The sequence below is a fragment of the Pygocentrus nattereri genome, chromosome 23 (assembly GCF_015220715.1).
Source record: "Pygocentrus nattereri isolate fPygNat1 chromosome 23, fPygNat1.pri, whole genome shotgun sequence".
In the NCBI taxonomy this organism is placed as follows: Eukaryota; Metazoa; Chordata; class Actinopteri; order Characiformes; family Serrasalmidae; genus Pygocentrus; species Pygocentrus nattereri.
Genome location: NC_051233.1, coordinates 33,347,180 through 33,490,374, shown reverse-complemented (window position 1 = coordinate 33,490,374; position 143,195 = coordinate 33,347,180). Strand labels below are relative to the sequence as shown.

Genomic DNA, 143,195 nt, shown 5'->3' with positions numbered 1-143,195 from the left:
TCATCAGCAATCTAGTTCTCTCTCTCTCTCTCCCTCTCTCTCTCTCTCTCTCTCTCTCTCTCTCTCTATATATATATATATATATGTACAGTATATATACTATGGTCAATACATCATCAGTAATCTAGTTCTCTCTCTCTCTCTCTATGTGTATATATATATGTACTATGGTACTATGGTCAATACGATACGTCATCAACAATCTAGTTCTCTATATATATGTACAGTATATATATATATATATATATATATACACATCATCAGCTATCTAGATTTTTTTTTACAGTATATATACTGTGGTCAATACAGGATGACTGAATTTCTTACATAAATGTGTAATCAGTTATATTATGATTAGGTTTGTCACAGTTGACATAATTATGCATTAGCGCCACTAATTTTTATACAAATTTGACCAAATGAGGCAAATATTTATTATATTATCCTATTATATGTATACAATATAGCAAAATAAGTAAAAATTTGAGATTCCTTAAAACAGGCTCCTGCACCATTAATGGACAGAACCTCATGGATCCTGTGTTTTTGATGCCTAAAAGAACCAAAAATCTTCACTTTATGTTTAAAATTAAAAAAACAGCTCAGACTGCAGAGATGTTAAGTTTAAGTTTAAGTTTAGGGCGCTGAAATTTTAAGCACCATTTATGTGACGTGAGCAATCACATTATGCAAAATGATTTACGCACTTAAAAAGATGGTTCTTCAAGAGTTCTTTAGTAACGAAAAAGATTCTATATAGAACCCTGAACACTCAAAGAACCTTGTGTATGATTCTTTGCATGATGAGTTCTTCAGATTGTAGCCCCAAAAAGGCTTCAGGTATTGTTACGACATTCAGCTTCTAACCATAGAAGAACCTTTTGGTGCTATATAGAATATCAGTCATGCAAAGGGTTCATTGAGTGTTCAGGGTTCCATATAGAACCATTTTGTTTTCGAAAGAACCCTAGAAAGAAACATCTTTTTAAACTGTGCACCAGAATGTGCCATATTGTGCTATAATTAGGCGAGAAATAAGTTGTGTCACACAGTTCAGACTGAACACTGGAATGCACATTGAGATTTGTAGGTTCATAAAAGCATCATTACGTCAGATTATTATTTTTTTAAGTTTGAATATAATAATATAATAATGTGATGCCTTGGTGCTCAGAACTGGGCCATAACTGTCCCCTCTTTGCACCTTGACCTGCATGTGTTTCAGAGACGTGCACTCCAAGCGGCCGACGGCTGCCGAATGAAGTGATTCGACCCTCTGAAATGAGATTACAGTGTCAACTTAAAAAGTGCAGCTACTGCAGACATGGATAAAATATATAAATGAAATAAAATATATAAATGTATATAGAAAGATATACACTCTACTCCACACATGGGTCTTTACTAAGCTCAAATTATCATAACATTCAGAATTATTATTATTATTATTATTATTATTACTATTATTAGCAGTGGCAGTCCTGAAACCTGGAGGTGCCTCCTGCAGTCATGAGAACGCAAACACTCATTCCCATTTTCTGTGCGTCGTGACTCTGATGATGCTGGCACACGTGGACCTGCCTCTGTCTGTCGGAGATGTGTAACCACGGCAACTACAGAACTCATGGCGTCATGGCAACAGGCCAAGAAGTAATACACGCACATATACACACATGTATGTGAGTCCGAGTGCAGCAGAAGCGCGGTGTACTGTAACCACACACACACACACACACACACACACACACACACACACACACACACACAAGGATACAGTTGTGTCCAAATGTTTGGGCGCCCCAGTCCAGTCATTTACAGGGAACACATTTCTGCATATGTTACTGTGTATTTACTGAATTTAACATATTAGGTGGAAAATAAAACATGTGGCACATGGAAAAGTTATGGAATGTTATGCTTTGTTTTTTCCAATATGTCAAACTCAGCAAATTAATATAAACTGCACTACAATTTAGAGAACAGCATCATATTTAAGTGTGTCTTTATAGAGTAGAGGTCACCTTATACGTGGACCGTGGTCCAAGTCTGGACCCAGACGCTGCCCTATGCAGACCTGAACCTATAATGGATAAACTATGGAGAATTATCTCATTTCCACGGGGTGGTCCTGTTTTAATCAGCAAAGCTTGTCCAGCCTTTACAGTAGCTTTAGTCCAATCACATGCGTTGTAAGTATCAAACGTGGCGCTACTCAACCAATCAGATCTGTGCATTGCAGTGAGCACTGAGACTCGAGTGAGTGACGCCACACAGTGGAGGGCCGAGGTGAGAAACAGCAGTCAGAGAAGAAAGTGAGTCAGAGGGAAGTTATTTCACATGATGTGATCTAAAAAGAGGAAACTGACAGTAAATGTTGTTGAAATCTGACCGAACTGGACTTTATTTGATCTGATATTCAGTTGTCGACTGTATAAGATGTTGATATTCCTGCTCGGCTACTTCAGTAAACAGTACATGCCACTGAGTCATAATGCAAGTTAGACATGATGATGTTTGGACCTTTGAGGATATTTTCTCCAACTGGGCTCATTGAGTTTTAATTAAAGACCCCTGTTATAGAGAATTAAAAATGGTGTTTAAAAACTTTTCATACCACTGTGCACAAATTCACCTGTACATTACACACAGTCTCACACACACACCTGCAGCGCGAGGGGCTTCCAGCGGGCATTTTTCAGCAGGCCCGGGGTGGAGCCGAATGTGTTCTGAGGCCGTTTCTTCAGCGTGAGGATGACTCCACTCGGATCTTCACGAAGAGAATTCACCAGATTCTTCAACTGCCACCCAACCTGGCAGAGAGAGAGAGTCAGACGAGTTATTCATCACACAAAGAGAAACAGATCACAGTTAAAAGACTGAGAAATATTCAGAGACCACCCTCATTTATTCAATCTCCAGCCAAAACAGCCAGCAAGTACAAGTTATTCATTCAGCCTCAAGAAAAAAGCAGGAAAAAAACAGTGAAGTGGTCCGACTTTAGATATTTACAAAGATTATGTTATGATCTAAACACTTAAAAGGGTTCTTAAGTAAAGAAAATGGTTCTACATAGAACCATGAACACTCAAAGAACCCTTTGCATGATTTATGCGTTCTTTTTCATGGTGAAACGGTTCTTCAGATTGGTGGAAAAAGGTTGGTTTATTATTACAAGCTTAACGTCGTAACAGTAGAAGAACTTTTTTTGGTTCTATATAGAACCACATACAACACATTCTCCCCAAACCTGAAGAACCAAACGGTTCTGTGAGTGTTCATGTTCAATGGTTCAATGGTTCTATATAGAACCATTTTCTTTACTTAAGAACCCTTGAAGAACCATCATTTTTAAGTGCGTATTTCAATCCTAGACATTAACAGTGATAGTAAATAGTTAAATATACACACAATCGTCATTTATAGGGCACTTTCTGTTCCGAACCCTGATCCCTAAATTTACACCTGTGAAAATAAAATTTAAAAAACTTTTTCAAAAAAAACGCTGTCCCACATTTTCATGCCACTGCCGAAACACATCTTAGCCTGTAGGCAGAGCCTTATTTTAGCCACACCCCTGCTTTTCCGAGCAGGAAGTGAGGCTGCATCCCTGTCCCTCATGGCCACATGGTGAGCAATTAGACGCCATTGTTTTGAAGTAAAAGTGTCCCAGTGTCTGAAAATCAGTGTGGAACATTAATAATCATCAATACTGAAACACATTTTGAGTGCAAATGATTAAATTTAAGAAAATATAGAACATTTTTGTGTTTTCATGAAAAATATGATGATTTGATGCATGTTCAGCTGTTCAAAGCTGCATCTGCTAGTCATGCACTGATTAGCATTATTGAGTTCTGCTCAAAAAGGCCTAAAATTGTCACGACTGTCACTACAGTCAAACGTTTTAGGAAGATTGTTTTGTTATGGAATGTTAAATCATTTATTTCAATAAAATGAACACAATTAATGTACCAGATCACTCAGAACAAATGGACTGTAGTCTAAAGTCCATGTCAGTAAAAGCTTGAAATGGGTTTTGCATTAATTAGACCGGCACGAAGACGGAGACAGAATGAAAAAGAAATAAAAGAAGCAGAAAGAGGAAGACAGAAGGGAAAAGAAGGACTGAATCCATAAATACAGCTTTTTGCCTTCCACAGTTTGAGAAAACTGAGTCAGTACATCCAACCCACTGTTTTCCTCCCTAACAGCATAGAAAGCATGGCTCTCTCTCACATACAGGGAAAACTCTCCACAGTGCTGTGTTTAGATGCATCTCCACTAGAAACAGGACGGCCTACAGTCAGACACGACACTAAAGTCCCGGCGGATCATGTGGTTTTGGGGGGATTATTTACTGTACTCGCAGGATTATCCAGGAACGACACGAATTGGCGAGCCTGCCAGGAGGAAACGGCCACCTGGCAGTCGGGTACAGCAGGATTTTCTGCGCATATCATGTTCTTTTTGTTCTGTTTGGCTGTTTATTGTGGTAGAACATCGATCGGTCCAACGCGGGACGGCTTCCTCTGCACTTATACAGTCAGCTCGCTCTGTGGTGTTGTATAACACTGCGGTGTTGTCAGGATATTGATTAAATAAGAGCGTGAAAGGAGGCCTGAGTGGCTGAGAGAGAAAGTAAGAAAGCAAGGAGGACTGATAGAGTGATAGAAGAAAAGAAAAACAACAAAGAAGCAGAGAGTAAAGGCAGAGAGGAAGAGTGAGGAAGAGGAAGGCGATGCGAGCGAAAGAAACGGAGCTCAGTTTCTCTCGCGCGGCCCATTTTCTAATCGATGATAGTACAACACCTCAGGGCATTGTGGGTAAATGGGGTCGCACATTCGTGCGCTGAATCAGGCCCGGCAGCTTCGCGAGAATGGACTCTTGTTTTCCATCCGATCGCTCGGCTAAGAATAGCAGCAATCACTTTATCGAAATCAGTTTAAAAGCTTTGCTGCGGGGCTCGCCCACATGAGAGGGCACTGTTGATGTTTTGAAAACGTGGCTATTTCAGAATACGTCTGTTTATTTCTCTCTTTCTTGGTGATTATTTGTAGGAATTGATTGTCTTTTAATGTGTTGTTAAGTGTCTGAATGCAGCTGCAGTATACAGTGTTTTTCCTGTAAAAAGAGGGACTCATTCACAACAATTACAGTTCAAAAGTCCTAGACCACCCTTCACTGGTTTAATACCCAGTCAAAACTACAGAAAATTACCCAGAAGCCTCAACAACTACAACTAATCTCAGCTGTTTGAATGTTCAGTGTTCAGTGATTCTCTCTTCCCCTTCATTCCAGCTTCCGTTCCTCTCAGGAGCCTCACGTTCAGCTCCTCAAAGGATCTGCAGACACGTCTCCAAAGCTCAGTCTGAGAAGCTGGTTGATGATTTTCTGTAGTAATCAAACCCATTCAGTGGTGCTGAGGTCTGGACTCTGGGGTGGTCAGTCCATCGTTCAGCTTCTTTGTCTGATGTGTCCGTCTCCTTTTCTCAGTGAGGTTCTTCTTGATCAGCTACACATCCTTTCAGACTCACAGCGCTGAGTGGTCTTCTCACAGTGGAAGGATGGACAGAAACACCTGTTTATGTTTTCAGATCTGGAGCAGCTTGATGTTCTCCTCTCTCTCAGAGATCAAAGCTTTCAGTGCTGTTTATCTCATGGGTGCAGTTTTCGGGTCGACCAGCACTTCCAGGTGGTTGTTAGGAGCCCCGTTTTGTCTGTCGCTCCAGGTTCCAGTTTTCTCCCTTTGACTTTACTCTGCAGTCAGACTAACCCTTATGCAAATTAATTATCTTATACATAATCCTGTGCTGGTGCCTAATGGTTGTTTTGACTGGGAATTAAAGGTGGTCACTGTATATATTTTACTATAAAGTCTACACAACCTGTGTTGACTTTTTAATAATCAGAGAGAGAGAGAGAGGAAGAAAAAGAGAGGGAGAGAGAGAATGAGAGAAAGCGAGATTGAGGGAGAGAGAGGGAATGAGTGAGAGAGGATGAGGGAGACAGAGAGAGAGAGATAATGAGAGAAAGAGAAAGAGAGAATAAGAGAAAAAGAGAATGAGGGAGAGCAAGAGAATGAGAGAGAGATAATGAGAGAAGGAGAGAGAGAGAGAGAGAATAAGAGAGAAAGATAGATTGAGGGAGCAAATGAGAGAGAGGGAGAGAGAGAATGAGAGAGAGGGAGAAAGAGAATGAGAGAGAGGGAGAAAGAGAATGAGAGAGTAATACGCACCACAGTTTGGTGGTTCACCTGAATGACCTCATCACCCGCATGAATCTTCTTACATAGATCAGCAGGAGACTAGACAGAGAGAGAGAGGGAGAGAGAGAGTAGAGAGAGAAAGAGAGAGAGAATATAGATAGATAGTAGATAGAGAGAGAAGAGAGAAAGTAGAGAAAAAGAGTAAAGAGAAGAAAAGAAAGAAAGAGAAAGCAAGAGAGTTTAGTGAGAGGTCGAGAGGAAAGAGAGCAATAGAGGGAGAGGGGCGACAAAGAGAAAAGGGAGAGACGAGAGAGAGAAAGAGAGGCAGCAGGTATGGGTGAGAGAGACAGAGAAACAATGGTAGAGAAAGGGAGAGAAAGTGGGAGAGTAATAACGCTGATGTCAGTATGTGGGGGGTTCAGATGTCAAGATAACGAGGAGGACGAGCATTAAAACGAACAGAGAAAGAAAGAAGCACTGAAGTTCCACTAAAGCACGAACACAAAGCATGAGAACATCAGCAGAGCATCAACTCACGTTCTCCGTAGTGCCTGTTATCACGTGGAGACCATCATAGGTGGATTTAATATACATCCCCTGAGCGAGAGAGAGAGAGAGAGAGAGAGAGAGAGAGAGAGAGAGAGAGAGAGAGAGAGAGAGAGAGAGTTGATATTTATCTATTATATAAGTCTTTATATAATTATTAGTTACATCGCTGCTATTGGAATGAATATAGAGTTGGAACAAAACCCTGTATCTCCAAAATAACAACTTTACAGAAGAAAGAAAAAATCCAAATCATTTTTTTGCCATTTATCATGACATTTATATACAATGTAAAGGGCAATATGCATTTTCAAATTATGTTAAAAAATGAAAAATCAACAAAAAAATAGAGATATGAGATTTTGTTCCAAGAGCAGCACTGCTGATCCACCTGCTTTAGGTCTGCCCCCTCATTAGTTTCGGGTGTTCCTTGTTTCCCCTCAGTGTATTTATACTCCTGTGTTTGTTCAGTCTCTTTGTCTTGCATTGTGGACTCTGTCTGTCGCTTGTTTTCTTTGATCTTGTCATTAGGTTTTGTTCATTACTACAAACGTCTGCTACTCAATTCCTGGACTCTGTTAAACCTGATTTGAATAAAAGCAACTCACACTTGCAGCCTGCCTCCTCGCCTCCAACGTTATAGTCTTCTAGTTCACTTTTTTAGGCAAAATATGTGTTGATAAAGCACAATATATTCATGTGTAACACATTAGGATCAATTAAATACAGTGCACCATGTCTTCAGTGTGTACATCATCTTCTCATTGTATTTTTACTGTAAATGTAATTGCGTTGCATTGTAAATGAAATATTCTAGAAATATTAATAGCATTTTATTATTTATTCATGTTGCTGCATTATTGTTATTGACTCACTAGGCCTTCATTGGGCATGACGTTGGTCAGATGAACGACCTCCAGGTGGGCAGACTGCGACACCAGAGAATCAGACGACAGAGAGATGATGTGCTCACAGATACCCGAGAGAGTCTTACACTGAGAGAGAGAGAGAGAGAGAGAGAGAGAGAGAGAGAGAGAGACAGAGAAAGATGTAGTAACAATATGTCCTATATGTATTATACATGCACACACACACACACACACACACACACACACACACACACACACACACACACACACACACACATATATATATATATATATATATATGTGTGTGTGTGTGTGTGTGTGTGTGTGTGTGTGTGTGTGTGTGTGTGTGTGTGTGAAAAACAACCCCATATCATTATCCCTCCTCTACCAAACAGCTGGCACAGTGCAGTCAGTCAGGTATTGTTCTCCAAACCCAGACCATCTGACTGACAGATAAAGAAGCTCATTCACTCCACAGAATATGTTTCCACTGCTCCAGAGTCCAGTGGCGGCATGTTTTACACACCTCCAGCTGATGCTTGGCATTTTGATGTATTTTGATTTTAGGCTTGTGTTCAGCTGTTCAGCCATAGAAACCTATTTCTTGAAGCTTCTAACATCCAGTTCTTCCATATTTCTTCCAGATACAGTTTGGAACTCTTTAGCGATGAGGATAGACACTGTGAGCTTCAGCACTCAGTGGCCCCACTCTGTGAGTTTGCGTGGTCTACAGCTTCATCACGGAACTGTTGTTGTTCCTTGACGCTTCCATTTCACAATAATAACACTTACAGTTGTCTGGGGCAGATCTAGCAGGACAGAAATCTCACAACTGACGTGTCAGAGGTGGCATCCTATGACAGTGCCTCATTTAGAGTTACTGAGCTCATCAGCACAACCCTCTACTGCCAGCGTTTGTCTATGGAGACTGAAAGGCTATGTGCTTAATTTTATCCTCCTGTTAGCAATGGGGGTGGCCGAAACACTACTAGTTACATTTGTGGTACACAAGAGCCAAACAGTAGTATTTGTGGCGGCCCAAAAGCAAAAAAAGACAAAACAATATAAAAATAAAAAGATTGATGGTTAAAAAATTTTATGACTTCACTATGCAGCATCTCTCTTGCCAGTTGCATCTATAAGTCACCGAAAAATTTATAAAACCACATTTTTTCATTTTTCTATTCAGTGTATTTGTTAATTTTCCACATCTCTGTCTCTCTTTTTCTTCCTTTTTCATCCCTCATCCTGCTCTGTCCCTCTCAGCCCTTCACTCTCTCATTCCCTCTTTATCTTCTTTATATAAAACTGATGAACAAGTCTGACCTGATTTCTGCAGCTCTTATATTTATGAGTACAGCCAGTGAGCACACAGCAGTGGGACCCACTGTTTCAGTGCTTCAGTTTGCATCACAGATGCGTGAGATACTGCACGTATGATTTCAAAGCCGGTCATGTATTTCAGACGACTCACGGACACAATAAACTGAACAGCAAACGCACTGCTGGAAACAGACTCTCAGCGCTGCTAATGGCTCCGTGCAGTCCCTCTCAGAGCAAGGAGCAAGTCACTAAGTCGTAAGTAACGAGGAAGTCCCAAGTCCTCACATCCAAGTCCTGAATCGAGTCGAGTCTCAAGTCGAGTCCCAAGTCAGTAGTCCTAATCTTTGAGTCTTAAACAAGTCAGTCTGCATTCTTCAGCTAATTTAAGGCCACAACACTGAATAACACTAACAGTCCAGTAGACAGTTTTAAAACTTGTGAGCAAAATGATGGTAAATGTACGAAGCTGATGTTGACTATTTTGCCACCTTCTTATTTGAATTTTGAATGGTGCAGCAGAATAATTGACTGTAAAGTCACATCTGCACTCAGACTCTGCAGTCAGACTCTGCAGTCAGACTGCACTCAGACTCTGCAGTCAGACTCTGCACTCAGACTCTGCAGTCAGACTCTGCAGTCAGACTCTGCACTCAGACTCTGCAGTCAGACTCTGCAGTCAGACTCTGCACTCAGACTCTGCAGTCAGACTCTGCATTCAGACTCTGCATTCAGACTCTGCAGTCAGACTCTGCACTCAGACTCTGCACTCAGACTCTGCAGTCAGACTCTGCAGTCAGACTCTGCAGTCAGACTCTGCACTCAGACTCTGCATTCAGACTCTGCACTCACACTCTGCAGTCAGACTCTGCAGTCAGACTCTGCACTCAGACTCTGCAGTCAGACTCTGCAGTCACACTCTGCAGTCAGACTCTGCACTCAGACTCTGCAGTCAGACTCTGCAGTCACACTCTGCACTCAGACTCTGCAGTCAGACTCTGCACTCAGACTCTGCAGTCAGACTCTGCAGTCAGACTCTGCACTCAGACTCTGCAGTCAGACTCTGCATTCAGACTCTGCATTCAGACTCTGCAGTCAGACTCTGCACTCAGACTCTGCACTCAGACTCTGCATTCAGACTCTGCAGTCACACTCTGCACTCAGACTCTGCAGTCAGACTCTGCATTCAGACTCTGCAGTCAGACTCTGCAGTCAGACTCTGCAGTCAGACTCTGCATTCAGACTCTGCAGTCAGACTCTGCAGTCAGACTCTGCACTCAGACTCTGCACTCAGACTCTGCAGTCAGACTCTGCATTCAGACTCTGCACTCAGACTCTGCAGTCAGACTCTGCAGTCACACTCTGCACTCAGACTCTGCAGTCAGACTCTGCAGTCAGACTCTGCACTCAGACTCTGCAGTCAGACTCTGCACTCAGACTCTGCATTCAGACTCTGCACTCACACTCTGCACTCACACTCTGCAGTCACACTCTGCACTCAGACTCTGCACTCAGACTCTGCAGTCAGACTCTGCATTCAGACTCTGCAGTCAGACTCTGCACTCAGACTCTGCAGTCAGACTCTGCATTCAGACTCTGCAGTCACACTCTGCACTCAGACTCTGCATTCAGACTCTGCATTCAGACTCTGCAGTCAGACTCTGCACTCAGACTCTGCAGTCAGACTCTGCATTCAGACTCTGCAGTCACACTCTGCACTCAGACTCTGCAGTCAGACTCTGCATTCAGACTCTGCAGTCAGACTCTGCAGTCAGACTCTGCAGTCAGACTCTGCATTCAGACTCTGCAGTCAGACTCTGCACTCAGACTCTGCACTCAGACTCTGCACTCAGACTCTGCAGTCAGACTCTGCATTCAGACTCTGCACTCACACTCTGCACTCACACTCTGCAGTCACACTCTGCACTCAGACTCTGCAGTCAGACTCTGCAGTCAGACTCTGCACTCAGACTCTGCAGTCAGACTCTGCACTCAGACTCTGCATTCAGACTCTGCACTCACACTCTGCACTCACACTCTGCACTCACACTCTGCAGTCACACTCTGCACTCAGACTCTGCATTCAGACTCTGCAGTCAGACTCTGCACTCAGACTCTGCAGTCAGACTCTGCACTCAGACTCTGCACTCACACTCTGCACTCAGACTCTGCAGTCAGACTATTCAGTCAGACTCGACACCTCTGGCTGCTGTATGACATACGAAGCAGACAACAATGAGACACCATGTGGAACAGTTACAGTCAGGGAAAGGTTTCAGGTTTCATACATCAAAGTAGGGGATGTGTATATACATATACACATATATATATACACACATATATATCTATCACTCTATAAATACAGTTCTACAGTTACAGACTGTAGTCCATCTGTTTCTCTGATACTTTGTTAGCCCCCTTTTACCCTGTTCTTCAGTGGTCAGGACCCCCATGGACCCTCACAGAGCAGGTACTATTTCGGTGGTGGGTCATTCTCAGCACTGCAGTAACACTGACATGGTGGTGGTGTCTTAGTGTGTGTTGCGCTAATCTGAGTGGATATACAGTATACAGTAAGTGGAGCTGATAAAGTGGACAATGAAGGTAGAAACAAAGAGGTGGTCAGAATGTGATTCCAGATTGGTGCATATAGATAGATAGATAGATAGATAGATAGATAGATAGATAGATAGATAGATAGATAGAGTTGTGTGCGTATGTGTGTGTGTGTGTGTGTGTGTGTGTGTGTGTGTGTGTGTGTGTGTGTGTGTGTGTGTGTGTGTGTGTGTGTGTGTGTGTGTGCGTGTGTGTGCGTGTGTGTGTGTAAAGTAAAACACTCACCACATGTAGAATCTTATTCTCAGTTTCATACACAGTGCAGTCCTGAAATACACACATTATATTAGCTATGCTGTGGAAAATATTAGACCATATTAATACTATAATTACACCCATATTTTATAAATGCTATAACATTTTAGAATCTTTTGTCTTACTATGGAGAGCTTAACTGTAATATACACATTATCTTTTATATTTCTAATTAATGCATTTTTGTCTTAAAATAGTTCCATATCATATCATATATAACAAAACTTTGTATCTCCATTTTTATCATTTTTTAGTTTTGACATTATTTGAAAATTCTTGTTGAACTTTACATTGTGTGTAAATTTCATGATGAATGGACCAAAAGAAATGGCCCAAAATTTCTTGGAAAAAACTCTGGTTCCATTAACTTACATTAAAAGTAAAGCATGTTTTTTCCTGCTCCTGTAAAGTTACTATTTCAGAGATATGAGGTTTTGTATGTATCTATGTGTAATAAAGGGTTTTGTATGTATCTGTGTGTAATAAAATTAGCATCTATATGTAATAATAATGTCTCATATGAATTATGTGCAATGTAATTATAATTATTGTGTAGATAGTATTATTGTGTAATCCAGTATTGGCATCGAAATAGCACTGAACACTGAACACAGTCCAGTTTATTTAACTACAAAAACAAAGAATCATGCAACAAGCAACACACACATAAACACACACACACAAAGACACACACACACACAGACAGACACACACATAGACACACCTGTTGCACTATGGTGGTTAACTCGAGACAGAGTTGGACAATGTTGTTCTTCAGCACCGAATACTCAGTGACACTGACAAACGGAGACCTGCAACCAGAACACACACACACACACAAACACACACACACACACACACACACACACACACACACACAGAGGTGAGGGTTTTTATTAAGCACTAAATACAGCTCTACACAATTAGCCACAAAATACACAAACATATACACATTGTAGTCGGTCCAAGTCAATGTTTACAAATAATATTGAATAAAAATGATTCCAAAATTACAAAGAAACTGCAAACATTTAAAATAGTTAAACCTCATAGCATTATCCCCTCCTCCTCCAAACTTTACAGTTTTATATACAACCCCATTTCCAAAAAAGGTCCAAAAAAACAAAATTCAATGATATGCAAACTCTATATTTCATTGAGCATGGAACAAAAACAACTAATCAAATGTTGAAACTGGGAAATTTTATTGTTTTTTTACAAATATTTGCCCATTTTGAATTTGATGAAAACACGTTCCAAAAAAGTTGGGACGGGGGCATTTTTACCACTGTGTGGCAATTACCTCTTCTTTTACAACTCTGTTTGGTAACTAAGGAGACACTGCTATAGTTTTGAAAGTAAAATGCTTTCTTGCTTTTGTTTAATACAGGATTTCAGCTAATCAGAAGTTTGTCACTTGTCGTATTTTTAATTTTAAATCTTCTCAGTGGGTGACAGGTCTGGACTGCAGGCAGGTCAGTTTAGCACCCAGACTCTTTAAATACGGAGCAATGCTGCTGTAATATATGCAGAATGTGGTTTGACATTGTCTTGCTGAAATAATCTAGGCCTTTCCTGAAAAAGACGTCATCTGGATGGCAGCATGTGTTGCCAAATCATGTGTATATCATTCAGCATTAATGATGCCTTCACAGATGAGCATGTCACCCATGCCATGTGCACTAATGCCCCCTTATACCATCATGAACACTGGCTTTTGAATTGTGGACTGATTACAAGCTGAGTGGTCTTTAGCCCGGAGGACACAGTGTCCATGATTTCCAAAAAGAATTTTAAATGAGCTCAGGCCCAGAGAAGGTGGCAGCATTTCCGGATCCTGTTTATATTTGGTTTCTTCTTTGTGTTTTAGAGCTTTAACTTGCATTTGTGGATGCAGTGATGAGCTGTTTCCACAGACAGTGGTTTTCAGAAGTGTTTCTGAGCCCATGAAGTGATTAATGCAGTGCCGCCTGAGGGCCCGAAGATCACGGCCAATAAATAATGGTTTTTGGCCTCATCCCTTACATACAGAGATTTCTCCAGATTCTCTGAATCTTTTAATGATATTATGTTCCAAAGGTGATGAAAAGCAAAAGTTCTTTGCTGTTTTATGTTGAGAAACGTTATTCATGAATTGTTGCAGTCTTTGACAAAGTGGTGAACACCTCCTCATCTTTACTTCTGAAAGACTCCGCCTCTCTGAGATGCTCTTTTATACCCAGTCAGGTTACTGACCTGTTGCCAGTCAACCAGCAGGTGTTTTTATATGTATAATGTTAACAGAAGTTCATTACACTTATTAGTTTTAATTAAAACTATTATATATATGCCCGCCCGATGACTGCTGGGACAGGCTCCGGCTACACCCACGACCAAGAAGGATAAAGTGGCTTAGAAAATGTGTGTGTATGTAATGTTATTAAAACCAGAAGGACGTTTCACGAAAACTAATAACCAGTAAAGAACTTTTAATAAAATTAACTTCCACATTTCAAAAGTGATAATCATACCTCACATCATAACTTGGGTCAGATAACTTGACAAAAAGGCATGTTACTCTAGTAACATACTATTTTTTTGATTCTATTTTCTCCCAAAATACACAAACGTTAAATAAAACGTCAAAGCGTAATTGTAAAATAGTTTACATAGAATAGCTCTTTGCAATAACATAGCTTATAATGTTCAAATCTGTTGTTTTGTTTTGGTAAATAACAAACATTAATATGAAAAATGAATCCAAATAACTGTAACTGTAACACCACCTCTGGGGTGAGTTGCACATTTCCACTCGAACTGCTTCCCACTGAATTGTTCACAAAATGAGGCAAAGTTTATGATCTCGTCTGTTGTTCAAATTTTGGGAAAGCCCATTTAGGAAATACATAATGTGGTGTGATTTAGTCCCAGCAGCGCAGACAGAAAGCTGTATAGAAATGGCAGTTTGAGAGCTGAGTGGGTGAAGAGGACGTGTCCTTGTACGGGCTTTTGTCTGATTTTTCAAGAAACTGGCCCTCGTAAACACTCGTCGCTCTCTGGGTTTTAAGGTTTTGTGTCTTTGTGTGAGCTGAGGCCTTGAAGTGACTGTACACAATAAAACACACAGTCAAGATGGTGAAAATGAGCTAGTTACACTACTGAGCTTCAAGGAGGCCTTAAAAAGGGAGATGATGGGCTTCGTTTCAAAACAGCTCCATTTAACCAGACTGCACTCTACACATTGAATAATTCATAAATGTTGCCGATAAATTCATAGTCATTACCGAATCATTTATTAATTTACTGTAGTAACTGAATTAATTACAGTAGATAACATGAACTGAATAATTCATAGCAGTTACTTAATAATTGATTGTAATAACCAGATAATAAATTACAAATAGTAAATTATAATAGATACTTAATAATGTATAGTATTTACTTAATAATTCATAGTATTTACTGAATAATTCATACTAATATCTGAAAAATCATAGTGACTACTGAATTATTCATAGTACATACTATGTACTATAAATAACTATGACCCTATCTGGTCCACCATACTAAATAATTAATGGTAGCAACTAAATAAATTCTAGTAGGAACTGAACAATTTATTGTAGATATTAAATAATTCATAGCAGTTACTTAATAATTCTTAGTAGTTACTTAATAATTCATAGCATTTACTGAATAATTCATAGTATTTATTTAATAATTCATGGTAGTAATGGAATAAATTATAGTAGTTGCTAAATAATTGTTGGGAGATACTGCATAATTTACTTTAGTAACTGCATAAATTACAGTATTGATTAAGTCAATGCATTTACTAAATAATTGATTGTAATAACCAAATAATTTCTGGATATAACTGAATAAATTACAGTAGATAGTGAATAATTCATAGTAGATACTTAATAACTCATAGTAGCTGCTAATAATTTACAGTTGTAATGGGATACATTTAATAGGTACTGAATAATTCATAGTAGCTACTTAATAAATTATAGTAGAATATGAATTATTCAAAGTTAGATGATGTGGAATTCAGTTGGAGAACAATTGGTCACTACTGCCCACCCAGCTCCAGACCTTCTGAGATAAGCAGTGTGGCCTTTTAGCATCGCTAAATGAGCTGTCAATAAACATCAATACTATCAATACTGTAACTGTTTACCATAAGGAACACATCCAGGCTGATCCACTACAGTCAGGTCTGTAAACCAAACCACTGTTTGGTTTGATTTCATTGATTTGAACTTGAGAAAAGTAAAGCGCTGAATTTAAGATTCAAATCTGCGCATCGTTTCCACATGAATACAGCTCAGCACGTCAACAGTTCCACTGACGTGCACATTTCATGATATTTATTATTACATAAATTCAGTGCATTACCTTTTGTTGCAGTGTTGTTCATTTGAATACAGTTCAGGTCAATCTGTGCTGTGTTTGGTCAGTTTACCTGTCCAGCCAGGCCAGCAGGTTTTTGGCCGCCCCTATCAGGTCCACCACTGACGTGAGGAAGTCGTTGGGCAGTCGTCGCGACACTCGGCCATCGTAATGACCCCCACGGCGGCGGCCGGTGATGAAGTTCTGGAGGTTCTTGGCCGAGGCATTGAGTTTGTGGGAGAGAGAGCGAAGATTCTCCGTCTCCAGGCCGTAATTCTGAATCAACGTCAATCAAGAAATTAAGAGCCTTAAGCGCTTATGGACGTCAATGAACTGCATTACTGTATAATTAATCAGCTGAATGAACTGTATAACACGAATTATGAAAGCAATTATACACACACACACACACACACACACACACACACATATATATATAATTTATATAATGTTATAATCCACTATAACTGATTAATGTTGAATAATGTTTTTGACCAAAAAATATAATAATCTCAGACCATTTTTTAAACTTAAAACTAACAAAAGAAAAAAAGCTTGGTGGATTGTTAACGGGTAAGACCCCCAGAGTGGGACCACCATTAGTATACTGGACTAGAAATATTATTATTATAAATAATATTATTAGGCTACATTTTTAGCCATCATAATAATAATAATAATAATAATAATAACTAATATACCTCATTCACTCATTCTTCATTTTTAACCACTGAATCCAGACAGGTTCATGGTATTAATATATAATTATAGTTAGATAGATTTTTCGATTAATATAACTACAATAACTATAGAACAATTTCATTATTCAACAAATTTGTCATTTCAAGTGTTTCTATTTTACTGTCATTTGTTTTTTCTAATGTGGCTAATTTGTGATTATTATCTTTAATGTATCAATTTTAAGACCAACTTTAATAGAAGCCTCAATTACATGAAAAAGGCATAGACTTGCATGTAAAACACACAGACTGCATAATCAGGATGATAAAGGGTTTCTGTCAGGGCTCCTTACTCCAAGTGTTGGTTTAACCCCTAAGAACTGTGGTTCTATTTGAGATTTTATGATTCACTGAATCAGTTCCTAAAGAATCATGATGGAGAGGTCAGACAGAGTCCCATCGTCCCTGGTGACCCTGTGAGTCTTCTGAGCTCTGAGGATCAGGAATCTGCTCTGAGGTGTTTTGTTAGCAGTGGCTAATTTAAGGAGACACTGTAATATCTCTGACCCCAGCGCTAACACAGTTGTGGTTGTTGTGGCAACCCGGTGAAGTCTCTCTTAATTAGCATAGTATCGGATCTCCTAATCTTTTATTGATTTTACTCCCTCCATTCAAAATAAACACACTCTCTAATTCTCTCTCTCTCTCTCGCGCTCTCTCTCTCTCTCTCTCTCTCTCTCTCTCTCTCTCTAATTCTCTCTCTCTCTCTCTCTCTCTCTAATTCTCTCTCTCTCTCTCTCTAATTCTCTCTCTCTCTCTCTCTCTCTCTAATTCTCTCCCTCTCTCTCTCTCTCTAATTCTCTCTCTCTCTCTCTCTAATTCTCTCTCTCTCTCTCTCTCTAATTCTCTCTCTCTCTCTCTCTCTCTCTCTCTAATTCTCTCTCGCGCTCTCTCTAATTCTCTCTCTCTCTCACTAATTCTCTCTCTCTCTCTCGCGCTCTCTCTAATTCTCTCTCTCTCTCTAATTCTCTCTCTCTCTCTCTAATTCTCTCTCTCTCTCTCTCTCTCTCTAATTCTCTCTCTCTCTCTCTCTAATTCTCTCTCTCTCTCTCTAATTCTCTCTCGCGCTCTCTCTAATTCTCTCTCTCTCTCTCTAATTCTCTCTCTCTCTCTCGCGCTCTCTCTAATTCTCTCTCTCTCTCTAATTCTCTCTCTCTCTCGCGCTCTCTCTAATTCTCTCTCTCTCTCTAATTCTCTCTCTCTCTCTCTCTCGCTCTCTCTCTAATTCTCTCCCTCTCTCTCTCTCTCTAATTCTCTCTCTCTCTCTCTCTCTCTCTCTCTAATTCTCTCTCTCTCTCTCTCTCTCTCTCTCATTCTCTCTCTCTCTCTCTCTCTAATTCTCTCTCTCTCTCTCTCTAGTTCTCTCTCTCTCTCTCTCTCTCTCTAATTCTCTCTCTCTCGCTCTCTCTCTAATTCTCTCTCTCTCTCTAATTCTTTCTCCTCTCCCTATTTCTCTCTCCAAATTTCTCTCTCTCTCTAATTTTCTCTCTCTATTTCTCTCTCTCTCTAATTCTCTTTCTCTCTCTAATTCTTTCTCCTCTCTCTTTTTCTCTCTCTCTCCTTCTCTCTCTCTCTCTCTCTATCTATCTATCTTTTCCACCTCCCACTCCCTCCCCTCTCTCTTTCTTATTCTCTCTCGTACTTACTTAGCCAAAACACACACACACACACACACACACTCACACACACACACACACACTATAAAATCTATGACCATCTCTGCTGTCTATAGATCCACACATACACTCATCCATCCTCACAGTTATGTGAACACATGCACACCCACCAGCGCGCAGAGCAGGTCCACCGCCTCCAGGATGAGCTCCTGGTGGCCGATGCGAGTGACCCCAAGCTCCTCCAGCTCCTGGTGGGTGATGTGCAGAAGCTGCTCCCCCGTGATCTGCTCACGCTCAAACGTCCGAACATACTGCAGCAAACAGTCGTCCAAACCTGACAAAAAGAGAGAGTTTGAGATGTTAGGTGTGTCTTAAATAAGGTGATTTAGGTTTGATCAGCATCACGTTTAAAATCGACCAAATGAACTTGATTATATTAGCTGAGGTAAAATCCAGTCTCCAGTAAAAGTGTTATAGCAAAGAAATAAACACAAGTTAAAGTAACTAAACAAAAAATCGCTTGAGTTGAAAATGTACATTTAAATAATCTTCTAAGCTACTTTAAGGACAGCAAAGTCAATTTTCTTAGCATCCACCCACAAGTACCTGGCCCACAAAAAAAAATTGGCATAAAAATTTGTTTTGGGAAATTTTCAACATAGTAACAAGCTACAGTACATTCAGAGCAGTGCTGCTCGGATCCTGATGAGAGTACGGAAACATGAGGACATCACACCCATCCTTCACTCTCTCCACTGGCTTCCCGTCTCTGTTAGGGTTGAATACAAGGTCTCCCTACTCACTTACCAGTGCATCCATGGAAATGCTCCTCCCTACCTGAAAGAGCTTCTCACTCACAAACCTCATCACGATCTCTCTGCTCTAAAACTCAAATCGCCTTCTCGTTCCCAGGACTAAGCTCAGCACCATGGGTGATCTGGCTTTTTGCTCCGCCGCACCTCGTTTATGGAACGCTCTACCTGACCATTTGAGGGCACCACAGACAGTTGAAAGTTTTAAAAAAGGATTAAAAACATTTTATTATCAGAACTTATGATTCTTAATTGACTTGATTGGTTTTATGCTGTTTTATACAGGGGATTTACTTTGTAGCACTTTGAGATTTGTTTCAAATATAAAGTGTGTTATAAATAAAATGTATTATTATTATTAGTAGTAGTAGTATTAGTAGTATTATTATAGTAATGTTTGGGTGCCACAATATGAAATGTGCATTGTTGAACATAAAAGGACAGACTGTACTTACATAAGCTTGTTTTAGATCTGAAATCACTTGCTTCATCTCAGCCATAACTACTTTTCTCACATCTCCAGCAGGAAACTTTTCCTCAAAAACATAAAAGTTTCTTGTAAAATGTCTCTCAAATTTACGAGACTGAAGTTGCTTCTCATTCACCAGCTTCCTGTTCAAATGTTCCTGTTCCACCTTAAATGGTGCCTGAGGTGCCAGAATGTAACTGACTTCAGTCTCGTGATTTCTTAGTGTTTTTCATTGCCGATTAAACGTATCAGGAAACCAGCTGGAGTGAAAATAAATGCAAATAAGTCCATTCTTCTCCAAATGATCAATGTTCATCTTACATCTCTCTCTTTGACTTGTTAGCTACTAGGGTTGGTGAATTAGCAGTTGTAAGCTACAGACGCTTAAGTAAAAGCAGCCTAACAAGAAATCACTTGAGCAGAAAAAGTAAACAAAAAAAAAAAAAAAAACCCAAGTAACTTTAAGAACTGCAAAGCATCCACTCCAGGCATCTGGCCCACAAAAAAAAAGTTTGCAGAAACATAAATTTTCAACACAGCAATGTTTGGGTCCCACCTGTATGAAATGTGCATCATTGAACATAAAAGGACAAATTGTACTGCCAATTATTTAATAAAGGTCAATGAAAAAAGCACCATTTATGAGCCCACTTCAGACCACTGCCAACCTCTGTATTAGCCTGAACACTACAAGAGGATGTTTCAACCCACTGGTTGAGAAACTCTGCCCTAAAGCACGTCCAGCCTCCTTCAAGACATCGCCAAAGGGGGTTTTCCTAATCTTTAAACTGGAATATCTCATTCTCAGGATTATCGTGGCACCGCTGTAGGAGGTGAGTAGGCCTGTTCACATTGCTTACGGGTTTCATTTTAGCCTCTCTTTAAAGCTGCACTCTGTACGTTCTGTGGATTTGGCGGCCTCCCAGGTGGAAACATGGAATTGCAGGTAACTTGTGGAAGAAGATTTTGCACAGTTAGTACTTCAGTGCTTAATGTTATGTGACTGCAATAAGTGGTCAATAATGCTAATCCAAATGCACAGATGAGACCAGCAGCGCAAAAGGACTTTGCGAAACGAACCTAATTTTTCAGGATGTGAGACTTACATTCAAGGCTATGTTCACAGGTAAACCTTGAGACTTGACAACTATGTGAACATCTCTTGAATTTTTCTTAGAAACACAGGCTGCAGTTTTATGTCCTGACACAATGTGCATTAAAAATGTGAAAGGAAATGAGGAATGATGTGGAATCTCCATATGCTCACTTTCAGCTTCTCTGCATACACCAGAAATCCAACTGTACTGTATGCATGCACACACACTGACTAAATGGATCTCAGATCAAAGAGCGCAGCCGTGTGCCCACATCTATGTGTGTGTGTGTGTGTGTGTGTGTGTGTCCTTCAGTTTAATGGGCTCTTACGCTCATGGCTGCGTCCAATCTGTTAGCATGCGCTAGCTATCATGGCTCCCTGGCAACCATTTCTTAGTAACAGCAAGGTAAGCCTCATGCTATAGAAGATAAAGTCTTCCATTTCCCTTCACACACACACTGCACCATAAGCACATACAGTTGCAGCGTCTGCTCATTGCAGGTCTGAGCTGAACTCATTTCTCAAACCGAGGGATTAAACTGAATCACTTCTGCAGCCTACGCTCCTCCAAGGACTGATTCTGCATCAGTTTTTCCTAAACGCTGCTTGTGTTTAACGCTGGAACAACTCAGTGAAATGCCTCAGTTTTGCCTCAGATGCATTTAGTTTTATGATGGAGCTTCTAGTAGAAGCATAAACCCCACCATGACTGCAGAGTGCATGACTAAATGATACCATCTCACTCCCCATGTCTTGAAATTCCAGACTATGTCTGTGACACTGTATTTAAATATAGTCAATTTGTTTTATTCTGAAATACTTCACTTAACATAATTCATATACACACACAAACAATGCCAGCTGCTAGAATACCGTGACAACCAAATACTATATTCCCTTGCTGTTGTTCTGCTTGCTACCTCAGCAACTGCTATGCACATATACCCAAATATTAAGAAGATCCATTTTGTCCTTTCAACAAAAATTAAGCAACCTGGGACCAACATTTTGGGCCCATTTTACTATCTTGGCTGTAAATATATCTCAGGATGTGCTCATCATTACAGAGTAAGACTGTGTTTAAGACTGTGTGAAACAGTTAAATTCCAACCAGAAGCTGAAGTGGCTGAATGTAGTCTAGCTGCTGCATCTTTTAAGGTGGAGCTGTAAAATTTGAACAAGAAGCTCATGAAAAAGAAACTGACCTCAGCTTCATTAAAAGTTGAAATGCACGAAAACGGATGAGGAGGTCGCTCTTGCTGACATCAACTCATTTTTTGCTGTCTCACAGAAACAGTAGGTCAGAATTGTTTTGTCTCATTTACGAAAGTTAATGATAGCAGCTGGTTAGCCTCACAGCAGCAACTGTAGCAACAGTTTGCTAACCCACAACTTCGCTAACATTAGCTAAAGATTAATTGAGTTCAAATATTAACAAATGTGCTTTAACTAGGATACTGTTGTCTGTCTTCGTGTGACATGTTGTGGCTCTATGTTGAGCTGCTAGAGAGCAATGAGGCAGGAAAGAGGAGAGGTGAGAACCTCTGCTGTGAAGACAACTGCGTCTTCCTTCATACCAATCAATCCTGTGCAACTATCAAAATAAACAAAAACCTCTACGAATGCTGACTTGGCTGCTCACTGACGAAGGAGAAAATCCAGGTCACTTCTGGTTATGTAAATCACACACATCTCTGCCAAAATATGCTCTATCAACATCAAAACAGGCAAAAATCTTATTTTATTGGTACTGCCAAAAAGTTAACATTTAATTTGTCATGTTATGCAGTATTTCAGCACAGCACTGCATCCCCCAGCCTTATCACTTCACAATTTAATATCATTTTCAGTTTTTCATTCATCAGTGTCCTCTTACTACACTACCCAGCATGCATTATGCAAATTTGTCAAACAACCATTGAGAATGTCCCTAATAAACACAATGTGATATTCAGCCTCGGAGCAATAGTGTTAGATATCTGGCTTCCTTCTGCATTAACCAGCTAACAGAGAAGCTCAAAGTATCACATGCTGTCTTTCAAAAGGTTCTCCCACATTCAGGACACATTATCAGAAGGGATGCTCTCTAATAGACTTTGATCATATGGTTTCTGACCCTGTCTGATTTACTATTATCTATTAACATGTACTTAGCTTCAATTCCCCCCAATGTGGGGGGGTGTTAGTGCCCATGGCAGGGGTAACCTGCACATCTGTGAAGGCCCCATTAATGCTGAAAGGTCCATACAGGTTTTGGAGCAACATCTGCTGCCATCCAAGCAGCGTCTTTTTCAGGGACGTCCTGCTTATTTCAGCAAGACGATGCCGAGCCACATTCTGCACGTGTTCCAACAGCGTGGCTTCGTAGTAAAAGAGTGCGGGTACTAGACTGGCCTGCCTGCAGTCCAGACCGTCTCCCAATGAAAATGTGTGGCACATTATGAAGCTCAAAATACGTTTGCAACACGTTCCAGAGAAGTTGGGACAGGGGCGTGTTTCCCACTGTGTTACATCACCTTTCCTTTAACACTCAATAAGCGTTTGGGAACTGAGGACACTGATTGTTGAAGCTTTGTAGGTGGAATTCTTTCCCATTCCTGCTTGATGTCCAGCTTCAGCTGCTCAGCAGTCCGGGGTCTCCGCTGTCGTATTTTGAGCTTCATAATGCACCACACATTTTCATTGGGAGACGGCTGGTTTACCATATTAACTGTTAGCTGCTGTTGTTTTGCTTTTTTGTTGTTGTTGCTAAGTTTGTACAGTTGTGTCCTCGTATCTTCAAATTGCCAACTTTACAGGAGAAGGAAACAACATACCTTACTTTTAACGTAAGTCAATGGAACCAGACGTTTTTCCAAGTAATTTTGGGTCATTTCTGTTTGTCCATTCATCATGAAATTTACACAAAATATATAGGACCACGGGTACTGTCAAATCACATCAAAAACTGAAAAATGAACGAGGTTTTTCATTCTGACAGCAGCAATATGCAAGTTTTGCTAGTTTTGCTGGTGGCTAGCTATGCTGGTCCACGCTATTCATTCTAGTAACGTAGCAACAGGCATTGCAGTGTCATAGACAGCATAAACAAGTCTACTAGAGGTTACTGGACGACTCCACACGTGTCATGGTTTATGCAGTTAGCACCAAGCTATTTGGTTACAACCATAAATAACAACATTAGCCTCGTAGCTCCAGCGCAGAACCCCCGACTCCTGCGCTAGAAATGTCATTTCCACTCTAATCTAACATGAGGTTTAAATCCCCATTGCATTGTGAAGCCACTCGTGAGCTGAGTGAGGCGTGTTGGAGCAGGGAAGCCCTGAAGTCTCCGCCGCTGTGGGACGGGGACCGAGAGCTGCTCTCGCACCAGCCATTAAAGACAAACGTCTAGCAGCTTCCCACTGAGACGGATGAGTCACACACAGGGGAAACCCCTCACACACACGGGCAGACACGTGCCACCACACACCTACAGAGAGACATGCTGGTACACACACACACACACACACACACACAACATCAGTACAAACACACGTAAACGTATCGGTGCATTCACACTTGTTGCCTTGTTGCAGTTGTTTTACCGGGGATGCTAATCTACACAGACGATAGCCACTCCGATCTTGAGCTGTTTGACGAAGATGTCGGGAATTGCAGAAAGCAGGCATCCGTCTCGATGTCCGCCAAGTTGGACGGCTTAAAAAAGGCACAGTCTGTGACTTTAAAGGGCCTATAGCCCTTATAGAGGGCCTATAGCCCTTAGAGGTCCACTTATGACCTTTCTATGGGTTTATGTACTGAAAACAGTTGTAATTCATTTCACAACTAGTTTCCAACCTTTCTTTATCCCTTTTAGTTACTGTTTCTTCAATACTGATGTATGTACATGAGCTCTGTTCTGATTGGCTGTGCCTTCTTCCAAAAGCAGTCTGAACTGAAACTCTCCTTACAACTTCAACGTGAATCGGTGGAGCTAAACTGACGTTGGCGTCATGTGACAACACAAAAACAAAGTATGCAAAACAAGTCATTTAGTGTGCAATTACACATTTCCACCAGAGAGGTCTCCAAATCCTCAGCTCTTATGTAGTGTACCTTAGTCACCCTATATGGACAGTATGGACTGTGGAGTGATCATGTTTTGAAACTATTAAAATATCTGCTTGCTACATGTTATGGTATTAACATGCTACAAACAGTTTTATTGTTTTAAAAAGGCAAGTAAATTTTGGTTTTCCATGATTTGGTTTATGTTGCAGTCCATGCCCTCTATCGGTCATGATATATTGGCTTGCTTTAATTCTGTAGAAGCTCTACTATGACAACGCTTCCTAAAAAGATAAACCCATCCTGCAGCCTTCCACATTAGCATAGATGAACAAGGGATTTCTTATCACTCAGCCCAGTAACAAAAGAGAAGGTTACTGCAACAGTAGCCTTTAGGCTAAAGTAACACAGTAAATTTCAGCTATTTTAGTATTATAAATCTGCGATGTGAGTTTTTTTTTTACAAAATTTTGCACATATTTTACAAAACTTACATTTCTGTACAAAAAATTGTTGTATTAATTTTTCTATGATATCCCCTTCGGACCCAACGTTCATTGCAATGGACATGACATATTTCTGTCTCTAAACCAATAAATACCTTGTATTTGAATGATGTCAGTAATGCTGGTTACTGATTGGATCCTGATTATCCAATCACAATCATGTCATGACTTTGAGCATGCTCTGAGAGAGTCACAGACATCGGCCAAGACAAGCATGGCGGAGCAACTGCAGAGAGGGAGAAGTAAGTACCCATTTTCAATCAAAAATATACATTTATGCTCATGCTAACCAAACAAATTTGCTGTCAGCATATGTGTAACTGTTGCAGATGATAATATTTGAAGTTATTTTGAACAAATATATTATCATTAATTTACAGGATTTTTTAAAAGTACGATGTCCATTGCAATGGACATCAGGAGTTGGGCGAGCTAAGCTAACACTCATATGTTTAGTGTCAGTATATACAGAAACAAAATACTTGTAAGCTTTCCATAAGCAAAGTGTGGTGTCACAGTATATTTATTCATGATTATAAATTTGTAAATATATATTTTTTGTACAAAATGTTCTTATAGAGTATAGAGTCAAAGACTTGAATGTCTTGTAAATGGAGAGTTATCCGAACTTGACTCCTTGAATTCAGGAGATGAAGATGACACTTCCTTTGAGAATCCTCCAATTCATGAGGATCATCCCATGAGACCCTTTGAATACTTCAAACGGTGTATACCAGATGAGATCTTCAATTTGATGGCTGACAACACAAATGTTTATGCCTTGCAAAGTGCTACATGATGTTTCAAACCAACAAGTTCAGGAGAAATCAGAACCCTAATTGGTCTCCACCCTGCTATGGGAGTGATGAAAATGCCAAGAGTTTCCATGTACTGGGAAGCTGGGATGGACACTGGTATTTTTCAAAACACCATGCCCTGTGACAGATTCTTCCAGCTTCGGTCACATTTGCATTTGGTCAATAATTTGGAGAAGCCAGCTGAGAACAGTGATGTGTTTTTCAAGGTACGTCCTCTCTATGATGCCATACGCAGTAGATACTTGGAGCTTCCACTAGAGGAGAACCTTGGCATTGATGAACAAATGGTGCCATTTCGCAGAACTCTGTCAAGCAATTCATCAAAGGCAAGCCACACCCATGGGGGGTGAAAATATACTTCCTGTGTGGGAAAAGTGGCATGGCCTATGACTTCCTGCTGCACCAAGGTACTACAACTATCACAACAGCACAGTAAGCAGCTGGGACTTGGAGCGGGAGTGGTGTACCATCTTAGCCAGCGAATCACTGGCCAACCACAAGTTGTATTTTGACAACTATTTCACAACGTACAATCTTCTGGAGCTGCTAGCTGACAGGAAAATTCATGCCGCTGGGACAGCAAGGGTCTCTCGCTTTGCCAGGCCTCCTCTACAGTCTGACAAAGAGATGGCTAAAAAGCCTCGAGGAAGCTGTGATGAAGTTGTAAGCCGTGATGGTAAGGTTGCACTGGTCAAATGGTATGACAACATACCAGTTCTCATTGGCCTCTAACTTCATTGGTGTTGGCACAATGAATGAAGTTCAGCGGTGGGACAAAAAGAAGGCCCGATTTGTGACGGTGTCCCGTCCAGAGGTGGTTAAGTTGTACAATGATGCAATGGGTGGTGTTGACCTGCTTTGTCAGTCTGTACCGTACAGAAATTCGGTCAAAAAAGTGGACCCTGAGAATGATAAAACATGCCTTTGACATGGCTGTGGTCAACTGTTGGTTGGAGTACAGGCTGGACGCCAAGAGGGCCAATATCCAGACCAAAGACATCCAGGATCTCCTCCATTTCAAGATGAATGTGGCCCAGTGTCTGGTGAGAGTCCATAAAACAGTGGCAGCAAAACGTGGAAGACCCAGTATGTCTCCAGAACCACAGCATGTCCCCCCAGAGACCAGTTTGCACACCATTTCAGGATGTAAGGCCTCTACCTAAAGTGCAGTATGACATGGTTGACTACATGCCAAATTATGATGTAAAGAAAGAGGCTACCAGATGCAAGATGCCAAAATGTACAGGTTTTTGTGTACTTTTGTGACAAGTGCAACATCCACTTGTGCTTTGTGCCCCAACGAAACTGCTTCAAGGCTGCTCATCGAAAATGAGAATACAGGTTCCAGTTCCATTCCAAGTTAACATGTTATAAGTACTGAAGGCAATACTGATTTCAGGTACTCTACAATCATACATCTTGTGTTCATGTGCATGTTCAGATTGTGTTATTTCCCTCTCTTCTTGCAGGCTCTGGGTTTTCCTGGTGATGACTGCTGTTCCCTACCCATGCTGTGACATACTGATCAAGTTAATGTGCATGTTCAGAACTGTACACAGACTCAAACACATGCAAACATCCAGTTCCAGATGTTTAGGTCGTACCTGATTGATTACTATGTGGAAAAACTCTGCCTTATTCTTCCTAAGTTTTTATGACATTTTACGCCCATTGTGTTGCGATGTCCGTTGAAATGGACATGAAAAAAAACTATTAAAAACATGAGTTAGCAAAAATTTCATTTTTTCAATTTGTTTTTATGTTGGAAAGGAGTCACAATCAGTTTAAAAAAAATTTTTTGGCTCAGCAGAAAAAATGCGGGTCTGAAGGGGATATGGTGCTGCTACGAGTCATCCTCTAAAGGCTCAATGAATCATACATCATACATCTTCAAATATTAACATCTACACACAAGCTTAAAAAGAAGGTTTGGCTCAATGTTTAGGTCTCAAATGTTAAATTAATGTTATACTAATCAAGACATGATGAAAATATCAGATACACTCACAACCTCTCTTTAGTTCTCTTTAAATTCTCTTCAATTGCTTTGCATGCAATTACACATTTCCACCAGAGAGGTCTCCAAATTCTCAGATCTAACATAGTGTAGCTTCACCAAACACTGATTTATAGGCTTTAAATGTACAACAAGGTAGCTTGTTTATGACCACAAACACAGGCATGTTTTCTTTCTTGTTCAAGCAGTCTGTACTGAAGCTACGACACTAATGTTGCCAACAAATAATGATTTTACTAATGAGCATTGTGCAAACTGCATGTGTAAATTATCACACACTCACTTAAACTGTGTGGAGTTGTTTAGTAATTTCTGATAGATAGACACACTGTTATCTATAAACATGGAATAAAGTACAGCAGAATTCAGGCTTTAACATGGTTGCTACTATTGCTTTTATCCATGCTAACATACTGTAGCTGTCACGCCCGTCGTTTCTGGTGCTTCTTTCCTGCCTGCACCTGTCACTGACGGTGAACCACCCACAAACTCCAACTCCCACAATGCCCCAGACTCTAACATCACTGATCACATGACACTCACCAGCTCTCAGATCACCTGAATTTAGGATTACCTTCACCTGTTTCTACCAGTATTTATACCTCCTTGTTTCCAGTTTGTCTTTGCTGAGTGTTGCATGTGGTTTATTCCCTTTTTGCAGATGTGTTCTTCCCGTGTCTGACCTCTTTTGCCCGTTTCTCAGATTGTGATTTGTGCCTTGTCTCCTGGATTCATCTGCCTTGCTTCGACCCTGGATTGTCTGATCTCCCTGGTATGTTTTGTGTTTGGTTTATTTGTTTCGTGTTACGACTCTGGACTGTTTTGGACCACTCTTTTGGATTTGCCCCTTTTAATAAAGCCTCCGTAATTTATCCGCACTTGTCTCCTCCCTGCCCGGTCGTGACAGTAGCGTTCAAAGCTTTTAAAAGAAACATAGCTTTCGCACAAATAGTAGTGCTTTGTGTTCCAGCTGATGTTGGCCACAGCTACGCCGTACATAACTTTTCTTGTCTTAACAGTTCATTCGCTGCCCAGCTCATGTCATCTCTTCTCTCACTGTCAAAGGGGTGGCTCCTAGCACCCCCTCCACAATATGAGTCCTTAGCAAAATGAACCGGTGAATACTTGGTGAACATCACACACCTAAAACTAACATGTAGACATTTCTTGAGTACTTTTGTCCATTTTTATTCAGAGCTATGTGTCACAAAGTGTAAGAAACCATAGACGCAAGTCTGACATTAAAGAACACTGTAATTACTATCAAGTAATTTAGTATCATTTCAGCACTGCCTTTTACTGCATTTCAGCTGTTTTAAAGTTCAATGACTTATTCAGACATACAGTATTTTACCTGTAAAACCATTAAAATAAAGGCAAATAACAGTGAGAAATGGTTTCTGTGAATTTACATTATTTTTCTGTAAATTAACAACAGCAGAGTTAAAGACAGCATATGTTTGGTTTATTTACATGCATTCTTACATTTTTTCTTAAAATAACAGGTCTTGGCTTTCAATTTTTACAGTACTTTAGCAGTAAAAATACTTTTTTACTGTGTACCCTGCTTAGCTAAAAACAGTACTTGTACATAACGTGTCACAAAGAACTGCTATGCATACTACCTTATTTTGCGGAAATCATCGAAGCTCCCAATTTGAAATCTAAACCGAGTGTAAATGTAATTTATTCACAGATGTAACTACTTGATTTTTTCACTGTGTAAGCAGGTCACATTCAAATAATGCTGTAATGTAAAGTGAACATGTATATACTCTGTCTCTGTGTAGCAGTAGTAACACTTGACTCTTAAGGGTTAACCTTGCACAGGCGTGCAGCACACACACAAGCCAGTAACGCATAATGATAAATGCCAGGCGATCAACCCTGCACTCAGACATTTCCAAGCTATCCGCTTAAAAAACACCCTCAAACCGGCCGTACGTGCATCCATAAATTACTCTGAAAGCCACATGAAAATGAGGCGCTCCCCAGGACCTTTTCACTAAACACTGAAGAAACATATTTCAGCCTGAAGGGTATTGCATAGTGAGCTTTCACATTATGCCCTCGGTTCATTTTTCTTAAGGTTGGAATGAAAAATGTCAAGTTATAGAAGTAAAGATTTAATTTACTGTCCTTTAATCTCCTTTAACAAGCAGCATAAAAGTTATTTCTCCCCTTTTCTCACAGTTTAATTGAAACAGACTGCCACTGTAATAGTCAGCTTTCCATAAAAATGCAGTGGCCACCAATCAGGACTGTGAACTTCAATGTGAAACCACTGAATCCTCTCTAGAACTAACAGTGCAGGATACCGCAGAACCTGAATCAGATGTTTGAGATTCCTTCACTGCATTACAATGTCAATAATCCAATCATAATCAGATTTATGCAGCTGTCTGATTATGCAAATGGTCGTGTAAACAGCACACTCTGATTTTGGATTAAGGTTTAGGAATCTGATTAAGAAATCTGACAGAAAGAGTTGGATTTCAACTCAGTACTCAGATTTCTCAGCGTGAGCTCTTACTCTTTCTCTAGCTCTTACTCTTACTCTATTTCTTTCTCATTTCTCAGTCTGAGCATGTGTGAAAACAGACGGCGGTACCCAAAATAAGCAAGCGGCGTCACTGCAAAACCAAACACATGCTTGACGAAATGAAGGATTTAAATATTCTTCACCCTCTAGATGATGTTTGTTCATATTTTCAGGTATGTTTGAGTTTTATGTTACATTTACATCACGTCTTCTTCTGTGAGTTTATTGGCTGGTTGCAAAGCAGAAATCTGATTACAGTCTGACGCACGTAGACCAAGAGTTTCCACATTATCTGATTACCATGTAAATGTACTGACAAAATCAGATTTTCTGCAGTTATCGGATTATTAACTGCTTGTAAACACTCATTGATGTTTTACATGCATTTACTCTACAAAGGCTGCAGTTCATATGTGTTTGATCGAGACTAAGTGTAAAAAATCACTCATCAAAAGAAGCAACAGAATACTTTGGGTCAATGCATAAAAGAACCCCTTCTGGTTCCCTAAAGAACTTTTAACTGGAAGTTGTGTAAAGAACGAACCATGAAAAGGATATTTATACAGGAAAAACTGATTCTTCTACACACTTAAAGATGGTTTCTCAAGGGTTCTTTAGACAAGAAAGTGAACACTCAAAGAATCTTCTGCACGATGAAATTTGCCTGTTCTTTGCATCGTGAAAGTGTTCTTCACATTGATGCGGTGAGGATGGTTGTACATGGAACCTTTTTGGAAAGGGTTTTATACAGCACCAAAAAAGGGTTCTTGTACTGTAACAAGAAGCTTGACGTCATAACAGAAACCATTTTCAAAAAGGTTCTATACAGAACCATATATAACGCATTCTCCAGTAATCTGAGGAACTCTTTATCATGACACTTTAATCATGCAAAGGGTTCTTTTCTTTAATAAAGAACCTTTAAAGAACCATCTTTTTTAAGAGTGAATGGCGAGGGTTCCCGTTCCTGGTCCTGGATCTCTACCACCCTAGAGAGTTCAGGTCCAGCAGACCTGGCTGTAACTTTCAGAAGCACTGAAGCCCTGAAGACCTAAACTCTACAGGATGAAACAATTTCGCCATGCAAAGAACCTTTTAACCACGCAAATGTTCCTTTGAGTGTTCGTGGTTCTGCATAGATCCATTGTCTTTACTAAAGAACCCTCTTTTTAAGTGTTCAATTCTGAAATAATAGTTTACAATTCTACAGCTGCAAAGCAATACTTTAAAATTATGAAACTTTAGTATGATAGCTTAAAATCCTAGACCTCTGGAGTAATAGTCAAGAATTCTGAAACTCTGGAGCTTGGAATATCTGAACTCTGGAGTGATTGTTTAGAATTCTGGAAATTTGGAGCTTGGAATATTGGAACTCTTGAGTAAATTGGAACTCTTGTTTTGAATTCTGGAACTCTTGTTTTGAATTCTGTAACACTTGAGCTTAGAATATTGAAACTAAATTGAGTAAATAGTTTGGAGCGCTAGTGTAATTTTTTTAGAATTTTGGGAGTTTGTAATATTGGAACTTTGGAGTAATTGTTTAGAATCCTGAAATGCTGGAGCTTTTACTCTGCAGTCATTGTTTAGATTTATGGAACATTGGAATATTGGGACTTTTGCGTTTTTAGTCCTCTGGAATGCTGGAGCTTAGAGTTTGAACTCTGGAGTAAATTGTTTGGAGCTCTGTAGTAATTGTTTAGAATTCTGAAACTCTGGAGCTTGGAATATCAGAACCCTGGAGTAATATTTTAGACTGCTGGAACTCTGGATTTTAGAATATTTCATCTCTGAAGTATTTGCTTAGTATTCTGGAACTCTGGAGCTTGCAATATTGGAATTCTGGAGTAAATAGTTTTGAACACTGTAGTAATTGTTTGGAATTCTGCAACTCTGGAGAAATAGTTTATAATATTCCAGAATTTTGTTGTGTTGCATCTTTTCCAGCTCCTTGACTGGGTGTGCATTTTCCAATTCAGAGCAAAACATGTGCCAGTTTTTTCCTCAGTATTATCCAAGCAAACTTGTCATGTTGCCGTTATTCGGAGACTGTCAAAGCGTTCCGCAGAGGAGAACAAACACCTACACTGAAGACTGAAGGTTCTTAAATAGTTCTTGCTTTGGATGTAGAGTTCTAATAAAACCTGTTACATGTTATATAACCTTTACATCATGTAACGGTTCTTTAAAGTTTATGAAGGTTCTTCACACTTTTCTCAAGAAATCGTCCAGTGAAAGTAGCTTGGGGAACCAAAAGTGGCTCTTGTATGGCATCACTGTAGAGAACCCTCTGGGTGAGAGTGTTCAGTGTGGAATGCGCGCATGTGCTGGACTCGGTCCTGCAGTGCTGGTTCCGCTCAGCTGGGCGTTTAGAGGCCTGTAACTGTTTACAGCTGGGATTCGAACCTGAGCAGCTACAAGACTAGCAAACTCAGCTTTGGCTCGGAACCGAATCACGTGCCATAAAGACCCGACCGAGACCGCGCGGCCTAAAGCAGCGGCGCTCGCGATTGACGGTTCAGTAGCGCAAACGTTAACGAGGTTACGACACCGACGTTATGGACTGGTGTGTGTGTGTGTGTGTGTGTGTGTGTGTGCGTGGAGGGGGGGTTGGGGGTGGCATTAGGGGGTCTTGCGCTCCGCTGCTTCCCCACAGACTCCGTCATCATCTCCCGTACACAAGCGCGCTCGCGCCGTCTACGGACATGCTGTTCCGCAGCGCGAGGAAAACGGCGGCGCTGTCCGCGGTGCTGGATGAGCACAGTGTGCACGCGCGCCCGCCTGCGTATGTGCGTCTTTCTTGAGTGTGCACGCGCGTCCTTTATGGCATGAAATCATCTAAAACGTGAAGCAGCACTGAGGTCACCGTTTTGTTGCACACCTACAGCGCGCGCGCGCACACACACAAGCACGCACACCTCTTGAGCGGCGCGTGCAGCAGCTTTCAACATCACACACATCCCACAGCGCGAGATCAATACACCATGCGCCTCCTTCCTATCTACCGTATCAAGCCCTCCCTTGATACCCCCCATGTTACACCCCCCACCCTTTTTTACCCTCAACATTGCCCCCTGTCCTCGCGCATGCCGCCCCCCTCCCCCTTACCTTTCATCCACTCCAGCACCTGCCTCGGGCTCCATTTGCTGATGGGCTCCATCACCAGCGCCATGGCCGCGCGCGGTCCGCGTCCTCGCGGATCATCCGACACCCGGGGGTATTAGGTGGAGGTGTGGGGGTAATGAGGAGGTAACTGCGGGGGGTGGTTGCCGAGTCAAAAGAGAACACGTGCAGCTCCGTTACGGCGCGTCCCGTGGAAGGACTGCGACGGAGAGACACGCACGCGCGCGCCCGCGCACAGCTCAGCTCAGCCCCGCCCCCTTCAGCACCCCACCACACACACTCTCTCTCTCTCTCTCTCTCACACATAACACACACACACACACACACTCTATCTGTCTTAAAAGGAAAGAATCACCGCCCCAACACACACACACACACACACACACACACACACACACACACTCTCTCTCTCTCTCTCTCTCTCTCTCTCTCTCACACACACACACACACTCTATCTGTCTTAAAACGAAATAATCACCGCCCCAACACACACACACACGCGCACGCACATATACTTGCACACACACACGCACACACACTCTGTCTGTCTTAAAAGGAAAGAAACACCGCCCCAACACACACACACACACACACATACATACACACACACACACACACACATATACATGCACACACACACATGCACACACACACACATGCACATATACTTGCACACACACACACGCGCACACACACTCTGTCTGTGTTAAAGGGAAAGAAGCATCACCCCAACACACACATACAAACACATATACATGCACACACACACAAATATATACATACATGCGCATGCACACACACACACACACACACACATCTATATGCACACACACACTTGTGTTTGAGCAAAACACCTGACCCCCAGCTGCTCCCTGAGTGCTATGGACAGGGCTGCCCACCGCTCCGGGTAGTTGTGCTCACTGCCCCCTAGTGTGTGTGTGTGTGTGTGTGTCTGTGTGTCTGTATGTCTGTGTCTGTATGTCTGTGTGTGTGTGTGTCTGTGTGTGTGTGTCTGTGTGCATGTGTGTGTATGTTTGTGTCTGTATGTCTGTGTGTGTGTGTCTGTGTGTATGTGTGTGTTTCACAGTACAGATGGGTTGAAACGCAGAGGTAAAATTTCCCCGTTGTGGGATTAATAAAGCATAACGGACTTAAATACGACAACCTTTTCTGCAATTTCTATTTATTTGCTGAGTTTAAAAACAACACTTTACATTCAGTAAATAGGCGGTGAGTGCGTATTTAGTGAGTCTCTGTAAAGGATGTTCACGTATTTACACTTAGAAAATCAACAAACATCTGTCTCTCTCTCTTGCCAAAGCTATATTTGTGTGAGTGTGTATACTTGTGCGAATGCAAGTGTGAGTGTGTGTGTGTGTGTGAGTGTGTATATATTTGTGTGTGTGTGTGTGTGTGTGTGTGTGTGTGTGTGTGTGTGTGTATATATATATATATTTGTGTGAGTGTATATTTGTGTGAGTGTGTGAGTGAATATGTTTGTGTGTGTGTGTGTGTGTGTGTGTGTGTGTGTTAGTGCGGGTTAGTGTGTAGTTCAGGACCAGCTGAGTGAGGGGACTGTGGTCTTTGCTCCACTCCTGGTACTGCAGAGCTTTATGATGATATGAGTGGGGGTCGCTATTTTTTAGGTGCATCCGAAATTTGATTGCCCTTTTTTGTATTTTAATAATTAGTGGGTACTGACCTCATTCTGCTCTGCATGCGTTGTTGCTGGTGTTTCTGTGTACTTTTAAAATGTTTTTGCAAAACTCTGCATGCAGAGTGTCAATCGGATGTTTGTCCCAATCGGATGTTTGTCCCATTGAAATTCCTGATTGGTTAGCGGACCCCACACTTCACTGCCATAAAGGGCAATTGGTTCCATTATTGACTCAAATATTTTTATCCAAATTCTAATCGGAATTTCTACAAAAATATGACGTTTTATGGCACAGAAAGCCCTGCGAGCTTTTTCTCTCAGTTCACTCGCTGCCTGATGAAAATGAGCTGAAGAACTGATTTTGATGCCTAAGTAATTATAGCTTGAGGAGTGATTAATCTGGTCTAACCTAAATGTGCGTTGTTTTCCCTGAGATCTGGATCCTTTCTGAAATATCATTTATATTAGTCTTTTTCAGGTTTACTGCCAGGGCCCAGTTCTGCTCCAGCATGGTGGTGTGGGAATTTGGTAAAAATCCAATTTGACTTTTACTCAAGACACTGTGCTCCATAAGGAAGTTCAGGAATCTAGAGTTTAAAATGCTGCACAGCAACTTCCCCAGATTACTGTTCACACAGATGCCTCGGTAGTTATTAGGGTCCAATTTATCACCATTTTTAAAGATTGGGGTTATTAGTCCATGATTCCAGATTTCAGAGAAGTAACCTACAGTCCGAATCTAAAGATTAAATAACTTTAGAATAGCCAGATGAAATTTAGAAGTCGTATATTTTAGCATCTCATTTAGGACGACATCAGGCCCACAGGCTTTCTTTGGTGTTAGTCTAATTTTATCATTAAGCTCCTGCTCAGTAATTGAGAAGTCTAAAGGGTTTTGGTTATTTTTAATAGTCAGTTCTAGTTTCTCAAGTTTTGTTCAGAGTTTAGGTCAAATTCTATCTTCTTCAAGAGTGTTTGGAAATGACTTGTCCATACATCTTCATTTTGAATTGCCAGTTGTTCATAGTCTTTCTTTTTCAGGTTGATCCAATGATTCCAAACTTGATTTGTCCTGATTGACTCGTCGATTAGTGTCAGCTGCTTGCAGGTGTATTGAGCTTTTTTAGTTCTGAGTGTACGTTTATATTGTTTTAGTCTTTCACAGTAAAGAAGGCGTATGTGTGCATTTTTTGTATCTCTATGTTTCTGATTTGATAGCTTTCTAAGTTCTTTTTGCATGTTTTGGTCTTGGTCAAACCAATTATCTTGTTTTCTGAGTTTGTGTTTTGATCTTTTGAACTCCTCTGTGCTGTTTAGGGCCCATCTGTGTGGTCTCCTGATGCTGTACAGCTCACTGGGCTGAGTGTATGTTGTGCTGTTAGTCTCTGTCCTTTTAATGAACACAGTAATTTGGCTGTGGTCAGGCAGAGGGGTTAGAGCTTTAACAGTGAACGCACTGAGAGAGAAAGGCTCTAAATCTGTTACCATATAATCTACTGTGCTGTTCCCAAGAGGTGAGCAAAAAGTGTATCTTCTTAAAGAGTCCCCTCGTGTCCTACCATTGACGATGTACAGACCCAGTCTGTCTCTCTCTCTCTCTCTCTCTCTCTCTCTCTCTCTCTCTCTCTCTCTCTCTCTCTCTCTCTCTCTCTCTCTCTCTCTCTCTCTCTCTCTCTCCCCCTCTCTCTCTCTCTCTCTCTCTCTCTCTCTCTCTCTCTCTCTCTCTCTCTCTCTCTCTCTCCCCTCTCTCCCCTCTCTCTCTCTCCCCTCTCTCTCTCTTTCTCTCTCTCGCTCCCTCTCTCTCTCTCTCCCCCTCTCTCTCGCTCCCTCTCTCTCTCTCTCCCCCTCTCTCTCTCTCTCTCTCTCTCTCTCTCTCTCTCTCTCTCTCTCTCTCTCTCTCTCTCTCTCTCTCTCTCTCTCTCTCCCCTCTCTCTCCTCTCTCTCTCTCTCTCTCTCTCTCCCCTCTCTCTCCTCTCTCTCTCTCTCTCTCTCCCCTCTCTCTCTCTCTCTCTCTCTCTCCCCTCTCTCTCCTCTCTCTCTCCTCTCTCTCTCTCTCTCTCTCTCTCTCTCTCTCTCTCTCTCTCTGCCTCTCTCGCTCTGTCTGTCTCTCTCACTTTCTCTCTCTCTTTCTGTCTTTGTCTGTCTCTCTCTCTCTCTCTCTCTCTCTCTCTCTCTCTCTCTCTCTCTCTCTCTCTCTCTCTCTCTCTCTCGCTCTGCCTCTCGCTTTGTCTGTCTCTCTCGCTCTCTCTTTCTTTCTGTCTTTCTCTCTCTCTCTCTCTCTCTCTCTCTCTCTCTGCCTCTCTTGCTCTGTCTGTCTCTCTCACTTTCTCTCTCTCTTTCTGTCTTTGTCTCTCTCTCTCTCTCTGCCTCTCGCTTTGTCTGTCTCTCTCGCTCTCTCTTTCTTTCTGTCTTTCTCTCTCTCTCTCTCTCTCTCTCTCTGCCTCTCTCGCTCTGTCTGTCTCTCTCACTTTCTCTCTCTCTTTCTGTCTTTGTCTCTCTCTCTCTCTCTCTCTCTCTCTGCCTCTCGCTTTGTCTGTCTCTCTCACTTTCTCTCTCTCTTTCTGTCTTTGTCTCTCTCTCTCTCTCTCTCTGCCTCTCTCACTCTGTCTCTCTCACTTTCTCTCTCTCTTTCTGTCTTTGTCTCTCTCTCTCTCTGCCTCTCTCACTCTGTCTCTCTTACTATCTCTCTCTCTCTCTCTCTCTCTCTCTCTCTCTCTCTCTCTCTCTCTCTCTCTCTCTCTCTCTCTGCCTCTCGCTTTGTCTGTCTCTCTCGCTCTCTCTCTTTCTTTCTGTCTCTCTCTCTTTCTTTCTCTCTGTCTCTCTCTGTCTCTCTCTCTGTGTCCCTAAGCCTCTTTGTAGCCAGATCAGCCAGCCTGTATTTTATTTGTTTATTTATTTATTTGTGTGTTTGCATCACTTCTGTCCATGTCTACAGTTCACATTCACACTCATGCAGACGAAGGACCTGCGGAAAACAGGTCACACTACAACAAAGAGAGCGAGGAGACAAAGAAAGAGAGAAAGAAAGAAAGAAAGAAAGAAAGAAAGAAAGAAAGAAAGAAAGAAAGAAAGAAAGAAAGAAAGAAAGAAATAGACAGATAGAGAGACAGAGAGCAATAGGCAGATAGAGAGACAGAGAGCAATAGGCAGATAGAGAGACAGAGAGCGAGAGAGAGAAAGAAAGAAATAGACAGATAGAGAGAGAGAGAGAAAGAAATAGACAGAGAGAGAGAGAGAGAGAGAGAAAGAAATAGACAGAGAGAGAGAAAAAGAAAGAAATAGACAGATAAAGACAGATAGAGAGAGAGAAAGAAAAAAATAGAGAGAAAGAGAGAAAAAAAATAGAGAGAGAGAAAGAAAGAAAGAAATGGACAGTGAGAGAGAGTGAGAGAGAAAGAAATGAATAGACAGAGAGAGAGAGAGAAAAAAAAATAGAGAGAGAGAAAGAAAGAATGAAATGGACAGAGAGAGAGAGAGAAATAGACAGAGAGAGAAAGATAGAGTGAGAGAGAAAGAAAGAAATAGACAGAGAGAGAGAGAAAAAGAAAGAAAGAGAGAGAGAGAGAGAGAGAGAGAGAGAGAGAGAGAACGAGAGAGAGAGAGAGAGAGATAGGAAGAGATACAGGGAGATGATGATGATGATGATGATGATGATGTGTTTATGATCTTCACTGTAATGCTGGGATCTCTCCAGTGTTTGTGTCTCTGTGTGTGTGTCTCCGTGTGTGTGTGTGTCTCCGTGTGTGTGTCTCCATGCCTGTCCGTGTATGTGTATGAGTGTGTGTGTCTGTGTATGTGTGTCCATGTGTGTGTGTGTGTGTGTGTGTGTGTGTCTCTGTGTGTGTGTGTCTCTGTGTGTGTGTGTCTCTGTGTGTGTGTCTCTGTGTATGTGTGTCTCTGTGTATGTGTGTCTCTGTGTATGTGTGTGTGTGTGTGTGTGTGTGTGTGTGTGTGTGTGTGTGTGTCTCAATCTGGTGTTGTGTCTGTGTCTGATGTCACACTGCAAGGCTAAAGCGCCTGTTTAGATGCCCACTGAGTGGTCAGGAGGGTGTGAATAGCCTCTGGCTCTGCTCTCGCTCTCACAGTGCACTGCTAATCCTGTGTGTGCTGCGCTGAGTGTGACTAGTGCTGCCAAGAGTGTCAGCATGCACACACACTTTCACACACACACTGGCATCACCTCACACTCATACACTACATACACACACGTCAGTGCTGCCTGGAGTTTAAAGGGCCCATATCACTGAAAACAGCCATCCTGACGGTGAAATAAGAGAGTTTGATGTAGCATAAAACATTGTTAACCCATAAGAATTTAATTTAAAGGGGTTAAACGTGTCGTTCACTTCCCAGTTCATTCATAGAAAAAGAGACAACAGATCCCATTTTGAGTTTTCTGCTTTTGTGATGTCACAAAATCCTGTGCATTTGCATATTTTCACACATTCAGTCTGAAGCCGTTTAGCCCCGCCCATTCATGCTGAAGTTATAAGAAGTGTGTACACTCATTGTCCACTTTATCAGCTCCACTTACTGTATATCGAGCCAACAGCGTCCTGTGACCACTGATGAAAGACTAGAGGATGACCAGCACTTTACAACTTTACAAGGTGAACCAACAAGGTAGGAGTGTCTAATAGAGTGGACACTGAGTGGACAGAGTGTTTAAAAACTCCAGCAGCACTGCTGTGCCTGATCCACTGGTGCACCTATACAGTAAGTGGAGCTGATAAAATGGACAATGAACATAGAAACAAGGAGGTGGTCATAATGTTATGCCTGCTCAGTGTGTGTGTGTGTGTGTGTGTGTGTGTGTGTGTGTGTGTGTGTGTGTGTATGTATATTTATGTATGTATATATTTGTGTGCTTTTTTTCTGATGCTGAAAAATGAACTTGTACTTGACTCCACTGCATGTTTCACACCCACAGTACATTATGGATTAATTTATACACTGTCATACACTGTGTGTGTGTGTGTGTGTGTGTGTGTGTGTGTGTGTGCGTGCTTGCGCATATCCTCCAGCTCTGACGTCAGTAACACGTCATGATATGGTAGCCCCCAGCACACTGGAACCAGCCAGAATCACTGGATCATTTATCAAAGGGATCCGAGCATCAGTGCTGATACTAATCCATGATTTAAGCTCAGTAAGCAGTAAACATGCGCTTAAACTGCCTCATCCTGCTCTTTCACTGTCTGATTAAACAGGCTGCTGTTCTGTGACCTACAAAAAGATCAGAAATGTCCATATCATACATTACCATGCATGCATTTAACCAGTCACTCATTACTTTAGGCCTACTTGATGTGAACAGCTGTAAGCTTGCTGCTTCACATCAGCCTGTAATGGTGGGAGAAGCGATGACATTGGCAGAGTGGCAGAACCTTCCGTAGTGACATTGAATGCAGTTCCACTCGCGGCCAGCAGAGGGCATAGAGGGAATATGACTTTCTGTGTGGGTGCAGACCTGGACCACCAGGTGGCGCCACCAGCCAAAGCCAGCTGAATCTACTGATCTGATTTTGGCTGCTTCAAAGGAAGTGGTTGCATCTGCAATAGTTCTTCACGCGCTTCAGTCACGCCACTGTGACTTTGGTTCCTCATAGAACAGCAGACTATGACTGAAGGGGAATTCCACCAGATTTTCGAAATTTCTGCATGATAAACTTGTAAACACAGTCATTCATAGCAGTTTGGTGTGAAGTAGTTGATTGTAGTGATTCATTTCTTCACAGTGATGGTGATAGTGGTGGAACCAGGGGTCGCCATGACTATCCAAGGCCACCAGTAAACCTACACGTGTTTTCATGTATGTTGATGATGGTAAATCGTTCAGCACCCTGCATGTAGTCCTCCACCATTTTGGAAACTGGTGTAAAGAGACTGGGGGGGTGATTTTTAAGAAGTTTAGCTGGAGACAAGGGTCTAGAATATCTGACACGTGGAGTATTTTATTTACCAAAAGTTTTAAAAGACAAAGAAAAAAACAAGACTAAGTAAAAATCAATTGAAAAGGCCCACAGAGCCACCGTCTGCAACTCACAGAAGGCCAGACACTCCAGTAACATATGTGAGGACAGGGTAAAACAGACTGAAGTACCAAAACTAGGACAGAAAGATAAAATACATCAAAACAAACAACATGCACACAACAGGGAGTGTCACGGTATGTTCAGATACTGTAAACATGCTCAAAGTTGGGCTTCCAGATCCTAAAGAGTCCTACAAGAGCCCCATTGGTGCATTCCAAAAGCAAAGCTGCAGCCTAGGTGGGCTTTTTTCTAATACAGCCTTTAGGAAAGCGACTCCACCCCAAGTTCAAAATTTCTGCATAATTAAATTAAATGGTTAAGATGTAAACAGAGTCATTTAGAGTGGCTTGGTGTATCGTAGCTTCTGGAAAGCAGCTTCTGCATTAGGGCATCCTTTCGAGTTGGAACAGTGGTGGACAGAAACTATTGGACTACTGCATTGGATTACTACTGGAGAGTAAATGTAATTAGTTTCTGTACTTAAGTATTTTTGGTGTATCTGTACTGAAGTTTCTCCGCTCTGGGCGACTTTTTCCTTTCACTCCACTACATTTCAGAGTCTAATATCCGACTTTTTCCTTATTCCAAAGTAAATATTTTACTTTGCGTATATATCATGTCAAATAAGACTTGTTTATGTCTTTTCTGACACTGTACAACATACACTATATCCGTTTTATGTATGTTTACATATTCCAGCGCTACTGCATTGAGCACCATTGTTCCAGAGAACCCAGTGCCACTGCTTCACAGCCCAATGCCTCCTATAGTCAGTGTCTGGCTCTGGACGTGGTGACCTTAGGTGCGCAAAACATCAATGGGTGCAAATTAAAGGAATGACAAACTGCTCAAACCTTGTAAAACAAACTCAAAATAAAACTTATCACAATTGTTTGGAGGACAGTTTGACTTATTGTGACCTAAAAATGAACAAAACCCCACCAAAGGTTAATGCTGCAGGCAGCTGTTTTAGACAGGTGTCGAATTCTGCCTCTCCTGCAAAATCTGACTCTTCAAAAGTATGTCTTGCAGGCACTTGGGCACCAGTTTACTTTAGAGATATCTGTTGTTTCCAAATATATAAAAATATGAATATGTTCAGGTGGAATTTGCCACCACACTTGCATTGTCTGAAATGGCTGCTTGCTGCATTCAGCCACACGGTAAAGTTTTGCACATTTTCATAACTCACAGTAAGTCTGTACTGTATAATAAACCACACTGCAAAGTCTACCTGACCTTAATAAAGACCTGCATGGGGTTTGAGCAGTTTAGGGACATTTTGGGGGATGCATTTACAGAAAAGATTTGGGTGACTATTGATTTCTAGTGTACTTACCTTAAGCACGACACTAAAGAAGCACAATTTCATTTGGTTCATTGACAACATCTGTGGTGAGAGGAATATATTCAATTACAATGCAATGTATGTTTGGCATTTGTAAGAATAGCCAATCAAAAGTCAGAAACCAGTCAGTGGTTGCACTGATATTAAACACTGGTCTAATGCTAATCGTGCCTGTGTTAGGATTTTGGTTCTTGCGGGTACGAAATCTGCAACACAGGTGAACTAAAGTGGGAAGTAGGCGGGGCTGAACAGGTGCTAAGGTACCGCACGCTGTCCTGGGAGGAGCTTGAGTTCAGTCCATCCTCTTGAATGGTCTTATGTCCATGGGACTTACTCAAATTGGCAGGGACCAGCGCTGGAACGACGCTAGCGGTTAGCGAGGATGAGGCACACCGCGCCAGGCTGTCCTGCATGTACTGTCGATACACCTCCATCAGCTGTGTCTCCAAATAGCCGTTTATCATCGAGTTGGTCAGTCTCGGTTCTGAACCTGGGCCTCGTATGCTCTCTATGACCAGGTAACCCTCATCCGGCTTGGCCAGGCAATCCACTTCCTGTGCAGTCTCATCAAAGGCCTCCAGGGACCCGAGGTCCTGGGACTGCAGTAGAGGACCATGGGATTGGGAGATGAGATGTGCTGGGTTATGTGTGTGGTGGGGGACCCTCAGAGTGTCTCCCGCCAACTGTAGGTCGGGGTAGTCCTTGCAGATGCTGGGGCAGCACCCGGAGATGTAGTTCTCCCAGTGGGTCTCCACACTGCCGGTGGGAATGCTGAGGGCCATGCTGGGTGCTGAGGTCAGGTGATGGCCAAGCTTCTCTCGGCCTTCAGCTAGCCAGAAAGAAGAAACAGGTTTTAGAGGAAAATGGATATACTACTTATTGAAGAGGTCCACTTATACAAGAAGACAAGATTTCAACCTTCTGGACACCAGGAAGAGTAACTGATGCCCTTCGCACAGCTAATGGTGTTCCAAATAAACTAATCAGTGGTGGACGAACTACTCAAACCATGTATTTGAGTTAAAGTAGAGGTTCCTCCCTTTAGACCTCCACTTGAGAAAAGGTACTAAAGTATTTACCTTCAAATGTATATATATGTATAAGTATAAAGTAAAAGTACTAAAAGAGTAATTCTGGCTCTGATGTCCTGTTATCATTTTTATAACCAGACTGGCTTCATGAACTCATTTCAGGTGAAAGTCCTCCAGCGTCTCTCTTGGTAAGCCAGTCTTTTAATAGAACGTCATTAATTAGTGACGCTGACGTCTATTAAAATGATCAGAAGCACAAAACACTGAAGGTAAACAGTTTCCATCAGGGAGAACCGAGTGGCTCTGAAATCACTTTTTACACACAAGCAAAGTTTCAGTTTCAGATTTATTTACAACTTAGTTCCAAGTTTAAGTTGAATAAAAACTGGCTTTAAACTCAGGATCACAGATGAGCTCCTTTACTATGTTGATCTGTAGGCGTCTGTTCATAAACATAAACCAGCCCAAACTCATTTACTATAAAATGAAATGGTGTTTGTAGAAATTCAGAAAAAAGCCGCGTCAGTCTCGACTGCATATGTGGACATATTTCTATATTGAGCTCTATTTACACAAAGTTAGGTTAGTTCATCATTTATGTTGAACAGACTCTCCCAAAGTTTTACGCTGCTGCGCTGACGTTGAACCGCGTGCTGCACTGGGTCGGTATGACCAACAGGTCAAAACCAGCTCTAAACAAAGTGACCGCTGGGCCCTGATTGGTGCTCTGGCTTTGCGCTTCTTTCGTTTTGACATGTTACGTTTTTATACACACAGAAACCAAAAGGAACGACAGATTTCTCAAAATGTAGGAGGAAAAAGTCGGATATTAGACTCTGAAATGTAGTGGAGTGAAAGGAAAAAGACGCCCAGAACGGAGAAACTTCAGTACAGATACACCAAAAATACTAAAGTACAGAAACTCATTACATGTACTGCAGTGCTAATTCTGTCACATAGGGATTCTGCTCTGTTTCAGCGTGGTGCTCCGGTGCCGTTTGGTAATGGGGTAGAAGCTACAGTAGCAATACACTTTAAAATTAAGGATCATTTAATCTCCACTTGACATTTTAACAGGTTTTGATTGGTATGTAACCACAACAAATTGACAATCTTGTTGGTTTCAGCTACTAATACAACTAAGCAAGGTGGTTAGCATATATAACCATATACAGTTGGACTTTACTTTAGGGTGGTGTTCATGAGGCTACATGACACCTACATAAGGTTGTCGTTACAACTGACATAACCCTACATAACTGTTTATAAATGCTTATTACAACAGGCATCATCTGTCGTAAAGGCTATTTTAGCTGACTTTGATCAAAATCTGACCTTTACAGCGAATGACACTTATTGGAACAAGCATTTATAAACAGTTATGTAGGGTTATGTCAGTTGTAATGACAATCTTATGTAGGCGTCATGTAGCCTTATGAATAGCACCCTACAGTAAAGTGTTACCGAAAGTACATTAGGCTGAAAGAACCACAGCTTGCTGTTTAGGTTCATAGCTGCTCTTTTTTAAGCACAATATTAAGACAATATTACTGTCTATGGTGATCAACAGTGTGAGGCTGCAGATAGACTGAAGGGAAGAAAAGACCGGAGTATTCATTTCACTTTCTTTATAAAACTACATTACCCACAATGCTCACCACGCAAGGCCCGAGGAATCAGTGGTGATCTGGAGGTCATTTGAGTCATGGTGGTTTCAGGCGGAGAAGTGGCTTGTAAGTGTGAGTGCTGGTCCCTGCAGGCAGTGCGTTCAGGGCCTTCCTGTGTGTAATTCAGAACGTGGAGCAACGCTTCACCCAGCATGATGATGATGTCCTACAGGCCTGACAAACACATTGACATACATGAAAATCACCACCTTCAGTGTTTTTTTCAGCAAAGAACTGATTACTGACCAGATAAACAGACATTTAAATATCACAGAAACTGAGCTGCGGTCCTGCCCGGAAACTTTTTAATGACCGATTTATTGTAACAGTGTGACAAGCTGCCAAATACAGTTGAAATTACGTAATGAGCTTTGTGGTCAGTGATCACAGTCGGCACACATACGCACATCAGCTCATCGTGCAGGCGCACACACACACCCACACACAAACACACACGTAAGCACACAGTGTGAAACATACACATGAAATTAACAAAGACATTGAAAGCAACAAACACACACTAGGCCTGCCCGATTACTGCGTGATCACCTGATCACCTGATTATGTGAGAAGGTCACAGTTATTGAAGATGACAACATTTATTTTCCACAGTTATTTTTCACAGTCATACTGCATCACAACAAGCAGGAAGTGAAATAATAAAATCAATGTGTTTTTCTCAGTGGGCTTGAAATGGGAGCGTACCTATGTCCTCAGGGCTCTATTTCACCAGGGTTCTATGTTCCCAAGATTCTAAGTCACCAGGGGTCTATATTATCAGGGTTCAGTGTTTCATGTATCCAGGGTCCTATATTCCCAGGGTCCTATCTTCTAGGGTTCTGTATTCCCATGATGCTATGTTTCCAAGGCCCTACATTCCCAGGGTCCTATATTATCAGGGTTCTATGTTTATGTTTCCAGGGCCTTATCTTCCAGGGTTCTGTGTTCCCATGATGCTATGTTTTCAGGGCCCTACGTTCCCAGGGTCCTATTGTAATGGGGAGCGAGGAGGTGGACGCATGTGCGGAGACAATCGAGATTTATTAAGGGCAAATCCAAAATCAGGGTCGTAACGGTCCAAAGTCAGGTGGCCAACACAGAGAGATTGCGGGACAGACATGACGAACAGTACATCCAAATACAGTACAAAGACCAAACACTTCCAACAGACCAATCAAACAAGCTTACACAGTACATCCAACACAAGCATCAAACAGTACACATCAAACAAAGACCAGCACTAGACTAATGAAAACACAGGGCTTAAATACAAGAGGGCTAACGAGGGTTCACAAGACACAGGTGGAAACACAGGTGAGAATAATCAGGGCAGGAGTCACCAAAACAAGGGGCCGGACTAGGAAACCAAAACAAACGCACATGGAAGATCAAAACACAACACAAACACATGGACAGGACTGGGAGGGGCTAATTGTGACACTTATATTATCAGGGTTCTATGTTTATGTTTCCAGGGCCTTATCTTCCAGAGTTCTTTGTTCCCATGATGCTATGTTTCCAGGGCCCTACGTTCCCAGGGTCCTATATTATCAGGGTTCTATGTTTATGTTTCCAGGGCCTTATTTTCCAGGGTTCTATGTCCTTAGGGCCCTATGTTCCCAGGCTTCTAGGTTCCCATGATGCTCTGTTTCCAGGGCCCTGTGTTTCTAGCATCCTGTATTATCAAGGATCTATTTTATCAAGGATCTATGTTCCCGGGGCCCTATTTTCCCAGGATTCTAGTTTCCCAAGACCCTGTATTTTATGGTTCTATATTCCCATGGTGCTATGTTTCCAGGATTCTATGTTGCTATGTTGTTCCCAAGGCCTGTATTCCAGAGTCCTATGCTCCCAGGGCCCTATTTTCCAGGGTTCTAAGTTCCCTGACTGGAGGCACTGGGTAGACTGTAGAAAACAAATGTCAACATGGACATTTTAGGCAATTGAAAAATCCTGACTGTGTTTTTAGGTCCTAAAAAGTGGACATGTGCTCAAAAAAGATGACATCAGTCTCCAAAGATCAGTCAAAAAACAGAGAATCCAAACTAAGTCTGTGATAATTCAGGTCTGCAGTGTGAATGATGGAAATTGGTGGAGTATGAGCTTCCATTACTCATTAGCTAATTTAGCCTCAGAGCTCTAGTACAGAACTAAAGAAGGAAACTTCAGACATAAAACGTGTTTTGTCTGATCAGCTAAGATTGGTGTATGGTTAAAAATGTGTTAATTAGATTTCTTGCTAACTATATTGACTAATTGTGACAAATGAAGTTGCAAAAAAGCTCTTCTGTTTTTCACCGATGAGATTAAGATTCAAAAGAAGACGAGAAGTTACAGCAACTGTGAAGATAAAACCAAGGCCACCTTAAACCCAAAAACATTTTACTAAATAAAGAGTTTTGTTGATATTTGTGAAACAATACTGATTATTCCCATTTCTCACTGCCCATTACATTGTTTACATACACCTCTCCGATTACAACCCACCTACACAAATACAGTATCTCACAAAAGTGAGTGCACCCCTCACATTTCTGCAGATGTTTTATTCTGTCTTTTCATGGGACGACACTATAGAAATACAACTTGGATATAAGTTAAAGTGGTCAGTGTGCAGCTTGTACAGCAGTGCAGATTTACTGTCCTCTGAAAAGAACAACACACAGACATTAACGTTTAAATAGCTGGCAGCACAAGTGAGTCCACCTCACAGTCAACAGGTCCAAATTGTTCTCAAAGTGTCAATATTTTGTGTGACCACCATTATTATCTAGCACTGCCTGAACACTCGTGGGCCTGGAATTCACCAGAGCTGCACAGGCTGCCACTGGAATCCTCTCCCACTCCTCCATGATGACGTCACGGAGCTGGTGGATGTTAGACACCTTGCGCTCCTCCTTCTTCCACTTGAGGATGCCCCACAGGTGCTCCACTGGGTTTAGGTCTGGAGACGTACTTGGCCAGTCCATCACCTTTACCTTCAGTAAGGCAGCTGTCATCTTGGAGGTGTGTTTGGGGTCGTTATCAAGTTGGAAAACTGTCATGTGGCACAGTTTCTGAAGGGAGGGGATCACGCTCTGCTTCAGAATGTCACAGTACATGTGCTACCACCACCATGCTTGACTGTAGGCAAGACACAGTTGTCTTGGTACTCCTCACCAGGGCACCACCACACATGCTGGACACCATCTGAGCCAAACAAGTTTATCTTGTTCTCGTCAGACCACAGGACACGGTTCCAGTAATCCATTTTCTTGGACTGCTTGTCTTCAGAAAACTGTTTCCAGGCTTTCTTGTCTGTCAGCTTCAGAAGAGGCTTCCTTCTGGGATGACGTCCATGCAGACCGAGTTGATGCACTGTGCGGCGAATGGTCTGAACACTGACAGGCTGACCTCCCACTTCTTCAACCTCTGCAGCAATGCAGGCAGCACTCATGCGTCTATTTTTTTTTTAAGCCAACCTCTGGATATGACACTGAACACATGGACTCAACTTCTTTGGTCGACCCTGGCAAAGCCCGATCGGAGTGGACCCTGTCCTGGAAAATTGCTGTATGACCTTGGCCACTGTGCTATAGCTCAGTTTCAGGGTGTTAGCAATCTTCTTATAGCCTAGGCGTCTTTGTGGACAGCAACAATTCTGTTTCTCCCATCCTCAGAGCGTTCTTTGCCATGAGGTGCCATGTTGTACATCCAGTGGCCACTTTTAGTGAATTGTACCCAAAACACCAAATTTAACAGCCCTGCTCCCCATTCACACCTGGAACCTTTTAACTCTAACCAGTCACATGACACCAGGGAGGGACAACGACACAATTGGGCACAAGTTGGACATGTTCACTGTGAGGTGGACTCACTTGTGTTGCCAGCTAATATACAGCCAGCTACGTTAATGGCTGTTTGTTCTTTTCAGAGGACAGTAAATCTGCACTGTTATACAAGCTGCACACTGACTACTTTGTTATATCCAAGTTTCATTTCTATAGTGTCATCCCGTGAAAAGATAGAATAAAATATTAGCAGAAATGTCAGGGGTGCACTCACTTTTGTGAGATAGTGTATGTTCATTTTGGCTTGGTTTTGAGGGTCTAATAAAAGCACTTCTGACTAGCCCTACTGACATCCTATGACATGCTAAGGATGTTGATGTAATGTTTTAAAGTTCCTTTTTTCCTGTAATGGTTAAAAACTGTAAATCTATTGATTGCGTAAAACGCAATCACACGGCCACATCCGATCTCTTCCACCTACATGGTTTACTGAGGAACTCTTCCCCAAGAGGCCTATATGGCTATCCAATGTACATGGCTCTTCTTCATTCAAAATATTCAAATATTCAAATCTTTCTTTCATGTGTTCATTTATAGCCAGTGGGGTTGAAAGGTTTGTGCTTAGAATCAAGTCAATCATCACATTGAAATCCATCCATCCATCCATCCATCCATTGTCTAAGCCGCTTCTCCGTCAGGGTCGCGGGTGGGTGCTGGAGCCTATCCCAGCAGTCTTTGGGCAGAAGGCAGGATACACCCTGAACAGGTACATTGAAATCCTTAGAAGTTACTTTAACAGTTTGTATTGCTTTTTGAAATGACCGTGACTGAAGCTGTTCGGTGACCAAATGGCCAAATGGTGCTTTTAGCTAGTTCATCATAAACAGAAGTCCCAGATAGCAGACAGTTTTGGGCAGATTCTTGCTTCCCTATGTGAGTGTTGGTTAACTACCAGGTAGATGTTAGACATGTGGGCCAGAATAGGGCCAGATCCTTGACAGCTTCATACCGTTTTGGCTTGTGTCTACATTTGTGGGGCAATTCTGGTGTGAATTTTGTGAACCAACAATGTAGCTGGACCATAATGGGACCAGATTTGGGGCATATGCTTTAGTTTTACTTACTTTACAGTGTGGGGGCCAGATCTGGCTGAGGCCAGAACAAATCAAGGATGTGGCCCAGAAGTGAACCAGACACATTTCGCTAACTGGGAGTGACACAAAAGTTAACACAATTACATCAGACAAGCTGCTCATGTGCTGTACCAGAAAAATAGAGATAAATCAGAGGAAAGAAATCTCCTCATGATCTCAGGGTCTTCTCCTAGAAATGCCATTTTCTCTTGTTTCTGAAATTTAGCTCCTGAGAAATAAAACTCAGATTTTCTCACTTTATTCAAAATATTGTCACACGTGTGGATTCACTCAGCTGAATAACATCTCCATGAGAAAAGAGTGAGACCTCATCGTCATCTGTCAGTGCAAAAGGAGAACTCATGCTTTTCTCCTTCACCACCAGAATTTCTCACAGTGAAATGTTAATGTTAATCTCTTCTTTTGTCCAAAGGGATGTTTAGAAATCAGTGACACTTCATTAATATAATATTGAGATCTGCTTTAATTCAGCTGAATTAGCTAATTTAATTATTAGTATAATATAGTATAATACTATAATTAATTATTTAGGCTAAATGGTCTAAAGCAAGTGATAAAACCACAAAAGTAAAAATAATAGTACAGTGCAGTCTCGCAGCTTACCGCTTATCATACAATCTCTCGTGTTCATTAATAGCCAGTGGGGGAGACATGTTGGAAGCTTTGAGCTTAGACTCTGGTTAAATTAGCATTTCCTCTGTTTTGGAGGTTCAGTGCTGCTAAATGAAGAAGTCATGGCAGCCTGTGATGCGATGTCACTCATTGCGTCAAAGTCCTTTGAAATTAATGTGATTCTGCTTGCAAAAAATTGTTGGCAAGCACAAGCGTAAGCCTGCCGCTTTAACATATGCCCATTTTGTCAGTTCTCATGCACACGTCTACACCAAACTCCTTTAAGGCCTGTTAATTTCTGATTGGAATTCTTCAAACAGTTGATTGAACCACATTCCATAGGAATTTTATGCTATTTATTTGTTTGTTTATTTATCTGTTTGCATTTACTTGACCTATAAATTTGCATCTTGCCGTTAAGTCAGTATAGTGTACATTTAAATCTAGTTTAAGGTATATAAGTGGACCGTGTTCTAATTTTGAGGGTACATTGTTAGAGATAATAGCTCTGTGCAGGTACAGTAAAAAGCTCTGTGCCCGTAAAGGTTTTAGGCATCTAAGCAAAATTTTAAACAGTTTACCTCAGCAGTGAGTTTATCACAATATACAATAGAATAAAGTCGTATTCATAATTCAAATAAATATAAAAAACTATAAAAAGTAACAAGAATCTCTTGGGTCCATATTTTTCCTTTACACCTTCACAGCCGCCTGCAGAAAACAAAAATTTTAGTGCATAATTTCTGTTTATTTGCTGAATTTAACATTTAACAACAGGTTGTTTTTTTTTAAATATCTTAAATTCAGTAAACAAATAGAAATTGTGCATTGAATTTTGTTCCATAATTCCTGCATGTTCTCTGGACAGGATGTGCTTATTTTTATTTACTGTAGCGATTATCATAATATAATAAGCTTACCATCATTCTCAACTTTAACAGGCACAATAGTCAAACACTGTCACACTCTAAGAAAGAGCACTGAACAGTTTCTGCTATCAGTTAATCAATTAAATGATCAATTAGAAATCGATTGGGACCAAAGTGGAACTACTGTGAGAAGCCAGGTGGTCGATAGCTGTTATGCAATCACACTTGTGGTTGCAAGCAACAAGATCAATTGGCTGGTCTAGGTTACATATGAACAGTGGAGTTTAGATCAGCAACGCTTGGAGTTCAGAACGGAGAGAAACAGACTTACCGGCTTTGGTCCTGAAGGTTTGCTGCACAAAAATAATTCCTCCTTCTCTTCTGCTTCGTTTCATTCAGTCAGTTCAGCCTGGGTTGTCCTGCTACTGTCTACACACCTGCTACCCACCTACTGTCTGTCTTTTTAGCACGAATTAAAGCTCTGCTGGCCTTCCACTCGACCCATTTCTCTCTCAAGCCTCTCTCCTCATACCACTTTGTATAAAGAGGAAGTGCAAGCAGACTTGCTGTACATATAAACGCGCACATCTTCTTATAGCATCTAAAGCAGAAGTGAGAAAAAGGAAGGCCTCAATCACACACTCTCCTATGCCCACACCTTACACGCACGCAGCAGAGCGGAGAGAGAAAGATGCTTTATTTAACTGTTGTTTAGGCCAAAGGGCTTTTTATTAAAAAGGTGAAATGGTCAGCTCCAAATAAAACTGACACCGTCTTTCTTAAACATGAACGTGAACTGTTAGGACTAATGACAACTGATCAATTTTAAAGGAAAAGCCTGTATCCTACTTTTTTCATGCATTAGCATAGGTTTTGCCCCTGTGCTCCACTTTGGGTGGTTTTATTTACCAAACAACAGTATTTAATATTTAAGGACCATTTTTTTATTAAACAGGCTGTGTTTGTTACTGTGCCTTTAAGACTCATATACAGTTCAAAGCGTTTAACACATCAAAACAATGCGTTAACACATCAGAACAAACTTCAATATGGCTTTTCTTCTGCAAATTTAGTGCACAATTTCTATTTATTTGCTGAGTTTATATTAAACATGCCATATAAAGTATAAATGTGCTATAAGTTCTCATGTCATTTGACTAGGGTGCTCAAAATTTTGCATACCTGTATGTGTTATGTTTATATATATACATACCTGTATGTGTTATGTTTATATATATATACATACACACACACACACACACACACACACACACACACACACACATATATATATATATATATATATATATATATATATATATATATATATATATATATATATATATCAAGCAACACTGATTGACAATCAATTTCACAGCTGTTGTGCAAATATATATATATGCACTGCTCAAATAAATAAAGGGAACACTTAAACAACACAATATAACTCCAAGTAAATCAAACTTCTGTGAAATCAAACTGTCCACTTAGGAAGCAACACTGACCATCAGTTTCACAGCTGTTGTGTAAATGGAACAGACAACAGGTGGAAATTACTGGCAATTAGCAAGACACACTCAATAAAGGAGTGGTCCTGCAGGTGGGACCACAGACCACTTCTCAGTACCTTTCTGCTTTCTGGCTGATGTTCTAGTCACTTTTGAATGTTGGTGGTGCTTTCACACTCGTGGTAGCAGGAGACGGACTCTACAACCATCGTGACTGATGTCTGAGACATAGTTTTTACAGACTTTGGCCTAAAACAGGTTTAGGGCATTAAAAGGTAGCTATCAAGCTGAAAAGATTAGCTTTGACAGGCATGCATTTTAACTGGGCACCCAAGCATGGTCATGCTGGTTGACTGGCATACCAGTATTCAAAACACAACATAATGCTGCTGTCGGAACAAAACCTTGTATCTCCAAAATGGTCACTTTACAGGAAAAGGAAAAAAAACATACATTACTTTCAGTGTAAGTAAATGGAGCCAGAATTTTTTCCAAGTCATTTTTGGCCATTTATGTGTGAGTGACTGTCTGTGTCTGTCTGTCTGCCCTGCGATGGACTGGCGACCTGTTCAGGGTGTATCCTGCCTTTCGCCCGAAGACTGCTGGGATAGGCTCCAGCACCCCCCCGCGACCCTGACGGAGAAGCGGTTTGGAAAATGGATGGATGGATGGATTTTTGGCCATTTATTCTGGTCCATTCATCATAAACTTTACACACAATATAAAAGCCAGCATGCATTTTCAAATTGTTAGATCCTAATGTCAGTGCATACTGATCAATGCACAATCCTGGGTTCATGACTATATCATGACCTATGGGGTTCAGGCCTATGGTACGCATAAGGCCTTAGGGCTTGCGTCATGCAGAGGCCTCGGCTTATGCTTGTGCGTTCATTGGTTAGTTGTAACTCATAGTGACAGTCAAAAACTGAAAATTGAGAAAAATGGAGATACAAAGTTTTGTTTCTGACAACAGCGATATGCTGGTTTTGCTGATGATGTTTTTTCTTATTTCTTCAGATTTACCACTATTTTTTTTTTTTAATGTTACATATAAAAAGACACATGTAGGTTCACTGGTCATTTTGGATAGCTGTGGACCTCACAAGCCCTGGTTCCAATCACCACCACTGTAAGGAAATCCAGGGGATTCTCTAAGATAAACCATTCCAGCCCAGACTCTGAAGTGCTCTGTTTGCATCTCACTGATTAAATTGTGCAGATTCTTGTTGAACACATCGACAGGATTCCCCTAACAAAAACAAACACAGGCAGCACAAGTATTGCAACCACTTTTAAAATAAGGGGGAATTCCACTGACTTTTCGAAATTTAGCTTATAATTCATAATTCTTAAGTGTTTAAGATGTAAATAAAGTCACTCAGAGTGGTTTGGTGTGGATGCACAGTGGTGGACAAAGTACACAAACCATGTACTTGAGTTAAAGTTGAGACCCCCAAAGTAAAATATCACTGCAGTAAAAGTAGAAGTTCCTCCCTTTAGACCTCCACTTGAGTAAAAGTACTAAAGTATTTACCTTCAAATGTACTTAAGTATAAAGTAAAAGTACTAAAAGAGGAATTCTGGCTCTGATGTCCTGTTATCATTTTTATAACCAGACTGGCTTCATGAAGTCATTTTAGGTGAAAATCCTCCAGCGTCTCTCTTGGTAAACCAGTCTTTTAATAGGAAACAAAGTGACCGCTGTGCCCCGATTTTTGTTCTTGCCTTGCGCTTTTTTCATTTTGACGCTGCGTTTTTATACACACAGAAACCAAAAGGAACGACAGATTTCTCAAAATGTAGGAGGAAAAAGTCGGATATTAGACTCTGAAATGTAGTGGATTGAAAGGAAAAAGACGCCCAGAACGGAGAAACTTCAGTACAGATACACCAAAAATACTAAAGTACAGAAACTAATTACATGTACTGCAGTGCTAATTCTGTCACATAGGGATTCTGCTCTGTTTCAGCGTGGTGCTCCGGTGCCGTTTGGTAATGGGGTAGAAGCTACAGTAGCAATACACTTTAAAATTAAGGATCATTTAATCTCCACTTGACATTTTAACAGGTTTTGATTGGTATGTAACCACAACAAATTGACAATCTTGTTGGTTTCAGCTACTAATAAACTTCAGTACAGATACACCAAAAATACTAAAGTACAGAAACTAATTACTTTTAGTCAGTTACTGTCCACCACTGGGAATGCACCTTTCTAGAGAAATGAACTGACTCAGAACTGTTCACAGTGGTGGTGATATGTGATATGTGGTGATTTTCTACTTTTAAAAGCTCCCTCACAGAAAGTTCCTTAATGAAATGGTTATAAGTGAACATGCTGCCTGAAATCTGACGATAGTTTTGAGAAGATTTTGGCCTAAAATTTATTTTTTATCTTGAGGGTGGTGGGATACATACAGAGGCAGACGTCTGAAGGGTTGTGTGCACATCACAGAAAGGTTTTACCTGCATAAAATTGGCGATAAATTTGGTGCCTGACGTTTGACATTGTTTTATATTAGTTTTCCCTGCTAGAAAAACCAGCATACGCCAGCATTTGTTATGTTTTGGATGCTGGTCTGCTGGTGAACCTGCTGTTCCTTTTAGCAGGGTTGGCCTAAGACATGTTTCTCCCCAGACAACGAGTGTACATCGGTCCGCAGGCTTAATAAGGTCGGCATCCCACTGACTGGGGATGATAAGTGGATTTTTGTCTAATACTCTGCTTAACCTCCAGTGGACCACCCGGAAAATGCTGAGCAAAACGGCAGTTGACCACCAGATGTGCCATCAGTAGGCCGACAGTGGTCCACCATCCTCTTGCTATCAGGATAAAGACGTATTCAGGGCAGAGGAGTAGCTGCAAGTTGCTGTGAGGCAAAATAGTTTCCAAAAGAAAATAATAATTGTTTTTAACCATCACTAACACAATGTATAGAACTCAAGTAAGTTCACTTGTGTCTGGCTAGTAAATAAAATGGCTATATTTCAGTCGTTGACATCACCCGTCCTGGTTCCGATCACCACCACTGTAAGGAATCTCAGTCTGCAAGTTTCTCTGCAATTAACTATTTGATATGAACCCCCTTTTGAATGACAGGCTGCATCCCAATTGTGTACCACACACCAATACTATACAGTACATACTGCGTACTAACCTTAATAGTATGAGCTCGACAGGTTAGTACACAAAATATTAACATCCACCATTTTTTCAGAATTTTCCAGACGCAAGAAGCTCCTCCCTTCCCGATTCCCGTTGGATTGTGGTTTGGATCCATCTGGATCCAACACTGCGTCCCAATTGTGCACTTAATAAGTGGCAGTCATGGGCTGGAGGTTAGAGAACCAGCTCTGTAACCGGAAGATCACCAGTTTGATCCCCAGAGCTGACATTACGTGACTGAGGTGTCCTTGAGCAAGACACCTAACCCCCAACTGCTCCCTGGGCGCTGCGGATAGGGCTGCCCACCGCTCTGGGTTGGTGTGCTCACTGCCCCCTAGTGTGTTTGTGGTGTTTCACTTCACAGATGGGTTAAATGCAGAGGTGAAATTTCCCCTTTGTGGGACTAATAAGGGTCACTTTGAGTGTTTGAGCATGTAGCATAGTCACAAGTGTCAAATTTGAGTTTACCCAAAAATCCACAATGTGTAAGTTACTTAGAACCAGTCTAACCAGAAGTGGTGCATAAAGTGGTGAGTTTTGTAAAATATTCTGTAAAAAAAATGCCATTTGTTAGCGTTTATGTAAGAAATTTGTGAACGCGCATTAATTTTCTAAATAGCCTTCAGAGTCTAGCTCTGAGAAGCGCGTCGTCATAGCAACGGTTCGTCACTTCCTGTTAGTAAGAATGGTGCAGCCTGTTAATATTGTGTGTACTAACCTGTCGAGCTCATACTATTAAGGTTAGTATGCAGTATATGCTGTATGGCATTAGTGAGTGGTACACAAGTGGGACGCAGCCCAAGTGTGCATTGCGGGTTTTTGAGTGCACTCAACTTTGACATGTGTGACTGTGCTGCATACTACACACTCAAACACGAGCTACTATTAGGATTAAGTGCGCAATTGAGACGCGACTGTTGTTTTTTTTTAAGGGATTTTGAAAAATCGATGGAATTCCCCTTTAACGCTGAATGACGGGAAGCGTCCCTCTGCACCCTGACGGTTTATTGGACAACAACTGTTTCCGCCATGATGATGCCAATGTGACAGTACACCGGGCTTCCTCTCCGTGACATGCAGAGGTGTGTTTGCCTGGTTTTAAATCCCCATTCGACCAAATATACCAGCTGACTTGTGTTCTGTGTGATAAAGACTGAAATATCGACTCCGTCTGCCCGTTTCGAGCAGAGAAGCGACGCTCGTTGCTGTTGTTTTCTCCTTTTCTCCCCCTGGAGGAAAATGTCGAGAGACTTTTCCAACGCTCCTTCTTCTCCTCCTCAGGATTTCGCGCCTAAAACGCAGCACGAGCTCGGAGTGGCTCGTCTGAGGCGAGCGGAGGCCGCCTCTGATTGGCCGAGCCCTACGTCAATCACCGTTCGGCCGCGCCCCCTCCCCCCCATTCAACCACTGGCTCTAATGTAGCCCAGCTTCACTGTTTACTACAGAATTAGTGCATAGCGGACGGCAGTCTCTCCCTCATCTGGGAACTCCGAACTGTGAACGTTAGCCTGTTAGTTTCGCGTAAAAGGAGAACATTTATCCAAAAGTCAACATGCCCAAGAGAAAGGTATGTAGAAAAGCCGAGCACAGCATGCGGATACACTTTTGTCCCTCACAAATCAGTCGTGGAATTAGGAAGCCCTCGAGACAACGAGCGATTTTTTTTTTTCATAAAAATCCCTTCGACTTTTCTAGAATCTGTCGGCGGAGATTGAAGCGTCGTTATTTTTAGGATTTTTCTGACAAATCGCCGTATTTTTCCTCGACCGCGGCGCGAATAGGGAGACGTTTTGTTTTCTCCTCGGGCAGCGCTTTCTCCAGCTCGGCTGTGGGCAGGAGTAGTGAGATCTCCATGCCCGTGTAGCCGCAGCCATGCTGCTGTACACTTCCCTCGCTCCTGTTCCATCTCGAAGGCAGCTGCGCGGAAAAAGCGGCGGATTATAAGCGCGATAGGGCGCGAACCGCCGTCGAAGGGGCGCGAAAAAATACGGCGACGATCCCAATTTCGGAAACCGCATCGATTTCGCTCGGAGGGCGTCGCGTTAATATAGAATTTTAAAACGTTTTCTTTGTTCGCCGTGGACGACGGGCGTGTCATGACGCCTTCTTGCCGCCAGATGGCGCCGGAGAGGCGCTCCGATTCGCGCCCCTCCCCCTTTGGAGGAAAGGAGTTGAGCCTCCGCCGCGAAATGTCTCCGTGCGGAATCGGCGCACATAAACCTGCGCGTTCACTCCCGGTTAGATAACCTGCTGTGCTCAAAACAAACGGGTTGTGCGGGAATAGGCCGCGTTTAAAAAGTGTTTCTAATCAGCACGACGCTGTGGGGCCGGGTTTAGACGAGCCCACGACTTCTCCACGACCTGCACACGACTTCCCCACGACTTGGTTTCCCTGCTGTGATGGTCTCCCCACCTTTTCATTTCGAGCTTTTGGTGGTTTGTTTCGTTGCTTTACAAGCCCAGTACTCGCGTGTGCGGCTGAATTTGGGAGGCCAACGTCAAAACAGCACGTTTGTGTTATTGTTGTGCTTCATGAACATCATTTTCTTCGCTTTTCAAGTCACAAAATGCAGCAGAAATCGCTGCCAACTGCTTTAAAAAGCTGTCACAACATTCTCAAACTTGCTCCACAGTTATTGTAGGAGTGTACAGCTTTAAATAAACACAAAATACTTATAAAAGTCTCTATTTTCAGGTTCTTTTGTAACTGTTACACTTGCACGGTAAAGGCAGTGGTTCTGCATAGAACCATGAGTTCTAGAAGGAACCGTTTCGTGCGTAAATGTTCTCTGCATGGTGTGAAATGGTGTTTTATATGGTTTTATGACCACACACACACCACGTTTCCCACCAGACTGAAGAACAGTTTCGCCGTGCCAAAAACATGTAAGCTCCAAATGGTTCTACACAGAACTCACGGTTCTAAATAGAACCGTTCCCTTTACCGAAGAACCGCCAAAGCACATGACTGGTGTTTCTGTGTTTGTGTATTTGCAGGGAACCGATGGAGAGGTCAAGGAGGAGGTAAAAGCGAAATTAAGAATGAATAAAAAGGCTCAAAATAAAGTTTTAAAGTGATAAAATTCATAATAAAAGTCCTGCTGTGAGAGGAATAGGAGCTCTGCTGTTCAGTGATACCTGTGCTCACCCTGTCACGCCTAACGTAACCCTGTGTTTTGCCTTCATAGCCTCAGAGAAGGTCTGCCAGGTTATCTGCAGTAAGTATCTTATCCGCCTTCAGGTTTTTCCCCTTTTCCTTCCACTAACGCACATAAAAGCCGCATGTGGCTGTGAAGTGAGTCACGTAACTATGAGGTACACGGCCTCTGCACACAACCCGATTTCATATGTATCCACACACAAGGGGGCGCTGTCACCAAGACGAGACTTTTTCCTCTATAGCTCAACTTCACTTTCTTTAATTTAGGACGTAGCAGTCTTTAGATTCCCCTTTCCTGCGTGAATGTGCTTTATTTGGTGTAGTGAGGGCTTGATAATGAGCTAAAGATGTGCATCTGGTGTATAAGAGCAGTAAAAAAACAAACTGCAGTAAGGAGGCAATAAATGGCCCTGACTGAGAAACGCTGGTCCAGGAGCATTAATAATGTCCATCTGCAACAAAATAAATAAATAAAATAGTATAAATCTATTAGATACTGAAATCTGAGCTTTTATTGCTTTGATTTAGCTTTTACACTTTTACAGGAAAGTTTGCTCTGAATAGAAAGTAGGGCTTATAATTTGGTATTCATGAATTAATTTGTTAATATTTGTACAGATACAGTCGCATCTAAAAGTTTGACCACTTTCAAAGAAATTATGTATGGAAAATTGAATATAGATTCAAACGTTGCATTTTTCTTCTGGTTTTAATGCACAGTTTTCGTTTGTGCATTAATCTGCACGTGCCTGAGTTTGTTTTTTATATTTATGTATGTTTTTATTAAGTTCTTGTGTTCCATGGTGTCAAATCTAATAAATACACAGTAGTTCCACAATAAAATACACAGAAATGTTCTCTTTAGAGGATGTTAACTTGTTTTCACTTAGAAAAGCAAGAAGATCTTGAGTTTTTGTGGTCCACAAATATAAAACGTGGTAAATAAACACTAATCGTGCCTTGAAATATCCAGAATTTTCTCTTTTAGAGGATTTGTTAGCTTATTTTTGCTTAGAAATTCAACAAGGCCTGATTTGATGGGCATCCTGAACTGTTGCATAGGACTCTTAGATTCTGGCTCTTAAAAAAAATGATAGTACAGTTTGAATATTGTTGTGATCCGTTATAATCAGTCGAATGCTCTTTAATACAGTGCAGCTTACATCCATGTAGCTCATGCAGACTGAGACCCAATGAGGATGAAAAGAAAGCATCACTCAGACTGACGATGCCTGTCTGGTTGATTGTAGTGCTGGAACACTTTCCAACACAGGATGGGTCAGAAAACGTCTGGGTTCTGGGTCAGAACACGTCTGGGTTCTGGGTCAGAACAGTACAGCCGAGATCCAGTCTTGGGTCCAGTCCCATTTCACCCCTCACCCCTTCCACTTAGCCCTACCCCTCCGTTTTGCATGTTCGTGTCCAGGGGAAGGGGGTCACGTTTTGTTACATTTAGGCATCATACGCCTTCAAAGAGGGGGGCAGTTATTTATTATCACCCACCCCTAATTCTTCAGTGATGTGAAGCTGAAGTCAGAGATTCTCCAGATTCTTGTTCGACTTTTCCCGTTCCATCTTAAACGGAGCAGCACTTACATTCTGGTGCTTCAGGTGTCAGAACTGCTGGATTATTTAAGGTGGAACGGGAATTTTAGCCAACTAGCTACCGAGATGTTAACGCTGCCAGTATTTTTTATGTTTGTTATGAAGAAAAAAACAAAAATATGCTGAAACTACATTAAACCAAGATAAAAACAATGGTTATCGTAATTTTAATAGAGAAAATGCTCATATATGTGGGTTTCTTTGGTCTCTTGCTCAGCCGTCTCGCAGGTTTCTCGTGTCTCTCCGTTTGGAGTCTGAAAAACCTGTTTGCTGGGTCATGTAGCCCCAACACTTCACCCTCCTCCTCTATCTCAACGAGAATTGGGACACCCCACCCCCCGGCATGAACACGCCGAACAGGGGTTCAGCTAAGTGGTAGGGGCGAGGGGTGAAACGGAGTAGGACGAATTGTGGGGTTTTTTTGTTACGAGAACAAAAAACAAGATCAAAGAAACCCACAAACGTGAAAATGTTCGATGTTAAATTACGATAATCATTTTATCTTAGTTTCATGTTGTTTGTATGTTGTGGTTCTTTTCTTCATAACAAGCACAAATTGATTGAGCTGATGTCTCTGTAGTTAGTTTGCTAAATGTCCCGTTCCACCTTAAATGGTACAGCAGTTACATTCTGGCACCTCCGGCATCAGAACTGCTGCTCCATTTAAGGTGGAACGGGAAAATTCGAACGAGAATCTGGAGAATATCTGACTTCAGCTTCGTATAACTGAAGAATTAGGGGGGGTGATAATAAATAACTGCCCCCCTCTTTGAAGGCGTCTGATCCCTAAATGTAACTAAAGCCCAGCAGTGAGGAGCTGAACTTTCCCCTCCTCTGCTGTCCCTGCAGACGGGCAGGGTCGCCTACAGAGCGGCGCTAGTAGCTGATAATGAAGTGATGCTCTTTTATTAGAGGGTCTCATTTCAGAGGGAAGATCTCAACCACTGCCCTGTAACTTGGTTCTAAGCCCGAAGGAGATGCTTAGAAACAAGGGGTAGGGGTGAAAATAAGAAATGGGACTGGGCCTGACTCAGCAGTCCATCTAGTACACAAGAATTCCATGTTCTGGATGAGATGGATCCTGTTTTGATTGGCCGTAGTTTTCTTTCAGTGCTGTAATGATCCTTTTTTGATGGTTGAATGAATTGCCTTTGTTTCTCGTAGAAACCAGCTCCTGCTAAACCTGAACCCAAACCCAAGAAAACACCCAAGGTAAGAAGATCAGGATCAAAAGGAATGTTTTTATTTCCCAGCCATATACAGTGTGGAGTGGAGTTAAATAATATTGTTCCGGGGCCTTGATGTACGAACAAGTCTCCACCAGTGTTTACAAAACCACCTGGCATGAGTGAACGAGTGTAATTACTCGGCAGCACTGTAGATGAGATTCAGTGTTCTCCGAGATTAAATAAAGGTTGATTGATTTGAGAAAACGTAGCATTAGTGTGCTAAATTACATCATGCAGGGTTGAAAGATTAATTATTGCTATATCGAAATTGCAATTTGAGAACTTTCAAATCGCAAGATCTGCAGCTTTTGCAAAAATAGTAGCTTGAAAAAAAAACGGTTGCTGAAACGGTTCTTCAGATGGAGAATGTTCTGTGTGGTTCTTTACAGCGCCGAAAGGTTTCTGCTATTCTGATATCAGGCTTGTAACAATACAAGAACATTTTGGTGTGATCTAGAGCCACATGGCACATTTTCCATCATCCTGAAGAACTGTTCCCATGCAAAGAACCATTTAAGCGTACAAATGCGTCACTAAGCGTTCATATAGAACCAGGGTCTTTACTAAAGAACCCTTGAAGAACCATTTTTGTGTGTGTAAATTAGTAAAAATGATGTTTAAAGTTTCTAAGAAGGGAAACTGATCCTCGTAGGAGATTGTGAACTGCCTGTAGATGAGTTTGACCAATCAGAGGCAACCAAACCTCCATGTGTTGTGACATCACAACCACGAGTTACTGGCAGTTTGGCACACTGCGCTCAGGGGTTGAGCCTCACTTCCCCTTGGGTTCGATTCCCCGGGCTGGGTGACCGGGGTCCTCTCTGTGTGGAGTCTGCTTGTTCTCCCCGTGTCTGCGTGGGTTTCCTCCGGGTTCTCCGGTTTCCTCCCACAGTCCAAAGACATGCAGTCAGGCCAATTGGACGTGCTAAATTGCCCCTGGGTGTGAGGCAATGTGCCTGTCTGTCTGTCTGCCCTGCAATGGATTGGCGACCTGTCCAGGGTGTATCCTGCCTTCCGCCCAGTGACCGCTGGGATGGGCTCCAGCACCCCCCCGCGACCCTGAGGGAGAATCGGCTTAGAAAGTGTGTGTTTGTTTATAAGAATAAACACTTTAATCATTTAAGACAAAAAATCTCCAATATGTACAAGTTGTGGTACATATGGTTGTGGTGGTGGCTGTGATAATAAATATGAAACTGTATAAAACGGTTCAAATTATTGCACCTCTAAGTTGTTGTACAGTGAGGGAGGAGTTAGAGTTTAATGGCTACAGGTCAGCCAAAAAAGGTTGATATTCTGTTGGTCTTGGCCTAAAAAAAAATTGCAGTTGCAATGTTAGTCAGAAAAATTGCAGTTAGATATTTTCTAAAATCCTTCAGCCTTAATAGGAAGTCCATAGACTTCATGTAGTGCAGTTAAGCAAGATAATGCGGTAAAATATGTTAAATAGCAGCATAATCAGTAAACAGGACGTCGATTTCCCGCTCGCTCCTCAGAGAAAACCCTGTCCACATGATTCATTTTCATATTTATTTTAACCATTGGACGACAAGATGTTACACATTTTCATTTCACATAGTTTATAAACTTTCTCTTAATTAACAAAAAACGAAACATTTTGTGCCATAAAGGCTTTTTTAGAAGGTCTGGGTTGAAACGAGGGCCGGATCCTAAGCCTGTTTGATCACTCGCGTTGCAAGATGTAGCACAGAGTCGTATTGATGCGATTTTGCAGCGCTTATCCTCCAACTTTTCTGAAAAGCTTAAGTCCTGTCAGTCCGCCCTCTCTCTGCACCCAGACTCTGGTACGCAACAGTGCAGTTTAACAAGACAGTGCAGTAAAGTTTATTTCACTACAGTAAACCCACAGTAGTGCCGCTAAACAAGGCCATATCGCATTGAATTACAGTGCAGTCAGTATAGTAAATGTGCAACAGTGCAGTAAAGTTCACTAAATTACTGTTCAGAACTTACAGCGGTGCGATTACAGAGGACACTAACTTACAGTACAGGCACAACAGTCAATACATCAAAATACACAAGACAGGATGGTATGAGAGGCAGCATGACATGTAAACAGAGGTCACTAATAGGTGGAACGAGACCCAAGTCCGGACCCAGACACTGTTCTGTGCAGGCCTGGGTCTGTAACCAAATTATCGAATTTCAACAGGGTGGTCCTATTTTAATCGGCGTAACTTTTCTAGTCATTACGGCACTGGGTTAGCGGCCCGGGAACCTCAGACCAATTGCATGCGTCGTAAATCGCACATGACGCTACTCAGCCAATCAGATCTGTGCATTACGATGAGCGCTGCGACTCGAGTGAGTGACGCCACACGGGAGGGACAAGGCGAGACGCAGCAGTCGTTGTACTCTAAAGAGAAAACTGATCAATGTTGTTGAAATGTGACTGAATTGAACTCTATTTGATCAGATATTCAGTTGTTGACTGCGTAAGACGTTGATATTCCTGCTCGGCTACTTCAGTAAACAGTACGTGGCACTGAGTCATATGTAAGTTAGACGTTATGATGTTTGGGTCTTTGCTTGAGAGAATTTTCTTTGACTGGACCTTTATTGAACTTTTAATTAAAGACCTCTGACATAAGATTGGATATAGTTCAAAAGAGTACAACTCCTGAATAAATTAACTATGCAAATTTGCCTATAAGCTGTCATCGCTGTTGTTGCCTAATCCAAAAGTGGACGTGGGCTGGACGATATCCAAAATAAAAAAGATGGTTCTTTAGAAAAGAAGTGTTCTATATAGAACCATAAACACCCAAAGAACCCACTGCATGATGGAGAATGTGCTGTAGATGGTTCTTTATAGATCCTTTCTTCAAAAGGGTTCTTTTGTTAGTCAAGCTAGTAACAGTAGAAGAACCCATTTGGGTGAGCTACAGAAGATTCCATATAGAACCATATACAGCACATTCATGCAGTGGTTTCTTTGAGTCTTCATGGTTCTATATAGAACCATTTTTTTCTAAAGAACTTCTGAAGAACCATCTTTTTAAGAGTGTACTTTTAAAAAATGGTGATTATCAATTTTATCCTCTATTTCCATCGTTATAGTGAGTCACTCTGCAGTTCAGTTATAGATGCCTTTTGGAAAAACATGCTTTCAGTTTTCCTAATGCAGTTAAGACTTTAGTAGAGAAAATAATGCAAAATTCACATTTTTAAAGGCCCCATTATAATTCTGAATAAAATGTGCTTTATTACTTATCTCTGATCCTGTTTTCCGGCTGTAGTCAGGGATTAGCCTTTACTTCTAAAGGCTCCAGGCTTTAGCATGGTGGTGGTAGTATGAGGGAAGACTGATTGAGGGAGGGGGAAGAACTCTGAGAATGTGGGCTGGAGTTCTGGCAACTTGTGTCTGTAGCCAGAAGGCTGGACTCCCTCATAGCCGTAGTAGGACTAAGGAACAGGGAGGAGGAGGGCTGGCGGTGGGGACTGCGAACCCTTTGTCACGGGAACAGATGAGAAGATGAGGATGTGAATTTATAGGGCGTTAGTTTGGAAGATGGAGGAGATTCAGCCATGCTTCTCCCCCCAAACTTCAGCTATAACATCACTACGTTTAATGTAATTGGATTTTATGGCACAGCTGTAGGCATCTTCAGATCATGGAAAAATGATAATTGCTATAGAAGGTTTTTTTTTATGGCAAATCTTCCCTCTCTCACAGATACATAATCTACATGGCCAGAATTAATTTCCCTCTTATTCTCTCGATGTGTGTTTGATAGAAAGAGAAAGAAGTGAACGATAAAAAGGAGGACAAGAAGACAAAGGCAAAGGCTGAGGAGAACAAGGACGAGAACCAGTCAGAAAACGGAGAGACCAAGACTAATGAGGTATGTGTAGATACACCACATGCACACACGGAGACGTACACGTAGAAGCAGTCACGGTGTTTCAGGGCAGTGGATGATCTGCTGTACTGTTAAAAAGGGGAATGAATCTCTTTACATTGTGATCATGTAGGAAAAGATATTTCGCATGTAACAGCAGGTAAAATGGCCCGTATCCGATACGCAAACCGTGGCTGCAGCATCAAAGAACAGTTTAAAGGACGCGATTCAGAGAAGTGACTGTGGCCGAATAATGTGCCCTTTTTACAGCGAACTCGGAACACATTGTGGGTGATGAGCCCAGCTGTCAGTCATTGAAGCTTCTTGATGGCTCCTGTGATGCTGGCGAAGGCTAAACTGAAGCTGCGGGAGTGACTGGCGTTCGTTGGCAGTCGTGATTGTTTACGTCTGAACGAGCCGCGTAAAGCCCTGTTCTTTTGTGCATGTGGGTCGGTTTAGGAGCTGATCTGTTCAGACTGATGTCGCATACAGATCACATTTAAAAGATGATCTAAACAGCCAAACAAACAAATCAGATTTGGGCCACTTTTACATGCTGTGTAAACGCAGCCTAACCAATTCGGATTGGTTATTGCATAATTATTCGCATGATTCATTAATTGTAAAATGCACTGAATGCACTGTTTGTGCTGTTGGTGTAGATTATAAAAAATCTTATTTTAACATGCACTTAAAAATATGGTGCTCAAAGGGTCCTTTTAGTAAAGAAAATGGTTTCATATCGAGTCATGAACAATCAAAGAGCCCTCTGCATGAGTTAAAGGGTTCTTTGCACCGGCTGATGTAGACTGTGCTGTAAATTGGGGGGGGGTGTTTCTCTATAGAACCATGAACACCCAAAGAACCCATTGCGTGATGTAGAATGTGCTGTGGATGGTTCTATATGGAACCTTTTAAAAATGTCAAGCTTGTTACAAACGAAGAACACTTTTTGGTTCTATATAGAACTTAATCTAATTCCAAAGAACACCTTTCATGATGCAAAGGAACCTTTAATCATACAGAGTTAATGGTTCTATATACAACCATTTTCTTTACAAATAAAACTCATTGGAGAACCATAATATTACTGTTTTTGAACACACTAAGGACCCTCTGCATGGTTAAAGGGTTATTTGCATCATGAAAGCATTCTTCAGATTGGTGGGAAATGCGCCTGGCTGTGCTACAGATGGTCCTTATAGAACCTTTTTTGAAAATGGTTCTATATAGCACCTAAAAGGGTTTCCCATAACAATATAAGAACCATTTTGGGTGCTATGTTGAATCTTTTTTTTTTTAAAGGTTCTATGTAGATCCATCTATAGCACCTTCTCCATCAATTGAATGAAGCTACAGCTATCATGATGCAAAGAACCCTATAGTCATGCAGAGTTCTTTGAGCATTCATGGTTCTGTGTAAAGCCATACTTGATTGAAAACCATTATAGTAGATTGAGATTGAGGCAGTTGAACCTGCCCACAGTGTTAATAGTGGCCAAAGAAAGGCTTGTAAAGTGTACCGTCTGTGTACTTTACTCCAAATGGGTCACGTGACTGGACCAGACGTCAGCGCTGAAAGTCTGAAAACACTTAATCTTGCGTTCCTCTGAGATTTATAACCTATTTTTCTGGGCAGACCCTACAGATGCACACAAAAAGCAGGATATAGGCACAGTATTACTAGGAACAGAGTGTATGTTTGCATACTGTACATAACTTCTACCTGATTCTGCTGGTTAGAGACGGTACAATACTACTGAAACCTATATAACACACAAACACCGATCAGACATAACACCTTGTTCTGCGCTCACTGTCCACTTTATCAGCTCCAGTGTTAGTGTGTGTTGCGCTGGTCTGAGTGGATCAGACACAGCAGAGCTGCTGGAGTTTTTAAACACCTCCGTGTCGCTGCTGGACTGAGAGCCAAAAGCATCCAGCCAACAGTGTGGACGTGGGCAGCGTCCTGCGACCACTGATGAAGGACTAGAGGATGACCAACACAAACTGTGCAGCAGCAGATGAGCTGTCGTCTCTGACTTCACATCTACAAGGTGGACTGACGAGGTAGGAGTGTCTAATAGAGTGGACAGTGAGTGGACACGGTGTTTAAAAACTCCAGCAGCACTGCTGTGTCTGATCCACTCGTACCAGTGCAACACACACTAACATGCTGCCACCACCACATGCACTTAATAATCTGATAACTGCAGAAAATCAGATTTTGTCAGTAATCCGATCAGCGTGTTTACGTACCCTTGAGTAATCAGGTAATGGGGGTACTCCAGGTCTACGTGAGTCAGACAGTAATCAGATTTCTGCTTTGCAACCAGCCGATAAACTCACAGAAAACATCACGTAACCATAACGTAAAACTTGAACACTGCGCCGCTTTATCTGAAAATATGAATAAACATCATCTAGAAGATGAAGAATATTGAAATCCTTCGCTTCGTCAAGCGTGTGTTTTGGCCCCAAAAGTGTTTTGCTGCTCACTTATTTCCGGTACCGTCTGTTTTTGCACATGCTCAGACTGAGAAATCTGAAAGAAATCAGAGTAAGAGCTCACAGTGCTGAGAAATCTGAAAGAAATCAGAGTAAGAGCTCACAGTGCTGAGAAATCTGAAAGAAATCAGAGTAAGAGTTCACAGCACTGAGAAATCTGAAAGAAATCAGAGTAAGAGCTCACGCTGAGAAATCTGAAAGAAATCAGAGTAAGAGCTCACAGCACTGAGAAATCTGAAAGAAATCAGAGTAAGAGCTCACGCTGAGAAATCTGAAAGAAATCAGAGTAAGAGCTCACACTGAGAAATCAGAAAGAAATCAGAGTAAGAGTTCACACTGAGAAATCAGAAAGAAATCAGAGTAAGAGCTCACGCTGAGAAATCTGAAAGAAATCAGAGTAAGAGCTCACGCTGAGAAATCAGAAAGAAATCAGAGTAAGAGCTCACGCTGAGAAATCTGAAAGAAATCAGAGTAAGAGCTCACGCTGAGAAATCAGAAAGAAATCAGAGTAAGAGCTCACGCTGAGAAATCTGAAAGAAATCAGAGTAAGAGCTCACGCTGAGAAATCAGAAAGAAATCAGAGTGAGAGCTCACAGCGCTGAGAAATCTGAAAGAAATCAGAGTAAGAGCTCACACTGAGAAATCAGAAAGAAATCAGAGTAAGAGCTCACGCTGAGAAATCTGAAAGAAATCAGAGTAAGAGCTCACGCTGAGAAATCAGAAAGAAATCAGAGTGAGAGCTCACAGCGCTGAGAAATCTGATTACTGAGCTCAAACCCAGCCTCTTTGTCAGACTTCTAGACTTTACTGTGATCTAAGAAAGCAGCCACGACCATTTGAATAATCGGATAACTGCAGAAATCCGATGATGATCAGATTGAGTGCATGTAAACGCACTCGGTGTGGCATAAATTCTGGCTTGCATCCAACACACTTTGGGGCCTGCTTATTTCAAGTGCTTCAGGTTGTCCTAAATTGGTTTAGTTGTCTTTATAAAACCCTCGTAAAATGTTCTCGATTGCAGGTCTTGAAGCTTTTATTCCTGCTTTTTTTTCTTGACAGAATGTGAAATGCTATTGAATTAAACAAACATTGGGACACAAGTTTTTAATTGATAGTTTGTATCGATATTTATTCACAAACAAATTTTATTAGAGTCGTCGATCTTTGCTTAAACTAAACTCGGAGCCAGTTTCACAGACCCGTCTTTATCTAAAGCCCAGAAACGCTTTTCAGTGGATTCACCGTTGATGTTACAGTTTAACCCATGTGCAAGAAACCCGTTCAAAGTCTTGTGTTTAACCAGCCGATGAAAAGTTGGAGCTTGTTTTTGAAGATGTAGACGCTGGAGCTGGACATCTGAAGACTGAAGCTCAGTGTCCTATTGATCTGGAGTTTCTAGCTCCGGTGCTGTGATACACCTGCTCTCCAGGTTCATGATTGCTCTGCACCTGTCAGTGATCGAGCTAATGATCAAGTCTTTCTGGAGCTGAATCTGGAAGTTATTTCACAAAACACAGTTTTAGCCGTTGTTTTTTAGGCTTAAATAAGACGAGCAATGAAAAAACGAGGGCTGGCTAGCATAAGAAATTTTATCAAATTTCAAAATAATTCAATATAAACAGTTTTGAAAAAAAAAAGATTATCAATATTTTTATTACGTAGTACCATGGGTATTCTATATTAATATATTTAGCATTTAATTGCCAAAAACTGAAAAATGAAAAAAATGGAGATATAAAGTTGGAGGTGTTACTGAGCCGGACTGAGCATGAGAGAGATGATCACTTCATTGCTGTTAATATGATGAGTCCATTGTTTTTATTTATTTATTTATATATCATCTTTTTGGCCAATTGTTTAAAAGGAAAACATCATAACAAAAACTTTAGTGTGTTAAAAATTCAGATTTTTTTGTCTGTAAGAATGAACCTGTGATGAAAAGACGACCCAGCACCAAATTAATTAACTAAAAATAAGAGAAACGCTGCTTCCAGTGTCAGAATCAGCTTATAGGGCAGCTCGCAGCTGCTGCAAATGAAGTAAAACCAGGACTGGAGGGCAGGATGCTCACATTTACAAAATGGGAAGTAAAGGACTCATCGGAATGTGGTCCCAGGCCGAGAAAGAACCACGCCTGAAGATTCTCAGTAAAACTGACTGGTTTCTTATTCATTTCCATTGGTACGTTCTGTTTTTACGCCTCCCATCTCCCCCAGTTTCTCCTCCTCATCTCTGATCGCCAGAGTGAGTCTGGCGTTCCAGCTTTACAGCAGAAGCTGCCTAGAACTACAGCCAGAGTTCTCATGGTTTTCTCTGCTGCAACAGTTATACACGTGTTCTAGATAGTCTTCTTAACATACAGCCATCTGGTGAAGATGTGGTCTGAACTCTTCATTCATTCGTCAGTTCTATTCATGTTTCATTCATGCATCAAATCTGTTCATTTTTCAGTTTTGTTCGTTCATTCGTCCGTTTCATTCATTCGTTTGTCAGTTTTGTTCATTTGTTTTAATTCATTCATCAAATCTGTTCATTCGTCCGTTTCATTCATTCGTTTGTCAGTTTTGTTCATTTGTTTTAATTCATTCATCAAATCTGTTCATTCGTCTGTTTCATTCAGTCATCAGTTTCATTTATTGATGTTAACTGTTCAATTTATTGTACCAGGGAAGTCATTTATTTATACACTCATAAAAAAGAGGGTTCTTCAAGGGTTCTTTAGTACAGACAGTGTAAACAGTAAGAACCCTTTCTTCTGCTATTGTCACGGTGTCAAGCTTGTCACAATAGAAGAACGCTTTGAGGTGCTTTATAGAATCTACTCTAATTCCAGAGAACCATTTCACGATGCAAAGAACCCTTTAAACATAGTTCTTTGAGTGTTCATGTTTCCATATATCACCATTTTCTTTACTAAATAACCTGAAGAGCCATCATTTTACACTTTTTGTGAAAAGGGATCTATAAAGCACCAAAAAGGGTTCTGCTGTTGTTACGGATATCAAGCTTATTTAGTTTAAAGAACCATTTTTTGATCTTTTTTTGGTCTTAAACAACAGATATTGAGCACATAATCCAGTAAAATAAAAAAACAAATGTATAGACCAGAAAATAGGAGAAAATATGTCATAGAAGTGATTTATACACCAGTCAGTTCCGGCCACGCGAGCTGATTGGTTGAGAGGCGTTCTAACTGTGCTGCTGTTTCACCGTAACATCACGGGTTTCTCACAAACACTGTCACTCCACTGAGACGCCGTTGCACGTTTTTACTTCTTACTTTGCCACAAACAGAAAACGGACACTTTTGGTCCGACTCTAAAAATGAGATGACACTAAATTCCCAAACTGTCGTCACCACTGAGCAGCTTTTCAGTCGGCAGCTGTGACAGAAGAACAGCTGAACAACCTGGAATCAGCCAGAAATGAACCCAACACCATTCGCCAGACGTGTCTGATCTTCAGAGTCGGACCAAATCAGACTGAGCCGTAAAACTGACCCAGTAAAACACAGAAAAGCTGCTCAGTGGAGACGACAGTTTGGGAATTTAGTGTAAGGAGCTGGAGAACGAACTGCCGGCTGAGCAGCGAGTGGGCGGAGCTCGTTACTCTGACGTAGCAACAAGCTGCTCGTTAAGGAGCTCTAATTAGGAGGAAGGAGCTGAACATTAAACTGTAACTTGAACATTAAAACACCACATACCTCTTGTGTTCTGTTGCTTTAAAAATATTAATAGTAATAAAACCACAAATAACAAAAGTCTGCTGCTCAGAACATACGGTCAGAAATGCCGTCCAGACTGGCTGAAACAAAACCACATTCAGGTTAATCTGACGGGTACGGAAGTGTTTAAAAAGCCGAGCTGAACTTGAGATTGTGGCATTTTCAAAGTTGGTTTTATTGCAAATTCTTTGGATATTCGACTTTACGTTTCCAAACATATTTTCAACAAAACAGACCAAATGGAGGTCAGAATTTTGACATTTCAAATTTAGCTGAATGCTACAGGCTGAGCAGCCACTACGCAATTATTTTGCCCCAGTTTAACCCCAATTTGCTTTTTGGAAGAAATTCTCACAATCTGAAGTGAGTTTTCAGGTTGGGAAGTTGATCAGAAGAGACTCATGGCGCTGATGATCTGGTAGTGTGAGCGGAGAGATGAGTGAATCTTAAGCCCCTTGATTGAACTCTGAGGTGATCAGAGACCCTCAGATATGATCAAACATTTGATATTTACGTCTCAAACCGTTTACAAGTCCTGCAGTGAGAGAACGTCAGAGATTCACTCGGCGAGTGGCTCAGTCAGCCAATCAGAGAAACAGGCGGAGAGGAGACGGAGGAGCTGCGAGTGAAACTCAGCAGATTAGAACCGAAATCCTGATTTTAGTGTTGAACCAGATCAGCTCAGGGTCTTTACAGCTTCAGCTCAGCTGCCAGTTTGTAGTGAAATGTTTCTCCAGCTTCACTGAATCAGCGCTTCTCTCCACAGATCAACCCCCAGTTTAAACTCCGCAGCGCATTGAAGCCCAAACAGGTCCAGCTCAGCTCTGTGTGTCATATGATCTGAGGAATTCTGGGAGTTTGAGTTCTTATTCATAGCCCAAACTCATTCAGTGTGTTATTCCGTCTTTGCTCTGTCGTCTAGTCTGAGCGCCTCAAGACAACAAGACAAGGAATTGTGTGACAGACTGATGTTCAGTGTGTGATGCTTTCCTTTTTAGAAGCCTGTTTTAAAGTCGTATAGTGTCATTAAGGCGTCATTAAAATGGTGCCGAATGTACTTTCAATGCAAGTCAATGGAACCAGACGTCCATCCCGTCCCATCTCCCCCCCCATTAGGTCCTTTATTATTAAACTTAAAGGCCAACATTTTAAAATTACGCCCAACTGAAAACCGACACAAATGGAGATGCAGTGATATGATTTTTCCGTTTTTAGCGAACGTGCATCTTTAACGCAACTCTGAGGGTAATTCTGATTGGTGCTGGCAACACTGGCTGAAACGTGATTGGTCTGTTTCTGTCGCCATGCAGGTTGAGAAGACTCCAGAGGAGGAGCTTGAGGGGGAGAAGGAGGAGACTAAGGCTGAGTAGCGCCCCACCCACCCATCCATCTTTTTTTCTCTCTTTCTCTCTCTCTCTCTCTCTCTCCTTGCTCTCTGTCTCTCCTCCCCCATCCGTCCATCGAACTCTTCTCCCTCTCTCTCTCTCTCTCTCTCTCTCTCTCTCTCTCTCTCTCTCTCTCTCTCTCTCTCTCTCTCTCTCTCTCTCTCTCTCTCTCCCCCCCTTCCTCCCCTCTTTCAGCAGGTTCCGAGCCCCAAACGGATCCCTCTATCCACAATTGTCACCAGAGGAATATTTTTATCAACAATTTTGTAAATACTGGTTCAGGTTTTTAGCACAAAAACAAAAAGCTAAAAGAAGGGGGTTTTCAGCCGTGATCTAAGTTGTCTCCAACACGAGGTGTGAAAAGGCGGCGACTTTGGGTTTTGGTGTAGTTTTGTTTTGTTTGTTTTTTTGTTTTTTTTTTTTTGTTTTTTGTTTTTTTTTTTTTCCTTTTCTTTCTTTTTCTTTAATTTTTTTTTTTTTTTTTTTTTTTTAAAGCAGATGGTCTGTATCCCGGTGTCGGAGTTAGAGGCATTGGACCTGCATTGGTGGCTGGTTGTGTGTGTGTGTGTGTGTGTGTGTGTGTGTGTGTGTGTCTTAGTGATTGTGGTCTTATCCTGCAGTTTGTGCCCTGTTTGTTCTTAATTTGGGGGTTTGTTTTATTTTCTTTTTTAAAAACAAAAACAAAAAACAGTGGTTGTTGAGGAGAAAGAGGAATCAAATCCTACAAAATACTGAAAATAAAACCCAAGAAAACTACATGAAACAAACGTAACATTCCAGGTGCCTCCTGGCTTTGGAAAGAATCATGCCACAGACGCGATCTGATGAACAGTTGTCGGTTAATGGGGATTGTTCAGGGTGGGGGGGTTGTGCAGTTGTGTGGGACTTTTTTTGATTATGGGATTTAAAAAAGGAAAAAATAATGTTTTGGGGAGTTTTTTAACACTGAAAATTCATCTGTGAAAGAGTAGCGTGCCCTGAATCTCACTCAATAAAACAGTCATTGGAGTTTTCCTCAAACTGACTTGGTTTCGGTGTCTTTTCTGTGCATGTTTTGGTTTGTAAACTGCAGCGTTACGGAATAAACGCTTTGACTCTGTAATCTTTTTTTGTTTGTTTGTTTTTTTTTTTTTTTGTTTTATTATTAAATGAACTTTTACAATCATGCGCAAATGTTTTTCTGAATGTGAATAAGTTCCTGTACAGAGAACAGAATTTGTTACTCAGTGGTCTGGTGGACCCACCACATTGTTTTATTGAATCAATACAGCCGCAACAGGACGACAGGATGGGACAAATATATACACACACTGCTCAAAAAAAATAAAGGAAACACTTAAACAAGACGATATAACTCCAAGTAAATCAAACTTCTGTGAAATCTAACTGTCCACTTAGGAAGCAACACTGACCATCAGTTTCACAGCTGTTGTGCAAATGGAACAGACAACAGGTGAAAATTACTGGTGATTAGCAAGACTCACTCAGTAAAGGAGTGGTTCTGCAGGTGGGACCACAGACCACTTCTCAGTACCTTTCTGCTTTCTGGCTGATGTTTTGGTCACTTTTGAATGTTGGTGGTCTTTCACACTCGTGGTAGCAGGAGACGGACTCTACAGCCCACACAAGTGGCTCAGGTAGTGCAGCTCATCCAGGATGGCACATCAATGCGAGCTGTGGCAAGAAGGTTTGCTGTGTCTGTCAGCGTAGTGTCCAGAGGCTGGAGGCGCTACCAGGAGACAGGCCAGTACACCAGGAGACGTGGAGGAGGCCGTAGGAGGGCAACAACCCAGCAGCAGGACCGCTACCTCCACCTTTGTGCAAGGAGGAACAGGAGGAGCTGCCAGAGCCCTGCAGAATGACCTCCAGCAGGCCACAAATGTGCATGTGTCTGCACAAACGGTTAGAAACCAACTCCATGAGGATGGTATGAGGGCCCGACGTCCACAGATGGGGGTTGTGCTCACAGCCCAACACCGTGCAGGACGCTTGGCATTTGCCAGAGAACACCAGGATTGGCAAATTCGCCACTGGCGCCCTGTGATCTTCACAGATGAAAGCAGGTTCACACTGAGCACACGTGACAGACGTGACAGAGTCTGGAGACGCCGTGGAGAGCGATCTGCTGCCTGCAACATCCTTCAGCATGACCGGTTTGGCAGTGGGTCAGTAATGGTGTGGGGTGGCATTTCTTTGGGGGGCCACACAGCCCTCCATGTGCTCGCCAGAGGTGGCCTGACTGCCATTAGGTACCAAGATGAGATCCTCAGACCCCTTGTGAGACCATATGCTGGTGCGGTTGGCCCTGGGTTCCTCCTAATGCAGGACAATGCTAGACCTCATGTGGCTGGAGTGTGTCAGCAGTTCCTGCCAGATGAAGGCATTGAAGCTATGGACCGGCCCGCCCGTTCCCCAGACCTGAATCCGATTGAGCACATCTGGGACATCATGCCTCACTCCATCCACCAACGCCACGTTGCACCACAGACTGTCCAGGAGTTGGCGGATGCTTTAGTCCAGGTCTGGGAGGAGATCCCTCAGGAGACCATCCGCCACCTCATCAGGAGCATGCCCAGGCGTTGTAGGGAGGTCATACAGGCACGTGGAGGCCACACACAGTACTGACCCTCATTTTGACTTGTTTTAAGGACATCACATCAAAGTTGGATCAGCCTGTCGTGTGTTTTTCCACTTTAATCTTGTGTGTGACTCCAAATCCAGGCCTCCACTGGTTAATACATTTGATTTCCATTGATTTTTGTGTGATTTTGTTGTCAGCACATTCAACTTTGTACAGAACAAAGTATTCAATGAGAATATTTCATTCATTCAGATCTAGGATGTGTTATTTGAGTGTTCCCTTTATTTTTTTTTGAGCAGTGTATATATTGGTCAAAGAATGTTGGAGATGGAGCTGCCGGGTAGAAGGAGAAGAGGTAGACCTCAGAGAAGGTTTATGGATGTAGTGAAGGTGGACATGGAGATGGTTGGTGTGAAAGTAGAGGAGGCAGTGGATAGGGCAAGATGGAGGCAGATGATCCGCTGTGGCGACCCCTAAAGGGAGCAGCCAAAAGAAGAAGATTATATATATATATATACAGTCATGGCCAAAAGTTTTGAGAATGATACAAATATTAATTTTTACAAAGTCTACTGCTTCAGTTTTTATGACAATTTGCATATACTCCAGAATGTTATAAAGAGTGATCAGCTTAACAGCAATTAATTGCAAAGTCAATATTTGCCTAGAAAATGAACTTTATCCCCCAAAACACATTTCAACTTCATTGCAGCCCTGCATTAAGAGGACCAGCTAACATCGTTTCAGTGATTGCTCCATTAACACAGGTGTGGGTGTTGATGAGGACAGGGCTGGAGATCAATCTGTCATGATTAAGTAAGAATGACACCACTGGACACTTTAAAAGGAGGCTGGTGCTTGGCATCATTGTTTCTCTTCTGTTAACCATGGTTATCTCTAAAGAAACACGTGCAGTCATCATTGCACTGCACAAAAATGGCCTAACAGGGAAGAGTATCGCAGCTAGAAAGATTGCACCTCAGTCAACAATCTATCGCATCATCAAGAACTTCAAGGAGAGGAGGTTCCATTGTTGCCAAAAAGGCTCCAGGGCGCCCAAGAAAGACCAGCAAGCGCCAGGACCGTCTCTTAAAAGTGTTTCAGCTACGGGATCGGGCTACCAGCAGTGCAGGGCTTGCTCAGGAATGGCAGCAGGCAGGTGTGAGTGCATCTGCATGCACTGTGAGGCGGAGTCTCTTGGAGCAAGGCCTGGTCTCAAGGAGGGCAGCAAAGAAGCCACTTCTCTCCAGAAAAAACATCAGGGACAGACTGATATTCTGCAAAAGGTACAGGGAGTGGACTGCTGAGGACTGGGGTAAAGTCATTTTCTCTGATGAATCCCCTTTCCGATTGGGACATCTGGAAAACAGCTTGTTCGGAGAAGACGAGGTGAGCGCTACCACCAGTCTTGTCTCATGCCAACTGTAAAGCATCCTGAAACCATTCATGTGTGGGGTTGCTTCTCAGCCAAGGGAATCTGCTCTCTCGCAGTCTTGCCTAAAAACACAGCCATGAATAAAGAATGGTACCAGAATGTCCTCCGAGAGCAACTTCTCCCAACCGTCCAAGAGCAGTTTGGTGATCAACAATGCCTTTTCCAGCATGATGGAGCACCTGGCCATAAAGCAAAGGTGATAACTAAATGGCTCAGCGAACAAAACAGAGATTTTGGGTCCATGGCCTGGAAACTCCCCAGATCTTAGTCCCATTGAGAACTTGTGGTCAATCATCAAGAGACGCGTGGACAAACAAAAACCTACAAATTCTGACAAAATGCAAGCATTGATTGTGCAAGAATGGACTGCTATCAGTCAGGATTTGGTCCAGAAGTTGATTGAGGTCATGCCAGGGAGAATTGCAGAGGTCCTGAATAAGAAGGGTCAACACTGCAAATATTGACTTGCTGCATTAACTCATTCTAACTGTCAATAAAAGATTTTGTTACTCATATGCTTGCAATTATATTTCTGTATGTGATAACATCTGACAAACATAAAAACCAGAGGGCAGCAGATCATGTGAAAATATAATATTTGTGTCATTCTCAAAACTTTTGGCCATGACTGTACACACACATAGATATAGGGTGAGAAGTTAGGTCATCTGGGAGGGACTCGGAGTAGAGCCGCTGCTTCTTCACGTCGAAAGGAGCCAGCTGAGGTGGTTCGGGCATCTGGTTAGGATGCCTCCTGGACGCCTCCCTCGGGAGGTGTCACGGGCAGGTCCACATGGTAGGAGACCACAGGGAAGACCCAGGACACGCTGGCATGACTATATCGCCCAGCTGGCCTGGGAGTGCCTCAGATTCCCCCTTGGAGAGCTAATGGAAGTGGCTGGGGAAAGGGAGGTCTGGGCCTCATTGCTTAGGATGCTGCCCCGCGACCCGAGCCCCGGAGAAGCGGAAGATAATGGATGGATATATAGATAGATAGAGGACTCTTACCTATGGTTCCATTGACTCACATTCAAAGTATTCAAGTATTTCTCTTCTCCTGTAAAGTCACAATTGTGGACAATCTTCAGACAGCAGCGACATGTATTCCAGATTATACAAGATACAGTAGAAGTTGTCAGTCTATATGTGCAGGTAAATATAGTCTAGAAGTTACAGTAAGATCGGAGTGAGTCTGAGGTGTGTGTCGTGTATGGAGATCATGATGGTTAATATTTAATAAGTTATATTTTTCCCCTCAAATACGTTAAACTGTGCAGACAATTGGCGTATTTAGGTTTCCTGTAAAGTACATGCATCAGGCTTCAGTCCTCGTGGGCCAAAACACTGCAGACTTCAACCTCATTAAACACAGCTGATTCAGTTCATCAGCCAATTACCAAGACCTTCATGAACTGAATTCAGAGCGATAGATGAAGGTAAATGCTGATCTCTGCAGTGCTTTGGCCCCAAAGGTCCCTGCTTTGACCTGCCTGCTGTAGAGGATGTCTGCTTTCCTATTTGGGGGGTGGGATGTAGCATTTGTCCCCAAAGAGTGGGGGTGTTGGTGGTGGTAGTGTTGCCCAAGGTATGTTGGTCCAGAAAAAAACCCACCAAAACTCAGACGACACGGTTTGTACGTGCATGCCTGATGTAGAATAACCTCCCGTAATATTCAATAAAAGCTTAACAATATAAAACGTTCCTACTGAGGGGCACATGCTGAGTAATCTGCCTACGAGCCGCTTTGACTGCTGTGTTGCAGGTTGTTGTAAAGCCACTTTAATCGGGTTTAAAATGTCTTTTACTTTTACCTTCTATACATATTTTATATACATTTATATAGTATATAAGTATTAGTAAGTACTTGTCAAATCTTATGGCAGGAATTTTACGATATTGTTTACTATAAGAATTTAAAGCATGATATTTATCGTTGAGGATGTTCTTGGTCAGATATACCTCGAGACCTGCACTCAGCAGATAAACCAGGATTGTTTAAGGCTTGTTTAATTGCTGAATCTGTGTAAAAATGTTTTGTATTTTGGAGAGTAAACACACCATTAAGTAAACAAAAATAAAAAGTGTAAGGTGAATGTTTTTGTTGTTCCCAAAGAGCTTCAATAAATACGTTCTGTACACTTTCTTCGCAACCAAAAAATATTGATATCAAACTTGATTTTACAAAGATTTGATCGTGAATCTTTGGGAAACTATTCAGGGGTGTCATAAAATCTCCCAATTTCGCCTCGATTCAGTTTGATCATACCGAATCACAGCAAAATAATGCTGAGCAGTGCACAAATGTAATAGGAGTAACACTGAGCATTATATTAGGAAAACTTGTTCACTTAGTAATTCATGCAATTATGTAACACAAGTTTTGTTCCCAGCTTTTTAATGTTATGTTCCAATTGCTTATGTCTAAAACAAATTAAAAATGGCTTACATTCATCATAAACTTCGCTAAACATGTGTATGTATGTAGCAGCAAATAGTAGAATTATGTCTGGGTGTATATATGTATATGGATAGATATGTGAATATGTATATGTATGTATATCTGTATAATTTTTTTTTTCCCTTCTCTTTTTTTTTTTATTTACTTATTTATTTATTTTTATTTAGTTGTCTGTTTATTTACTTATTTTATTTGTTTTTTCTTTCTTTTTTTTATTTTATTTATTTTTTTATTTTATTTTTTTCTATTTATTTATTTACTTATTTAATTATCATTATTATGATTTATTATTATTATTATCTTTTTTTTTTCTTTTCTTTTTTTTTTCTCTTTCCTCCCTTCTTCTCTTTCTTTCCTGTCCTCTTTTATTGCCTGTCAGGCCTGGCCAAACAAATAAAATACAAACTTTAACAAGAATAGTCTTTAGTAACCTATAGAGCTTTTTCTTGTGAAAACAAATATGTTTGGTACATCAGTACATTCGGATTACCATTCCGATTGCAAAAATGGCCAGACATGACAGGTTAAAAAAAAAAATCAGAAACTTCGCTTTTGTGACCACGGCAACGAAAATTATGAATTTTTATTATAGAAACAGACGATTTTGCATCTTCTCATTTATACAGTCAAACTAAGAACACTATAGGCATTGTGACTTGGACGCTTTCATCTAATAAGTTCCATTGCTTGAGCCTTGATGTCAGAAGCTCAGCGTTGGACTTGGTGAGACCAAGTTTCTCTGATCAGATCGTTGAGGTCTTTTTGGTTAGGGTAGTATGGCTTCCGCTCCTCATCTGCACATGAAGAGAAATCGTGATCTTCAGCATCTTCCTGGGTGTCTGACCTGCTGCTTTCTTCTGAAGGTGGTGTTGCTCTGTCTGGAGGTGTTGGTACAGGAAGTTCAGGGCAGTGTGGTACTGGGGCAATAGATGAAGGAATGTCAGGATACGTTACAGGCGTGGCATTTTTGCCAGTGCGACGTTTGGAAGGGTCCACCATGCAGAAGTAGCAATTTGTTGAGTGATCAGTCGGTTCACGCCAAATTCTTGGGACAGCAAAATGCGTGGCTCTCTTCTCTCCCCTGTACCAACCTATAAGCAAACAAAATAAAATTTGGATTGAGAACTTGATTTAGGCCTATTTCACACTAATGACTAGTGGTATGTGCGACATTAACACAGTTTGAAATCTGTTATATACCAAACAATAAAATATATCTGTATATATTTGATATATTTAACTACAACATGTGAAAAGGTGTTAATTAAAGCTCTTTTAAACTTGAACTGATTTAAAAATTTAGCAAAATAAACATTTTAATCTGCTATTTAAGAGAGTATCATTTATCCGCTTACCTTCAAGAGTTTTCTTGCAGTGCTCACATGTGAAATGAGGAGCCCATGGTTTGTCTTGGTCACCAACAGGCATGCCGAAGTATGCTTTGTAGGCCTCACACATCTTAGCAGATCTTCCACAGAGGACTTTTTCGCTCTTGTCTTTATAAAACGGCCACATACATAGCAAAATGCGTCTGGATGTATGCAACCTCTTGATGCCATCTAAATGGACTAAGTTGCTGTGTACTGTAAGGAAAAAGGATGTCTCTCCAAACTCGATAAAAATGGTCAATATTTATTCCATGCAGCATCAAAGTACAAGCGTGTACTGAGGATTCAGCAGAGCAAGACTGATCACCCGGTAGCAGAGTAACACACAATATATACATTTGAATGTAGTGGTCCTTCCTAAGCTCCTCCTGTAATGGGTGTGGGGTGAAGTGTGAATACTGTCGTTATCAGAATCTGAATAGAGAATGAATTCACACCTGTCTGTCCAGGTCAATTCCCCTTTGTCTGTGATGGCTGTTGCCCACTTACTATGCATTCCCAATCAATTAGATCATGTCTCTCCGTCTCTCAGGAAGGGCTATAGTGGCCCTATATAACTGTAGTTATACAGCTACCTACAATTCTGTACAGTCCCAGAAAGTTCTAGATAATTGTGGACAGTTCTAGAAACTTCTTGATAGTTCTCACAATTCCAGAAGCTTCTTAAGTATCTTGAAATATGGCGAATATCCTTAAAAATAGATCAATTTCAAAATATCATTGTGCTGACCACAAAAGCAAAGTTTACAGGGAATAATAACTTTTTTCTATTCATTTAGGGTCCAAACAATCAGGAAAACACACTTAACAACTGGGAACAACATTTTTTTTGTTACATGGTGCGAAGCAGCCAATAGTGTTTCAGCTGTGCAGGACATGAAATCATGCAGACTCTGACATGCAGCTTCTGATAATGTTCACATCGGCCATCGTAATGGGGGAAAAATGTGATCTCAGTGATTTTGGCTGTGGAGTGATTGGGGCCAGATTGTTTCAGTACTTCTATAACTGCAGATCTGCTGGAATTTCCACGCATAACAATGCAAGCAAAAAACGTCCAGAAAGCATCAGTTCTATGGACAGAAACACCTTGTTGGCTAGAGTGGTCAGCAGAGAATGACCAGTCTGGGTCGCGGTGACAGAAAAGCTGAGGTAACTCAGACAATCACTCTGTACAGCTGTGCTGAGCGGGAAAGCATCTCAGAAAGCACAGCACATCGAACCATGAGGTGGATGGGCTACAACAGCAGAAAAGCACGTCGGGTTCCACTTCTATCAGCTTAGAACAGAAAGCTGAGGCTGCATTGGACACAGACTCACCAACACTGGACAGTCGAAGACTGAAAAAAACAGCCTGGTCTGATGAATCTTGATTTCTCCCGAGGATCATAGATGTTAGGGTCCACCAACAAAACGACATTGCCGTTTTGGTGACTGATGTTAGCAAACTTCATCCAATGGAACAATGTCTACGATGCCAGGTGGACCAGCTCAGAAGGGAGAACCACCACAGTCACCCCACCATTGCATTAGCTATCTCAGTGGTTAGGCAATGATTTCAACTAAATGTGGTTGGTGCCATTAGTCAGGTGTCTAACAAAACAGGTCTATTAAAAGGGAAAATAACACAAATATAGTCTATGGCCACGTGGCTGCTGCTGCATCTGAAATGCAGTGGGGAGGGGTTGGGACAGTGTCCACCCCTGCCTGCTCTCGGCCACATGTAAAGAATGCATGTGTTAATATATCTGCTAATACAAACTGTCAGCTCAACCTCCTGCCTGCACACTCCAGCAACCATCCCCCTCCTCAAATCTGTGCCTTACAACAACCCAGGTGAGTAAAAAAACTCAGAAAGATCAAAGTGAGGAACGCTGTGGGTCTGGATAGCATCAGCTCCAGGCTCCTGAAGTCCTGCGCAGATCAGCTGTGTGGGATATTTGAACACACGTTCAACATGAGCCTGAAGCTCAGGAAGGTACCACAACTGTGAAAACATTTTGTATGGTACCGGTGCCGAAGACGCAGCAACCAGGACCTCAGCAGCTACAGGCCGGTGTCACTGACGTCACATCTGATGAAGATGCTAGAGAGGCTGGTCCTTGTGCATCTCTGCCCTCTGGTTAGCTCATCTATGGACCCACTCCAGTTTGCCTATCAACCTGACATTGGAGTGGATGACGTGGTCATACACCTCCTACACAGAGTTCTTTCTCACCTGGAGAAGCCTGGGAGCTCTGTGAGAACCATGTTCTTTGATTTCTCCAGTGCTTTTAACACCATACAGTCCAGGCTCCTGATGGACAAGCTGGAGAACACGGGGTGGATCACCACCTATCAAACTGGATTCTGGACTATCTCACCAATCGACCGTAGTATGTGAGGGCACGGGACAGTGTGTCTGGCATGGTGTTCAGCAGCACAGGGGCCCCGCAAGGAACAGTCCTGGCACCGTTCCTCTTCACCCTGTACAGCTGACAGCAGACTTCATGTACAGCTGACCAACCGCCATCTACAGAAGTTCTCTGATGACTCAGCAATCACTGGACTCATTACAGATGAGGACAACAGAGAGTACAGAGAACTGACCCAGGACTTTGTGGACTGGTGTCTGAGGAACCATCTCCTGATCAGAGAGATGGTGGTGGACTTCCACAGACGCAGTCACCTCCATCCACCAGTGAACATTCAGGAAAGGGACATTGAGAGGATGGACTCTTATAAGTAGGTGGGAGAGAGGAGGATGTTAGCCAGACTAGCAGCCGTGCTGGCAGCACTGGGCAGCACCTTCAGTGACCGGCTGCTTCACCCCAAGTGTCCATCGGAGGCCACCGCAGGTACAACCAGCACTGCTCCCAGTAGAACCCCCTCCACCACCACTGGACCTCCTACAGAACATACTGTGGTCTCATCACCTTTTTGTAAACACTGAGCTTTTTACCATGGTTTATATTGTAACTCCTCACCGTCCCATGTGTGATATAAACCAGTACCTCACACTCCGTGTGAATTTCAGGCAAAATATCCTTACAGTGTAAATATTTTAGCTCTTTATTTTGTTATTCTTTGTGAAGGATAGAGTTTATATGTTTATCTTATTTTTATGTTTTAATATAAACTGTCTAAACAGTAACAAGTAACACTGTAAAAACCTTGTTAACAAAGTGAATTACTTGCTTGTTTATTCTCTTCTTGTTACTTCTTTTCTTTTTCTCGTTGCTGTCCCTTTGGCTGCCGTAACACTGAGAATTCCCCGCTGTGGGACTAATAAAGGATCTTATCTTAAACGTTCCTCACTGTTCAGTTTAGACCACAAGCTCTCAGTCCTGCTCCTGGATTCCCTCACGTCTGCTCATCACCTGCCCCTTCCTGAGGTTAAATGAGGGCGTGGTACTCTGGTTTGGGCCGTTCTAAAACGATGCTTAAAATATCAGGTTCAGCTCCAAAAGTCAGGATGTAAATGTACAGAGCTGAGCCAAGATTAACACTTTTCCCTCAGGATTCTCTGAATTTTCATTTGATCCTGTTTCTTTGTCAATCTGTAAAACATCTCGCACAAAACCACCTTTCAACATTTTTAACATAAAACAATGTTTTTAAGAGGTGTGACTCAGGAATTCATATAAAACAGATTCATGTTTACTTTTTATTTCATTAACATTAAACTACATTTAAAATATATATATTTTAATTCATTTGTCACAGATATTTTGGGCTCTGGTGTTTTCAGGAGAGTGCTGGACTGAGGAATCGTCCACCAACCAAGAACGTCCAGCCAACAGCGTCCTGTGGGCAGCGCCCTGTGACCACTGATGAAGGACTAGAGGATGACCAACACGAACTGTGCAGCAGCAGATGAGCTGTCGTCTCTGACTTTACATCTACAAGGTGGACAGACAACGTAGGAGTGTCTAATACAGTGGACAGTGAGTGGACACAGTGTTTAAAAACTCCAGCAGTGCTGCTGCGTCTGATCCACTCAGACCAGCACAACACCCAGTGCTGAGAATGATCCACTACCAAAATAGTACCTGGTCTGTGAGGGTCCATGGGCGTCCTGACCACTGAAGAACAGGGTAACAGAGTATCAGAGAAACAGATGGACTACAGTCTGTAACTGTAGAACTACAGAGTGCAGCTGATAAAGTGGACAGTGAGGGTAGGTCGTATTGTTGTGCCTGACTGGTGTAAATTTTCAGTGTTTTCAGTTCAGTAACTCAAATTTCAAGTGACGACATAATGACTGTATCATGATCGAAAACACCCTCAAAATCAAAATGTCTGCTCCTCTCCAGGAAGGTGAGCTCACCTGGTCGCCCTCCATTTTCTTCCTTTGTTTGACCCTCCTGCCCCCTGGCGGTTCTGAGCAACAGTGCATGCAGAGGTAATAGCGTTCAGCACAGCCTGCAATAGCGAGCCGTGGCCACAGGAGGGCGACTAATAACGCAGCGTTCAATACAGCCTGCAATAGCGAGCCGTGGCCACAGGAGGGCGACTAATGACACAGCGTTCAATACAGCCTGCAATAGCGAGCCGTGGCCACAGGAGGGCGACTAATAACGCAGCGTTCAATACAGCCTGCAATAGCGAGCCGTGGCCACAGGAGGTCGACTAATGACACAGCGTTCAATACAGCCTGCAATAGCGAGCCGTGGCCACAGGAGGGCGACTAATAACGCAGCGTTCAATACAGCCTGCAATAGCGAGCCGTGGCCACAGGAGGGCGGCTAATAACGCAGCGTTCAATACAGCCTGCAATAGCGAGCCGTGGCCACAGGAGGGCGACTAATGACACAGCGTTCAATACAGCCTGCAATAGCGAGCCGTGGCCGCAGGAGGGCGGCTAATAACGCAGTGTTCAATACAGCCTGCAATAGCGAGCCGTGGCCACAGGAGGGCGGCTAATAACGCAGTGTTCAATACAGCCTGCAATAGCGAGCCGTGGCCACAGGAGGGCGGCTAATAACGCAGCGTTCAATACATTTACATTTACATTTACAGCATTTAGCAGACGCTCTTATCCAGAGCGACTTACAAGAAGTGCTTTGTCAATCTAGAGAAAGTATCTTTGCTAGTTACCAGTAGCTTAGAGAAAAAGACGGTCCTGAGCTCAGATACTGCTAGAAACACAGTCACTGCAGACACCAAGAGAAAAAGAACCAGAGTTGAACGCAGAACTCTGTGCCATTCAATGCAATACAATAACAAAAAGATACAATACAATAAACTACAATACAGAGTGCAGTACAATACAGCCTGCAATAGCGAGCCGTGGCCACAGGAGGGCGACTAATAACGCTGCGTTCAATACAGCCTGCAATAGCGAGCCGTGGCCACAGGAGGGCGACTAATAACGCAGTGTTCAATACAGCCTGCAATAGCGAGCCGTGGCCACAGGAGGGCGACTAATAACGCTGCGTTCAATACAGCCTGCAATAGCGAGCCGTGGCCACAGGAGGGCGACTAATAACGCAGTGTTCAATACAGCCTGCAATAGCGAGCCGTGGCCACAGGAGGGCGGCTAATAACGCAGCGTTCAATACATTTACATTTACATTTACAGCATTTAGCAGACGCTCTTATCCAGAGCGACTTACAAGAAGTGCTTTGTCAATCTAGAGAAAGTATCTTTGCTAGTTACCAATAGCTTAGAGAAAAAGACGGTCCTGAGCTCAGATACTGCTAGAAACACAGTCACTGCAGACACCAAGAGAAAAAGAACCAGAGTTGAACGCAGAACTCTGTGCCATTCAATGCAATACAATAACAATAAGATACAATACAATAAACTATAATACAGAGTGCAGGACAGCCGCAGGAGGGCGGCTAATAACGCAGCGTTCAATACAGCCTGCAATAGCGATTGTGGCCACAGGAGGGCGGCTAATAACGTAGCGTTCAATACAGCCTGCAATAGCGAGCCGTGGCCGCAGGAGGGCGCTGAAACGCCGCGGCGAGAGCCGAGGCTGCTTTGAGGAAAAAGGCCGAACGGTGGGAACAATTCAAGAAGGGCCGATTAGCAAAAACAGGCGAAAGACCCGGAGCCCGAACCGGGCCATGGCATCGGAGCGGTATTCGCGGATCGAAGCCGGTGGGCACTGCGACAATGTCTCTTTTTCCCTCCCCTCCTCAAACACGTCCACAACACCACACTTTATTCTTTTTGTTTCTTTTTTTAGTTAGCATTTAGCTTCCGAGCTAGGCTAGGCTAAGCTAAAGCTAAGCGGCGTCTCCTCTGTTTTCCCCACAGAGCTCTACTTTCTCATCGCCAGGTTCCTCCAGTCGGGACCGTGCAAGAAATCGGCTCAGGTAAAGACGCGCCGCCGCTCGGGACGTCGTTTTCAGCCCGTTTGTGTGTGTAAATGTGCGAATATGTGTTTTGGCTAAACCGCTGCGTGTCTGTGTGTCTGCGCTCCCTCAGACGCTGCTGGAGGAGCTGGACGAGTACGAGGTGAGCTCTTTATTCGCTCGCAGGGCGGCAGCGGCCGCTCTCTGCAGCCGTAAACAAATAAATATCGTGTCGTTTCTTCCAGCTGCCGGATGAGAGCTTCAATGTGGAGATAACGGCGTGTGTTTTGTCTTTTTTCGTGTGTTTGTGGCGCCGCGTGTCCGCTTTCGCAGATCATCCCGAAGCGCTGGAGCTGGGATGGGAAAGAGTTGAAGAGAAACTTCTCCGACTGGGTGAGTAAAACCACCAACTTCGCCCGGCCTGTCGCGGACACGCCGCGGGCTCTGTTCTCCCAGCACACGGCGCGTGTTCACCTTTTCATTTTTGTACAAAAACAGCTGCGTTCGCTGAAAACGCCGCGCTGGGCGCTGTTTTATTGACCCCCGCTCGCCGATGTTCGCCGATGTTTGGGTGAAACTTTTGATTTCGGGGAGAAATTTCATTATTTGGTTTGAAATGCGAGTCTTTGTGCGGGCAGGGCGGGAGGGGTTCAGCGAGGCCGAGTAGCGCGTGGCGCGATTGGCTGTTCGTCACGTCAGTCAAAGGCTGCAGCCAATCAGCTCCCAGTTCTGGTTTGGGTGAAGGCTGGAAAAGCCAATGGGATTGCTCGATGCGGCCAGACGGCTGGCTGCGGCGTGTGTGTATGTATAGGTAAATAACGGGTTATCTAGAACGTGTTTATCAGTGGTTCTGCGTTCGTTTTCACCTTTTAAAGTGCTCGTTCATACATTTCATATGTTTTTGGCCTGGAACTGATGTTACATTAAAGTCCTGCATTTTTCATACGTTCGTAAAAAAGAAGGTTCTCCAGTAAAGAAATTGGTTCTATATAGAACCTTTTTGGAAAGGGTTCTGCTGTTGCAATGATGTCAAGCTTGTAACAATAAAACTGTCCTTTTTTGCTCTATAGAACCTAATTTAAGCTAATTCTGCAGAACCATTTCACGGTGCTAAGCTCTCTTTAATTATGTGAAGATTTCTTAGTGTTCATGGTTCTGCATAGAACCATTTTCTTTACGAAAGAATCCTTGAAGAACCATCTTTTTTAGGTCTGTATATGTTTTCACCCTGCATGGTTCCTTATAAAACCATTTTACGTTGGAATCGTTCTTTGCATGGTGAAATGGTTCCTTAGATTGATGGGGAACATGCTAGAGAACATGCTATATAGATAGAATAACATGGTTTTCTATTACATGAAAAAGGGTTCTTCTATCTTCTATTACAATGTCAGGCTTACAGTAGAAGAACCCCTTTCGGTGCTGTCTAGTGTCTCTGATTGCAAAGAACCCTTTAATCATGCAAAGGGTTCTTTGCGTGTTAAGTTTGGCTGCTGAAGAACCGTTGAAGAACCACTTTTTTAGGCATGTATCATTTATTTTTCACCCCAAGGTCCACTTAGGAGTTTTGTATGGATTTGTGTTGCTCCTAAAAATGATGGTTCCTCAAGGGTTCCTTAGCAAATGGAAATGGGTCTGTTTAGAACATTGAGTTCTGGCTAAAACAGTATCATGTGGATTCTGGTTCTTTGAGTGTTGGTGAAAAGTTCTTCAAATTGATGGAGAACATGTAGACAGTTCCACATCGTTGGTGTCAAGATGGTTACCATAGAAAAGTGCAGTTTGGTGCTGTATAGAACCTAATCCATTGTCCGAGAACCGTTTTATGATTCAGAGAACCCTTTAGTCATGCAGAGACTCCATTGAGTGTTTGTGGTTCTGCGTAGGACAGTTTTCTTTACTAAAGAACCTATAGGTTTCTTTGCTTGGGTTGAAATGGTTCTTTGAGTGGTGGAAAAGTTCTTCAGATTGACGGAGAACGTGTTCCGTGAGCCCTTTTTGAAGCTAACTAGCATCGTTCTCACGCAACAGAACTATGCATGAACAGATTCTGGCTGGTTTTAAATAGAACTGTTTCCTTTACTGAAGAACCCTTGACATGTTTCTCGTTTTTATTAAGAGTTGTACTAAAATGTTCTGTTGGGAAATTCCCTCTGGTCTGATTGGCTGCCACTGTCATTGGTGCTGAAACACTCCTTAGAACCTCCTTAGAACCCCACAGTGAAGAGACGAAGCTGCTGTCTGTGCTGTGGGGTCCAGGTTTGATGTGACGAGAACAAACGAGAAATCTTGTGCTGAATGTGTTTAGGATCAAAGGCTTATTAGGGCTGTGAGCTCAAAGTAGTAGTTTCACCCTGTTCTTCAGTGGTCAGGACCCCCATGGACCCCCCCCACCCTCACAGAGCAGGCACTATTTGGGTGGTGGGTCAGTCTCAGCACTGCAGTAACACTGACGTGGTGGTGGTGTGTTAGTGTGTGTTGTGCTGGTCTGAGTGGATCAGACACAGCAGTGCTGCTGGAGTTTTTAAACACCTCAGTGTCGCTGCTGGACTGAGAACAGTCCACCAACCAAAAATATGCAGCAGCGTCCTGTGGGCAGCAGCGTCCTGTGGGCAGCAGCGTCCTGTGGGCAGCAGCGTCCTGTGGGCAGCGTCCTGTGGGCAGCGTCCTGTGACCACTGATGAAGGACTAGAGGATGACCAGCACAAACTGTGCAGCAGCAGATGAGCTGTCGTCTCTGACTTTACATCTACAAGGTGGACAGACGAGTTAGGGGGGTGTAATAGAGTGGACAGTGAGTGGAAGCTGGCTCGCGGGAATTTGTCTATTGATGGATTTAAGGATTGCGTGAACCGGGAACTAAACGGCTAAAATTTCAGTTGTGCATCCACAGAAATGTGAGAAATTCATGTTTCCATGATTGGAGTCCTTTAAATCAGCTGCTGTTTTTCTTAATACTTTTTCTGTGTGTGTGTGTGTGTGTGTGTGTGTGTGTTTTTTCACAGGTTGCGCTGAACCAGCATATTCCGGCAGATTACCTGTTGCGTGTGTGTGAGCAGGTATGTGCGCTGGTCGACGCGCACGTTCCTCCCAGCGTTCCCGGAGTCCGGAGTCTGCTGGGGACTGGACGACAGTCTCTGCTCCGCACTGCAAAGAGTGAGTTAGTTGCACAGTTTCACTCACTGACTTTCCCGTTCCACCTTAAATGGTGCAGAACCTTTAAGCCTCCTGGTAAATCGGTTTTCTGATGCGGCTAAATGTGATTATTTTAAACCGAAACGGTTTGCTTTTGTTGGATCGTGTGATTTGAAGAGCTTGATTTATCAGAACTCCTGCAGAAACTCATCTGGAGCTGTGACCGGTCCAGATAGTCACACCACACTGTCGTTGGTCAGAGGATCATTTATCTCAGTGGTGCTCTTCACTGATGTTGATGGCGAGTAACGAGGTCCTGCTGTACAGCCGTCATGTTGCTTTCAAGTGTCGATCACTTGCGTCCGTGTGGTTTGTGATTCATGTGGGGTGTAACGTAAACCGGCCGCTGTCGTTTTTAGCTAATCTAAGCCTTTAGATGCTCCACCCACCCACACAAGGAGCATTCGATATCTGGTGGCTTGACAGCCTTTCAGAGCAAGTAGTAGTCGCTTGTCAGTCAAACGACCCTTTCCTGTCAAAGTGGTTCTGGACGATGCTCAGCGACAGCACGCCGGACTCTGCCCTGCGAGACGTGTACTAACTGGCATCCGCCGCGATTTTCAACACAATCACAGCAGAAATGGTGCATCTTTTTATTCCGGCTGTTTTATTCCAAGCTGAAGCCACTTTGTGCTGCACTTCAGCTTTCAGCTTACCAGACTTCACCGGCCGACTCCTGAGGGTCTTCTTGTTGTGCTCACTGTTTTGTTTTGCGTAAGTATAGGTATGTGGGCACCTGGATCACCTGGTTTACCTTTACTTGTTTACACTGCAAATACAACAGAAAGCTCTGGATTGTCTTATGTAGGGAAATTATTTCATGCAAGAATGCCCGTATGGTCATTCATCAAGTTCTCTCTCTCTCTGTGTCTCTCTCTGTGTCTCTCTCTCTCTCTCTCTCTCTCAGGTTGTCCTTATACAGTATGGACCGGTTCTGCAGTTGCTGCCCTCCACAGGGGGCGGCCCCCCGAACCACCCATCAGCTCTGGCAAGCCACCAAATATAGGTAAGCCCCTCCCACTGATTGATCACTCTCACTGATACTCAATGTTTTTGTGTCCAAGTCTTTAATTCATAGCATCGTGGTTTTTGACCATGCATCGAATTTCAACCCCCCCGAACACATTCAATCAGTCGAGATGCGTTTTGTGTCTGAAGTTTGCTTCATTAGTCTTGGCACTGGAGCTGTAAGGCCAATGCCAGTGGTGCATGAAAATGGCTAGGAATTTTTTTTTGTTTTGTTTCTTTTAATTTGCCCTATAGCCGGGCAATAGATCCATTTATTTTTAATTATACTTTACATTTCAGCTGTTGTTTTCAAAACCTGTGGCTAAAGAGCAGCGATGTTATCACCATTTCACTATTTCACACTTTCATTATCATTCAGATGATTTGTTACGTGTTGTGTTTTGACATGGGTCCAGTCCCGTTTCTTATTTTTATCCCAACCCCTTGTTTTTGAGGGTCTCCTTGCTCCTTAGAACTGAGTTATGAGGGCAGTGGTTGAGATCTTCCCTCTGAAATGAGACCCTCAAATAAAGAGCAGCGCCGCTCTGTAGGCGACCCTGCCCGTCTGCAGGGACAGCAGAGGGGGGGGGGGGGGGAGTTCAGCTCCTCACTGCTGGGCTTTAGTTACATTTAGGGATCATACGCCTTCAAAGAGGGGGGCAGTTATTTATTATCACCCCCTTTTATCTAATTTTTTTTTTTTTTTTTTTTTGGTGTTTTGAGGCTGAAGTTGGATGTTCACCAGCTTCTTGTTTTGGGTTTGTTGGGAACCTTAAGGTGGAACAGGAAATTTAGCGAGATTACAGAGACGTCAGGAAACCACTAGCGATTAAGTTTTTTATGCTTGTTATAATGAGAAGAGTTGATTAAATTTTCATAAACCACTAAAGCCAGATTCATCGTTTTATTGTAGACAGAAAATCTCTGTTTAGAAAATGTACATATTTACCACCAACTATGTGTCCCCACAGTGTCAGTCATGGGCGGTCGCCAGGCAACAGGTGTGGCCCGGTTTGGCCACGCCCTTCCTTCCTGCACCTACCAGCACATGAAGATGCACAGGAGGATTCTGGGGCATCTGTCCTCAGTGTACTGCGTAGCGTTCGACCGGACGGGCAGGCGCATCTTTACGGTACTGTTCGTTTCATGATGTAACCCAAGCATGACTTGGCACGTCTTAACTTGGCACAGTGTGTTGATGTATGAAACGGTTTATGAGGGTCTTTTTCTCCCTCAGGGTTCTGACGACTGCCTGGTGAAGATTTGGGCGACGGATGACGGGCGTCTCTTAGCCACCCTGCGGGGTCACGCGGCCGAGATTTCAGACTTGGCGGTGAATTACGAGAACACGTTAATCGCCTCAGCGAGCTGCGATAAGGTGATCCGCGTGTGGTGCCTCCGAACCTGCGCTCCCATCACCGTCCTGCAGGGACACACGGCCTCCATCACTTCCATACAGGTGCGTTCTCGGGCAGGGGGTTGGAAAACTAGACCCAGCAACTGAACATCATTTATTTTAGTGATGGTGATTCACGAAAGTGTCTTAAGAAAATCTTCTTAAGTGTGTGTGTGTGTTTGTGTGTGTGTGTGTGTGTGTGTGTGTGTGTGTTTTTCCTTAACTTCATTCTCAAGATTTTCTCATTTCTTAAGTGTTTTAGCCTCAAACATGTCTTGGCTGTAAGAGTTGACAACGTTTGATCTAAATCAGTTAGCAAGCACACGCTGCCGCTGCTATTCATGCTCCTCATCTCTTGCTTTCATCTTCACCTCAAAATGATCGTTTTCAAAGGAGGCTTTTTGTTCCTGTTGGCCTTTTTTTTCTTTTTTTTTTTTTGTCTGCTAAATTTTTTTTTAAACACTTGGTTTAATAATAATATTTTATTTGGTAAGCGCCTCTCAAGACACCCAAGGACACTGTACTATGAAAATCATAGAAAAATTCATTTAAAAAGAATTTTTAAAAAGGGGTGTGTGTGTGTGTGTGTGTGTGTGTGTGTGTGTGTGTGTGTGTGTGTGTGTGTGTTAGTTATTTATTTATTTAATTTATTTATTTGAACACAGCCAGAGTCGAACAAGCACACAACTCCGAGGGTAGACTGTTCCACAGCTCGGGGCCAGCAACACTGACTGCCCTGTTTCCAACAGTGCACAGCTTAGAGGGTTTGGTGTTTTTCCTCGAGTCTCTTGTCTTCTGAGTGGAATAAACTAAATAATGAAAAAAAATGTTTAAAACAATCTAAATATATCTCGTGTTGTTTATGTTGAGCTGTTAAAAACCGACACAGACCAGATCTGCTGGTGCTGTCGACTTTAATGATTTAATGTTCAGTGTTTCACACATCGCACTACAGAGAAGATGAAAAGGCATTAGTGTATTAATGCTTTTACCACTTCAGCTGAAGCTTCAACTTGGCTGCTGCTGATGTGCCTTCAACATGATTGTCATGGTAATACAGTCCCCTACCCTCAATTATTGCCACCCCTGAGAAAGAGAAGTAAAAAGGGTTATAGGAAATTCACCTTTTGGTGAATTAGTTTAATCTCATAATGACAAAATTCTAAAAATCCAACCTTTTAACTGAAGTAAAAGTATTCTAATAAAAGATAAAATAAAAAAATATTTTAACAAAGCCACATGTGCCACAATTATTGGCACCCTTAGAAATTCTTAGAAACAAAATGAAACTGAATCAGTTTATATTTTACTTTAAGTTGATCAGAGTGTCTAGAACGTCCAAGCTGTAATCCACGACTTTCACTGTGGTTCCTAACACAGTTGATTGTGAAACATCTAAAAAGAAAGAAATATTGTGAGCTGACATGTTACAGTGGTGGCATCTATGACGGCACCACGCTTGAATTCAGTGAGATCCTTAGAACAAACCCCTCTTTCACTAGTGTGTGTAAAGGCAGGCTGCATGGCTATCTGCTTGATTTTATACATCTGTAGCAATGAGACTGAAGGGTGTGTCCCAATACTTTTGTCTATATAGTATGTCGCACAGCTGAAACACTTGTACCTCTCTATGTTTAAACTTTGTACCTTTGCACGTTTTTGTAGGTAAGATCTGTCATGCAGGATCATCGTTGGTCTGTTTTATTTATTTATTTATTGCTTTGCCTCTGAGCTGAAGGTTTTACTGCTTTTTCTCTAGTTCTCTGCGTCTGCAACTGGCCCTACACGTTACCTGGCCTCTACAGGAGCTGATGGCATGGTCTGCTTCTGGCAGTGGAACAGCCTCACCATGAAGTTCACGTAAGTGTAGTTATTTTATGTTGTTTTATACAAGTCTGTACACCGACCAGGCAAGACATGATGACCACCTCCTTGTTTCTATGCTCATTGTCCATTTTATCAGCTCCACTAATTGTAAAGCACTGCCGTATCTGATCCACTCAGACCAGAACAACACACTCTAACACACCACCACCACATCAGCGTTACTGCAGTGCTGAGAATGACCCACTACCCAAATAGTACCTGCTCTGTGGGGGTCCATGGGGGTCCTGACCACTGAAGAACAGGGTAACAGAGTATCAGAGAAACAGATGGACTACAGTCTGTAACTGTAGAACTACAAAGACCAGCTATACAGTAAGTGGAGCTGATAAACTGGACAGTAGAAACGAGGAGGTGGTCAGAATGTTCTGCCTGATCGGTGTAGATGATCTATATCTGGATATATTGTATTGACATATTAACCAAATATCTGTGTGTGGCTGTTCACAGTGACAGGCCGGTGAAGTTTACTGAGCGTTCTCGTCCAGGTGTTCAGATATCCTGCTGTTCCTTCAGCACCGGTGAGATTGTTCATCCACCCACACCCTGTTCTTGCTCTCACTGGAGATGTAGCTCTGCAGAGCGTTTTAGGCTGAGTTCAGACTGCAGAGCGTTTTCTGAAAGTAATTGCACCTGAACTAATTTTTGGAAGAAGGAGAGGTGGGTCGTGTTAAGGCCAATTTGTAGTCCAGACGTGAAAGAAATGACCTCAGAGACAAAATGTATCTACTAGGATGTTGCAGACTTTGTACATCAAAAAATCTGAAAGGGCGCGGACGTTTTCTACACTCTGATTGGATCAAAACTCGGTTTTACGTTCTGGATTTCTGCCGTGGTCACAGTGTGTGGCTGTCACCAGATGTTCATTGTTATACGACAAAGTGTAAAAAAATTATGAAATGACTACAGTAAACGTCGATGGGCTTGGCAGTGATGCCGTACTCTAAAGGAACTACATTTCTTGGTGGAATACTTGTTTATGTCTTTGTTATTATTATTAATAATAATAATAATGATAATAATAATAATAATAATAAAAATAACTTCTATTTATTTCCTGAAATACTGTGTACCATCATATTTTATGTGGCTGCTGTTTTATAAAAGCGATAAGCCATTTGAGAGCATATGTTACTGCTTTGCATCATGCCTAAAAACACTCCCCCGTGATAAACTAAGGTAAGCCTTTTGTAGCTTATTGCTTCAGTAGAGGTCGGTACATGTCCAGTGAATCCATATTTACCTTTGAGCTGAAAATTGTTATGCTGTACTGTTCAAGTGTGTTCTGGTTGTTTTATCTGCTTTCTTTTTTGATTGGCTGTGGGCGTTTTCAACAGTGAGAATCCATGACAGAAAAAAGGACGCAAACCACAGCAGGAAAGAAATGAAATCTGCTGAACGAGTGTTCAGCATGAACGAGTGTAGCCTGCATCCTCCTGTTGGATATAATGCCGCTTAGTGCAGAAATCCACTGGTGTCGGAGCAAAACGTCGTATGTCTAAAATGGTAACTTTTACCAGAGAAGCAAAAAAAAAACTACTTGTAATGTAGTGGTTACCACTTCGGCCTTCTACGCTGACCGGGGTAGACTGGGGGTCACCAGGGCAAGACTCCGAACACTGCCTACGCCTACCTGTGTAAAATGTTCAGATTTTAAAATGAGAGAGTGGCTCCATGAATGTAAATAATGTAAGTCAGTGGAATCAGACGCCATTTTGGGTCATTTCTTTTGGTCCATCCATCATGAAATTTACACACAATGTAAAGAACAGGCATTTTCAAATGGTCAAAATCTGAAAAATAACACACATGGAGATACGAGGTATTGTTCCGACAGCAGTGATATGCTCCACCGCCTTAAGCAGCGATACCAGTGTTACCATGGAGGCTTGCGTAAATGTTAAACACGATCATCAGAAAAATCTGTAACAGCAAGTTTCTGTACTACTGCTGTGAATGAACTCTGAGCCTGCGTAACCTTAAACCCTCAGGTGGGATGTTCCTGGCCACTGGAGGGACGGATCATGTGATCAGGGTCTATTACCTGGGCAGCGAAACCCCTCTGAAGCTTTCGGACCTGGACTCCCACACGGTGAGATGGAAGTGGGAACGGCTGAAGGATGAGATGGATGAGTAAACAGACGCTCCACGTTTGATTCTCATCACTGAGTTTGGTTTAGTCTTCAGCTCGTACCTCAATTAAGAAAAAACGGGAGAGACCGAGATTTTTACAGCTGTAATGTATTTATTGTTATATTGATATGGACACTAATTGAACCGCTTGCTGTTTGCTTTTCAGGATAAAGTTGTCGCAGTGCAGTTTTGCAACAACAGTGACAGGTAAGCTTTCTTTGCTGCCCTCTCTTTGGACTGTCTTGCTGTAGTGTGACTGCTGGCCTGTCATCTCAGCTGCCTTTGTTAATGGCAGTTGTAATTTCCTGTGTGTCTCTTCTTGTACGTTTTCTTTCCGATGCTGATTTTCTTCTGTTTTTGTTTTGTGTTCCTGTCTGTTATTGGGTGTCTTGGCTATGTTTTCAGTCTGAGGTTTGTGAGCGGTAGTCGTGATGGTACCGCACGAATCTGGCAGTACCAGCAGCAGGAGTGGAAGAGCATCACTCTGGACATGAGCACTAAACTGCCCGGGTAAGACTGAGCCTCTACTAAGACGTGTTTTGGTTCTAAAATGATTTACATTTCAAATGGGATAAATTCTACTTGCCTGCTTCGTCGGCCTGGTTAATTAAACAGATATTCATCAGAATCAAACATTTCAGTATCAATGGGGCACGATTGAGGTATTTTCAGTAAAATTCTAACACCTGAAGAAAAGTCAGAGAGTCATTCTGACACAGACTTTGCAGACCTCTGCCGTACACTCATTGGTCATATTGCCTTGTTCTATTACTCCTACAACCAAGTCCTTTATCTCCATGACTACTTTCAGGAGCACCACAGCATCAGGGGAGGACAAGTCGACCAAGCTCGTGGTCACCATGGTCGCTTGGGACCACAGTGACCAAACAGTCATCACCGCGGTCTCCAACCTTCTCCTCAAAGTTTGGGACTCCACAAATGGCCAGCTACTGCACGTGCTCTCGGTGTGTGTTTGTGTAAACACAAAAATTTACCACATGTTCTTACTTAGCAGCTGTTTCCAGGGCAAATATCTAATTCCACTCGATGGTGAATAACATGTAACGCTGTATGAGAACTTTGTAAATGTACTAATAACATATGATTATCTTATATGCGGTCAACAGCAGCTCACAATAGTCCCTACAAAAGGAACACCTTTGTTGGCAGAGCATGCGTGGGGCAAGGAAAAAATCTGAATCAAGACAAATAGATTTTGTTTTATTCTCTCCTTGGCTCCTCTATAAACATGCACTTCTGATTGGTTGTAGGGTCACGATGATGAAGTGTTTGTGCTGGAGGCCCACCCTTTTGATTGGAGGATAATGCTGTCAGCTGGTCATGATGGAAACATCTATATCTGGGACATCAGCAAAGGGACAAAGATACGAAACTTCTTCAACATGGTGAGCAGGAAACTTTGATATTTGACTGTAATCACTGCTAGAGCCAGATCAGTATATTGTAAAGCCAGTAATAAATTTAAACAGACACATTTGCATTTGTATAAATGTAAAAAAGTTAGAAATGTCATGAATAGTCATACATTTTCATCGCTGTTTTAAATTCTAATGTTTTCATAGCCCAATTTTATTATTTAAAAAAAACAAAAAAAACTAATCACTGCTTCTCCATGTTTAGTCTTCACCTTCGGCCGGACTAACTGACTAGTTCCTAATGATCTGAGAGCTCTGCTCAACTCAGACGGCTGGAACGTGCAATAAATATGCTGCTTGTGGGCTTTGGCTGTACACGACAGGCGAACTTCCAGTGCAAGCGTCCAAAAAAAACAAGATTTCCAAAATCACACGGCGTGTCTGGCTAAACGTGTCACTGTTCTCTCTTTCAGATTGAAGGCCAGGGCCACGGGGCAGTGTTCGACTGTAAGTTTTCTATTGATGGTCAACACTTTGCCTGCACTGACTCTCACGGACATCTACTCATATTTGGCTTTGGTTGCAGCCAACCCTACGAGAAGGTGAGGGAGTGCGAGTAACCAGTAGTAGTTATTAAAGTCATATAGTAGTAGCCTGTAAGTGTCCTTGCTTGGTTCCTCTGCTTTTCCATCTGCCATCACTCAGAGTACAAAGAGGCAGTGTTTTCCAGACCTAAGCTACACCTTGTGCCCCCCCAACCCAGAAATATATATTTTGTTTCATTTGACCAAGTTCCAAAATATTTTCTATTGTTAAGCATAAACAAGGGTGTGCTTTGTGTAACTTGAGGCAAAGTATAAGCTACTCATGTTACAGAAAACTTTAATTACAATACAAGACAAAATGTTATATATTTCTTTTTATTCTAAGCCAGATGTCTTCTATAAATAAAAAAACTCATCTGAGTTAAACACACACACATGTGACCCGAGGAACTGGACAATTAAACCAATGCACCTTTTATGTTCTCAGCACGTTTGTTTAAAAAAGAACTTTTGAATGTTGTTATGATTGATGTTGGTAGCTGATTCTAACATTTGAAATTGGTCCAGGCCACCATCTTCTGCTCAGATACCCCATTGACTGGTTGATCATTGCCGCTTGCCATGTCGTTCTAGATTCCAGACCAGATGTTCTTCCATACGGATTTCCGGCCGTTGATACGGGACTCCAATAACTACGTTCTGGACGAGCAGACGCAGCAGGCGCCTCACCTCATGCCCCCTCCGTTCCTGGTGGACGTGGACGGAAACCCTCACCCCCCACGCTTCCAGCGCCTGGTGCCTGGCAGAGAGAACTGCAAGGAGGAGCAGCTGGTGCCTCAGCTTGGCTACATGGCTAACGGTACCGTCGGAGAATGACTTTAAGCCCCAGAGAATTGTATTTATGATTTCTGTTGTGGTGAATATTTAAAAATGGCTAAATAATTTCAGAGTTATGTAATGGACACATTTACATTTGGTTTACATGCTGAATCGGTAGGTTTACGTCAGCTCCGTCAGCTAATTTCTGCTGATAACAGCCACCGCTAAAGGTTCTCAGAACGATCAGTAGGCGCACTGTTTACGTAGCTTCGAGCAGCTGCGCCTCATGGCTATCAGTAAATGGCGGCCAGCCAGTTTCACCTTCAGATAAGCTGCATGACTGACTACAAACACAACACAGCCTGCTTTGTTCAGATCCACTGTAACTGCTGGTTAGGTGCCAACAATAACCTACACTCTTAAAAAAGGTTCTTCAAGGGTTCTTAAGCACTCAAAGAACCCATTGAATGATTGATTAGAGTTCTTTGCATACTGGAAGGGTTCTTCAGATTGATGGAGAACGTGTAGTATATGGTTCGATATTGAACCTCTTTGAAAAGGGTTCTGTAAAGCGCTCTTATGATGTCAAGCTTGCTACAGTAGACAAACCCTTTATGGCGCTATTAACCATATACAGCACATTCCCCATCAGTCTGAAGAACCTTTCAGTGTGCAAAGAAGCTTTTAATCGTGCAAAGGGTTTAGAACAAGTTTGTTGTTCTATACAGAACCATTTTCTCTACTGAAGAACCCACGAAGAAGCATCTCTTTTAAGTACCTAAAGTAAGCATATTCAAAGGCAACTGCTATGATTTGCTATATGTGGTAGAAATTGTATAAATAGTATTTCTAGCTGTCTTTATTATTGAAGATTCAGAGGCTTTTTTGTAGGCCTATTTATTTATTTATTTCCTTCCTTCCGTCCTTCCTTCCGTCCTTCCTTCCTTCAGCAGATCCCTATTACGCACCTAACAATTGCTGTTGGTTTAAGTTCAGTGTGCTGTTCATGGTGACATTTCAGACCAGTGAAGCTCCGTTTGTGTGTCCCTTAGGCGATGGCGAGGTGGTTGAGCAGGTGATTGGCCAGCAGACAGCGGATGAAGGTCAGGAAGAAAGCCCGTTGGACAGTCTGATCAGACGGCTCCAGAACCAGCAGGACGAGAGATTGAACTCAGGAAATCAGCAAGCAGGTGCTCCTTTAGTCTTCAGCTCCTTTCATTCAGTGTTGGCTGCATTTATGCTTCTGCAAGAAAAATTGCTTTATAAACTTACTTTGCATGTAAAACAAACTCTGTGGTTCGTCAGGTGGTGAAGCAGCAGGCGGCCCTCTGTCACCACCCAACGTGGGCCTGCGGAGAAGCGGGCAAGTGGAGGGGGTCCGGCAGATGCACAACAATGCCCCCCGCAGTCAGATGGCTACGGAGAGAGATCTGCTGGCGTGGAGCCGCCGTGTGGTGGTTAACGAGATTCCGTCAGGAGTGTTCAGGTACTTTTAGTCTTTAAAGGAGAATTCCACAGATTTTTAAGATTTCTGCCTAATTCAATCAATGTAAATTAAGTTGTTCATAGGAGTTTGATGTGATGTGATATGGCCCAGTGTGTTCTTTGCAGTGGACATGACTGGGGTCACAAGGTCTACAGCACAAATGTAGCCATGTTTGCTGTTCAAAACAACCAGTTAACCTACACGTCTTCTAGGTTTTAAAATCATCACATTTACTTTTATGACAAAACAATGTGAAGTAGCAGCCGTGTTTCACCAGCGTACTTATAGTTTAACACACACACACACACACACACACACACACACACACACACACACACACACACGACCATGCTGGGGTGACCAAAATGTAATCCTGATAAAGGTAAAATGGTGACAAATGCGAAAAAACAAGTTTACTGTTGTCCTACAGTGACATCCTGCAGTTCACTGAAGGTCTGCTTTTGTTTTGATCTGATTGGTCAGCGCAGGAAAAACTCTCAGGATGTAGGTCACTTGACTTTAAGTTGGAACGTTTAAGCCTGGAGTGCTCAGCACAAAAGGCAGCAAAGCAGGGCGCATAAAACACAACTCTCCCAGAAAATATGTCTTTCTGTTGACAACAATACGAGGAAAATCTCTCTCAAACATCTACAGGGTGAATGAGTCAGTAAGTAATTAAAATGTAAATAATTTTATTGATGTGTTCAGTTAATTGTATAATAGTTGATAGTTTGATGAGCTATAAAAATAATGCCCTACTTGAGAAAACAGATATTTGCCATCAGCCTTCCTTTCCAGCGTGGACCACAGAGCCATTTGCCAGACAATAACTCCGGCTGTTACAGGCGTTATAGGATGAGGTTTGTCTTGAAATCTTTGAGCATTTAACTGTTTATATTTTGTGTGTTTGCTTTTTTTTTTAGGATTATGGAGAAGAGTCGAATGGCCAAAGGAGAATTGGAGCGTTTTCTCTACAACACTGAGAAGAAGAAAAAACCTGTCAGCACTACTCGTGTAGGTTCTTTGTTTGTTTGTTTGTTTGTTTCTTTATAAACAACTCTAATCTGGGTGTGTGGGGAGAGTTTGCCCGTTCTCACGTCCGTGTTTCCTTTGTAATTTCGTTCTCTTTGTGCCCGTCTCTCTGTAGGCCGAGCCAATCGGTGTCTCTGTCCGTTCTCTACGGAGGCCTTCGAGGAAACAGCAGCAGAAGAGACACTCGTATCACACACGGTCGGCCCGTGAGAGGAGGAGGAGCACACACATGCCTTCACACTCGGGGGAAGACAGCCTCGGAGAATCGGACAGCGATGCAGAGGTACAACACGCAAATACAATGAATAAAAAAACCTAATTTATGAATTTGGGGGGTCAGTTTTGGGTTTGTGGCATAACCAGCAAGCTTATTGGCTCTGGGACTTTGTCTGCAAGCAGAGGCCGTGTTGAGCCTCATAAGCTTTACTAAAAAGTATGCTGATAACACCCGATTGAGGAATAGAACAACAACCATTTCAGAAAAAATAAAGTACCTCAAATGTGCCATATTAATATAAATTTTTTTTATTTTATCTTGTAGGATTAGTGTGCAGTATAGTTTAGTTTCACCTGTTGTCTGAAAAACGTCTTTTGTTTTTTGTGTCTTTTGTTTGAAAAGCAGGAGGAAGATCAGGTGGAGAACAGTGACATCTCATCTGAAAGCGAGGACCAGTGGGAGAACGCCAGCAGCTCCAGGTCCGCCCACTAGTTGACATCACGTTCATCACATAATGGCATTTAATATTTCATAAACTCCTACTATCTGACATCTCCTGGTGCACACTGGCATGAAAATAAAGTCTTGGGCCCAGTCCCATTTCTTATTCTTACCCCTACCCCTTGTTTTAGAGTGTAACCCTCCCCCTTGAAGCTGAGTTAGAAGGGGTAGTGGTTTAAATCCCCCCTGTGAGATGGGACGACCCTTCAAGAACCGGATACGTCATCAGAAGTCGTCAGCGACTTTTATGTAAACAGATGAGACGAGGTTTTCCGGCCGTTTCTCATAACACTCCGTTTGTAGTGCCTCTGAAAAATCTCCGGCCAAATACCCCCAACACTTCGCCGTACCCCTCCATCTCTACAGCAGTCAGGACACCCCTACCCCTACACGTGAAACGGAGGGGTAGGGCTAAGTGTTAGGGGCGAGGGGTGAAATGGGAATTGGGCCTTGGTCTTCATGTTTTTCTCTTATTTCCAGTGACTCATCCAGCGAGTATTCTGACTGGACGGCGGACGCTGGAATCAACCTCCAGCCTCCTAAACGACCAATCAGAAGGCCGGCTCGCGTTGCCCAGAGCAGCAGCTCGGAGGATGAAGGGGAGGGGCAGGGAGAGGGAGAGGAGCAGAAGAAGAAGAAGGAGGAGGAGGAGAAGAAAAAGAAGAAACCCAAACAAACTAAACAAAAAGTGAGTTACTTCTGTTCGTCCATCTGTTTATCAGACATTGCGTTCATTCGTCTAGTCAGTTTATTCAAGATCAAAGAGTTTTACTGCCGTATTGTCACAGCAGAAGCAGGCAGTCACACTACAATGAAATTCTTACTTTCTGTTCCTCCATTCGCCAAGTATAATCTTAATATAATTACAATAAAAAATTACAATTTAATAAATAAAATAGAAGATAAATAGAAAATATAAGACTAACACTAAAAACAACAGTAAAATAATAGTAAAATTAAATTTACATGTGAAAGTATGTAGAGCAGCGGTTCATAAAGTCTGTTAATCTTTTAATATTTGATCTGCCCAGTTCTTTTGTACATCTTTATTCAATGTGTGTGTGTGTGTGTGTGTGTGTGTGTGTGTAGAACGTTCCTGCTGGTCAGCTTGAGGAGTGGCGTCCCCCGTCCTGGATCATGGAAACAGTTCCCAGACGATCTCCCTTCCTACCTCAGATGGGGGACGAGGTAACACACAGCAGTCTAATGCACACCGTGCTAAGGGTGGCAATACGACACTATTTAGTTAATCGTAATAAACTACACCACAGTATGCCACAAGACACTTTTCTCAGCGTGTCGTCGATGTCATCACTGAAAGAACGCGGTTTCGTCACAAAGAGAGCAAACCTGGTCCTGTTTATTTGGACTGAGTGCTGTGCATTTTTTAAATCAGCTGAGATGTTTTTCGTAGTATTTTTTGTTTAATGTGGGCACGACTGGTATGTTCTGTCTGTATTTTAGTAAGTATTGCGTATTGTTTCTTTTTTTGCCAGATCACCCACTCCTACACCGTACACAGTATACATGTTAATGTGCACAGAAGCTACAGGTTATTATACAAGGCTACTTATGCACCACCAGTTATTATTGTACAAACAGACAGGTTTGTCTGTTCTTTTGTCCATGTTTATAGATAATAGCGTCATAAGGGCTTTGTAACTGGATTCTCTCTCTCTCTCTCTCTCTCTCTCTCTCTCTCTCTCTCTCTCTCTCTCTCTCTCTCTCTCTCTCTCTCTCTCTCTCTCTCTCTCTGTCTCTCTCTCTGTCTCTCTCTCTCTCTCTCTCTCTCTCTTCTCTCTCTCTCTCTCTCTCTCTCTCTCTCTCTCTCTCTCTCTCTCTCTCTCTCTCTCTCTCTCTTCTCTCTCTCTTCACTCTCTCGCTCGCTCGCTCGCTCGCTCTCTCTCTCTCTCTCTCTCTCTCTCTCTCTCTCTCTCTCTCTCTCTCTCTCTCTCTCTCTCTCTCTCTCTCTTCACTCTCTCGCTCGCTCGCTCGCTCTCTCTCTCTCTCTCTCTCTCTCTCTCTCTGTGTCTCTGTCTCTCTCTCTCTTCACTCTCTCTCTCTCTCTTCACTCTCTCTCTCTCTCTCTCTCTCTCTCTCTCTCTCTCTCTCTCTCTCTCTCTCTCTCTCTCTCTCTGTGTTTCTGTCTCTGTCTCTCTCTCTCTCTCTCTCTCTCTGTGTTTCTGTCTCTGTCTCTCTCTCTCTTCACTCTGTCTCTCTCTCTTCACTCTCTGTTTCTGTCTCTGTCTCTCTCTCTCTTCACTCTCTCTCTCTCTCTCTTCACTCTCTGTTTCTGTCTCTGTCTCTCTCTCTCTTCACTCTCTCTCTCTCTCTTCTCGCTCTCTCTCTCTCGCTCTCTCGCTCTCTCGCTCTCTCTCTCTCTTCACTCTCTCGCTCTCTCTCTCTTCACTCTCTCGCTCTCTCTCTCTTCACTCTCTCGCTCTCTCTCTCTTCACTCTCTCTCGCTCTCTCGCTCTTCACTCTCTCTCGCTCTCTCGCTCTCTCTCTCGCGCTCTCTCTCTCTCTCGCTCGCTCGCTCTCTCTCTCTCTCTCTCTCTTCACTCTCTCTCTTCACTCTCTCTCTCTCTCTCTCTCTCTCTCGCTCGCTCGCTCGCTCGCTCTCTCGCTCGCTCGCTCTCTCGCTCGCTCTCTCTCTCTCTCGCTCTCTCTCTCGCTCGCTCTCTCTCTCGCTCGCTCTCTCTCTCGCTCGCTCTCTCTCTCGCTCGCTCTCTCTCTCTCTCTCTCTCTCTTCTCTCTTCACTCTCTCTCTTCACTCTCTCTTTCTCTCTCGCTCGCTCTCTCTCTCGCTCTCTCTCTCGCGCTCTCTCTCGCTCTCGCTCTCTCTCTCGCTCTCTCTCTCGCTCTCGCTCTCGCTCTCGCTCTCGCTCTCTCTCGCTCTCTCTCTCGTCTGTCTGTCTGTCTCCCCCTGTAGCTGATATATTTCCGGCAGGGTCACCAGGCGTATGTGCGTGCAGTGCGTCGTGCCAAAGCCTACAGTGTCAATCCTCAGAAACAGCCCTGGAATAGACTGGACCTCAGGGTATTACATTCACACACGTTTTTATCTTTCTTTATATTGTTCCCAGAATATGTGAAATATTGAATAAAATATTTTTGTTTCTTAGCTAATATTTAAACATACATTGCCCAAGTTACTGTGTATAAAATAACAGAAAATGACAGATGACTCCAGATGTATGAACAGTATTATGTAAGTACTGTTTATCTGATGGCGACAGGTCTTGCAGGTGGTTGTTAGGAGTCCCCTTTACTTGTTTTGTAAACTCCTGATTTTTTTTTTTTCCACTTGCTTCATTTTGACTTTCCTCTTCTTTAGACAGGTGGATTATTTTATATCTAATCTCCTCAGAAATATATAGAAAATGAATAGCTTGTGCTTCATGACCGTTTTGAGAGGAAGTAAAATGAAGGATGGTCTTTAACAAAGTTCTGCGTATATGTGCATATAAACTTTGTCTTGCTCTAAAGTGATGCACTGTACAAAATGCACATGTGACGTGTGTGTGTGTGTGTGTGTGTGTGTGTGTGTGTGTGTGTGTGTGTGTGTGTGTGTGTGTGTGTGTGTGTGTGTGTGTGTGTGTGTGTGTGCGCGTGTGTGTTGCAGGATCAAGAGTGTGTGAAGGTGGTGGGTATAAAGTATGAGGTGGGTCCTCCCACTCTCTGCTGCCTCAAACTGGCCTTCCTGGACCCGCTCTCAGGGAAGATGACCGGCGAGTCCTTCAGCTTGAAGTATGAACACCCAGTGCTGCACATTACAGACAAACTACTGTTGCCTGTATCACTGTCATCCTTATGTCCTTGGCCTCACTGTTTCACCTTAGGGCAGTCCCTGACGCCACTTTAAGGGCCGTTCCATTACTTTATTATGTCTAGTAAAGGGTGTTAGATGAGCCATCTAACGAAATCTCTGAAAAATGGTGGACAAACCTGTTCATAAACCATAGCAGTTAAACTGCTTCAAATGCTTAATATTTCAAAACAATAACATTCAACCTACTGGGCTTTACACAACCTCTTTTGCTGCGTTTACACGTTGACTTTGAAGACAAACATTGGCATGGTGACGGATCCTGAATTTCAGCAATGGGTTATTTTGCATCCTCAGCTCCCAAAAAATCAACATCCAGTTTATTCCACCACCGCAGTTGACAGCAAAAGCTGGGACAGAAACTTGCTGCTGGACATGGTGGAATTTTCCGTTGCAGCGCCATAAAAATGGGAAAGCCAGTTTTCCTTCTTCTGTCTACCGTCAACATGTAAACACAGCATTACATCTGACTTCTGATCCTTCATCACTCAGCTACACTGCCGCCAACAACAAAAACAAAGGCTCTACATCAAATTATGTAGCCAGACAAATTCATTATTCATAAAACTCCCTAAAAAAAAAAGACTGCGTTGGAAGGTTTGCGTGGGTAGCCGATATGCTCACTGAGGCCAAACTGGCAAATGTGAGTGTTTCCGCCTCCACCACGTATGACGTAGTTGTAACGCACATCCAGATGATAAACCAAAGTGTTGCTCTGGTATTGCGATTATATTGGTAGATCTTGCAATTAGGAATTATTACTCATTACATTACATTACGAACTCATTGATGAATCAGTAATGCAATATGGTTGAAGATCTGCATTATTTTAACCAAATTAACTTGCTTTTGTTTGATTGCATGAATATCATTGTTTCTCAGAACACCTACAGAAGCTCACCTAGAGCTGTGACTGGTCAGGATGCTCACTGTAACACTTACTGTAATTGGTTAGATGCTTTTATGTCATTACTGCGATGCTGCTAAAGGGAAATTCCAGCTGTTTTTTAAAATAGCTGTGTAATTAAATTGTTAACATGTAAATAAAGTCATCATTGACTGATGTGAAAATTAGTGGAGTTCCCATTTGATGGAGGGATTTTCTGTCTTTTATTTAGGTATCATGATATGCCTGATGTCATAGATTTTCTGGTGCTACAGCAGTTTTACAACGAGGCCAAAGAACGCAACTGGCAACCTGGTAAGAGAGAGAGAAGTATGACTTTTTAATTGTTACTTATTTTTATTTCTTGTTTTATTACTTTATTATTATTATTTATTTAACAGAATTTTTGCATGTCACTTCTGTGGCTTTGTTGAACAGCTGCCCACTGAACTGTCTGTCTGTCTGTGTTTAGGGCAGCGTTTCAGGAGTATTATAGACGATGCCTGGTGGTTTGGATCAGTGGAGAATCAGCAGCCGTACCAGCCAGAATACCCGGACAGCCTTTTCCAGTGCTACACTGTCAGGTACACTTTATCAATGACTAGGATTACATGCAAAGATTTTTACCAGTCTGATTTGAATACATTCTGACTGTATATTAAGACTGAGGTGTTTATTCTCACTCTACTCAACAAATCTGATAAAAGTCTCAGTTTACATGCTCACTACAAGTAATCTGATCCAAAATTACACGCATACGTAGAGAACCACGTAGTGTAGCCGTTACCATGACAACCATCATCACGTGAGTCCAGTCAGAGTGAGATGAGCAGCAGTGAGCAGTGATTGTGTTTCTAACTGCTTTAAAATGACGTCAGACTCAGGAAAACGTCCTTCACACGTCCTTATTAAAGAAGGCCGAGAGGAAGACGTTGTGCTCTGAGACGCATAAGCTGGACGTCCGTCCCACCGCCGTCTTTTAAAGATCAGAGCATGAACTTCGTCTCCTCTGCAGACCAGTTTCTGCTCCGCCGTGTTGAACGGTATAAACTCTCACTGTGACGCGACGCACAAGCAGAACGGACTTAAGCTTTCCGATAGGGAATGTAATCGGATACAGGCGTTTACACGGGTATTATTCATCTATTTAACTGATTATTTACAGGATTACACACCTCATTCAGAGGAGACAAACAGTTCAGCACCAAAAGTTTAACAAGTTGTACATGTTCATGTTCATTTTTCCATCAGGTGGGATAACGGAGAAAGAGAAAAAATGAGCCCATGGGACATGGAACCCATACCAGATGAAGGCAAGTTTTGATGTGTGTGCGTGAGCTAAATTAAAAAAAGGTAGCTACAGGTTTGTGTGGGACATGTTTCCTTAAACAATCCAGTCAGCTGATGTTTTTGTTTGATTGTCTTTCTTCAGCTCCAGTCCCAGATGAGGTTGGAGACAGTGTCCCAGTAACGGAGGAAGAGCTTCAGGCATTGCTGTACCAGCCACAGGACGGAGAGTGGGGCGCACACACACACGATGAAGAGTGTGAGAGAGTGATCACCGCTATAGACCAGCTCCTCAGTCTGGGTACAACACACACCCATACACCTAACGTTTTAGCTGGTGTTGCACCAATAAAGACATCATATTGGTCTTGGCCCAGATACTCGGACTTAAACCCACTATCAGTAACACAAAGTGTCCTGCGCCTCTTTTATAGAGTGATAGAACACACACTAGCACACAAACCTCCAGGTCAGCACGCTGGACTTGATGAAAACGATTTACTCTTGCTTACGGTTTTCTGGCGGCAGGTTTACCTCGCTACCCCTCTTGCTTGTGTGGTAAATAATAATGTAGTTCTTCTCTGAGCGTGTTGTCCTACATTCACACAGTCAAGGAAATTTTATATGTGTACTTTATTCACTTAAACATTTAGAGATTGTGTCCAACAAGATGTTCTTGTGCATGTTCAGACATAGCAAAGGCGTTCTCCTGTCCTGTGGATCTGAGGGACTACCCTTTGTACTGCACTGTGGTGGCTTATCCTACTGACCTCAGCACCATCAGACTGAGACTGGTACACCGATTCTACAGGTAAACACAAGCACTCTGCTCACTTCTGTCTGCAGTTATGTAGACACCCCCAATAGACGCTTAACTCTTACCCTCATGCTTGCCATGCAATGCAATTCTCTCCTGAAAGATTCTGAATTCATTCGCAGTATAAAAAGCATAATCTCACAAATTGCAAACTGATTTTTGTGTAGAATGAAAGCCCTAAAACCACAGTAAACATGACCCTAAGTTACAAAAAGCTTTATTCATCTGAAGAAGAGATGCAAACAGATTTAATGCAAAGCTGAAACACAGATTAAAATATACCAGGGGTTTCACAGAGAGCAACAAAGTAACAGTAAAACCAGCATTTTCTGAGTCATAAAGTGTGGAACTCCACTTTTACACTCCGCTATTACAAGGGCAAACTATTTTTTTGTAGAGCTCATTTACTCAAGTAGAGCCCATGTAGCAGTCTGGATTTTCTCCAGCAGGGGGTGCTGTTAGCCATAAGTTGCTTTTGTTCCATTTAAAGATGAAGAGGTGGAATAGTTGTTAAAAAATATATTGAGCTGCTCAGTATTATGGTGTTTTAATCTGTGATTTTCATGAAATTAGTGTACAAAAAGTTAAATATGGTAGGTAGAATCCTGAGGTACCTGGAGATTCACACCCCTAGTTGCCATGTTGATAAAAATCTCCAGTATATGAGATTTTGTTGACCTCAGATGTTCTCCAGCCTGTTGCCTGTGGTTGCCATGTTGCTAAAGCATGTGAAAATCCCCTCTGCAGAAGGATCTCTGCGCTGATGTGGGAAGTGAGGTATATCGAACACAATGCACGAACGTTTAATGAGCCGCAGAGCCCCATCGTCACGGCAGCCAAAGCCGTCACCGATGTCCTGCTGCACTTCATTGGGTAAGGGCTTTCTCTTTGGAGGGCTGTGTAGCCCTAGCACTTTGCCCTACCCCTCTATCTCAACAAGGGTCAGGACACCCTACACCTAGACGTGAACGCACAGTGGTAGGGCTAAGTGTTGGTGGCGAGGAGTGAAATGGGATTGGGCCTAAAAGTAAAGTATGTGTTTGCTTTATGCTGCAAAGTTACTGTTTCGGAAATACAAGGTTTTGCTCTGACTGCAATGAGTGGTCCTGTCCAACTGTTCATAACAATAACTCCACTGTCAGAAATCTCTTTTGCTAATCAGCTAGACAAAAGAACAGACAACAGTAGGTTTCATATTAGTACATATACACCAACCAGACACATCATGACCACCTCTTTGTTTCAACACTCATTGTCCAATTTATCAGCTCCACTTACTCTATAGCTCAGGACCCCCATGGACCCTCACAGAGCAGGTACTATTTGGGTGGTGGATCATTCTCAGTCCAGCAGCAACACTAATGTGTTTAAAAATTCCAGCAGCACTGCTGTGTCTGATCCACTCAGACCAGCACAACACACACTAACACACCACCACCATGTCAGTGTTACTGCAGTGCTGAGAATGACCCACCACTCAAATAGTACCCGCTCTGTGAGGGTCCATGGGGGTCCTGACCATTGAAGAACAGGGTAAAACACAGATATACTGTACTGTTTGCTGGTTCTTTGCTTTGTGCCTTCTAAAGTAAGAGTGTGTGTGTGTGTGTGTGTGTGTGTGTGTGTTCACGCAGGGATCAAAGCTGTACTGATATCTTGGATCTGTACAGTAAGATCAAGACAGAGCTCAGCAGTGCCGCTGAAGAAGAGGTAAGAGTGAGTGTGAGAGAGAGAGAGAGATTAGGTGCACCCTTTTAACGGGTGACTTACGAAAACATACTAAATCTTCCCTAAACAGACTGATTGATGAAATTGATTGATTTAATGGGCACGTATGGCTTGTGGTAAACTCGTCTCGCAGGGCCAGATGTGATCTTGTCTCTTGGTTGTGCCCAGATGTACAAGATCACACCTGGCACTGCAAACTAATGGTAAACGAGCCTTAATTAACCAAATTCACTGCTTTAGGGGTTGTTGTAAGTAAGTTAACTAGTTAGTTACCCTTTATAAATCCCACGAGGGGGAAATTCAGCTCCGCTTTTAACCCATCTGAGCAGTGAAACGCACACACTAGGGGGCGGTGAGCACACTTGCCCAGAGTGGCGGGCAGCCCTCTCTGGTTCCACTGACTTACAGTAAACCTAAAGGATGTTTGTCTTTCTCCTCTAAAGTTACCATTGGAGATACAAGGTTTTCTTCAGACAACAGCAATATGTTTAAGCAGTAGAGCACGAGAGGGAGAGTGTTATCGCGAAGTAACATCACATGACTTATTGGCGATAACACACTCCTACAGTCGTCTGCTGCTTTAATACAACAGTTAAATAAATACAATAAGAAATGAACAAACTGGCCGTGAACACGGCGTTTAATGTGTTTAGTTGCTTCCTCCAATTATAGCTCCTTAATGAGCAGCTTGTTGCTACGTCAGAATAACGAGCTCCGCCCACTCGCTGTACAGTCGCTGTAAGCCCCACCTTCTGAAGTACAGACTGAGCCATAAAACTGACCCAATATCAGGTTCAGCTCAGTTTGGTCAGTTTGTCCAGATCAGTATTAATGTTGTTTTGTTCCAGCCGGTCTGTAAAGCTTCTTACAGCCCGTTTAGTTTGGCGAATGGTGTTGGGTTCATTTCTGGCTGATTCCAGGTTGTTCAGCTGTTCTTCTGTCACAGCTGCCGACTGAAAAGCTGCTCAGTGGAGACGACAGTTTGGGAATTTAGTGTCGTCTCGTCTTCAGAGTCGGACCAAATCGACTGTTGGTCAAATGCGATCTTAAGTGTCCGTTTTCCGTTTGTGGCAAAGTAAGAAGTAAAAATTTGGCTTGAGCGTCTCCTACAGCTGTCAAAGTTGTTGCTTAGCAACGGCGTCTCAGCAGAGTGATGGTGTTTGTGGGGAAAAAAACGTGATGTTATGGTGAAACAACAGCAATTCTCAACCAATCAGCTTGTGTGGCCGGAACTAACTGTGTGTGTGTGTGTGTGTGTGTGTGTGTGTGTGTGTGTGTGTGTGTGTGTGTGTGTGTGTGTGTGTGTGTGTGTGTGTGTAATTTTTTTTTGTTTTGTTTTTTAGGAGGATGTTGAGGTCGACTCAGACACTCCGGGCACATCTGCTGGTCAGAAGGTTAGTTTGAAATCAGATAAAAACTACCTACACTCTCCAGGATTTGGCTCACAAACCTCTCCTCATACTTGTAGACTTTTTCTTTTTAAAAACCCAGTTTACTCCCCAATTTAGTCGTTTCTAATTCCACCCGCTAGTTAGGTTTCACACGATGCTATCAACACTAGGATGGTGAAGGCTAACACAGGCTTCCTCCAAGACCTGTGAAACCAGCCACCACTTGTAGCCCTTCTGACTACACACCATTCAGAAACGTGGAATTGTGTGTCATATTAATAATTATTTTATTCAGTAGAAGTTTAAAACCTCTTTAAAAAAATCTTTTAACATGTATTTAGCTCACCTAAAAAAAACCTACCTCTCAAACATTATCCACATTTACACATTACACTGAAAAGTTTGTAACCATTTCTGTGTGAAGTAAAGGACTAGACATTCCCTGGCTATAAAACTGGCCCTAGGAGTCTGGAAAACCTGGAAAACTTGAAAGCTGTGTTTAAAACCACACACTCTCATTCTGAGCAAATGGCCAAGTGCTCCTAATGTGACACAGTGGACTGAGTACATGGATCATCTGAATGGAGGAATTGGGTGGACCTGATTAGATCTGGGATAAAACTAGGAGCTCATTAACAACCACATACTGCACACATTCAGACTAAACTGTCCACCATCAGCCTAAAATGTTAGTGTTTCTAACTGTGGTATGTCTGAACGGCTGGTTGATGTGTAGTCTTTCTAAATATTTAAGAGAATGTTTTGGTAAATACACAAGTGAGTCAAATGATTGGCCATACAGGTTTAGAAATAGTTTTGATCATGAAATAATGTATGATAATAATAATGAATCCTCTCCCATTTTCCACCTGTTCCTGGTGTCCAGAGGTCCACTCAGCAGTCTCAGAAGCGTGGTGTGGCTCTGGATGTGCGGGCGTGGCTTGGGCAGTGCAAGGAGCTGCTGAGGAGAATGATCGCCAGTCCAGACTCTGAACCCTTCCGCCAACCCGTCGACCTCTTTAGCTACCCAGTAACATAATCTTATTTATTGTTCTTTATTGAGAAATTTCATTAAATATTTAAAAAAAAATCCATAATTGCGTCATTGAGCGAAAGTCACTCAGAGTGGTTTGAAGTGGTTTATTGGTAGAGAAACTTAAGGACTCAAATTTCAACCAAACTTACCAACTCAGCAGTGGTGATGGAAACCAGCGGTCACCAAGACTGCAACTCAAATATAGCCATTAGTGTTATGAGCCAAAACCACTAGTGAACCGACACGTCTTCTGAGATTGGATGTAATGTTGATGGTTATGATCCAGTGCTACGTTTTCTTTGTGGAGTGTTTAGGCTTAAAACACCCTGCTTGTACCTCTCTGCCAAGAATTGATTTAAAAACACATTTCATGCCAGAATCTTCTTAAATCTATTGTCCAGCAATGTTGCAGACATCGGACGTTTTCATTAAGGCCTCGGCGTACTTCTTAAGAAATGAAATTCTCGAGGGTGACTTGCTTGCATGCTTTCTGCCTGTTGCGGCTGCTTCACTAATGCAGGTGACATTTTTTGAGAAGTTCCATGACTAGTGGTAAACAGTTCTAACTAAGGTGACATGCAAGTGCAGAATGCTGCCACCATTTAAGGTGGAACGGGAAAATTTGAACAAGAAGCTGGCAAAGAGCAAGCCGATTTCAGCCTCATCTTTTTGTGAACTTAAATATAATGTAACCTGTGTGTTCATTTTCTCTGCGGTCATTTCATGTTGTTAGCTGAAGCCAGGCGAACGTCGTCTCCACAAGGAATACGCTGAGGCCTTAACTGTTTCATGTAGTAGCTTTCTGAATGAAGCATTTTGCACCAAACCGCTCTGAATGACTGTTTACATCTTAACTAATAATGCAGAAAATTAGCAAAATTGCTGGAATTCCCTTTTCACAGGTGTTATTTTTGCAGATCCCCCCCTCCCCGTATCGTTCTGCTCCGCTTCTCCCTGTAAAGAGTGACTGGAGGATCCTGTTGTAATTCTCTTTGTCTCCAGGACTACAGAGACATCATAGATACTCCAATGGACCTGGGGACGGTGTCGGAGACTCTGACAGCAGGGAATTACGAGAACCCCATGGAGTTCACCAAAGACGTCAGACTAATCTTTAGCAACTCCAAAGCCTACACCCCAAATAAAAAGTCCCGGGTAAGAGCAGCACAACAAACTGCACCATCGTCACTTTAAAGTGTCCGTATGATAGGAAACTGACTTTCCCTCACTTTTATTTAAAAAAACATTCATACAGTCCATACGTGAAAACTGCCAAAACAGCCTGCGTGTTGTGCATTCCTACCAAAGTTGTAAGGAGTGTTTTGACCTGGACTTCATTTGCAATGAAGAGCAATGCAGGGCAGCTAATCAGAGCAGAGCCCATTTACATGCATTAGTCTCAAAGACACAGCTTGTTAAGTTCTGAAGGGTAAAGAGAGGCTGGTCATTTACATACGTTTCCTAGCCTGTCTTTAAACCATCAGAGTTAAACAGTCTGTTTTAATAGCTGTGCCTTTAAAGCTGATGTAATTAAAGAAGCTCTTGCCCTGAATTGCACCTTATTCAAAAGAGAGTCCAGACCAAAACACTCCTTGTAAGTTCCTCATGAATGGGCGGAGCTAAAATGAGTGTTGGCATATTTAACGCTTGTATCCACTCCTGAATCTTCTAATATCCCCAAGAAGCACAAACTTTGAGAGGTTTATTTGATGAACCTTCCCTTTAACGCTCAGTCTGTGCTTCAATATTCAGCAAACAGGTTGATAATCTAAGACAGATACAATACAAATTTACCAGTAAGCTCACAATTACAGATTATAATCAAATCAAATACTGAGGCTGGGAACAGTCCTACCAGTGCCAGACAATGAGCGGAAACATCCCTCTTCACATGGCGGTTTCTCTCGGTTTCTCCTCTTTGCTTAATTCTTCGGCCGTATTTTCCTTGCCACGAGCTTCTACACGGCTTCTTCCTGCTTTAGAACGGCACTTTTCCGAGGTGAAAGAGTTCTTTTTACCGCACCTGGGTTAGGTTGTTTACTTAACAATTAGCATGATATAGGCCCTTTAAGATGAATTATGACTTATGTTTAAAAAAACAAAAACATACTGAGCCCTTTAAAGGGATAGTTCAGGCTTTCATAGATGGGTGTGTGTGTGTGTGTGTGTGTGTGTGTGTGTGTGTGTGTGTGTGTATATATCTCCATATATATTTTGTGTATATGTGGCTTGTGATTGCAGATCTACAGTATGACTCTCAGTCTGTCAGCATTCTTCGAGCACAAGATCATCCCCATCATCTCAGATTACAAATCAGCCGTTCAGAACCAGCGACGCTGTCAGCAGAGACTCGGCTGCAGCAAGAGGTTACAAAATGCTCTTCCAGAGAGGTAAAACACACACACACACACACACACACACACACACGAGAGAGAGAGAGAGAGAGAGAGAGAGAGAGAGAGAGAGAGAGAGAGAGAGAGAGAGAGAGAGAGAGAGAGAGACAGAGAGAGAGAGACAGAGAGAGAGAGACAGAGAGAGAGAGACAGAGAGAGATTACACCTCCCTGTGGAGTTACTAATGAACTGAGGACACACGCTCACCTCTTCGAACTTGGAACATGATGTAACTGATTTTGAGCTCATTTTCTTTAAGTATTGTTTGTCCTTATATTTAATTTTATTCAGGTTTTATTCTGTCTGCGTTAAGCGGGACATGCACTACACGACTTTTAAAACCTTAACAGGTTTTTAATACCGAGATCATTGCACACGGAAAATCAATTTGTCACAGCATTCCTTGTCTTGTTGTCGTGAGGCGCTCAGATTAGACTGAAAATCAGCTTCAGCTGTGAAAATTTGCCGCAAGGGTCCAAAACAGGCTTAAAACCGGGCAGAAAATCAGTGTAGGCCCAGCCTTAGAGTTCAGACATGCCGATAAATTATTTAAAGGGCCCTTGAGATAATGAGAAGCTGGTTTTTCATCACACAGACAAGAGCCTGTTTTGAATTTGTTGTGTGTGTAATGTCATGAAAACCACCGATACGTACGTATGTCCAGCCTGCGGCAGTTTAGCCCTGCCCACTCACACTGGCGTAATAAGTGTTTTTTAGCTGGAACTGCTTTTTGAATGAGGCACAAATTACAGTGCGTTTGATCAAAGATGTGCCTGTGTTTGTGTTTCAGCAGCCCCAAAGTGAAGCACAAGCCAGTGAAGAAAACTAAAACCCCCCAGCAGACGTCCAGGAGTCGCTTACGGCGGCCCTATCAAGGTTGTATCCGTTGTTTCTCTGTCATTTGCTCCCGTTCTGGGGTCACATCACAAGTTAGGATTTGACCAGGTCAAGAGAAGACTTTTTTTTTTTTTTCTTTTTTTTTTTTTTTAATTCATATTACTGAAGCAAACCTTATTTTAATTTAAGAATTATATCTTACAGCATCTTGTCTCAAAGTTAGGGCAGTATTTAAGAGGCTTAGTCTAGTCAGGATGATTGTGTGATACTGTTTTCTCATCTGGATTTAGTGATGAGATCGTGAAGTTAGGACCTGTTATTCTGTAATAGATACGGCCCTAAATTCAGTTCTGAAGTTGTCATGGTGACTAAACAGAGATTTCAGAGTGAAGGTGATTCTGTAATGTGTGCTGTTTGCTAGTATTTCTTATTGAATCTTCTTGTATGTTTGTTTTTTTTTCTTGATCATCAGATTCAAATTCTGCTGTATCTGATGAAGACAGCCAGCCATCATCATCATCATCCTCATCAACAACAACCCCATTACCCTCAGCGCAACCGGGCAGCAACAGAGTCACTCGCAGCAGAACTACCACCAGAAAATCAGGTATACGCATAAATGTCAATGTTTATTTATATAGCACTTTTCATAACAGGTGTTTTCACAAAGCATCTTTACAGAAAAGTCCCGGTCCAAACCCCCATGAGTGTCGCCAATGGCGACAGTGGCAAGGATTATATTTTTTATATATATATATATATATATATATATATATATATATATATATATATATATATATATATATATATATATATATATATATATATATATAATATTTCCATTCTGGGCGACTTTTTCCTTTCACTCCACTACATTTCAGAGTCTAATCTCCGACTTTTTCCTCCTACATTTTGAGAAATCTGTCGTTCCTTTTGGTTTCTGTGTGTATAAAAACGTCACATGTCAAAACGAAAGAAGCGCAAAGCCAGAGCACCAATCAGGGCCCAGCGGTCACTTTGTTTAGAGCTGGTTTTGACCTGTCGGTCATACCGACCCAGTGCAGCACGCGGTTCAACGTCAGCGCAGCAGCGTAAAACTTTGGGAGAGTCTGTTCAACATAAATGATGAACTAACCTAACTTTGTGTAAATAGAGCTCAATATAGAAATATGTCCACATATGCAGTCGAGACTGACGCGGCTTTTTTCTGAATTTCTACAAACACCATTTCATTTTATAGTAAATGAGTTTGGGCTGGTTTATGTTTATGAACAGACGCCTACAGATCAACATAGTAAAGGAGCTCATCTGTGATCCTGAGTTTAAAGCCAGTTTTTATTCAACTTAAACTTGGAACTAAGTTGTAAATAAATCTGAAACTGAAACTTTGCTTGTGTGTAAAAAGTGATTTCAGAGCCACTCGCTTCTCCCTGATGGAAACTGTTTACCTTCAGTGTTTTGTGCTTCTGATCATTTTAATAGACGTCAGCGTCACTAATTAATGACGTTCTATTAAAAGACTGGTTTACCAAGAGAGACGCTGGAGGACTTTCACCTGAAATGAGTTCATGAAGCCAGTTCTGTTATAAAAATGATAACATTGGGCTCCCATTTGGCCGTATCATCAGGATTGATCCCTGATGATGTTGCAGCCGTCCATAGCTGGGAGTCCAAGAGAGCACAGTTGGCATCGCTCTCTCTGGGTGGGCAGGATGGCCCCCCCCCGTCTCCCTCAATCACTCAACGTAATGCTGGTCAGCGCAGGCGTCTGTTAGCTGACGTAACAGATCTGGCGGTCGGCGCTTTCCTCCGAGCGCGTTCGGCTGTCCTGTGACGTTGCGAGAGCGGCAGTTCGAAAAGAAGCGGCGGCTGCTTTCACAGGTCTTGGAGGAAGCCTGTGCTGCCTTCACCCTCCTAACGTTGATAGTATTGTGTGATTGGAGGAGTCCTAACTAGCGGGTGGAATTGGCGACGACTAACTTGGGGAGAACATCGGTTAAAAAAATAAATAATAAAAGATTATAACAGGACATTAGAACCATAATTCATCTTTTAGTACTTTTGCTCAAGTGGAGGTCTAAAGGGAGGAACCTCTACTTTTACTGGAGTGATATTTTACCTTGGGTGCCTCTACTTTAACTCAAGTACATGGTTTCCACTGTTTCCTACATTGGAGCATTACATACAACATTATAATAGGGAAGAGTAATTTCCCTTGAATCACTGTTCCTAATATTGGAAAATCAGGAATACTGTACTGGACACTGTTATAGGGAACAGAACTGCCACCTAATCACTATTTCCTACACACTTTACAAGGAAATTTCTTTTTAAGCCTGTACTCGTAGGTCTGCTATAGGGTGCATTGCAGTGCGTTGTGGGATTTTAAAGTGCACTGTGTAGTGAATAGGGCATAATTTTGAACACAGAAGAAAAATATCCAGAAATAAACTCTGGAACTCACGAACATCTGCAGAAAACATGCGCAAAAGAGCTGCGTCAACCTGTACATGTACTCAGAGTTTAAGCTGGCCTCTGACCCTTTGACCCCTGTGTTTGTGTGTGCAGACGCTCAGTGCAACGGGCCGCTCACTAACGGCGGACGGACCAAGCGCAGACAGACGGCGGTGCTCGCAGAACAGCAACAAGCTTCGGACTCCGAAAGCTCGGAATCTTCGTCGACGTCGTCAACTTCGTCTTCCTCCTCTTCTACGTCATCCTCATCCTCGTCATCCTCAGAGAGCGAGGCGAGCGACGCCGAGATCGGCAGTTTCCCAGACGGCGGCGACCACGACTACAGCAAAGCGCCGCGGCTGTCGCTCGGCCGCAAAGGCAAGACGCCCGCAGCGTCTGCGGCTGCCGCTGCCGCTGCCGTTGCCAGTAAGGCTAAGCGCAAAAGGACAGGAGGAGAGAAAACAGCAGACCTGAAACGAGTGCGCAGGGAACCGATCCAAGAAGCAGCACCCAGTGAAGAGGAAGAGGAAGAGGAGGAGGAGGAGGAGGAGGAGGATGATCATGATGATCATGATGATGATGATGATGATGATGAAGAGGAGGAGGAGCCTGAGGAGGAGGAGGAGCCTGAGGAGGAAGACGAGGAGCTTGAGGAGGAGGAAGAAGATGCGACGCCGCAGTCGCCACAAGTGCAGCAAGCTAGAGGTGGGAGGGCGAATCAGAGGACAGCGAAAGCTGGGCGGGTAAACACTCGTAACCAAGGGCGACGGACCGTTGTATACAACGATGATTCAGAGGAGGAGGGGCCCGCTGCTGACCCGCTAAACCTGGGCATGTCCCGCTCCGGAAGAGTCCGCCGCATGACCGAAAGAGCCAGGGTCAGCCATTTAATGGGCTGGACACACTGACCTTGTGACCTTGTTGACCTTTTTACCAACCTCAGACTGACTCACTACAGCAATACTGCAGGGATTTTTTGTTTGTTTATATTTGACTATTAGTAGCTGTTGTCACGAATTGTTTTTTTTTGTACAGGTAAATGGTTTTTGTTTTTTATTTTTGTTTAAGTTGTCGAGGAGACTTTGTTTACGACTCTGGATCATGGTGCTGCCCCCGTCTTGCTCTGGTTTCCATGGAAGCGTGTCTCCGCCATCAGCCGAAACAGCCTTATTCTGGTCCAGAACATCTAGAAATCTTCTCTGTCTGTTTTTTTTCCTCTCCTCTCCTCTCCTCTCTCCTGTGACAGGCAGACAGGCTTCATTTGCCGATGTGGTGCTTTTTTCCAATCAGTTTAAATCATTGCGCTGCAAGCAGGACGATGGTGCTGTTCTCTCTCTCTCTCTCTCTCTCTATTTTTCCTCCCCCTCCCCTCCCCCCCCCCCCACCTCTCTTTCACTTTTTCCCCCTCTCTCTCTCGCTCTCCCTCTCTCTCCTCCTCTCGCTCTCTCTCTCTCTCTCCTTTCTCTCGCTATCTCTCTCCTTTCTCTCGCTCTCTCTCTCTCCTTTCTCTCGCTCTCTTTCTCTCTCGCTCTCTTTCTCTCTCGCTCTCTCTCTCTCCTTTCTCTCGCTCTCTTTCTCTCTCGCTCTCCCTCCCTCCACTGTTGGTCATTTGCTGTTGTTATCCACTTTCATGGTAAACCATATTAATTAAAAATGCACATGGAGCAGCTTCAAATTCAAATCAAAGCTTTTCTGAACGCATCCTCTCTCTCTCTCTCTCTCTCTCTCTCTCTCTCTCTCTCTCTCTCTCTCTCTCTCTCTCTCTCTCTCTCTCCCTCTCTCTCTCTCTGTCTCTCTCTCTCTCTCTCTCTCTCTCTCTCTCTCTCTCTCTCTCTCTCTCTCTCTCTCTGTCTCTCTCCTCTCTCTCTCTCTTTCTCTCCTCTCTGTGTGTCTCTCTCTCTCTCTCTCTCTCTCTCTCTCTGTCTCTCTCTCTGTCTCTCTGTCTCTCTGTCTCTCTCTCTCTCGCTCTCTCTCTCGCTCTCTCTCTCGCGCTCTCTCTCTCTCTCTCTCTCTCTCTCTCTCTCTCTCTCTCTCTCTCTGTCTCTCTCTCTCTCCTCTCTCTCTCTCTTTCTCTCCTCTCTGTGTGTCTCTCTCTCTCTCTCTCTCTCTCTCTCTCTCTCTCTCTCTCTCTCTCTCTCTGTCTCTCTCTCTCTCTCTCTCTCTCTCTCTCTCTCTCTCTCTCTCTCTCTCTCTCTCTCTCTCGTCCGCTTTCTCACTCAAATCTTCCAAGATGCATTAACTACTTCCAAGTCATGAATCTTGGCCCTTCCAAGTCTTTAGGCCCCGCCTGTACCGAGCATCGACACGGCGGGTCTGGACGGACAGACACACACTGCTGACTGTTTTTACGATGGAGTATATTTATATTTTTTCACTGTTGTATGATACACTTTGTGATTTCATTCTTATCTGTTATTTTAGAGGAAAAATCTAACTGATCCAGTAAATGTTTGCACATGTTATGAAAAACGTATGTGGCAGCTGATTTGGTTGAAGGGACTTCTGGGGCTGATTTGGTTGAAGGGACTTCTGGGGCTGATTTGGTTGAAGGGACTTCTGGGGCTGATTTGGTTGAAGGGACTTCTGGGGCTGATTTGGTTGAAGGGACTTCTGGACGGGCTCTCCATCCTGACTCCCTCATTGGTCGAGGGCCCCTTAACTAGAACTGGTTACCCTCAAGCCATCAGAAAGGCGACGGCCTGCTTTTGTGTTTCTGTTGCGTTTTTTTTGTTGTTGTCTTTTGTTTTTGCTCACATTGATTTCAGTGCTCATAAAATCATGTTTTCTTTTTGTTTGTTTGTTCTTTTGCAACTCAATAAGGTTTGGTGCCAAGGATCTTTGCCCCCAACAGGTGGTTTTGTTTGTTTTGCTTGGGCTGATTCTCATTGGCTCTTCAGCCTGTGGGTGTGGCTTGAGCCATTTAAACCGGACGCATTTCATTGCTCGTCTTATTGAATTGACCGTCACCCTTGAGCCGCGTCTCATTTGTAACCATCATTTTCTGTGTTTTTTGTATCGCGACGCTCGGATCTGAGATCAGCTGTAGTTTTAGTGACTGGAGACTGACAGGAGGCTCTGCTCGCGCTTCAGACCGCAGACGTGGCTAGAAATGATCGTCTGGCTTAGATTGTTTTGCTGTTGCTTCGCTTCAGTTCTCTGCGCAGCAGAGGCTTCGTGAATGATGTAGGAAGAGCCGTTTCAGAGGATCGTAAAACTTTTTCTTCCTTTTCTTAACCGGTCCAGGAAGCTCTTCATGCAGCTGCGCCGCCGGTAGAAGTCGGGGTCTTTTCTGTCGAATGAAGAGTTCGACCCAAAACGAAGTTCTCAACTTCCCGTCTCTCTCTCGTTCAGTCTTTTGGTAAAATTTTACCACATGAAGAATCAAAAGGTGTATTCAAGCCCAGTTTGGGCCGCTCGTTACTTAGTCTGCATTAACTTGTGGTCACATGAAATGATTGAAATATCTGGTCAGTACATTTAAAAACTGGGCTTTGGTTGGATGTGTTTAAAAGCAAAAACAGGAATGTAGGGAAGTCCAAAGAGGCCATGAGGTAGTCTTTTTTTTTTTTTTGCTTTATCTTGAGAAGTTAATTATCTAACAAAGTTGTCATTTTGAGAGAATGTGTTGTCTTATTATCTCGAGATGGTTATCTTTACATCGCAAGTTTGTGTTCTAATCTCAAGATGAGTTTTTGTCGTAAGATCACAAAATAATTAACTCTTAAGATAACTATCTTGAGATCACAAGGTAATTATCTTGTTATCTCAAGGTAAAGTTGTTAGAGATGAGTTAATTATCTTGAGAAAGTTACCTTGACATGACAAGTTAGTTGTCTTGTAATCTCAAGATGAGTTGTTGTCTTAAGATCACAAAATGATAAACAATTTTGTCAGGTATATTGTGATCTCAAGAAAAGTTATCTTAAGATCATGAGTTAGTTAACTTGTGACATCGTGGTAATTATCTCGTCATCTTGATGTTATCTTGAGATAACAATAACTCGTTATTTCAAGATCACTGCTCATCACAAGTTAATTTGTGATAAGATCATTAATTTGTTATCTCTAGATAACAATCCAGGAAATTACAGCAACAGCTCATGGCGTCTCTGGACTTCCGTAGGAATGTATTTTACAGGTGGGAATTAAAAAGGATCGTCTCTGTTGTAGAAGTTCGCGGTGTCCCGGCACCGCGTGGCCTCGTGTTAAAGACTCGCCTTTCGGCAGTTCTTAGTCCGTCACGTGGTGATTTTAACGTGGTCAGACGGTTCCTCTGGACTCGGCTCTGCTCTGTCCAGTGTGAGCAGTCCGGCTCGGGCCGAAGCTCGGGCCCTGCGACTGCTGGGATTTGTGGTCGGTGCTCTGTTAGAATCGGCGCAGAATCGGCCGGTTCATTTTGTCGTTCCGACGCATTTCTACTGAAGTATGAAGCCCGACTGCCACCGACCGAGTCTCCGCTCGTCGGCGCGAGGATTAGCCCGATAAACCGATATGGTTTGAAAAGGCCCCGAGCCCATCAGCGTGAACACGTGACCGGACCCCGCCCTCTGTCTGTCTGTCTGTCTGTCGACTGACTGACTGTCTGTCTTTCTTTCTCTCTCTCGCTCTCACTGTTTCTTTCTATCCCTTCTCTCGCTCTCTCTCTCTGTGTCGCTCTCTCTCTGTGTCTCTCTCTCTCTCTCTCTCTCTCTCTCTCTCTCTCTCTCTCTCTCTCTCGCTCTCTCTCTCTCTCTCTCTCTCGCTCTCTCTCTCTCTCTCTCTCTCTCTCTCTCTCTCTCTCTCTCGCTCTCTCTCTGTCTCTCTCTCTCTGTCTCGCTCTCTCTCTCTGTCTCTCTCTCTCTGTCTCGCTCTCTCTCTCTGTCTCGCTCTCTCTCTCTGTCTCGCTCTCTCTCTCTGTCTCTCTCTCTCTGTCTCGCTCTCGCTCTCTCTCTCTGTGTCTCGCTCTCGCTCTCTCGCTCTCTCTCTCGCTCTCTCTCTCGCTCTCTCTCTCTGTCTCTCGCTCTCTCTCTCGCTCTCTCTCTCTGTCTCTCTCTGTGTCTCTCTCTCTGTCTCTCTCTCTCGCTCTCTCTCTCTGTCTCTCTCTCTCTGTGTCTCTCTGTCTCTGTCCAAAGATCCATCCTTCTCTCTTCTCGTTGTTTTCCTCTCCGGTGTGATGGATTGCGCGTGTTTTTAATAAAGGAGTAAAAGTGTTACTCTTGTTGAAAGTCTTGTACAGCTGAACTCGGCTCTCCCTCTGTCTCCGCCGTCTTCAGCTCTGTTTATTTCAGTACCGGTTTCTGAATCACACTTTTTTGCCACCGTCTAATTCGGTGCGTAAAAGATGGAGTTAGTCTTGTGTTTTCAGAGCCGCTTCAGCTTCAGTGTCCTGATGCAGTTTTACACACGGTTCCCCCAGAAATGATCAACTGGAGGTCAGTTGGTGAAATAAAAATGTTATTTTATTTATTTATTTATTTATATGGTACGTTTTTGGCAAATCAAGGTACATACAGTGTAAATGATCCTCAGAGGTTCTACAGTGGTTCTAAGGTCTGATGGTGAAGCTTAAATCAGCTTCTCCAGGTGAAAAGTTGGTATTTGTTCCTTTTCATAACCGAATGTTTAAAATCAGAGCAGTAGAATAAAAGCCTGGAGGCGAGGCGAGGCGGGGTGTGTGGAGTCAGTGCAGCTGAGGGTTCCACCCCAGTGACAGTTCAGTACCTTTTATTCCTGAGAGTGTGGGACTGTGACTGACTCCCACAAGGTAAAGGGGGGAAATTATTAATATAGTCTCTTAATTGTTTTTTCTTTCTTGATATGTTAAGTTTTTTTTTTTCCTCAAATTTTTTAATTGGTGGCTTGAAATAAGGACTTATTATCCCAAGATAATTGTTTGCTTTCCAGAAATCTGCCTCCTTTTGACATCAGTACCTCATCTTAAAACCTCCGAGTCACGCTTTAGGAAATGAGTCGTCATCTGAACGTGGTAAAAGTCTTGAGCCAAGGCCTGATTTCCATCTAGCCAGTTAATATTTTTGAGAAAGCAAGTCGTTATTTTGACGTCAAATATTTAGAGAATTTTGGGCTTTGTTCTCTGTCCTCGGTTTCTTCTTAAATGGGTTCTTGATGAAGGTCCTAAGAAGAAGTCTGTCAGGTTCAAGACATGTTCTTGAAGCACAGAACGGTTCTCATCTTTGTGCTGAGAACATATAAGAAGACATTGGTGAACATCAGAATCCTCGTGAAAACTGTGCACGTGGGTTTTACGAAGGAATTTCTTCTTAAGAACCGAAGGGTTGGTGTTTGAGGCCCGTAGTTCATTATACTACGGCAATGAGTTGTCATGCTGCTGAGAACCGAGGAGAAAAAAATCCACCTGGTGGAAACAGAACCCGCTGCGTGCTTGTTGGCTGCTTAGATATTGAAATATGAGAGCCCCTAAAGCAACATGGTATTTTTTTAATGAGGCGAGGACACAAACCCATATATCGCTGCGGTCAGCACAAAACCACATCTCCAAAATAGAGGAGAAGGAAAAACAGCTCTACTTTTAACGCAAGTCAATGGAACAAAAAAACAGCTCTACTTTTAACGCAAGTCAATGGAACAAAAAAAAACAGCTCTACTTTTAACGCAAGTCAATGGAACAAAAAAAAACAGCTCTACTTTTAACGCAAGTCAATGGAACAAAAAAAACAGCTCTACTTTTAACGCAAGTCAATGGAACAAAAAAACAGCTCTACTTTTAACGCAAGTCAATGGAACAAAAAAAAACAGCTCTACTTTTAACGCAAGTCAATGGAACAAAAAAAAACAGCTCTACTTTTAACGCAAGTCAATGGAACAAAAAAAACAGCTCTACTTTTAACGCAAGTCAATGGAACAAAAAAAAACAGCTCTACTTTTAACGCAAGTCAATGGAACAAAAAAAAAACAGCTCTACTTTTAACGCAAGTCAATGGAACAAAAAAAACAGCTCTACTTTTAACGCAAGTCAATGGAACAAAAAAAAACAGCTCTACTTTTAACGCAAGTCAATGGAACAAAAAAAAACAGCTCTACTTTTAACGCAAGTCAATGGAACAAAAAAAAACAGCTCTACTTTTAACGCAAGTCAATGGAACAAAAAAAAACAGCTCTACTTTTAACGCAAGTCAATGGAACAAAAAAAAACAGCTCTACTTTTAACGCAAGTCAATGGAACAAAAAAAACAGCTCTACTTTTAACCCAAGTCAATGGAACAAAAAAAAAACAGCTCTACTTTTAACCCAAGTCAATGGAACAAGAAAAAAAACAGCTCTACTTTTAACACAAGTCAATGGAACAAGAAAAAAAACAGCTCTACTTTTTACTTTGTAATCTGTTGGTTATACTGAGCACCATTTATGGCCATAAGTATTAATAATGATAAATAAAGTAAACCGTAGATACTTTTTTAAAAACTGCCTATTTGCTTGAGCGAGACAGCGGGCATAAATTGTTGGGGGTCAGAACACACACTACGCTGCAGTACATGGGGGGACTGTAGTGTAGCTCAGGGTGAAACGGGCTGTTATAGTACATAATTACGTCATTTAGTGGGTCGAATAGGACTGTGTCGCAGGCCTTGGTACTGAACACAGAACTTAAAAACACTCAGGTCTCCCCGTCTCTCCTGCACATCAGCACCAGCCTGGTATTAGTGTAAGATCTGGCTGAAACAGCTGAGCAGGAAACTGTGTTTATCTAGAATAAAGAGCCGGACGGACTCGGAGGAAACCGTGTTTATCTAGAACAAAGAGACAGATGGACTCGGAGAATCTTAGACAGGGTGGTCTACACAGCTATCAGGGGCTTCATCTCCCCCATTCAACGACGGCATGAAGTGTCACAGACGGTGAGGATGAAGATCAAAATGATCCACATAGAGACGGGAGTGAGTGGAGCTCCGGGGCCAGTGCAGCAACTGAGACCCCAACGCGTTATGGCAGCCCCCTCCAGTTAGCCCCCTACACTTAGCCCCCCCTACAGTTAGTCCTTCTACACTTAGCCCCACCTACAGTTAGTCCTTCTACACTTAGCCCCCCCTACAGTTAGTCCTCCTACAGTAAAGCCCCCCCTACAGTTAGTCCTCCTACAGTAAAGCCCCCTTGCAGTTAGCCCCCCCTGCAGTTAGCCCCCCCTGCAGTTAGTCCTCCTACAGTTAGCCCCCCTGCAGTTAGTCCTCCCTACACTTAGCCCCCACACTTAGCCCCCCTACAGTTAGCCCCCCTACAGTTAGCCCTCCTACAGTTAGCCCCCCTACACTTAGTCCTCCTACACTTAGCCCCCCTACACTTAGTCCTCCTACAGTTAGCCCTCCTACAGTTAGCCCCCTACACTTAGCCCCCCTACACTTAGTCCTCCTACACTTAGTCCTCCTACAGTTAGCCCTCCTACAGTTAGCCCCCTACACTTAGTCCTCCTACACTTAGCCCCCTCTACACTTAGTCCCCCACACTTAGCCCCCCTACAGTTAGCCCCCCTACACTTAGTCCTCCTACACTTAGCCCCCCTACACTTAGTCCTCCTACACTTAGCCCCCCTACACTTGGTCCTCCTACACTTAGTCCTCCTACAGTTAGCCCTCCTACAGTTAGCCCCCTACACTTAGTCCTCCTACACTTAGCCCCCCTACACTTGGTCCTCCTACACTTAGTCCTCCTACAGTTAGCCCTCCTACAGTTAGCCCCCTACACTTAGTCCTCCTACACTTAGCCCCCCTACACTTGGTCCTCCTACACTTAGTCCTCCTACAGTTAGCCCTCCTACAGTTAGCCCCCTACACTTAGTCCTCCTACACTTAGCCCCCTCTACACTTAGCCCCCCTACAGTTAGCCCCCCTACAGTTAGCCCCCCTACACTTAGCCCTCCTACACTTAGCCCCCCTACACTTAGCCCCCCTACACTTAGTCCTCCTACACTTAGCCCTCCTACACTTAGCCCCCTACACTTAGACCTCCTACACTTAGCCCCCCCTACACTTAGCCCCCTCTACAGTTAGTCCCCCACACTTAGCCCCCCTGCAGTTAGTCCCCCTACACTTGGCCCTCCTACACTTAGCCCCCCACAGTTAGCCCCCCTACAGTCAGCCCACTTTATCCTCCAAATATTACTTTATTCTCTAAATATTTTTTTTTCTAAATGTTACTTTTTATACGAAATAGTACTTTCTTCTCAAAATATTATTCTTCTGAAAATATTACTTTTTATACGAAATATTATGCGTTTATTCTTAAAATATGAGCACGTTCCTCAGGAAATATTACGAGTCTTTCTGGAAATATTAAGATATTTTTCTGGAAATTACTGTGGCGGATGTTCCGCCTTTAATCTCGAAATCTGCCGTTTCTATTGGCCCTGCGCCGCCCAGCGGAGCCGTGGGCGTGGCCAGCAGTCAGAACTCGACATTCCGATTCCCATTGGCTGAGCGGAGCCTCTGCTGCTGCTGCTGACGTCACCACCGTCCTCGTGACTCTGCCGTCAGCCCAGCTGCGCTGAGGAGCCGGAAGTCAGGGCAGTTGTGGGACCGAGAGCCGAAAGGGGAAAACAGTCGCTTTAAGGCCGAGTTTAGTTCGTGCTGTCGGGCTGTTTCTGACCGCGGAGGAGCGCCATGCCGAACATGGAGCGTATCCTTCTGTAAAAAGGCGGCTGGAGGCGAGGCCGCGGCAGGGGCAGGCCCGGGAACTGCGGCTGGGTTCAGATGAGGGTTTGTTTGTTTGTTTACCGACTGAAGCTGCAGGCCGGACTTTCTGATTCCTGGTCTAAAATCACGAGATTTCTCTTCGAATTTCCTCCATCTCGCTGTTTATTTTCTAGTTTAGGTGTTTGTGTCTGATTAGGAGCAGATTTGACGAAGCTGAAGTTAGCGTTAGCTTCTTGTTCCAAGTTTCCCGTTCCACCTTAAATAGCTCAAACGGCGCAGCGGTCTGTAGGGCGCCAGGGTGTAACGGCGGCCCCATTTAAGGTGGAACGGGGCATTGAAGTAGGAAGCCACCTTTAGCCTCGCACAGATTTAGAGGTGCTTCTTTGCTGTGTGAGGCCACATCTGCCGGGTTTTGTTGATCGATTGAGGTCATCTGGCTGACCTTAGCGTCAGTATAACTTTGTACAACCAACAAAAATAACTTTACACATTTTATCTGTTAAAATAAGATGCAGCTCATATTTGGTGAATCCTTTTGTTCCTGTGACGTACTGGCCGCCTTTCCGTCCACACCTGCGTTACAGGTTAGATGGGTTTGTCAGCGAAGTGCGGTGTTGGTGACTATCTGCTTATCAGAGTGACGTCCTAAAGGGACTTTCCACCCTGAAACTAGAGTTTTAAAGGGGAAATCCAGCCATTTGTAAACATTGCAGCATAGCTCAGCAGTTGAGATGTAAACAGTCAGTCAGTCATTCAGAGGGGTCTGGTGTGGTTCAGGTGTCTTTACAGTGGTGGTGATGGGAACCAGGCGTCGCCATGACTACAACACAGATATAGACATTTTATTTACCATCCAGAACCACCAGAGAACCTACACGAGTTTATATGGAAAGTCGATAAATCTGAAATAATAAGTTTTCTCGCAGCACCCTGCATGTATCCCTCCACCGTGAAGGTGTTTGGAGGGGAAAAATATATTTTTAGGCCAAAATCTTCTCAAAACTATTGTAAAACAGTCCCTACGGCACCAGGCAGCGCTTTTATAACCATTTAATGTAGTAACTTTATGTGAGGGAGCTTTTAGAGGTGGACATCTGGTTCCTATCACTGCCACTGTGAACAGTTCTGACTCTCTAGCACAGAGATTCCCACAACAAACAACTTTGAATGGCTTTGTGTACATTTTAACCGTTAAATTATGCAGGAATTGAGAAAAATGGATTGACCTTCCCTTTACTATGTTATTGCAGTGTTCTGTAGCACGACATTGCATCCCTCAGCCTCATTGGTTTGACATAATCCATAGTTTTACATTGTTTTGCTGTAGCTGTGGGAAATGAGACAAAAATATATAACTGTAAATAAAGACATTTTCTCAATAGAAGATGTGCATCATGGTATTTAGCTTTTCTGCGGTTGGGTAAGTTGATACAAACAAAAAAGAACCAGAAGCGCCGCGTTGATTGTGTTTTACATACTGCACCACATTAAATGCAGTGAAATAGGACTAATCGTGCTCTTTGTTGGTCAATATTGTTAAAGTACTGACGATGTCCACAAGTTAGAAAGCGTGTCGTGACATTTATCACGATAAAATATTGCCATATTGCCCACCCCTGATATTAATATATGCATTTTCAAATAATACCTATGTTTACATGCGGTATGTTGGTACCCCCCCCCCCCCCCGTTTAATTTTATTTGAGTACTTTATTCATTGAAGTCATGGTTCTTTTATTTGGTATGGGTTCTGGCTTCCCTGCCCTCTTTTGTTAGTGTACACTGAGCTCATGTTACTGCACTGAGTCACTGTCACATATAAACACTGACCCTGACGCGCTGAGATGTCCTGCTGTCACATGTCAGCCTGTTTAGTGACGTCAGGCGCATCTCGGCTGCACTTCCTTGTAACTCCTTAACCTTTGACTCCAGAGCATTTGTTTAACCTGAAGTTCGCGGCCAAAGAGTTGCAGCGAAACTCCAAAAAATGCGACAAAGAAGAGAAGGTGGAGAAAGCGAAAGTGAAAAAGGTGAGTTGGTTTGCTGGCGGAGACGAAGCCAGTCTAGTTTCTACAGGTGAACTCCGGCCAGGACTGTAACGGAGGTGATAAGAGTCTCGGATATGATCTCCGTCTGTTCTGTTATCACAGTTAAATATTTGACTATAGATATAGATAATTGTTTAGTAATATCACCTTTTCTCCTTTTTAATACTTTCTTGATTTTTGTTGCCTTTGATTAAGCAGTGAGGTTCTTTTTAATTTTGTATTTTCATTATTATTATTATTATTATTAAATGTTTTACGTGTTTGATGTGAATGAGTAGTCATTATTTTTCCTTGCCCTCTGGTGCGTGGTGATGTCATCAAAAATCTCTATCTCTTTCAAAGGTGGGAAAAAGCTAATTACATTCTGGTTACAATAAAACGAGATTTTAGTGATAATTTGTGTTTAATGTCACCACAGAAGAGATTAAATAAATAAATAAACGGGACATTTTGATTTGCTTAATTTAAAGTTGCGTTTATATAAAGGTGTTGTGTAAACAAAGATTAATATAGAATTGTTGTGTCTTGGTTGTCTAGGCGATTCAAAAGGGTAATATGGAGGTGGCACGTATTCACGCCGAAAACGCCATCAGACAGAAGAACCAATCAGTGAACTTCCTCAGGATGAGTGCCAGAGTCGACGCTGTGGCAGCAAGAGTGCAGACAGCAGTCACTATGAACAAGGTAAGTACACACATGCATACGTTTACTATGAACTTGTATACAATGGACAGTGTAGAAAAGAGGTGAAGAAGAGGGTGCAGGCAGGATGGAGTGGGTGGAGACGGGTGTCAGGGCTGATGTGTGACAGAAGGATAGCAGCAAGAGTGAAAGGGAAGGTCTACAAGACAGCAGTGCGTCCTGCTATGATGTTTGGTTTGGAGACTGTGGCTCTGTCTAAAAGACAGGAGGCTGAGCTGGAGGTGGCGGAGATGAAGATTATCAGACATCCTGTCAGACTCCTCTGTCTCTGAATCTGATCAAGAGTATATCTGATGTGAACGCTATTGCTGCAGGGCTGTTTCTGGGCTTCTGATTGTGGGGCACTGTCTAAACGAATGGACTACAGCTCAGCCTCTTTGCTGGTCAGTCGTAGAGACAGAGTCTGCAATAAAATCTTTCTTGATCAAATACTCTAACAAGAGCTCTTTATTTGTGCCAAAATACTGAGGTGGGCACTCAGACAGTCTTATTTGCTTTGTACATGTCACCTCGCCGTTCTGCTGATGCTTTTATTTAAATTCTGGGTGAAATAATTCAACTACATGCCAATGTGTGTGATTTCGTGTTCGCATAATCAGTACAGGCCAGTTAGATAACACAAGCTAGGAAAATGAGAAGTTCTCGACTGTACAGTGTCCCTTTTATTTAAAGGTGCAGTTTATGATTCTGGAGAACGATTGTTGAAATTTGAACTCGAGCAAAACAAATACATCCCTCCCTTCGGGGCTCCATCAGAAGCTCTACCCCTGAAATTCATGGATGCACATTGCCAAGGCTAACCACCTATAGCTGGGTTTTAGATTAGCAAACTGTCACTATAATTTCTGCTTGCTATCTGGAAAATTCATAAACAGGACAAAACAATACTGACCTACTGCTTCTGTGAAACAGCAGAAAAAAGTTAATGTTACCCACCTGTCAAGTAGAGCGACCTCCTCATCCCTTTTCATGCATTTAACTCTCAATGAAGCTGAAGTCAGCTTCTTTATCGCCAGCTTTTTGTTCAAAATTTCCTATTCCACCTTAAATGGTGCGTCAACTAGACTACATTCAGGTGCCTCAGCTGCTTGTTCGAATTTTTCTGTTCCACCTTAAATGGTGCGTCGACTAGACTACATTCAGGTGCCTCAGCTGCTTGTTCGAATTTTCCTGTTCCACCTTAAATGGTGCGTCAACTAGACTACATTCAGGTGCCTCAGCTGCTTGTTGGAATTTTCCTGTTCCACCTTAAATGGAGCCTTTACAGTGCGTTATTATTGGTGCATTAAATTCGAACATATATAGACAAACGTTTGTATAGCTACGCTGTTATATACTTATAACATGTTATGTATGTTATGTAAGTTATGTATGTCAGCGACCACCTGCCGCTGGATCCGTATTAAGAACAGTTACCATACAGCATGGCTATGTAAACTGAAAGGGTTCAAAGGAAAGATGCAGGGGCATTGTGGGAAATGTAGTGCTTGTTTTGAACGTGTGTGATCATAATGTTTGTTCTGTGCTGTTCAGTCTGCAACGGAGGTGGGATAATTCTTAGCTAGCGTATTGACTTTTCCCCATTTTAACCTAGGCCTGAACATTTATGGCTGCAGAAGTTCAAATTAGTCAACAATCGACAGTAAAGCGGGGAAATTTATAAGCTTTGACTCCTGTGATTTATAGTTGGACACGTCGGCGTTCTTCTGGGGCATGTAGTAGTGAAGCCCCTGGAACCTCTAAAGCGCTTCTCCTGTCAGTCAAACTGCAGATTAATCATGAAGCCAATTCAAAAATGGGCATTTTTACTCAGTAATCGGTTACAGTTCAGTAGTCATGGCAGCTTTACTATTAATAAGATACACGCATGCAGGCTATTGTAACTGCTGTTGTATTGAACATGCTGCATAAACACGGAGGAAAGGCAAGTAAACCCTTTGACACCCCCCCCTACAGGTCACCAAGTCCATGGCAGGAGTGGTGAAGGGAATGGATGCAACTCTGAAGAGCATGAACCTGGAGAAGGTGAGTGGTGTGGGTGAAAGGTGAAATGGAGAAAAGGTCAGTTTGAGTTCAGAGGAGATGCAGTTTTGATGTAAAGATCTGTCTCCTCATTGGTTAGATCTCAGGTTTCATCGGTCAAGTCTTTCACCAGTCACAGTGTAGTCGTGCTGTTTTCTCATTGGTCAGATTTCAAGCCTGATGGACAAATTTGAGCACCAGTTCGAAACTCTGGATGTTCAGACACAACAGATGGAGGACAGCATGAGCAGCACTACAACACTTACAACCCCACAGGTAACACACACACAGGCACAATGATCATCACTTATATTCGCATAAAATCACACATAATACAGGCTTCTCCACGCACACATGTGAATTGGTGCGCTGTGTTCATCATATGTAAGAGATGTTTATATATTTCAGAACCAAGTGGACACCCTGATGCAGGAGATGGCAGATGAAGCAGGGTAAGAAAGTCAACGTCATCCTCCAGCGCTGAATCTGCATTTGTAGTAGTACCTGAAGGCTCCAACACACTATATTCAGACAAGCTGTTGTACCTAAAGGCTCTAACGGGTTATGATTTGGCAATCTGCTGTAACTGAAGTGTTGACCATGCTATGTTTTGGGAGGCTGCTGGAGCTAAACAGAACCAAAGCTGTTGGACCTAAAGGCTCGAACACACTACGTTTAGACAAGCATTTGGACCAAAAGGCTCTAACATGCTATTTTCTAGCCAGTTGCTGGAGCTAAAGGCTTGAACATACTATGTTCAGACAAGCATTTGGACCTAAAGGCCCTAACATACTATTTTCTGGCCAGCTGCTGGAGCTAAAAGCTCGGATGCGCTGTGTTCATATCAATGTTATTGGCCTAAAGGCTCTAACACAATATAGCCAGGCAAATGTCTGGACCTAAAGGCCTGACATGCTTGGTTCAGACAAATGGTTGAGCCTAAAGGCTCCAACACTGTATCCAGGCAGAGTGTTGGACCTAAAGGCTCTGATGCACTGCATATGGACCGGTAGCTGCTCAGATTAGTTCTTCAGTTAGCAAAATGCCGTGTGAAGTGACCATTTCTGCATGTGTTTATGTGTAGGTTGGATCTGAACATGGAGCTTCCACAGGGACAGACTGGAACAGTGGCCAGCAGTGTGGCGTCCACAGAACAGGTAATAATACACCCATACACGTAGAAACTCATCTGCACTTCCAAACACACTACATCATTTTATAAAAATATGGATGCATATATGCAACTCGGTTGCTTTGGGTCAGTATATCAGCAGAAATATTATGCCCTGATAATTAGAGCCTTTTTTAAACCAAAAAAGCTAATAAAAATAATATTTATATTATTGTCCCCCCTGTGAACTTCTGCTGTTTTATTTGAGTTAAAGAAGTGTAACCATTGAGCTAACAAATGACAGCGACAGTTCTCAGTCTAAATAAATGATTGGAGTGTAAAATATAAATCTAAAATATCAGTGTAAAACGATATCTGCCAGTGTTATTGGATATCAGAATTTTTAACCCCTTAAAATTTCCATATGGACTTGGTGTAGCATAGTGGGTTCACACATGCTGTTGGACCTAAATGCTAGAATAGGCTATATTCATACAACCCATTGTGCCTAAAGGCTCTAATATGCTATGTTAAGACAAGTTACTGGACCTAGTGTCTCTAACATGCAATGCTTAGGCAAGTTGTTGGACCTAATGTCTCTAGCATACTATGTCCAGAAAAGCTGCTGGTTCTGGATAAGATTTATTGTAAAATGCATAATTTATGTGTGACATAACTGCTGGTTGGACCCCAGTTAACTTATCCAGTATGTCCTATAAAATCTGTGTCTCTCTCCCTCTCCCTTTCTTTTTCTTTCTCCCCCCCCCCCCCCCCCCCCCCTCTCTCTCTCTCTCTCTCTCTCGCTTTCTCTCTCTCTCTTTCTCTCTCTTTCTCTCGCTTTCTCTCGCTTTCTCTCTCTCTCTAGGATGAGCTTTCTCAGAGGCTTGCCAAACTCAGAGATCAGGTGTGAGCAGATCAACATGATTGTGTTTGTGAGAGAGGACAGACTGACAGAGTGTGTGTGTGTGTGTGTGTGTGTGTGTGTGTGTGTGTGTGTGTGTGGTGTGTGTGTGTGCGTGCGCACGTGTAACAGATATTGTGTTCAGTGGTCGCCAGAGGATGTGGGCTTCATCATTATTCTCCATTTTTGTGCGTCTTTACGTTTTTAATGACATTTAAACTTTGTGTCCACGCACGGCTGCTTTTTACGAGATGTCTCCGATCTCATCGCACCTGCCTGCTGCTTCAGAAACGAGCCATTCGGTCTGTTTAACGGTAACGCCGACCGTTTCTTTAGGCCTGCCTGACCTTCACTGAGTATGTTAAATGTTGAAGCTCCTTCTGCAGATGTTGAGCGCGCTCAGCTTGTGGGACATCATCAAACTGAACATCGCTGTTTTCGCACCTTAGACATTAAAAAGGAGTTAAAAAGCTCTTTGTGTGGACACAGAGACTCCTGCCCAACAAGTTGGCACCATAGCCAAACACTATGATGGTGAAATGTGTGAATACTTGCCTCATTTACTCCTTTCTCACGGTTATCCTGCAGCACTTTATCTAGAGCCTTGATTTATAACATGATGCTAACATGGCTAACGGTCTGCTCCTGCCTAATGCTAATTATTAGCTAGCAGGTTCTGTGTTTTTAGCAGTGTTAGCGTTTTTGTGACGCTCCCATTGGTTCAGCGCTGGGGGGCAAAGAATTCACAGAACAAAATAACATTGGTGAAAAATCACTGAGTTCGTTTACGTGCACTTAATAATCCATCATAATCGGATATCTGCAGTTATCAGATTATACAAATGGTCAGAATTAGTTCTAGAAATCTGATAAAGAGGCTGGATTTCAGCTCAGAAATTCTCTGTGAGCTCTTACTCTGATTGCACGCTTGATGTAATGAAGTCCATGTAAAAGCACACACTGAGTAATGTAGCTGTTAATCAAGTAATCTTAACATATTTACAGCACTTTTACTTTATATACATAACATTTGTAACTACTGTAACTGCATTATTGAGATCCTGCTGGTGGGGGTTTCCTCCCTTTCCAACTTGCACACACAAGCAATTTGAGGGATACTTGCACCCCTTGTGGAGAACCTGCAGACTGCTAAACACAGCTTTATGATGGCCTGTAGGTGGAGTGATGGTCACTGAACAGATGTTATACTAAAGGCTGTAGATAAAGTGCTACAAAACCTTTACTCTCCCGACTGTGTGAGAATGTATTTCTCAGTGTATGCAATGTTGGGTTATTTCCCTTCCTCTGATTTTCTTTTCAGTTGTCTTTATCCGCTGTTTGTGTAATATCATATATCTGAACATTAATGGTGAATGATTTTTTTTTTCTTTTTTCCCCCAAGGTACCTAAATTTATATACAATATAAAACGATATGGAAGCTTTAAGACAACATCTCAGTTATTTATTTTCACTTCTTTATTGGGCTAGATGATCCATATCAGAATTTCATTGTGTTTTTGGGCTCATGTTGGGGGAAGTACTGTCTGCTGACAAAGATAAAGAATTAAAATAAATATTTTATAACATTTACTTCCGACTCCTGTGTAATTTTGTTTTCGTTGTATCACCGTTTCACTGCAGCATCTCTGAGCGATCTCTGATTGGTCCACCGGGTCCAGGATTAGCAGAGCGGAGGACGGCGAGTGGTCCGTTGGGTTCAGAGTAAGCAGAGCGAAGAGCTTTGATCGGTCCGTTGAGTTTGTTGCCGTGACAACCTGAAACAGAAAGATGGTTTTTCGTGTTTTCCCACTGAAGCTGCCCATCATTTAACAGAAGCGACAGGCAGGACTTTGCGTTTTTAAAGGCAGGAAAACAAAGCAAAAATGAATAAATAAACAAATAAATTATGATGAACTCAAAGGGGAATTCCACGGATATTTAAAAACTTCATAATTAAGTGGTTGAGATGTAAACAAAGCCGTTCAGAGTGGCTTAGTGTGGAGGTAATTCTGCAACGTTTGTAAGTGAAAATAAGTGATCACAGCCTCTACGGATTAAACACGGCATCTCTATGCAAATTTAAGTATTTTAAGTTTTTTATTTTATTAAATGTGTTCAACTCTGTTATTGTAACCGAGTTTTAACACATTAAAAAAAAAAGTCAAACCCAAAATGGGCCTGAAATTTGCACTTTTTCCACATGTACCCCCCCCCTGACCCCAATCCCCCCCGTACTGAACGTACTGAAATTTAATTTCAGTACGTTTAAAGCGTTCGTAAGCATGTCTAATAAAACAATGCTAGTGGTACTAATCGTGTTAATAGATATTAATAACATGGTAGTTAATTAGCAGTAACACATTCTTATTGTAACAAAACGACCCTTTTTAACCAATTAAAGTTGTAGTTTTCACAAAAAAAAGATGGTTCTTCAAGGGTTCTTTAGTAAAGAAAATGGTTCTATATAGAACCATGAACACTCAACCCTTTGCATCATGAAAAGGGATCTTCAGACTGATGGAGAACATGCTCTAGATGGTTCTATATAGAACCATGAACACTCAACCCTTTGCATCATGAAAAGGGATCTTCAGACTGATGGAGAACATGCTCTAGATGGTTCTATATAGAACCATGAACACTCAACCCTTTGCATCATGAATAGGGATCTTCAGACTGATGGAGAACATGCTCTAGATGGTTCTATATAGAACCATGAACACTCAACCCTTTGCATCATGAAAAGGGATCTTCAGACTGATGGAGAACATGCTCTAGATGGTTCTATATAGAACTTGTTTTAAAAAGGGTTTTTCTATTGTTATGATGTCAAGTATTTTGATGTTCTGTAGAATCTTTTCATGAAGGGTTTTATTTAGAACCATCCACAGCACATTCTCCGTCAGTCTGAAGAACCCTTTCACACTCATTAATCATCCATTCCTTTATGAAAAAACATAATATTTAAATGTGTATAATAAACATGTACTAGGATGCGTGTGGATCAGACACAGCAGTGCAGCTGGAGTTTTTAAACACCTCAGTGTCTCTGCTGGACTGAGAATCGTCCACCAACCAAAAACATCCAGCCAGCAGCGTCCTGTGGGCAGCGTCCTGTGGGCAGCGTCCTGTGGGCAGCATCCTGTGGGCAGCGTCCTGTGACCACTGATGAAGGACTAGAGGATGACCAACACAAACTGTGCAGCAGCAGATGAGCTGTCGTCTCTGACTTCACATCTACAAGGTGGACCGACAAGGTAGGAGTGTCTATTAGAGTGGACAGTGAGTGGACACAGTGTTTAAACACTCCTGCAGCACTGCTGTGTCTGATCCACTCAGACCAGCACAACACACACTAACACACCACCACCACGTCAGTGTTACTGCAGTGCTGAGAATGACCCACCACCCAAACAGTACCTGCTCTGTGAGGGTCCATGGGGGTCCTGACCACTGAAGAACAGGGTAACAGAGTATCAGAGAAACAGATGGACTACAGTCTGTAACTGTAGAACTACAGAGTGCAGCTATACAGTAAGTGGAGCTGATAAGATGGACAGTGAGGGTAGAAACGAGGAGGTGGTCAGAATGTTCTGCCTCATCAGTGTATATATAAATACATTTAAAGTGTGTGTGTGTGTGTGTTATAAGAAAAAACCTTGTATCTCCAAAATGATAACTTTACAGGAAATGGAAAAACTTTACTTTTAATGTAAGTCAATGGAAACACACACACACACACACACACACACATTTTCTTTGTAGATTCTGTTTACTGCTTTAACAGAACACCTAGGGTCAACATCGTCAGATGAGGGTCATTCTCAAAGAGAAACCTCAGGATCGAAGAGAACATCGATTAGAACATCCCTGCTGTGTCTTTCGCCAACTTTACCTGCACTTTACCATAAAATATAACCACTGACATGCATCATAAATCTTAGTAGTGCATTAATGTGTGAATCGGTTTAACATCTAATGAGACATGATGGACAATTCAGGCCTTCAGCGTTCGCTCAACTCTTCCAACAGGACCTTTGCGCAGATTTTGAGAATAAACCTCTGAAGGAGGAGTTAAAGGTGGGAATGGAGTGTGTTATTCAGACGGGGATCCTCTGGGACGAGCGCAGGTGAGCCAGGCTGAGGACGTCTACGTAAATGTCCTAGTCGTTAGTGTCTCCTCCCACCCCCCCACCCCCTTTCTTTATCTTACCTGCTGCTCTCTGGTCCTCAGTGCTGTGTGGAGGGGAGAGATGACGCAGTGCTGAGGAGTGTGTGTCGCCGTGAAGAGTGAGATGTGTTCTTTATCAGCATTACAGCGTGTCCCGTTACCCTGAACCTGAGGAAACAACAACAGGTGAGCTCACACACGCTCACACACGCTCACACACACTCACACACACTCACACACACTCACACTTTGTAAAGTGTGTTTTTTTTAGTTCACGTCGGACCGTTCTGGACTAGATAGCTGTTAAAAGTTAAAATTCGATTCTAAATAGAGCAAAAAGGGCTGTTCTGTTGTTACGATGTCAAGATTTTTGGTGCTGTAAAGAACCCTTTTCACAAAGAGTTCTGTAGAGAACCATCTGCAGTACATTCTCCATCAACCTGAAGAGCAGTTTATGGTTTTAATCATGCAAAGGGTTCTTTCAGTGTTCATGGTTTTAGCGCCAAAATTGTTATGATGTCAAGCCCGTAACAATACAAGTATCATTTTTGGTGCTATGCGAAGGGTTCCATATAGAACCATTAAAAACACACAACTGATTACTGATCTGAAGACCGGTGCTCCTGGAGCCCCAGGTTGGCTCAGGTGTAGAGAGATTCTGTGCTGTGTTTAGTGTTGTGTGTCATTATATTCAGTACTGTGTGTCTCTGGACTGTGACTGTATTTAGAACCTTCTTCTGTCTATTCTTGTTTATCGCTACATGGTCACGTCTGTCACACCTGTCACTTGTCATGTGTAGGCGGAGCCTAATCTTGGCATCAGTCCTGCTATAAAACTGCATCAGCCCAGTGTCTTACAGGCTGGCTGGGTGTCTGAGACCTCCACTCAACGAATAAACTTCACTGCTCCAGACATCCAGCGGGTCCCCTGGTTAAGTTAGGGTTTGGATTCTTCAGTCCACGAGGCCTTCGTGACGTCCATACATAGACATTTATAAACATGTCATTCATCATAGGGTTTAATTTGCCAGCTGTAATGTAAAGTGGACCCGACACCTGCGTCCAGTGATACTGGTCATATTTTCTGGCGTTAGACTTTTCATGACACTGTCGAGGATGAAATGATGTGAGTCACAGTGACGTAACGCTGCCAAATCAGGCTGCTTGAATGATATTGAGCCCTCTAACCTCATCAGCGATAAAAGGAATAATAATGAGGGGGCGGAGCGTGAATAGATGCTTTTAATTGCGGAACGTTTTAAGTGCCGGGCCTTTTTTAGACTTTTTCCTGTGGATGACGTGTTTCTGTACTGGACCCTTGGTTTCCCTTAGAAAAGCAAATTTTTATCATTTTATGATTACGATCATTATGATTCACGTCTGTTGGGGTGTGAAGATCATTTTGTAACATTCAGAATCACATAAATGTTGTGAAATTTAAATATGTTTGTTGCCTAAAAGCAACACTGACAGTGTAATAAATTAGCTATTAGCAGGTGAAATGTCTCTTATGCAGCCACTTGAGGGAAAACGGCAGTTATTGTTTAGTTTCTCTTTGTTTGTTCTCTCGAGATTTATTTTTTTATTTTAAAATATTCTGTAATGTAGCATTCAACATTCATTGTTTTACCTGCCACCAATTTTTTATTCATTTTTTAATTTTCTTTTAAATTTTTTGATTAGATTTGCTTGAAAATGATTTGATTAGTTATTTTTTTAGAATAGGTCAAACTGTTATTTCTGTAATTTTCAGATTTTATAGATACATTTGCACAATGTTGCCTCAAGGCAACTTATCCCAACAGGACCTCAGCACACATCATTTAAACAAATATATATTGTCATTGATTTTAAGAATCACTTGAATTTTATGCAAGAAAACTGAACCAAACATTTAATAAAAAATCTGTAATCTCTATATTAAATC

At 42.5% G+C, this 143,195-nt stretch overlaps 6 protein-coding genes and 1 long non-coding RNA gene across 11 annotated transcripts in view; 5 read left to right on the top strand and 2 right to left on the bottom strand.

The window, feature by feature from the left end:
• The window catches only part of si:ch211-26b3.4 (connector enhancer of kinase suppressor of ras 2), a 65,907-nt gene extending 31,705 nt beyond the window's left edge, over positions 1 to 34,202 (bottom strand). Inside the window, exons 1-9 of the mRNA XM_017721892.2 lie at positions 33,957 to 34,202; positions 18,712 to 18,875; positions 16,259 to 16,461; positions 12,536 to 12,623; positions 11,782 to 11,823; positions 7,627 to 7,746; positions 6,743 to 6,802; positions 6,236 to 6,304; positions 2,664 to 2,810 (exon numbers count right to left, since the gene is read on the bottom strand). Coding sequence (XP_017577381.1) covers positions 2,664 to 2,810; positions 6,236 to 6,304; positions 6,743 to 6,802; positions 7,627 to 7,746; positions 11,782 to 11,823; positions 12,536 to 12,623; positions 16,259 to 16,461; positions 18,712 to 18,875; positions 33,957 to 34,020 — 957 coding nt within the window. The 5' untranslated portion in view covers positions 34,021 to 34,202. The remainder of the gene's footprint in view (positions 1 to 2,663; positions 2,811 to 6,235; positions 6,305 to 6,742; positions 6,803 to 7,626; positions 7,747 to 11,781; positions 11,824 to 12,535; positions 12,624 to 16,258; positions 16,462 to 18,711; positions 18,876 to 33,956) is intronic.
• Positions 25,605 to 27,907, top strand: LOC119262253. The gene is made up of 2 exons (XR_005129512.1): positions 25,605 to 25,716; positions 27,762 to 27,907. It is a non-coding gene; the product is annotated as an uncharacterized LOC119262253 (long non-coding RNA).
• Positions 34,203 to 41,557: 7,355 nt separating the features above from the next.
• Positions 41,558 to 52,647, bottom strand: si:dkey-237j10.2 (uncharacterized protein LOC568721 homolog). 2 transcript variants are annotated; one of them, XM_037533232.1, is made up of 3 exons: positions 52,446 to 52,647; positions 45,692 to 45,883; positions 41,558 to 43,840 (listed from the first exon to the last, which is right to left on the bottom strand). In XM_037533232.1, the coding sequence occupies exons 2-3, from the start codon at positions 45,861 to 45,863 to the stop codon at positions 43,188 to 43,190; spliced, it is 825 nt and encodes a 274-aa protein (XP_037389129.1). In that variant the 5' UTR covers positions 45,864 to 45,883; positions 52,446 to 52,647; the 3' UTR covers positions 41,558 to 43,187. The 2 variants fall into 2 exon arrangements, with proteins under 2 accessions (XP_037389129.1, XP_017577383.1); XM_017721894.2 differs by having other exon boundaries at positions 45,701 to 45,883.
• Positions 52,648 to 58,192: 5,545 nt separating this feature from the next.
• hmgn7 (high mobility group nucleosomal binding domain 7) lies at positions 58,193 to 75,292 on the top strand. Its single transcript, XM_017721895.2, has 6 exons — positions 58,193 to 58,358; positions 59,789 to 59,815; positions 59,980 to 60,009; positions 62,721 to 62,768; positions 66,544 to 66,651; positions 74,194 to 75,292. Exons 1-6 carry the CDS (start codon positions 58,344 to 58,346, stop codon positions 74,251 to 74,253), a joined length of 288 nt encoding a protein of 95 aa, XP_017577384.1. The 5' UTR covers positions 58,193 to 58,343; the 3' UTR covers positions 74,254 to 75,292.
• Positions 75,293 to 88,090: 12,798 nt separating this feature from the next.
• brwd3 (bromodomain and WD repeat domain containing 3) lies at positions 88,091 to 122,067 on the top strand. Of its 4 annotated transcripts, none has more exons than XM_037533657.1 (40): positions 88,091 to 88,221; positions 88,381 to 88,439; positions 88,552 to 88,581; positions 88,752 to 88,811; positions 91,424 to 91,574; positions 92,521 to 92,619; positions 93,593 to 93,753; positions 93,859 to 94,080; positions 95,777 to 95,877; positions 96,352 to 96,422; positions 97,893 to 97,993; positions 98,201 to 98,241; positions 98,440 to 98,544; positions 98,846 to 98,999; positions 99,306 to 99,440; positions 99,884 to 100,012; positions 100,589 to 100,814; positions 101,827 to 101,964; positions 102,080 to 102,260; positions 103,184 to 103,274; positions 103,408 to 103,575; positions 103,915 to 103,988; positions 104,491 to 104,698; positions 105,100 to 105,198; positions 106,943 to 107,050; positions 107,636 to 107,760; positions 108,958 to 109,040; positions 109,198 to 109,309; positions 109,977 to 110,038; positions 110,158 to 110,313; positions 110,703 to 110,823; positions 111,577 to 111,702; positions 112,464 to 112,539; positions 113,901 to 113,951; positions 114,835 to 114,978; positions 115,987 to 116,139; positions 117,226 to 117,374; positions 118,171 to 118,253; positions 118,687 to 118,821; positions 120,783 to 122,067. In XM_037533657.1, the coding sequence occupies exons 1-40, from the start codon at positions 88,188 to 88,190 to the stop codon at positions 121,574 to 121,576; spliced, it is 5,316 nt and encodes a 1,771-aa protein (XP_037389554.1). In that variant the 5' UTR covers positions 88,091 to 88,187; the 3' UTR covers positions 121,577 to 122,067. The 4 variants fall into 4 exon arrangements, with proteins under 4 accessions (XP_037389554.1, XP_037389552.1, XP_037389553.1 ...); XM_037533655.1 differs by having other exon boundaries at positions 118,168 to 118,253; XM_037533656.1 differs by having other exon boundaries at positions 103,912 to 103,988.
• An 8,069-nt stretch (positions 122,068 to 130,136) lies between these two features.
• Positions 130,137 to 138,687, top strand: chmp1b (chromatin modifying protein 1B). Its single transcript, XM_017724629.2, has 8 exons — positions 130,137 to 130,295; positions 132,245 to 132,342; positions 132,898 to 133,044; positions 135,019 to 135,087; positions 135,253 to 135,360; positions 135,493 to 135,536; positions 136,169 to 136,241; positions 137,061 to 138,687. Exons 1-8 carry the CDS (start codon positions 130,280 to 130,282, stop codon positions 137,103 to 137,105), a joined length of 600 nt encoding a protein of 199 aa, XP_017580118.1. The 5' UTR covers positions 130,137 to 130,279; the 3' UTR covers positions 137,106 to 138,687.
• A 2,652-nt stretch (positions 138,688 to 141,339) lies between these two features.
• cnga2b (cyclic nucleotide gated channel subunit alpha 2b) overlaps positions 141,340 to 143,195 on the top strand; it is a 20,415-nt gene continuing 18,559 nt past the window's right edge. The window contains exon 1 of the mRNA XM_017724628.2: positions 141,340 to 141,454. The gene's annotated coding sequence lies outside the window, so the exon portion shown is untranslated. The remainder of the gene's footprint in view (positions 141,455 to 143,195) is intronic.

What these genes read in the sequence shown, in the direction of transcription:
- si:dkey-237j10.2 (XM_037533232.1), bottom strand. Translation starts at nt 45,863, where the DNA reads ATGCTGGGTGAAGCGTTGCTCCACGTTCTGAATTACACACAGGAAGGC. An exon ending in GGCCTTGCGTGGTGAGCATT is followed by an intron (nt 43,841 to 45,691) that starts GTGGGTAATGTA and finishes CTTTCTGGCTAG; the next exon opens with CTGAAGGCCGAGAGAAGCTT.
- hmgn7 (XM_017721895.2), top strand. An exon ending in ATGGAGAGGTCAAGGAGGAG is followed by an intron (nt 59,816 to 59,979) that starts GTAAAAGCGAAA and finishes TTGCCTTCATAG; the next exon opens with CCTCAGAGAAGGTCTGCCAG. An exon ending in AACCCAAGAAAACACCCAAG is followed by an intron (nt 62,769 to 66,543) that starts GTAAGAAGATCA and finishes TGTGTTTGATAG; the next exon opens with AAAGAGAAAGAAGTGAACGA.
- brwd3 (XM_037533654.1), top strand. Translation starts at nt 88,188, where the DNA reads ATGGCATCGGAGCGGTATTCGCGGATCGAAGCCG. An exon ending in GTATTCGCGGATCGAAGCCG is followed by an intron (nt 88,222 to 88,380) that starts GTGGGCACTGCG and finishes TTTTCCCCACAG; the next exon opens with AGCTCTACTTTCTCATCGCC. An exon ending in TTCCAGTGCTACACTGTCAG is followed by an intron (nt 109,310 to 109,976) that starts GTACACTTTATC and finishes TTTTTCCATCAG; the next exon opens with GTGGGATAACGGAGAAAGAG.
- chmp1b (XM_017724629.2), top strand. An exon ending in CAGCAGTCACTATGAACAAG is followed by an intron (nt 133,045 to 135,018) that starts GTAAGTACACAC and finishes CCCCCCCTACAG; the next exon opens with GTCACCAAGTCCATGGCAGG. An exon ending in CAACACTTACAACCCCACAG is followed by an intron (nt 135,361 to 135,492) that starts GTAACACACACA and finishes TATATATTTCAG; the next exon opens with AACCAAGTGGACACCCTGAT.